This window comes from Manacus candei, unplaced genomic scaffold, assembly GCF_025592945.1.
Source record: "Manacus candei isolate 608988 ecotype Guabito, Panama unplaced genomic scaffold, ASM2559294v1 h1tg000014l, whole genome shotgun sequence".
Taxonomy (NCBI): Eukaryota; Metazoa; Chordata; class Aves; order Passeriformes; family Pipridae; genus Manacus; species Manacus candei.
The window spans coordinates 45,712,622-45,856,800 of NW_026138062.1; the positions used below are offsets into that span (position 1 = coordinate 45,712,622).

The following is a 144,179-nucleotide window of genomic DNA, read 5'->3' on the forward strand; positions in this document are numbered from 1 at the left end:
TTCATTTTTCATAGCTTTCATGCACATTTTTCTGCATTAAGCAAACAACTGCCAAATAAAGGCTAAACTGTGCTTTTGGAGTCAAGCCATCCCTCAAGCAGTTCTGTATGAATCACACTGTGTTTATTAGTAGTCTCAGACAAACAAGCAGTAGCCTTGACTAATGACAACAAACGTAATAAAATAGCTATGCCTCATTGCTTCTGGAAAAGAGGACAGAGGCAGCATAACCACATTCCTGCTTGTTCTGATGTTACAAGTGATGTTTCCATCACTGCCAGACAGGACAGACATCCTTTCCCAAATTATTTCTTAAGGAAGGAGGACCTGACCAAGAGCAAGTAAATTAGGTATGACAGGTTACATGGATTTAATTCCTTGCCTTGATAAAGACTTTCCACATGACTCAGACAAGTCATTCTTAATGTCTCTCTGTTCCCTAGCATTACGTATGAAAATAATTAGTTACTTCAGCGTATATTAAGAGCACGTTCATTGCATACTACTAGAGACTATGGCAAGAAGAGTCAGATAGTCCATGATCTTTCTCATGTGGGATCAGTTTTGAGAGATGTTATATACAAGCACAATAATATTGTTATAATAAAAGATCCTGATTCATTATTGCAACTATCTTCCCAGGATTACATGGGAAAGATTATACCCCAGTAAAATGTCATAGTATTTTTCTCTAGAGGCCGAGAAATCACTGGAATTTTGAAATACAAGTGCCAGCATTCCGTTCTCAAATCAAGACTGAACACAGAGGATTTAGAGCGGCAGCACCACCTGTCGGTGAATTCATCAACAGATTACCTAAAAAGCAAACAGAAAATTATCAAAGCAGACCATGAAATGAAATGCAAGACATAACCTGCAAACTATATCCTCCACTATATCATCCTACTGCCAAGACCCAAGTGAAACTAGGGCATCCATATTATTAGCACCACAGAACTATTCCACACAAACCGTTCTTTTACTATAGATAATGTTTTCTTAAAGCAAGATTTCACATTTTTTACCCTTGGTAATTTTGCAGCAGCAAAGGCTGCCTAATTTGTGCAGAAGACTCATATTAAAATCAGGGTGGTTCTTCAAAATGAGTTTACACAGCAAAGAATGTTCCTGGAAGAGGCAAAGCCATTGCTAGTGGCAAACAGTTTATCAAGCTGTCAGCAATGTCAGTTCTGGCTGTGAAATCTGAAAGAGCAGCAAATGTAAGGTTAACAAGTGATTATTACTTCAGGAAGGATGGCATTCACATAACTGTGAAAACAGGGAAATCTCACAGTTCTTACTGATGAGATTGTTTTTCCAAGGTGAAATAGTAACACAAATTACTAGAAGATTGTAAGGAAAATACACATCTCATCACCTTAGGCTCAGAAACAGGCTGTAGCATGCAGATAAATATTTTGCTTGCTGCTATAGTTTTCTATGGGCATGTTAAGCAGGGATTATGGCACACTGTAATAAAGGTAAATGACATGAAAAGGAAACTGCCATCAACTGTAGATATCTGAGCAACAGTCTGGGGGAAAAGAAAACCAAAACAGACAATTTCAACAAACAAAATTAGGAAAATCTTTTGTCAATCTAGTATCATGTAATGTCACACTTTTTACATTAAGTGTGTCAGCCTTTCTAGACCAACAACCTATCCTCTGGCAGGTGCTGTTGTGCTCCAACCACACCATGTAGTTTACATGCGCCCATTGCTCACATGCATTTCTGCCACTACCTATTACCAGAGGACACTGTTCCTATTGAGGGCTTGCTCGATGGTGCTGAGACAATTTAAGGTAGACCTGGCAACCATATCACTTGTCGTCCAGCTGAGCATCCAATCATAAGACCTGTTCCAAAGCTTCTGTGGTCTTTTACAGACAGTATAAATTCAGTATGCCATGCACTTGCACCCACCAGGATCTGTTCTGCAATCACAAAAGTCTGAAGACAAGGATCTCCAGCTTTGCTTGCACAAAAATAATTGATTTTTTTTTTAGGCCTCTAATAACTAATTGCCTCCTCACATACCTTGTGAAATAATTCATTATTTTTATTATGGATTTAGGCTTAAACAGCTGGTCACAAGAATATTTGTATCCTGTTTTGGAGAATTCTGAGACCAGCCTGGCAGCTGAAATTACAAGTACCCTGGTTTTGCTGGTCCTACTTCTAATTACTCATACCTGACAACAAGACCAGTGTCAGCAGTTTCAGTGCTTAAGTTTCTCATACTGGTTACCTATGATCAATTGCTGAGTTTTCCTCCATTTAAAAATTTCTCACTGACTGACACATGCATTTATTCACAGTTTAATAGACACAGGCTGTGGATTTCAATTCCATCAGTGCAACAGGATAAAGGGAAATACAAGCAGCGTGGAGGACAAGTGCCAGTTGGATCTCCTCATTCTTTACCTGGCCTCTCATTGCCAGCTACGGAACATTTCAAAGCGGTCAACACATGGCACTTTACAGAATGTGCTCTTTTCTGCTTTTTACTACAATAAGGTTTTCACTTCAGTTCTAGGAGAGTGACTCTCCAGAAGGTTTGTGCAATCCAGCCTCTTTGCAAATATCGCAGTGGTCATTGTTCTCCCCATGGAAGCATTACCTGCAAATAACTGCACTGACATTTTCTTCTTTGCCCTCTTCCTCTCCTGCCACAACCATATTAATAAGTCAGTAAGTGCAGGAAATAGAGACCAAGCTGTTTCAGATGACTAATAGAGTTCAGATAACCCAATTAATTTGGTGTCCAGCATAAGGCACCTTAAAAGAACCTAAATTTTTCAGCAAATAGTCATTTGACATTACATGAAGATAAAATAACATTCAATAATCTCAAAGGAGTTGTCAAGTACCAATTTAAAGTAAATTGGAAGATCTTTGGGTTTCATTAGGACTTCTCACAGGCTTGGAGATAAAGAAATCATATATTATTTCTAAAAGATTTGCTTATGCTTATCTAGAATTACACTTTTGTACCCTGCACATTTGAAATTGCAGTCACTGTTCACGTCAGAACTGTGCTGAACTGAACTCCGTATCTGAAAAGCATTTTTTAATAATGTGGTCCTTTCCCCCCCATTTTGCAACAAAACAGAAGGATAATGTATTTCTTTAACAGTACTGAAAAAATATCAGAGCACTCCACTAAGAGCACCTTTTCCTTCATCAGGTCTCTGATTTCATACAATTGTTTTGATTCCCCAAAATAAACATTTGTCTCCTTCTTTTCAGAAAAAAACAGTTAAATACAGATAGAGAACCGATAAGCATTATGGCAATGATCTCTAAATACAATTTCAGAACATTTATTATTTATTACATAAATATTTTTATTTTCACTGAATAAGCCCACTTTGGGTTAACCCTCTCCTAGCTTCTGTCTCAACAGAAAACAGGGTTGTTGGCAAAACTACTATGGGGTTTTTCAAATGCCCAGGTGTTGTAATATAATTTACAATGTTACCTCTGGCGTCTTTGCAACACCTACATAAAAGAAACCTTTCCTGTGAATATGCTTTCCCTGTGTACGTGCAAAATGGATGTCTGAATTTTGTGATTATCTCAATATTTTGGCATGTTTTTCACATAGTACATATACATTGGATCTTTATCATATTTTGTATATCTGTATTTCTACATCTATATTATATATATGTATCAATATTGATATTTATATCTACTCCTAATTTATATTTCCTGCCATCTTTTGGTGTGTTCTAAATGAGCTTATTCGGTATCTTCATCACTGTGATTGCTGTGGCTCCACTAGAAATTCCATACATACTGCTCTATACACCCAAACAATTTTATATTTATACTGTGAAGAACCAAAAATGGTGAGAGGATCACATATGAAATAATAGTATGTTGCCGTAATCTTGGGTAAATGCTTTTCTTTGTCAGAACTTCAACAAGAGCAGACTGAAAACTGCAGTCACTGTAAAAAGGTAATTTAAAAAAGACCGTCAGGTGCAAAATTGTAAGAGTGGCAGAGCTTGCTCTGTGCCTTTTCTCTTCTTTTTTTGCTTTCCTACGTAGCTCCAGCAGCTCCAGTCTGCTTGCTTCTAAGTCAGGCAAGACTGATGCTCTCTTGAACTGCTGTTTCAGTTTACTGGTAGATAGATTAAGCACAGAATGCTTTATTTTTCAAGCTTATTTTATTGCAGTGACTCTTCCTAATATCATTCCAAAACCCTGCTCTCTCTGTTTCCAAACTATTTGCTAAGTTAAAAAAAAAAAAAAAAACAAAAAAAAAAAAAAAAAAAAAACCCAACCCAAAACCTCAAAACAAAAATCACAATCATAGTTACCATAGAAACTATCTCTAAGATACAGAACAATTTCTTAAAGAAGTCTGCAGAGGAGTACTAAATATCATGAGAGCTGTGACATAATGGTTAAAAAAAAATGAAGGACAGACTGTGCTCTGGGGACTGAATTTCTCACAAGTTTCTTGCAGTGATGAAGAGTGTCTCTGCTGAAATAGGAATGGCTATGTGCACAGAGGGTCACACAAGTATCACAATTCCATCACAAAATAATAAAACAGAGTAATAAAACTTATCCCTTTTCATCTTCAAGTTGTTACACTTGTTAAAAGTATGACTGGGGTGCTGCATCAGTCCCAGCTGATGGATATCACTATATGCATTTGTGTTCATATCCGTGAAAGAATGACAGAGTTCCTCTGGATGGAAATAATGTGTTATCTGGGCTTCTCGTGGTACTGACATCTTCCAGTCTTGCAATACTATGAGAAAAATAAATCTCTTGTCATTTCAGCCCATAAATGACTTCCTTTGGCATTAAAAAGTCTGTAAAAAACATAATTACAATTGCAAAAAAAACAGAGACAAAACGCAAGTAACAGATCCCACATGCATTCCCAATGCATGACATCTCAGGCATAAGTGCAGACACTTTTCTACTCAAAGATGCTGCCAAATGAAAAAATGTCAATGCTATTTGTTCCTGCTACTAAAAAAAATATGTTTTCTGAACTGCATTTCCAAATCACTTTGTATTGAGAATGCCTTCTGGAACATAATTCAGAGCTGTTACAGGAGAATTCTGCTACCACCTTCTGGCTGACATAAATTCTTAGCACTTATTCAACCAGCACACACAGAGTTCATAATGTGTTTGCTGTTTTTCAGTCTGCACTCTTCACATGTTACTGCTCCATTTTCTTTGGATTCTGTAATTCTTCTGAATTACACACAAAAAATTACACCTTCATTTTGTAAACCTTTCTGATAAAAAGAAAAAAAATTGCAAAGGCTAAATCTTTAATTTTATTTTTTTAAGGATTTGAAATTCATTGTTTTGCAATTAAGAAGATTTAAATTTATCATAATCAAAATTAAACTTTTTGACATAAAACTAAGTGGGCTTTTTCTACTTCATATTGCTCCCCAAAAAAGTGTTGTGATTCAATCCAATTTATTTCATTATCAACAAACAGAAAAATCCATTGTTTACATCACTATAACAATACTTCACAAAAGCTGCAGTCTTGTATATCCTTTTGCACATATCTCCCGTTGCACATGTAATTTAGTCCCAGTAACTTCACAGCATCAGAAACAAATATGACATTATGCTGGATGGCTGCTTTTACTTGAAAACAGTTGCTTGAAGAAAATTGAATGAAGAAAAGGGCATAACTGCATCATACTCTTGTTAGCCGTGTTATGACCTTTTCTACCATTGCCACAATTTATTCTTAAAACTTCTATAGTTACCTAACAAAATCAGCACTTTCTTTTTTCGCTCTTAAGTAAGTAGCCAGACGACAGCTCCAGAAAAGCCTGAAGCTGTTAGATTCAAGTTTCAGAACCATTATGAAAACAAATGTGTATTTGTACATTTCAAATGCCCTTATTTTAAAAACATCTGAGAGATACAAAAGCCCCTTGAATAAATTTGGCAATACCGACCAAGTGAGAGTAATCACATGGGCAAAGTGTAGAGGAAGAAAGTAAAGGTCATCATTATGTCCCAGAAATAATAACTAGGCCACTTCTAATGTAAGCCCTTTCTGTTGCTGAAACAGGTGCTCAGAACTTCCCCTCACCATGTACAAAACCAGATTTAGTTGTGTTAGTCACCTCCAAGAGAAAAGAGGGAAAATAGACAAAAAGTTGGAGATAGAAGCTCAAACACTCCATGAAAATATCCACTAAGTTAAAGTGAACACGCTACTATACTGTAACTTTTAAGTATCTGAGCTATATTTACAGACTCATAGAACCATTTAGGTTGGAAGGGACCTTAAAGATCACCTCATTCCAACTCCCCTGCCACAGGCAAGGATGCTATCCACTAGAGGTTGCTTAAACCCCCATCCAACCTGGACTTGAACACTTCCAGGAATGGGGTATCCACCCCTTCTCTGAGCAATCTGTTACAATGCCTCAGCACCCTCATAGTAAAGAATTTCTTCCTAATTTCTAATCTCAACCTGCCCTCTTTCAGTTTAAAGCCATTATTTCTTATCCTATCGCTACATGCCCTTGAGAAAAGTCCTTTTCCAGCTCTCTTGTAGCCTTTACATACTGGAAGGCTGCTCTAAGGTCTCCCTGGAACCTTCTCTTCTCCTGGCTGAACAACCCCAGCTCCCTCAAGTCTGTCTTCATAGAACAGGTGTTCCAGCCCTCCGATTGTCTCCATGGCCTCCTCTGGACTTGCTCTAACAGCTCCATGTCTTTTCTGTGTTGTGGACCCCAGACCAGGGGGACACTGGACACAGTGCTCCAGGTGGGGTCTCATGAGAGCAGAGGGGCAGAATCACCTCCCTTGACCTGCTGGCCATGCTGCTTTGGATGCAGTCCGGGACATGGTTGGCCTTCTGGGCTGCAAGCGCACATTGACAGGTCATGTTGAGCTTCTCATCCATCAACACCCCCAAGTTCTTCTCCTCAGGACTGCTCTCAATCAATTCTTCATCCAGCCTGTACTTGTCTCTGGGATTGCCCTGATTCATGTGCAGGACCTTGCACTTGGTCTTGCTGAATTTCATGAGGTCCACACAGGTCCACCTCTCAAGGCTGTCAAGGTCCCTCTGGATGGCATATTTAGTTTTTGTTCTTCTCCAACTATTATTCCTGTAATCCCTCGACTTTGCTTGCAAATTGCTCTGGGTCGCAGCATTACTGTACTATATGTAGCCACATGAATTATCTAAGTGGCTTTTGTCATCTAAGGAGCTGTTTAAATTTTTTGAAGTGTCTTAGATTTCATCATAGCATTTATGTTTAATTCTTCAGAGATTGTGTTGTATTTCAATCCTGTCTCAGCTGAAGGAAGGATGAAAAAGGTCATAATAACACACGCATCACTGCAAGTTATGACAAAGCAGCACTCTACAGAATGGCTTACAGATTGCATGAAAGAGGTCTTACTCTCTACAGCTAGGTCAAAGAATAGAAGAATTTAAATGGGGAAGCATCAATGTATTATTTGGATTTCACCTGTATCTTATTGAGCTCAGTAACAAAATTTCCAGTCTCCTTAGCAGGACTTGAAAGCAGACTTTTGACAACTGCTTAAAAAATTTGTAACATTTTCTAGATATTGCAGGCACCTAGGTTACTTATAAAACTACACTTAAAAATTCTGCCTTAAATGAATTCCAACAATCATACAGTAAGCCTATACTAAAGCCTGATATCAAAGGAGGTGGTGAGCCTTAATGAAGCACCTACTCAAATTCAGGCTGTGCTTTAGCAGCAAGCACTCAGGTGGATTATTAGAAGCGGGTGCTGTTTATTCTGTCTTACCTCCTGGGAAAACCCAGGAGGGTTAAAAAATGTTAGCAACAGCAGTCACAGATGGGGAGAAAAGTGTTCTCTCTCTAAAAGCCAGTTGTTCTGCTGCTCCCTGAGATAGGACATTTTAAGATGTTCTGCTCATCAAATCTGAGCATATTCAGTTGAACAGGACAGTTTCTCGCAAACTCTGCAGGCTTTCAACTCTTAGCTTTACAGGGATTTACATTTGTATTTTAAACCTCTGCTAAGCCTCCTAAAGAAAGGATTTGCTTAATTATTTCACATTTTGATATTTCCAGATCTGAAACAGAGCGACCTGCCTTAACTCTCAATAAGTCCTCAGAATTCATTTAAATTTCAAGGACTCCCTGTCTATTCCAATGAAGTTGAGTGAGCCCAAAATACCCTTTACCTCTGACAAGAAGTCAAAGCATTCTGGTGCAACAGGTGCCACCCACACAACAGCCTTAGCCTGGAGCTTGAGTTTTGAAAATCTTCTCCCCAGGCTCCATCAGATTTATTAAGAACTGGTTTAGTTTGGGGCTTTTTTGCAACCCTGCATTTAGCAATTCTGCATGAACAGTGTCCTGATTTGCAGACAGGCGAATGAAAAGCTCCTCACCAAACAAATTGGCAAACAAATCAGCAGATTCTGCATTTTGAGAAGTGAATTGAAACGTGCTTTTTTTTGCAGTTTCCAGTTTTAGAGGGAAACTCTTCCATTTCAAATGTTTGGAGATATGCATAAGTCCAGTTAACTCTGAGAGAGATGAGGCGACTTTTACTGGTTGAAATTCAGAGTGGCTTTGGGTAGAGGAAATCTTTGCACAGAATCTAGCTCCATGCAAAAAAAAAAGAAAGAAAAAAAAACAAACAAGAAAAGAAAAAGAGAATATAAATCCCTCTGCTATCAACCAGCAAATACATCCATCATGTCAGAACACATGCACATATAAAGTCCAGAGCAGCAATACACTCTCCTGTATGTCCATTCACTGTAGAACACTGTTTCCAAAATTGTTTGTGTAGAATCTCTGATGTGAGAAAAATAGAGCCCATGTAAACAAAATAAAAGGTGTATGCTCACAAATCATTCACTATTTCTCAGATAAGATGTCTTAGAACACCTAATACAAGATCCAGTTGCTAAAGACACCATAAGAGCTTCTCTAACACTCCGGAAGACTAACAACTGAAAATAAAGGACAAAACAAATGAAAAATTATCTAAGTATTTTTGATGTTTTAAGTTCTAGGGAACCAAAATTCAGTGATCAACTATTAGACAATTATTCCTTATCACTCTGAATCTCAAATGAGAGGTTTCTGCAACACAATATACAGGAAAAAATGAGACAAGTCTATTATGCCCACAAGACGATTATCTAAATCTTATTTTAACAAGTTACTTTCCACATTTCCGAGACTGAGTTGAAAATCTCTTATGCCTTCCTATCAAGCATGGAAACTGCTGTTTTGAAGCTATGCAGACCTCTGCGAGGTGACTATTATGTACTGTCAATTTGTAGTGTTTTGTGCATATATGGGATTTCAAAAGAGTTTTCAACTCAAAAGAGTTGATTACAAACCACTATCTTCTTGTATACTGTTCTGAGAAACAAAAAACCGATTTTATTTAACATTACACACAAAGACAACAGATACAGTCAGTAGCTTTCAGAGGTCTGATTATGTGTGTCTTAAATTAATAACAAACTGAGTTGTCAGATTAGTTTTAAATTTTCTTTAATCCAATATGCTGTAGAATTTTGAACTATGAAGCAAATACATTCTTGATGGATTTGAGTCTGAATGATCTAAAAGCATGTCTCCATATCAGTGATACAGTAATTAGGTGTGGAAAGCACCACATCATACTTTTGGAAACTACCCGGATTTTATTTTTCTTCCCACAAGTCTTCTCCGAGTGTTTGAATCAAACTAAGGTCATAGGAATGCTACTGTTTAATCCAGTAAATACCATGCTGCTAAAATAATACTTTCTGAATTTTTCACAAATACTCTCAGAACAGAAATTAATGCTGCCTCTGCAGAAGCGTAACGTTTTTGCATTGCACAAAGACAAAAAATGTTGGCTCCTTCTGAAACAGATGTAGGCTTGCTCAGCAGGGATGAAATGCAACCACAGTCAGAGAAACAGCACAAAACTTATTTTATGGATATAGATCACACTTTTATTCTCATGTGGTACTTTCACTTTTGGGGAATCAAAGAAAGTTCATGTTTTAAGAACAATTCCTGACCTTGCGGTAATGATGCACACACACCTACTTCAATTATGGAACATTTCATCAATCTTCTACTTATAATGTAAGGTATCTAACAAACAGAAATAACTTAAATGCTTTTTACATAGAAAGGGAAGCATTCTTACGTCTCCTCGTTCTTTCCAAACTCATATCACCACTTGTATTTATACACTAAAATGCTTCTGCTAACTAGCAAGAGAGGTGTGTGGGGTTTTTTTCTGCTTGAAACTAAGCAGTTTATCCTCCCAGTCTTACAACAGGCCTCAGTGGGAGCTGCAGATCAGAAGTGAACACTTGGTATTGGATGGCTCAAATGAATGTATATCTTTCTGTGAGACGTAGATAAAGAAGCACATGGAGGGTATCACACAAAAACTTACAAGTTTCCAGAAGTCCATGGCTACATTTGAAGCAGTCTCCTGATTACCCTTTTTGCATCCTTAAACGCCGAATAAAAAAGCACTTTCTTGAAATCAATTCGCTCACTTTTTGAGCATGTGCTTCAGGATTTGTTTTATGTTGTATGAACAGCTACACAATTCTATTTTAAAAGCTGTGCAGTTGACATCTAATTAGAAGAAATCAATTTGCATGTAGAAATGTAGCTAGCTACAATTATTCTATGCACAAGAGCATGTAGTGACAGGACAAGGGGGAAGGGCTTCAAACTGAAAGGTTTAGATTCCATATTAGGAAAAAAAAAAATTACTGTAAGGGTGGTGAGGCAATGGAACAGGTTGTCCAGAGAAGCTGTGGATGTTCCATCCCTGGAAGTGTTTAAGGCCAGGCTGGATGGTGCTCTGAGCAACCCGGTCGAGTGGCAGGTGTCCCTCCCCATAGCAGGGCATTGGAACTGGATGATCTTTAAGCTCCCTTCCAGCCCAAAGCATTCACTGTTTTTATAAACAACCTATTTTAATACTCCAGGTAAGCTGGCACATACATAAATTGGTCAGCAACACCCAGGAAGACCTAGGCTAACTTTCAGGGAACGAAGAGAACATAAAACAGTATTTTTCATAGTAGTTTCTGACTATTCTGTGCTTCTGTGCAAATGAGGCAATCATTCAATACACACACACAAGTATGTATTTTTAATCAATCTCACACGCATCATAGGCATTTAAGAAGTAAGCATTCGCCATTTCCTAAAGAAAAAGAAAAAGCCCGAGGCCGAGCACCCCCGCACCAGCCCAGCCCAGCCCGGCCCAGCCCCGGTCGCAGGCTCAGGTGCCCGGCCGGCGGGCCCGGGGGTTCGGGCAGCAGCGCCTGCGCAGCCGTGCCCTCCCGCCCCCTGCTTCCCCCGAAGCTTCGTGAAGATTCCGGAAGGCTCCGGCCGGCTCTTTCCTCCGCGGGAGCCGCCCCGCCCCCGGCGCTGCTCCTTCCTTCCGCCCGGCGCCGCGCCGCGCTCTGCGCTCCCGAGCCGCGGGGCAGCGCTGCCGCCATGTCGCTGCTCTGCTACAACCGGGGCTGCGGGCAGCGCTTTGACCCCGAGAGCAACACGGAGGGTGAGAGCGGGGGGCGCGGGGCGCCTCCCTCGCTGACACTCGCTCAGCGCGGGGGTGCGAGGGGCGGCCTCTCGGAGGGGTCTGCGGGCGGGTCCGAGCGGTGCCCGCCGCGCTCGCTGTCCTGGCCGGCGGCGGGAGCGCCGTGGCGGTGCGGGGCTGTCACCGCGCCCGCGGGGCAGGGCAGGGAGAGTCGCGGCCGGCGGGGTGCGCGTCCCTCCTCCCCGCCCGCCTGGGCACACTCGTGTTGTCGTATGGGGCTTGCTGCCGCTTCAGGGGTCGGGGCTGGCCCGGCTCTGTACATCGCTGACTTATGGTCTAAAGGGAAAAGCTGGAGGCCCTGAGCAACAGAGGCTTTTCTGCTGAGGACCTCTGTGGGTGTTGTATGCATAGCAGCTACCAGCGGCTTTTTTATTTTTTTTTATTATTATTATTTTTAGTTCTAATGTGCGGACTTGCAGCAGGTAATTAAATGTATCTTAATATGTATCTTAATGACACATGTGTTTGCTCCGCCAAGTGCCCTGAGGGCCTTGTGTATCTTGGGAATGCGGTACCTGGTGAAACATCTTTAAAGCTCAGTCATTTGACCTTTCCTAATTCCACAGAGGCTGCAAAAGGGTGATCTGAGTTTTCAGTAGGCTTGCCCTAACCTGATTTGTAGAGTAACTCTGTTGACTGAATTTCTAGAATGCCCTCTTTGCAGTAGTTTAATTTTTAGTGATCAACAGGATTAGAAGTAGGCTAACATGTTCTAGACTGTGCATTTTCCATGATTTAGTACCCTCAATAAAGTGTGTTTATTTTTCTGAGCTAAGTATTTCCAAAGAGTAGGGCAGCATACTGAGCAGGACTTGCTAATGTCAACAAAAGCAGGCACAGTTATGGAATGCTTCTATTTAGTGATCTCTTCCACCACCATCCCTACACCCTTTACCCTAAAAGACAAAGCAGATAGGGGTATTTATAATAAAAAATCTTTTTGGGGTTTCATCACATGTACCGTTGTAAAAAGAACAGTTTTTTATGACGTATTCTTGTGTTTGTGATCAAGTGCTAACTGTGGTGCTTGGATTGGGGAAAACAATTTCTTGAGATGAAGTTTGTTTTGATAAGTGACTAGAACAGTTACTGTGTCCTAGACTAAGCAATTCTAAAGGTAAACATAGTTATTCACAAATCACTTCAGAAAACCAAGCTTTATGTTTTCTGTAGCAGTAGAGTGATTATAACTTCTGTCATCCCTAAACTGCACCAAGGTCAGTGGGATGATAGCTACTTAGACATCTAAATCCACATTTAACTGTGTAATGCAGTCAGGTTCAAATGTTTGTTTTTATTTCAGAACTGTGTTTGGCCTTACCTTTAAAGTTTTGTGGGGTTCAAAGTTAGTACATGTGTTAAACTAAAATACAGATCCCTTTAATGAATTTTGCATTGACATGTTTAGGAAAAAAAAAATATTATTTGGAAGTTTTCTTAAGTGAATAGGTAGAAACTGTGGGTCCAGAAGGCCCCAAAGGTGTTTTGGATCTTTCAGGGGGTTATGTCAATATTTGGCCTGTAGTACAGACATTCCCTTAGTGATGATTGATGTAAGAGGCCATTAATCTTCTCTTCAGAATCTGATGGCTGAAATAATACATTGATGTATTCTCTGTAGAAACTCTCATTGTTACCAAAAAGTGAACAAGTGACAACGGGCTGACATGAAGGACTGTATGCCTCTTAAAGAGAGGTAGAAAAAACAGCCTGAGGGAAAGGATTGAAGGTATGTCTGTGCAGTTGTGACTGAGCACATAATTATGAATTTGTCTGTGGCGTGCCTAGCAAGGTACAAATTTCATGTGTTTTAGATACATTAACAGTATGGATTAACTAGTAGTAAAAGACCTGCACAGTATGTGACATAGAAGTTATATTCTAACTTCAAAAGAGATAGTAGGTTTTTGATTTTTTTTAACCTATGAATGACCATATGAACATTTTTAATCTGTTTCAAGGGCAGATCATATTTTGTCATTAAAACAGTGGTATGAGGTAATACATGCACACTTTAGCATAGGCTTGAAAGCAATGCTGCTTTATGACAGTTGAAGATGGTATGCAAAACCAGACTGAAATAGTGTATGTCACATGTGCTTGACTTGATTTCTTCACTGCAGTGTAACTTTTTTTGGTATAGGCTGTAATTTTGATTTTTCTTAATGCAGTTTAATTTGGTCCATTGCCAGACCAGAAGCACATGCTCTTTGCAGACTGTGTGTAGATAGATAGATCATTTCATCCTCAAGAATTCAACAGGCTTTTATTGTAAATACCTCTTAAGTTTGGATGACCCATACAAATTTCTACTTTGACATTTAATAAAAGGACTAATAAAGTGCTTAAAGAAATAAGCAAGGATGTAGTGGTAAGATGATTGCAATGCTTGCACAGTGGGATCAGTTTGGGTATGAAATAAGCATTAAAAAAGCCTCAAACAGGCAACAACAAAAACCTGAAAAACTGTGGTACTTGGGTGTCCAAAAATTATCTGAAGGTGAGAGAAAATGGCTTGCTTTGAAATAGTTTTGTTTTTCCTAGTTAAGGAAAGTTATTAATAACAGTGGAGAGGCAACTTGATTTATTTTTTACTTTTTTTTCAGTGAAAAGTGTAAAATAGAACATGCTTTTAACTGTGTGGGTGACCATTGATGTATATCCTAATTTTCCAGTTTTCGCCACAGTCTGAGATGGGATCCTTCTATGAATGTAAACTTCACTCAGATAAGAGTTGTTGGACTCACTGTGAGCGAAAATGAGTTGATGTTTTACTGTTATTCAATTACTGTATTGCTCCCTCTAGGACAGAGAATGGTCAGAATGCTTAGTGGAAAAATCCCAGTGCCTTTGTGTGAGGCATTGCAGAGCTCCTCGTCTTGGCATCTTCTGTTGTGGAGCATGCCTAGCCCTCATGAAATAGCAGCCAAGGGGGCTTTCGTTTACTCCATGATGTACCTCCTGCAGAACAGGCTCCAGGGAGCAAGGAAGAAGGATTGGCATTGGTCATATGGACAAACAGACACTTGTCTGCATCTGACTTGTGAGCTGGAGAAGAGCTGTCTCTGAGTTAATCGACCATAAAATGGTTTTAGTCTCTAAAACGGTTACAAGTGATTAACAGCAGCTCTGTCACTGAAACCCATGTGCTTGTGAGGAGTTGGAAATAGTCATTTAAGTCTTCTAAATCAGAAATACAGAAATGAGCTACAAACAGAGCTCATTTTTACTCTCATCATGTTTCTGATGACATACTGTCATACTTTTGGAAAAGAATAGTGCTCTTCATACAAAATAACCAGATTTTTTTTAAATTTTCATGTGAGGTTTACCAGCATTAGCTTTTCACCCTGAAGCTGAAGGAATTGATAAAAGTTCATGGATCTATTTGTAAGTCTGACTGAAGGACCGATGTCCAAAGTATGTGCCTTCTGAGTTAAGGTGGAAACTGCTGTCTGTCAGACAGTATTACTGCCTTAGACTTAGGCACTGAATATAAAATCAAAGAAAATTATGCTAAACAAGATTTCTTTAAAATCTACATATTTATAAAAAAGATGAAAACAGTGAAGTTTGGGGTTTGGGGTTTTTTTCCCTTTTTAATATCTGCAGGCTGGTAATTAATAAAGTTATTCATCACTTTTCTCTTTTGCTTCCTACTATGTGCAATTGCGATATTTTTCACTCTGGTACTTTATGGAGGCTTATCATAAAATTGTTTGTTTCACTTTTAATTTTAGCTGTTTCTAACAAATACAAAAAATTTTGGTTTAAGGGCTAGAAAACAGCTAGTGTTTCCCGTTGCTTTTAGAGTCAGGTCAATAAAATACTATGCATGCAATAAATGTCAAAGAGAAGTTACATAATCAGAGCAATTATATTACACCTAAAAGAAATACATAAGTAAAAAGGAACAGCTGTGTAATGTTGATAAACATCTATGAAGATCAACACTTTCATTAATGAAGGTTGTGTTTCAGTGTAGTGTTTGTACAGAGTCCATTAATAATTAATAGTGTTGATGTGTCAGAATTGTGTACGTGGAAGGCTAGCCTTTGGGTTTAAGTCCTTAGGTGACCTAGGATACTAAAAACATTGAAAAAAGAACAAGCTAATCATCATGGATAAAATCATGAACTTAAGATTTGCGTTAAAAGAGAATTTTTGACAGAGTGCTTCTGCACAGAAAGCTCCGGTCGGGTGCAAGTAGATGTATTTGATGCTGTAAATCAGTATTTTCTGTCTGTTGGGTGGCCATAAGGTCACCTTTTTGCTTCTGCTGAATTACCCGTAAAGACTGATTATTGGTGAAGGCCAGGGGTGGTCCATAGAAAGTTTTCTTGTTCCATAGGGAACTAAAAGTTTGTCTTAGATGCCTACTTTCTAGTTGGTGATGTATAATACAGAAGCAACAAAGTCCTGATTATTTAGGTTTGCTTCATGCACTCAGAAAACTTGTTCTCTGGAGTCTGCATTTTCCTTAGTAATTACGTGCACTTGGGGAAGTTGGGCAGCTGATAGCATACACGAATTACAAGTGTGAAATTTTTGCTGGGTTTTGTAATCAGATGAATAGAGATTCTTAGTATGCCTGAGTATTAATAATAGTCTTTTTCTTGTAGATTCATGCACCTACCATCCAGGTGTGCCAGTCTTTCATGATGCTCTCAAAGTAAGTATGTAACTGTCCTTTTAAGTGTTACATTTATTTCTGTAGGTCTAAAACAGTGTGCTGCTTTTCCTTTTTAACTCCAGATCTTTCTGTGTTGAGAAACTGATGTTCAGCCTATCAGGTTTGAGCAACCCCATGAAATTGAGAAAGCACACTTAAACCTGAAGAAGAAATTAAAAACTCTACTCGTGGTCTAAATGTCATGCAAGTCTGTATGACATGTTTCCTGTTGATTAAGTTTAGGTCTCTCAACAGTTTAATTAGGTCCTCTGAATAGGTCTGTGGAGCCATTGAGAGGTGTCATACTCTCAGTTAATTAACCTGCTTGGAATTCAGACCAGCTGCTTGTGGTCTAATGTGGCTAAAGATCTAATGTGTGCATGACATTTGTCTACCTTAAAAAAACGTCATGTTCATTTAATCAGCCAGATGAGAATGTTGGTTGAGACTGGTTACCCATGCCTCTGATGCAGCTGTCTAGGATTCTTGGGCTACCTCTTCAATGGTGAATGTACCTGCGATTGGTCCCCCGCGCTTAGGCCAGCTGGACAGCCCATATTTGGTTTTGTGCTAAACTGTTTTCCTACTTCAGGATCTACTGATTGCATCCAAAGTGAGACACAACTTCCAAAACAGTACCAGAAATCATTCTAAGAATTGTGTATAGTCAGAAATCTGGTGTCCAGAAATGGATCCTGGCACTTTTTAGGTAGCCTAAGTGACCTTTCTTAGAACACTGAACTGCTGTTTAACTGAGCTTTGGAACAAGGTTTTTTTTTCTTGGTATTTAGGAACTGCTTCTTCTGACACTGCATCTCAGTCCACAATGTGTTGTCTTTTGGCCTCGTGAAAGCTTCTGCATATATGCTGGGCAACGTGTTTTCTGCGAGCTATTGCTTATATTGCAGTACATGACTGAGGAATTGGCCACTGTGTGTCACTGGCAAATTGGGACAAATGCTTTGAGATTAAATATGATCCAATTACTTAGACTATGGCAATTTCTTTTTGTAAAATTATAGTTGTGCTCATAACATAGTACATAAATGTTCTACATAATTATAAAGACAGAGATTATACAGTTGCCTCAAAAGCTTATGTTTACTCCCTCTTTCTCTTACAGATGCACTGTTTATAAAACACTTTCCCCCTTCTCCTTATCCTATTTCTCGTCATAATTAAAAATTTATCATAATTTCACTTGAGCATTTTTCCTCCTGCTATGACTTCTAGATAATCTAAGAGGGGAGGGTGAACCTTTTGTCTCCTCGACTGTGGAAATGGTTAATATTTTGAGGATATCTTAGAACCACCTACCTGAAACCCATCATGCCATACCACTTAAGCTTTCAAGGTGATGGTGCATTAGTCAAACTGCTGCCTTTAATAAGGTTCTTTGAGTTCTAAGATACATTATTCACAGTGGCAAGACAATTTTCTCTAAAATTGGATTTCTGGTTTACATAATAAAAAGTGCTCTTGATTGATGTAGTGCAATGCACATATCCAGCTTTGTTAGAAAATAAGCAATTGAAAAATTTGACTAGGGCTCAAGGAAAGAAAAAATCCCTGTCATTTTAGGAAGAGGGCCTTTACTTGTGCCACAGGTGAGCTTAGTCTCAGGTATAGTATTTGTTTGCTTACATGTTACTTTATGAGATAAGTAATGTTTCTGTTTTCTATTGTACAGAGTTGACACCTAACTTGTCATGGAAGTGTTGCCTCATGTTTACTGAACTTGATTAAGGCAACACAAGTGAACTAGAAGCTCCAACTGTAGCAGACTTTTCTGGCTTTTAAAAATGCAGATAATATTGTCCATTGAAGGGAAAAAAATAATCTCTAGTCGTGATGTGCCATATCTTGTAAAGTAATATAATTAATATTTTTCTTTTTATAAGCTGTTATCAAGTGTGGTAGTCATGCTTGTTTTGTTTTTATTCTAAAATGTTTGTAGGGTTGGTCATGTTGTAAGAGAAGAACAACAGACTTTTCTGACTTCTTAAGCATTGTGGTATGTACTCATGATTATTTACAATTTGTATATGTCAAATGACAGTGATTAATATTAAATGGTACATGTGCTTACATGTTTTAAATTTGCTTACTTTTGTTAAAACTGTCTTAGCTCTTACATGCACCTTTTTTTTTTTCATGTAATGCTGAAGTCGTCTCATTTTCAAGCTTTAGTGGTTATAATTATCTAAATAGGTTTTAATAGAACTACTTGCCAATAATGAAGGAGGGTCAGTATTGTTTGCTGTTTTGCTTGATTACAGAAAGTATGCATTTTTGTTTTAACTTATGTCCAAATGAGGATATTTTCCACTTTGGCTCCAAGGGAAATCCCACAGCTAATGTTTGGAGTGGGCTAGAAGAGAAGATGGAGCTGAAGAAATAAGTCAAGAAAACTTGTTGCAGTTTTCATTAATTTTTAATTGTGCACACAAACTACACTACATCTATATAATCATATACTTTCCACAATAGGGCTGTACAAAGGGTCTCCATAACAGTGAGAAACCTCCTGAACCTGTTAAACCAGAAGTCAAAACTACCTCTGAACGGAAGGAGCTATCTGAACTGAAACCCAGATTTCAAGAACACATAATTCAGGCACCAAAACCATTGGAAACAATTAAAAGGCCAAGGTACAGTGTATGAAACTAAGTTTTTCAAATTTGTGGTTAGTTGGACAAGTTAAAGCTCGCTTGGTTATAGAGTGTTGCACGTTTCGTGTAGTGTAAAAATCCCCAAATTAACCTTAAAAGAACTTGTGTGGTAGCAGTGATGATGTTATCTCAGACTTCAAAATGAGATAAAAGAATTCTGGTTATGACAAGGATCTCTCAGTGCTTATCTCTACAGGAATCAAAAATTGAAGTCTATAACCTCATAGCTTAGAAAGTCATTGGTAGTTGTGTTCAGTGTTTTAAACAGTCATAAAAATAATTTTAGGGTGCTTGTATTTAGATTCCTTAATATCTCGGATTTATTTCTATTATTGTAGAGTATTTAGGATTTCCTGATGAAAACCAAGACTGCCTTCTAAATTTCTAGTCTGTTTTTCCATAAACAGTAAGGATTAGTATTTACAAATTATATTTGTTGTTGTAAGGGAGGTATGAAAGGAAGAGCCTTGTAGTGAGATTAAAAGTTACTACTTTGTCTCTTGTAAATTCTTTTTTCATGAAGCTGACATAAATACATGGCCTTTTTTTTTTTAGCCCAGATGAACCAATGACAAATTTACAGCTGAAAGTGTCAGCTTCCTTGAAGCAAGCTCTTGATAAACTGAAACTGTCATCAGAAAATGAAGGGAAAAAAGGTAAGGATAGAGGGAGGTTAAGGAGGTATATGATGCTAATTGTCACACAAATAAAGGAAATGCTGTTTTATGTTGTTTCTGAAGTGATAGTTTCATGTAATTATATTCTAGTTCTTAATAATGTGGAAAATAGCTTCCAGTCCAGGAAATGATGATCAAAATTTAAATATGAATGATGTGAGAGTGAGATGTCAGGAGCAGTATGTTGTCCTTAACGTTATTTAAACTGTGTGTTTTCTGAGATTTCCTGGTTAAAATAGACATACTGGGAACATCCATTTCTGAATAGATGACTGCCAGAGTTTCCAAAAAGTGAACTTTACTCCTACTATTGCAAACACGGTGTCATATAAAGTCTTTCATAAACTGGTGAAATTCATCTGAAGACTAGTTGGTTCTCCCTTGTCTCTTTTTCCTCCTTTCTCTGCCCACAGTTTGTTTGGAATTTGGTTCCAGAACTACACTGCTGCTTAAGAAAAGCTTTCTAATTTCAACCTACGTTAATGGTTATTTTATGCTCTTTTGTTCTTGTGCCAAGCTAATATAGCTCTTTTTTCTCCATGGTATCCCAATTATTTCCTGGTGTGTATTTATAGACAGTAGTGGAAGACTTTTAGGTTCTTCATTTTACAAAACTGAACGAGATGAATGATTGTTTTCTTCCCCTGTGATTGTAATAATCCTCTTCATCATTTTTTTTTTTTGCCCCACTTAAAATGTGTAAAGGTATAGAACCTAGAATTATATGCATAGGTAATAGTGCTTTTGGAATGTTTGCATAACTTCTGTTTCTTTGTACCTCTCTGGCAGACTTCAGGGCCAGGCAGAAAATAGCTTGAGAGGGAGTTTTTTTCTAATATGTTCCTTGGCTCATTTTAGTTCTTAATAAAAGCAAAGTGTTTAGTAGATTATACAATTCAGTGGCTATTTTCTGTATTATTCTGTTTACAGAGGAAGATAGTGATGAAATCAAGATTGGGACGGCATGTAAAAATGCAGGCTGTTCAAAAGTAAGTGGTTCAGTTCTACTCTTAAACCAAGCTGCTAAACTATTAAACAACCAGTTTTATTTTTTTGTGTTCTACAAGTTGATTTGGAAAAGGCACAAGGTCCATTGGGTTTAAAAAGTGAACATTGATAACACGCTTCAGTATGGACAAATGTGTGTTGTTTGGATTAAGTCAAAGGTAATATTTTTTAAACCTGTCCCGAACTTTTAATTAGTAAACTTGCCAAATCCGTGGTACTAATGTGTTTCAACTTAAATATGATGTTAGTGAGAGGTAGCATACTGATAATGCTTGAGAGTCTGTGAGGATCTGTAGAAACATCTACAGATCTTATCAGTTAATGCTTCCTGCCAGAAGAATCAAAAAGTCAGTGTTTTAACACTTTAGCACCACTATTAGTTGTTAAATTACATAGTCATTTGAAGTGAAAGTTTTTTACACTTGACACCCTTTTGCTGTACAAAACAGGACGGTAGGGTTTAAATAGGTATTTCCTTGATCACCTGACAGATCTTGGATTATCCACTGAAGATCTGGTGGGAGGAGAACTTACAGCAGTCTTTGGGTTAGGAAGAACTGATCTGATACTCAGTGGCAAAGTTGTATGTTGTTTATTTTACTTCATTTTGAGAATCTGTGTGTTTTATGAATGATAAATTTATTTACCAGTTAAGTTCTTGTTTACTCTGAATATTCAGAGTATTTTTAACATGGGTATGTCCGAAGATCTAAAGTGACCTTTATGAGCATAAATGGTGTCACCATTGATGTCAATACAATTGCACTAATACAAAGTACAGCTTCCTAGCAGTGCCAGGGAACCTTCTGTGAATGAAAGTCAAATGGCTACTTTGAAAATCTAGGACAGGCAATTAGATTTAGATTATTTACCGAAAAGCTTTGTAGTGCTTTGTTCAGTGTTTCTTTTGTATGTTGGTTTGTTTTTTTTCCTTTGGTCCAAATCCTGTAACAGTAACACACTTTAACTTACTTGTTTTACTAGACATACGAAGGACCACACAGCACAGAAGAAGTATGTATATACCATTCTGGTGTACCTATATTCCATGAAGGGTTAGTATTCAGTTAACTTCAGTTTTTTTAACTAGTGCTTTATGTCTTCATGCTTTCTTTGTAGATGTTGCCTTGATTTATTTTGTATTGCCTGTTCAGTCAAAAATGGCCGTGCCTGAAGAGAGTATACTAAATTAACAGTAATATCGTGCAAAGGAAAGGTCTTAAGTATTCGTGGTAAATAACGTCCTAAATATTGTTTATTAATTACTTTGCAAACTCTCAAGGATGAAGTATTGGAGCTGTTGTAAAAGAAAAACTTCTGACTTCAATACATTTTTAGCTCAAGAAGGCTGTGCAAGAGGAGCACACGTATGGACTAAAAAGGATGCGGTAAGAAGCACTGAGATTGCTCTCTGTAGCTGACTGTTCTGAATTTTGAATACTGAAAAGTAGTGTGTAGCTTGCTTGAGTTATTACTGTAGTTGAGCTATTACAAATTACTACCTCTGAAATATTGTGGACAGCAGTATAACTGAGAAATGGAGTAGAAAGTAATCTGTGGGACAGGTATATTTGTAATAGCTACCTTTCTTTTTAGTGATGTGTAGTATTACTATTTCATAGTAAAAGTTTTTGGCAACCTCAGAAAAAAAGAGCAGTCTTTTCCATTCTGTTAGTTAAGTAACTCTGTAGTATTCTATATAGAATACATTCCATATGTATTATTTTTAAGATTGTTAAGATGTCTTTCCTCTCCCAGAGAGCATGAAGAGAGCAGCCGTACATGTTGTGAGTAAAATAATTATACTTCCAGTTCCATTCAGGGGTCGAGTTGTTGTTTAGGTAGGGATGGCAGGGCAGATAAGGTCAGTGAGGTTCCATGGGTAAGGGGCATGGATGGAAGCGTCTCTTTCCATCTAATTTGGATTCTGTGTACACATCTGAAGATTTTTCTGGTCTTCATCTAATTAAGTGTCTTGATTTGGCTACTAGTATAACAAATACAGAGAGAGCATCTGTTTAGTTTGTAGGTATTTCATTGCAATGTTGGGAGCAAACTGAAGAATTACAAGATGAAAAATATTTCCATTCAAAGGTTAAAAAGATATATTTATTGGCTACTAGAAAAGTACTGACTGGGTTTTTTTCCTGATTAATATTTTAAAAAATATTCCTGAATATAATGGTAAGTCTTTTTTTCTCTACCTTTTTCCTTATATAGGGTAAGAAGGTAGTTCCATGCAGGCATGATTGGCACCAGACTGGAGGAGAAGTGACTATTTCTGTGTATGCTAAAAACTCTGTTCCTGATCTGAGCTACGTAGAAGCAAATAGCACAATGGTGAGGATCTACCTTAAGATCAGCAACTTTAGGATAGGAAAATCTACTCAGACTTTATTTTCAAGGCAGAGGTAGCACAAGAGTCTTTTTTGAGTAACGACTTTTTCTTGGCGTTTTTGTTTGTTCAAGTATGTATAGCTTGCTTTTTTTTTTCCCCTTCTGTTTGGACATTTGCATTTTAATATGTGGCGTTTTAAAAGCTGCAATACAGTATACCAAAAATGAAAAAACTCTTTAATTTTACTTCTGCAGTTAAAACCCATACATGATGGATTTGCATCACTGTATGTGTAAATAATTATGGATTAGTAGTTTAATTGTATTTGACTTAACGTAATTTAATATCATTCTTCATTGTATCCTGTTTCACAGCTAGTCATATTAAACAAGTGTTAAAATGCTTCTCTGATTTGTAAATCATGCACTGGGAGAAAATTATACAGCTACCAGTGGCCACTATTGACTATGTTAATGTATCAGAATCTTTTAAAATACTTACTTCAGTTTCTGAGGGACAGTTTGATCACTTTGGTCATTGTGGGATCCAAGTCTTGGCATGGTATATTTTGATTCAACATGCTTGAGTTGTCAAATGTTTTATTAACCTGATAAAATTTTCTAATTTTCTGTTGTTTTTCCTGTTAAGGTAAATATGCATATTGTATTCGAAGGAGAAAAGGAATTTCATCGCAGTGTGAAGTTATGGGGAGTAAGTATAGGAATAATTTATCTATTAAAAAAACAAACAATAAAGCACACACACACAAACAAACAAAACAGAAAAAACAAAAGACAAGCCTTTAGCTTCTTCTCTATCAAAATGATTTGGCTTTCCTTATTACTCTGTTTATTGAAAGAAATTCAGTTGCATGTCATTCAGTAATTACATTTAAATGTGAACGTAATGCCCCAGGTGTGGCATCATAATTGATGCTGGCACAGAAGGTGACCTTCCGAGGTCCTTTCTGATTGCAACACCATTGCAAAAAACCTTTGACACTGTATAGTTGTGTGCTTACATGTATGTTAGCCAGTGTTAGATATGCAGGGGCAAATGATTGTGCCATTAACATTCCATAGCTTGGGATTGGGGAAGACCTGACTTTTCAAGATACCAGAGGGATCTCCATCTACCTAAGTGCTACTGAAATTTAGTGATGAGGTACTCTCTAACTTAATTCCCAGATATCTAGCAGTCTGTTTCTTAAATTGAAGAGTGAAATATATTTTCTGTTCTAGGTAATTGATGTGAAGAGGAGTTATGTGAACATGACAGCTACAAAGATTGAGCTCACTATGAGAAAAGCAGAGCCCCTGTTATGGGCAAGTCTTGAATTACCAGTATCTGACACACAACCAAAACAAGAGAGTTCGGATCAATAACGATTCCAAGAGACAAGTTATTTCCCATTATGAAGTGGTGACTTGCTACTGTAATCAAATATTTAACTTTTATATAGATTTTTTTTTTAAATGCTAGATCATATGTTCCCTTCTACAAAGAACTTTGACGCACAGTAAATGGGGGTGTAAACTTGAAGCGTAATAGCTATTTCTCCTCTTGCTCCCGTGAGTATATTTATGCTAGATGAAGTGTCTCCATGGGAATTTAGAGTAAAAGAGCTATTGCCCTTTGCTTGCAACCTTACCTACCATGCACTGACTCTCCCAGTAGATATCCCACTGACTATCCCAGTTCTCAGTTCACAGTGTGTGTGTTAGTTTTTCAGCTGATCGGTTTAGACTTGATGTACTCGGTAGCCCATGTTAACTTCAACACTGTTCATTCTGAAGCATACAGTAAGGCAGATACAGAAATCTGAGTTTGGATAGCATGCAGTTCTACATCTAGAATAAAAGGTTACAGAAACATAATATGAAATAACACTTACAGACTTGCGCTTTTGTCTTCTGAAACGAACATTTGTTTCAATCCCTGTTGGCTGTGGAGGGATGGAATAAATGATATTTGCTAAGGATTTCAGTACTTACTGACTCTTGCTGTCTTTGATGTATAAAAGCAGGAGATCAGGTTAAAATGAAAAAAAAAAGTTGGTCAGAAGGGATTTTTTTTTTTTTTTACTCCTTTGTTATTTGAAGGGTTAAATATAAAAGCGAATGGACAGTGAAATGGCTGGATAAATTAGCATTTCAGCTGTGAAGAGTACACAAACAACAGACTATTGTAAAATTACCAAAGTGCTGTATATGTTTGACGATCTTTAGAATGTCTATTCTGTCCTATTCTACAATTTTCAAAATCTCAAGACTTTCTTCAGAGTAGGTGGGTATGTGTAGTATGAAAAGCCAGGACACACTGTAGGTTTCTTGAGAAAATTATTTCCATATAGATAGATTTTAACTTTGAGTATGGTAATCTAAGAATTTCATTTATCTATAGGATATATCTTAGGAGAAACAACAAGCTTTAAAATGTCTGTCTCAAATTTTAATTGTACCTATGAATTAAAATATTTTTTAAAAATATTATTTCCTTGAACAGACTGTAACTACAAATCAAGACCTTATTTTTGTTTTCAGTTCTTCATCAATAAAGATATGTCGCTGAAAACAGGATAGTTGTAAAGATGAGATTTTTATCCAAACAGCAACACACACAGTAATATTGCTTTCTCTTTCTGCTTGGAATATTTTCTTAATTTCGGCTTGCAGCTGAAATAAAAATAACGTTTTCCTATGTAAGTCATACCAAATACAGATCATTATTTACTGTGCCAAATCTTATATATATATGTAAACAAGCAGTCCTGTGGACTGTTAAAATGCATGGATGCTCATCTACCAGCCTTGGCAGGCTTGGCATAATGCCAAGAGAAACACAGAACATAGTAAAGGCGTTCTGAAGTGAAATATGGATTTCTAAGAATCTTGTTGTTTTGCAACGGGTACAATTTGACTTGAGCTCAGAGTTCTGTCTCTAACAATACTTGAAGTCCTACTTCATGATTAAAGTAGTAGGAAATACATTACCAAAGAAACCATCCCCAAACACCAAGAAACTAACACCAGTGATGTATATATGAAATTTGTTTTGGTGCTTCTTTACCTTCATTTCAAGATACTTTTTCCTCATTTACTTGAAGGGAGTGTGGTTACATACTCTCTTGGACCCCTATTAAAAATTCCAACTCTAAGTTCTGCTGAATAGATTCTGTTAACCTCTGGTAATAGTTTTTTTTCCCCCTGTCTTTTTGTTTTCTTTTAATAACTTTTAAAATGTCAGGTACCATGAAGTGATAGGGTACAAGCTTACAAAAATGTGTGCCTGCCAAGTGATCCTCTGAAGATTAAGCAGATATTCCCTGAGGTGTTCTGAACCAACAATTGAAGCACTTATTAGTATAATACTGAGAACAATCACTTGAGCGGATGAAAAATTCTAGTTAGCTGCAGCTACTAGCATGCCATATGTGTTTGTATGTGCAGAACTCTGAACTTGGAAAACAAAATAAGTAGTGTTTAAATGCCAGGATAAAGTTCTTATTTAAGAAGCAAGTTCAAATGTGTCTATCCATATGAGTATATAAATACCCAAAATATGTTGAAAAAATGTGGAAGACTTATTTTCACTTTATTTTCATCCTTACATGCAGTAGGTTTACATGTAGTTTTTAAAAAACTACAAGGGAAATGGAATTCCTTGGGAAAACAGAATTTCTGGTTTTAAATAAGTCATATTCTGCCCTAGTATACTAAAACCTAAATGGAGAGAAATGTGGATGAATGGACTATCAGCTGTTAATACTGCAGGCTTTGGGACCCAGTAACTGTTACACCCTTTCAAACTACATTGTGCTGATAGATGAGTCACCTTTTCCATAAGTAGGAGAAAGCTCCTGTTGTAAACATGGTTCCTCAATTTTGCTTTTGCTTTTTATTCATTTCTTCTACTCTTCTCCTTTTGTTCGTACGTTCAGTGCAAAACTCAAGATACTTCAAAAGTTTTATAACGACTTTTCCCATCAGTGGCAGTAAAACCACTTTTAAAATTTACCTGTTTAAAAAAGTAAGAAAACAAATAACCTGTAAAACCCACAGCAGCTTTGATCGGGCAAGAAGGTATAGGTTTTACAATAATTACTTAGCTTTCTGTGGCCTGTGATGCTTTTCAGAATAAGAAGATAAACTTTCAGATGGTCTAGACTGCCATAAGTCTGTTTAACTGCAGTAATTCTTAGCAGTTTTTTAGAACCATATGTCTGCATCCATCATCAAGCTGCAAGAGCTGTTTTCACTGAATTTGGATGTTTTGAACAGTTGCTCACAATAGGCTTGAACATACCAGTGGCTGATCTTGGTATTTCGTGCAATGACATCTTGACATGAATAGTGGTAGCTGACACTTAGATGGAATATTGTCTTGCCTGTAAATTTTATTAAAAAATGCGGAAAGAAGGTGAGGCCAAATGTGGTGTACTAAACTAGTCATGATACTTTCTCAGAAGCAAGATTTGCAAAGTAAGCAAAGTGATTTTTGATTGTAGGCTTTCACCTAATAATAATGAAACTAAATGGCAAACAAGTATCAACAGGAATACTTGGTGTTAAATTTGTCCTTTTTTTACGTTTTCGGTTGTGCTGTATTTATCAAGTTGATTAACTTGATACAGTCTTGCTGTATTTTTATAATTAACAAGTCTTTGAAAGCTGTGTTTCAGTATGGGTTTACATGTTACACATTTACACAGCACGTTACATGTGTCAGAACTGACTGTCCAGGTGCATATAAAACTTTACCTTCACAATCCCTTTTTAATATGAAAAATTGCATAGATGTACAAGTTTGTGACAGGAATCTTAATTATATCCCTCATGTATAAGCCCATTTTCCTACCTAACATTACACATTTCCTACCTAACGTTACATCCCAGGTAACAACTGATGGGATGAGAGGAAACGGCCTCAAGTTGCATCAGGGGAGGTTTAGATTAGATATTAGGAAAAACACTTTTCATGGAAAGGGTTGTCAAGCATTGCAACAGGCTGCCCAGGGAAGCAATGTTGTCACCATCCCTACAGCTGTTCAAAAAACGTGGATATGGCATTTAAGGACGTGATTTTAGTGGTGAACATGCTGGTGGTGCTACCTTGACAGTTGGTGATCTAGAGGTTTTTCCAACCTTAACAATTCTATGATTCTGTGATCTTGTATCTGTAACAATATTTCTTGGGAATTTATGTTTAATGTTAATATACTGTTAAGCACTGGGCTGTTCAGCTACTCTGACTCTTAGGTCATACGTGGCACTGATGTAACTTGACCAAAAAAATCTTCAATTGGATGGTATTCTGGATCATGTACGTTATCAAGTCACCATTTCAGTAGTTTAGGAATTAGTTTTACTAGGAATTTTGCCTTGGAAAAAAAAAAAATCTATGTATTCTACATAATGATGCATTTTTGGCTTGCATTCTTTAAACATGGCATGAGTACTGATTAAATACTGTACCCCTTAATCATTGATCTTTCCCAATTTGCTACTAAATTTTTTTATCTCTGTTCAGGAAGGAGATCCTTTTTAAAGTAATGAGTTATATGTCTGGAACACTCTTTTAATGTGGTAATAATTTTACCATTATAAGAATCTTGAATTACGGTTGAAGGGAGGGAGATGGCTTTTTGCATGGCTGATTCTGCACATTAATAGAAATTATATGCAGAAATTAATCTCATGTCTTCATGCTCTATTTTTTTCTGAATGTATTCAATAAAATTCTTATTACATGCTGGTTGCATTTGGGGTGTTTTTCTGACTTCTTTTATTATGGGAGAGAACTTCCCTTTGAATTTGCAACGTGGTTGTTGAAATAAAATGCAGACAGGCTGAATTAGGTGAGCAGGGGTGGTTTGAAAATGTAGAAAGAAAAGCTGGATCCATTTCATCCATTTCTCAGATTTGCCAGGACTAGACACCAAGTGTAAATATGACTATGGATAAGTAGCTTTCCTTAATGATTGTTCTTTCAAAAACTTGGGATTCCCTTCTAAGTAGTCCCTGAATACTAATCTCTGCTGACAGTTCAGTGAATACAGGATTCCCATGGCTGGTGTCAGAGCACGAGTTTTGTTCCAGCTCTGCAGGGTCTGTCTCAGGAATGCCAGGCTTGCTCTGTCTGAACTTCTCTTCACCTGCCCAGAGCTTTGTTGTGGCTTGTTTGGCTGTTAAAAGTTTTCTCATGACCAGGTGGCTATTGCCTGACTTGGTTTACTTTGTTTCTCAATCTATAGCTGCATGGTGTACATAGATACTATAGATCCTATAACAAGCAGGTTTTCTGTGTAGAGCAACATATTTATGATTTTAGCACCATATAGCAGATGAATACCAGTCTGATACAAGCAGGGCCTTGAAAACAGGAATGGGATGTGGTGTAGAGGACCAGAGACATGAGATGTCTAGAGAAGGGGCACATGATACTGGAGATCCTGAGAAGAAAAACAACCCATAAATATTCTAACTGCTTTGTTACTGAACTACTTTGTTACTTTGTTCTTTTATTAATAATAGAGACTAATCATTCTTTGATCACTGTTAAGATTTCAAGCATACTAACAATGAACCTGGCTTTACTTATGAAGTGTGTTTCATTCTGCCCATAAGATGACCTGCAGAATGCTTGTGTTTGATTCCTCTGCCGTGGCAGTGGGTGATGCTATCACTGCTATCAGTGCTCACACTCCTGCAACTAGAGGTGCCAGGATAATTTGGTATGTGTTGCAGGCTGACGGTAGCTTTAGTGCAGGTGTCTGGGCATGCAGGCTCAGGTGGAAAGAGTATGGAAACATGGCTTTGGAGACAGAGCTGAGGAAACAAAAGCAGTGCTTTAGTAGGTGAGGGGGGAGGGTGTTAGTTCCGTGAATATCTGAAGGGATGAGTGATCTCAGAAAGAGCTAAATCCTCCAGTGCTCAGTGTTCGCAGCTGGCAGTGTTTTCTCAGCCTGAAGTCCTGCTTCTTATGGGTCACATAAGAGTGTGGTGTCACAACAGTCACTGTGTCCAGCAGCTGTGACTTGGGTATCCTTCTAAAAATACAGCCAAGTTTGGAAGTAATGTGGATGGCAGCATCAGGAATACGTCAGCTGCACTCTCAGCAAGCTAGCAAAGCACATCTGGGGAGGGTGCCATGTAAACATAGCAAGTCTGTTCTTATCCAATACTCTCCTGTGAAATGTTTTTCTATTATTGCCTCTCCTGTTCTTTCCCTTAATAGCAGGTTGTAACGTGTTTGCAGTTTATTTGAACTAGGTTCAGCCCCTCCTCCATGAGGTGCCTAACAAAGCACTCTTCCTCCTCCTCCTCTTCCTCCTCCTTGATTCTTTGAGCTTCCCAAGCTGAAGAAGATGTTTAAAGGTGTAGGATCCATTCGGAGAAGTGTTGACAATGACAGGAGCTTCCTTGACTTCACAGATTCTAACTGGCACAAGCTACTTTTAGTCTCAGTGGTGTAATGGGAACAATCTTTTACCTTAAAAAAGACTGCTTCCTGAATTCAGCTCCTACTGATTTCTCTAGGGGCACTTTCTGTGTAGCAGGTGTTGCTCAGTGAGGAATACAGCACTCTGGCTCAGAATAGTGTAGCAGAAACAAGAATTATGTATTTCATTTAATTAGTGTTGTCTTCTCTGCTCTGCCGTAGGGAAGTCCATGACATTCACCATCATTCAGCTTTTTTAATAGCACTCTTAACTGTACACTAAAATCTCATGAATGAAAATAGAGGAATTTAGAAGAAAAAAAAAACAGGTCATGCTGAGTATATCCTATTCCTACCAGCTGCAGAGAGATCTCCAGCTCCGTTTGACACAGTGTCACCTGGAGATTCCAGCACCAAGTGTTATGGATTTCTTTCCAAAGGTAAACCAAAGGCATTTCAACCATAAGAGAATCTGAATCACTGGATCAAAGAAAGGTTTGGATTGGAAGGGACCTTTAAAGGCCATCTAGTCCAACCCCACTGCCATGGGTAGGGACATCTTCAGCTAGATCAGATTCCTCAGAACCCTGTCCAACCTCACCCTGAATCTTTCTAGAGATGAGGCATCTACCATCAGTCTGGGCAACTTGTTCCAGTGTTTCTCTACCTGCGTGGTAAAAATATTCTTATTTACATCTAATCTAAATTGACCCTCCTCCAGTTTAAAACCATTACCTCCTTTACTATCACAACATGTCCTGCCGAAAAGTTTGTCTCCAAGATGAAATAAGCTTCCTGGCACTGTCCTTTTGAAACTGATTTTCTAAAGAGACGACTGACAGCCCAAATACCCAAGTGATATTTGGTTCATCCAAGTTTAATTTTGCCAAATTGTTTTACAGCCTCAGTCCCTGTGCAGGCTGAAGGATCTGTTTCTCCCAACTGTAGGATCGACTGATTGCTTCACTCAGCAAGGCTGAGTGAAGGAACTGTGTAAATGGAATTAGGAAAGGACAGAGTAGGTGATCCAGTGTTATCCATTTTTAAGGAGAATCTAAAAAATCCCCTTCCCACACTTTGAAATTATGTGCAGGCAAAGCTACATGAATACAGCAGCCTTTGGGCTGAGGAACATCAGCAGTTGCTTTTTTGCTCATCTGTAGAACAGAAGATTCTGCTCACTGAGGAAGGAAAGGCAGTCGCAGTTCTGAGAAACTGATCCTTTTGATACTGAGAATATGGGATTAAGAATATGGGTATAAACCATTTATAAGGGCTTTGGTTTCCTTATTTATGAGGGTTTGGATATCACTCTCCTTCAGTAGAACTTTATAGACACTAATGGAAATAGATTTAAACTGATTTGTATACTTAGGATGTAGCAGGTTGGGATGAATTGTACGTTCGTACAGAGTTATCAGTTAAGTTGACAAGAGGAACAAAGCGATCGATGCCAGCTGTGCATTCAGCCTGTCATGAGCTGTAATTTATTCTTACAGCTTCCAACTGCACAGGGAAACAAGAGGAGATTATATATTCTTTTGCAGCAGCAAGGTAACGGTACAGAACTTCGAAGGCTAGCTGCCACTGAAAGAGTACATTTACTGGTGAAACATTTGTTCACTAGTTTATACTGTTAAAGGTATTTCCATAAATGAAGGAGGAGACACACTTTGTCAGATATTTCCTTTTTGTGTGGAAATTCCTTGTTTGCCTTATCGTCTGATGATCCTAAAGCAGCAAGCACTGACAGTTCCAAAGTTGCCTGCTGCTCACAAGGAAGGGGCACTAAAGGCTTTTTTCAACTATCTAGATATTCTAACCCTCTCTTGGGAACACATTCTATTACTGCCCATTGCAGTTAAGGTAAAGTTATGATGGAGCAGGAAGAGTGCATGATTTGAAAAAAGGGGAAAAAACCCCAGTGCAATTATTACCAGTCACCATTTGCAAGATACCACATCCTTAAGCAATAACTTCAGCTACAGATGTGGAGATGAACTTAGTAACTATGAGTATCCCCAGTTAGGTAGAAATAAAGAGAACAACAAAACTGTAGTCACTGTTCATAGAATCATAGAATAGTTTGGGTTGAAAGGGACTTTAAAAATCATCTAGTTCCAACCCCACTGTCATAGGCAAGGACACCTAGACCAGGTTGCTGAAAGCCCCATCCAATCTGGCCTTGAACATTTCCAACTTCTCTGGGTAACCTGTTCCAATGACTCACTACACTCACAATAATTTCTTCTACTCTAAACCTACCCTGTTCCAGTTTGAAGCCATTCCTCCTTGTCCTATCACTACACGCCCCTGTAAACAGTCCCTCTCCAGCTTTCTTGTAGACCCTTTATATACCGTATATATATACTGTATATACTGTAAGGCCGTAATAAGGTCTCTCGAGAGCCTTTCCTTCCCCAAGCTGAGCAACCCCAGCTCTCTCAGCCTTTCCTCATAGGAGAGGTGCTCCAGCCCTCTGATCATCTTTGTGGCCTCCCCTGGACTTGCTCCAACAGGCTGACATCCCTATTATGTTGGAGACCCCAGAGCTGAATGCAGTTCTCCAGGTGAGGCCTCACCAGAGTAGAGAAGAGGGGGAGAATCGTCTCCTTGTTCTGGTGTCCCCAGCATCGACTACTCATTCTCTTAGGTGTGTGCTGACAAGGTCAGTTAAGCACTCTGTTTTTGAACAGAAGAGATAAAGCATGGACTGTGGAAGTGTAATTTCCTCCTCATGTGCCTGAGGCTTGATTTGTGAAAAGCAGTTGAACAGTATATTATGAGAACAACATCCAAAGTACACAATCCCATGTCTTTTAGAGAGGCTTACTGGAAGTGATGCCAGTGAAAGCCTCTCTTCTTGATGGCATATATCCTGCAAAACAACTTCCCAAAGGACTGAAGTATAGTAATTTCTGGTTCCCTTGTTTGAATTCAAGGCATCTGACGTGAGAACAACTTCTCTGTCCTGTTTCTCTAATTCTGTCCCTTTTAGTACCACATCTGTTCTATTCTCCATAAAACAAAAAGGATTTTATTCCCACAACCCGGTGCAATTTATGGCCGTGAGAAAAACTGTAGTATATTTTACATTAAAGAAGAAATTGGTTAGTGTCAGCTCCCACAAACTGGAATGTGATCAAATAAAATTGTAGCATTTTTATTAGTTGTAAAGCATGTAGATGAGAATTATATCAAAGGGCAAATGAAGCAAGAATCCTTTTTTTTTTTACAAATTTAACAGTTTTGTACAATTACCGTCTTTATGCATTTCAGTTTATCTTTGAATGTAAATCTTCTAGTCTTATTTGAACACAGAATAATCTCAAACCCCGTGCCAATAGTGACAATTTCTTTCAGCTGGACAGAGATATCTGCATGAAAAAAATCTCCTGGGAAAAAGTAGGAACAAAAGCTGCCATGGGTTTGGGACTAGTGAAAGTGCCAAAAAGAGCAGGGATGACAGCTTTTGGTTATCCCCCAAAGTCTTTATTTTCCAGAGTGCAAATAAAGGAGGAAGATACATAGTGGCTTTCAGAGGGATGGGCATTTATGCCCCTGAGAACATGCTTTGGATTTCATCAGAGGGAAGGCCACTATTTTATTTTTTTCAGGAAAAGAGAGAGCAAAACAGTGCAAGGAGCATCCACCAGTCCTGCACAATATATTCTAAAACACAGGAATGCCTTCAATGTCTTATATTATAAAAATAATTATCAGAACAGGAAAGATACACAGGCTGAAAAGTGTTATATTTTTTCTCTCAAAATGTGTGCTGTTGATCAGTGCTACGGACAAAAGTTACAGGTAGCTTAGCAAATAACTGGTTGTGTAATTATACTTCCAAAACAACAGGTTCTCAAAATTGGCAGATCTTTCATAAAACTCTAATTGGGAACTGTTTGTTCCTGCTCCCCACCCTCCCCACTCTCCCCACATCCAAATTCGCTTCCATCTGGGGCTGTTCATAAAGCTGCAGTTCTGTCAGTGTCAGAGATGCAGTAATTTCTAGCTCAGGAGTTTTTTGACACACAAAGCTCCTGCTTACCCTGCCAGCACATTTGCATGCATTTGGAAGGTTGAAAACTCAGATATGGCAGGCATTCAGAGGAGACTGGGTCACTGAGGTAGCCTGACTACTCTGCATGTCAGACTTTTATGTGTGAGTTTTCAAAGCCATCATCCTATGCTACTTCCTTCAGTGTTTCTGCTGCTGCCTGTACAGTGAAGGCTGCAATGGAAATTTGCCTCTTCACTTCTTCCCAGGCTTCATGTTGATCAGCTTTGCTTTGAATATCAAACATGGCATCATAGATCCCTGGGAAGGATTCTCCTGCATACTTGTTGTGACTGCTTGGAGCAAAAATGACATGTCTGTGGGGAAAGAAGAAAAATATAAGTATACTTAATAAGACTGACTATTAATGGGGAGGGGGTTCATTGTAGGGAACATCTGTGAATCCCAGGAAGATCCGAGCTTACTAAATACACAAGAAAGCTAGCTGGACATATCTTTAAAAGGACAGGAGCCAGCCCCAAGGGCAACATCTATGTGAAAGGGCACAGATTTAGGTCAGGTAGCCTTCTTGGGAAGAAATGACGCATTTGTCTAATTAGAAACAAAACCATATTACACTTTTTGAAAATGGGAGCTCAGCAAACCTGTTGAACTAATTTGGCAGTCTGAAAAAGGGAATAAAACTAGTTATAGGCGTATCATAAGAAATGGAACAGAAACCTCAAAAATAACTAAGTAGCTGCATGATGGTCAGCAGATCTGGGAAAGGAATGTAAAACAAGGGTAAAAAACCCTATGGGTGAATTAGGAATCTTCAGAGATCAGAAGTGACCATATTGGATCAGAACTGCACAAAAAGTATTAATTTTATTTGTTCATGCAGGATTTTTTTCCTAAATAATGGATAACTGCGTATCTTCTCTTAGATTGGTTTGATTTTAAATACGAAATATCAAAGCACATTTGCAGCATGTGAAGGAGTCCTCCCAAATCAAAATAAACATTAAAACTATATTAATAAAGGCAAGAAATTAAAAAAGTAAAAAAAAAAAATCCAGACAGCTCTAAATGATACCTAACACTCAACAAGAACTGTAGAAAGCAGCAATTTGATTCTTCCCAAAGTGTGAATGACAGTTTATCCTAGGAGGATGGAAGTGTGATTCTCAATTCTACCTGCCTGAGGGACTTCTGGCTTGACATGAAAGACATCAATCAGTGAGTCAGATATATCCTGTCATTAGGAAAAGGGGGATACTGAGAGCAAAGTGAGGTAGTCACACACCTGACATTGGAAGCTGGCTTCTTGTCAGGTATTACTAATAAAAGCACTGAGTTTCTAGAAAGAATATAGTAGTTAATGATTTAAGCTATTCCACCTACAGAAGCAGCTAAACCTGGGACAGAAGGGACTCTGCAGCACAGCTCATGGGCCTTTATCCATCCTGTGCTGAAAGGTCCCTCCCTCTTCAAGCTCTCTCTTCTCTGCTTCTCTCTTCAACTGACCCTCACTACTCATCTGTTCTCACCCTTATCTCCCTTTTACTCTACCCTCATTTCTCCTTTTTTTTTGATTCTCCACTCAATCCTCATTTTGTGCAGGTTCAAAAGAGCAAGTGGTAACAGCAGTAGTACTTCACACCTGCTAGTAGAAGTCACAGAGTATGATGGTGGTGTGGTTTCACCACAGCTAATAAAAGCAGAGGGCCAGACCCAAGGAGAAGAATTTGGCACCACAAGACTGGTGTAGCCAAGGAATTCTCCTTGGGGATTATAAGCAAAATCTACTGCTCACTGGATTGTACCTAAAGCAATGTGTTGAGCTGTAATTCCTATATGAGACCTATACAGAAATTTAACTGGTGGGGGGTTCACCTGCAAAAATACAGTGCCTTAGACAGTGGGTTGAGAAATTACTTGCCTCACCTGTAAAACCTCCTTCCTGGCAAGCCCAGAGGATCAATGAAAGCTCTTTCTATCAACATCAGCTGATCATTCATGATTCTCACTGCGACTGGACTGTGGAAGATGGAGACAGAGACATTTCACACAGTGGGGAAACATGACTTCCCAGTTTTGTTTAAACACTTTTCTTCTTTTTTTGGACAGAAATAAAAAAGACAAATATGGTCTACAGTTTTAAAAAAAAGATGAGGTTTTGCAAATGGAGATATTCAATACATGTTTTATTAATGCATTGAAATTTCTATGTTAGAAAACAACAAGATTTCACACTACACAAAATAAAATGGGAAAGATACTTGCTTAGTGTTAAATGGCATGAGAAAGATCTCAACAGAGAGCAGAGGAAGGCTGAGATTTAGGTCAAGGTGAAGATAGCTAGATTTTGATGCCCACCCATAAGTCAAGTGTCCATACTCCTAGTAACATAGTAAGGGTGGGATTCAGTTGCCTAAACACAACTAACTGGTATCATACTAGGTGCCTAGGAGCACCTGGCCTTCACTCTCAGAAAGCACAGGAGTCCCGTAGGGCCCTTAGGTTTGCAAGCATCCTACAGATATCTCTGAAGCATCATCCTCTCTCCTTGAGGTGTGCTGAATGTACAAATTCTGGCATCACCTACAACACTCAAGTGTAGGTGTCTAAATGCAGAGCTCAGCAGTGAAAGTTAAAGTTGGACTATCTGCCTTTCCATGTATTACAACAATTTTGATGTCAATCTGACACCTGTAATAAGCTCTACAGCTGATACTATTCATCACTGCTAATTTATCTCAGCCTGTCTCAGAGTTCAAGGGCTCTGTAGAGAGACTCCTTGTGTTGTCACTTGAAAGAAAGAACAGCCACCCTTGGTACCTAAGACAGATGTACATATATGCATACACACACAAACACACACACATATATATATAAAACTTTTTTTCATACTTACTCTTTCTTGTCCACTTGTTCAAGTCTCCTGTGAAATTCATCAGCAGCCTTTGAGAAGTTCACCACAGAAGAAAAAAGAGGATCTAGAAAAGGAAGGACTTTGTGAACAACTTTAGAATATTTACTGAGCCCAATCTACCTTTGAGTTGCCCAGTGGGATAAACTGGGTAATTTGTCTTGCTGATATAATAGCATTAATTTTTTGTCTTTCCATAAATGATTAGTTTCCCTAGTGCAGACTTTAAAGAGCTGCACTACTAGCAGTAATAGACAAATACCTTGTGCAATGAGACCAACAGTAAAGCAGAATGCATGGTAAAGTTTTCACAAGTTTTCACATATTCCCTCTACCTGGCAAGGAAAAACTGGCTGGCATTGCAAACTGGGAGATCTGCAGTCTCCTTTTTAACAAAAGGATGCACTGTAGTGTTTAGGTATAAAATGCCTGACTTTCATGAAAAATATCAGCTGTTCCAGAAGGCTGTGAAGAACAGCAGGATTTCACTCTAGGAGCATGATGTCCTATTCATAGCATAACAGAAGAGTGTGGTATGTGTATTGAACAGCATTAGGTGAGGCACAAAAGACACAGCTGTCTTGGAAGACAGTGATACACACAGTAGATTAAAGTAGCCGAGTCCTGTGGTTGCTCCATGCTGGAATTACAGCGTAGGAGGTGTCTCTGCCACAACCCCACATGCTGTCCTGCAGTGCTGCCGCGGGATTTTACTTGCTGTGCCTGGCTATGTGCAGTCATAGCTGCAGCTATGGCAGTTGTTTTTTCCTGCCCTGTCCCTGGCAGTACGTCCAAGCCATGTGGAGTAACTTAGCCAAAGAAGCAGAGGTCTTCCTGTTAATGGCAGTAGCAGCTGTGATGATTTTCTTGTGGTAGGCTCTGCTTAATACAGACCTGTGAAAATTATCAATTTATACAAGTAATTTTTGTAGAATAAGTAACAGGGGAATGTTATGAGGAGAACTTCTGGCCCCACCAAAACTCAATCACAAAGAAGGAAATTTTATACCTTGTACATTTTGCCCACAAGTTTTAGAAAATTAGATAAACCAGAGCATCCTCTCTTTGATTGTACAGGAAAATAGGACATAAGATTAGATCATCTCCTAAATTCAGTCCTCTGTTGGCAACTATTATCCCTTCACCGTTTATAAATTCATCACCCAATTTCATGTGACATGCTTTCTGTTCCCAGGACTCCTATTGAAAGCTTTTCTTCAGTCTCATTTGCTCTTCTGTTTCTAGCAAACTTATTTATTCATCATGAGCCTACACTTTCTTCTTCTTGTATTAATATTGTTGTTTAGTTTATGCAATTAGAGACACAGATTTTATGTATGCAATTTGTTTGTGGACTGCAGTATGGAGCGACCCATGTCACCTTGAGAGGGTGAGAATTCACACTTGTCCACAACTGTGGCAATAGCTGTAAGTCTGCCAGAGGACAGAGTTCTGCCCTGCTGACATCATGGTTGTATCACAGCAACAGATTGTATTTCAGAAGCAGTAGGAGGGGATTTAAGAGGGGAAAAAAAAAAAGGTCATCTGAAAATATGTAAGAAACTTTGTGTTCATGTTCGCTAGCTATTCAGTGTTGTCAGTATTGGTTATTTTAGAAAATATCACATTTCTTTTTTCCCCAAACTTTATGTCCTGATAGCATATTACTACAAGCACATATTTTATGAGAAAAGTTTCTAGCCTTCATTGTTGCAGAGGAACCACTGAAATGTGAATCCAAAGGCAAATAAAGCCCTTAATCTATTATTTTAAAGGACAATTATGTGATTTATCTGGTTTAATTAACAATTTTCTGACATTCAGTGTTGTCAATAAGCAATTCTATGAAAATGTTGAGTGAAATGAATTTTAATTTTCACAGTACTGTAAAAGCTACCTATGCATTTTAATGCACTCTGATGCAATAGAACAAACAAAAAATTAGAAATTATAGTTTCATTCAAGAAATAAATTAAAACTCAACAAGCATGAGAGAAGAGACATGAAAATAATGAAAAGACTGAAAAACATGCCTTGCAAAGAAATGGTCAAAATTACACATTGATAAAGATGTTAAGGAGATGTTTAGTGGTATTTGTGTAAAAAAAAAGAAAAAGGAAAAAAGCTAAAAAAATATTGCCTCTACATTCTAGGAACAAGAATAGATGCATTGGTTAGAAGGTAGTTTGGTCAACTTCTAATATGAAATAGAGAAAAAAACAATGAAAATAAATTATTTCACATAAATTTTAGTAGATGTTCTATTACTACAAAAAAAAATTTCAGATATGTTGAAATATGCTGCAGTGAACACTAGACAATATTGAAATAAATCCCTGTGTTATGCAAAATCTCAGACTAGATGATCCATCACACAAGGCTTTCTCTGTATCCAGAGGCCTTTTTACAAAAAGGGGTGTCTTTTAAAAACAGTCAAGAATTTTTCACCTAAACCATTACATCAAGTTTTAAATGTCATTTTTAATTATCCCCAGAGGTGGATTCAATTTGAGTTACTTCTAATGCATAGTCCAAAAGAGGACTGCATCTCCAAAAAGCTAATTTATATCTCTAAATTATTGGTCCATCAGATGGCAAGTAAATTAGGACTGACTGAAAAATCTCCTTAGTACAGAAACACAAGAAGTTAACAAGGCAAGAAGGAGAAAAGAAGAAAGAGAGAGAGAGACAGAAAATTACTGTGGAAGCCATCATAGCCTGGGACCCAGAGCACTCTGCTGCTTCAGACCTGTTTTATATGCTGCAGAGAAATGTGTTCAAGTGCTTAGCAAATGGATGTATTAATGCAGGAGAGCTAGCAAAATACTTCTGTGGCCTAAAACTGGTAGCCATGCACTGAGGCAGGTGGTAAACAAGTTCCCTGGAGGTCAGATGAAGTCTTTGACGCAGGAGGAGCAGGAGCCTGTGTCTCTCAACTTCCAAGAAATCGCCATAAGCATTTAATTTGTCTTCTTTTTTAAGGAAGAAAGTGAAAAGCAGGCTGAGATATCTCTCTATTCTGCATCTGAGGTCCCTGACTGCCCATGAGTACCTTAATAATACCTCTATTTAATAACATGCATGAAATTAGAGGCTCTTTCTTATGATAGCAAAATTCAAACAGGAAAATAAGGAATTCAGTTGCAGAGCTGTAACAGATATGACATGCCCCTGCATGATCCTAATTAACATACATAAGAGACAGTCTTGTGGCTATTACTCACCAAATGACACTTTGTAAAGTTTCAGCTTTTCTTCATGCTTCTTGGCCAATTTATAAATTCTATTGCTATATCCTTTTAAGGCTTCTCCATAATCTCTACAGTCGAATGGAATGACCTGGGAATCTGCCAGTTCATAAACCAGTTTTCCTCGTAGCTGGGCAATTGTTAGCTGCTTCTTGAAAGTGGGGTCGTAAAATTTTTCCACTAGTTCAAATGTCTCATACCCAGTGTGATAAACAGGATAATTGCTGAATTTGTCTGCTTTCTGGAAAAGATCAAGGAAATTTGTCAGTGCTCTGTATTCTGACTGCAGTTAAGAGATGTATTGATCACTTAATGATGTTTCATACAGTTTCCAAAACAAAAACCCTATTTGCTACACAATACAATTTTCTATTCTTCATTTTTATTTGGTCATCTTAAGAAACTAAACCAGTCTGAATCCATGGACTGTTGCACAGGATTAAGTGAAATGGCTTCCTTCTCTCTACCTGTCTTCAGTTCCGTTGCACAAAGATTGCCTTCACCAAGAGTGAAAACAGTTTTGGGTTTTGGATAGCAAAAGTCCTCAATCACAGCCCCTTTTTATCTTGCATAACTATTTCTGAACACAATCATGGAAGACTTGTATATTAAAAAGCTTACTAATAGCATGGTGAAATGAACTGTATACCTTCAATCAAATTCTATAAATACCTTTCTGTGAACTTGACATCCTATAGAATATACAACATCACTGTAACATGTTTTCTTCTACAGACATTTAGGTTTCTTGCTAAATTAAGAAATGGCACTGATATACAATCCAGTCAAAGATGCTTTGAAGCTTGTTTATTAATTCTGAATAAATGCTTGTTACAGGATGACTGCTCAGCACTATCAAAATTTTTCAAGCAATCTGGCAGACTTACCCTATTCTTGGTGTAACGAGCTCTGCCTGATGCAATTCCCAGTCGCTGAAAGTAAGCTTCAAAATCACTGCCTGACCCCAGCTTATTTATTCTACATGTAAAAAAGACAACATCTTAGTGAAAGCATTTACTGAACAGTAGTAGTAATTTATGCAAAATGCAGATTTTTCAGAGAAATTGAGGTCTGTTCTTCTGGAGGGCACATCAGGGACACTGGTAAGATCAGAGACTAGATGAGTGGCAAGCTTAATTACTTAACTGATTTTATTCCAACATGCTGATTCAGTATTCAATACTGCTAGGAAGATCTTTTGAAGGTAGCAATCCTGATTATGACACTGACCACATTTCAAAAAACAAACAAACAAACAAACAAACAAACAAACAAAAAAAACCCCCACACATTATGCACGGGAGACAGAAAATTGTATCAGACATGTCTCTGCCATCTTAATCAACTCAACTATTTCCAAACTAATATGAATTGGGCAGAAATATATGTAAAGACAGATGTGTTTATGTACTTGGCACATTCCGCAGCAGAATCCAAGACTGATAAATAATTTCCACTGCAGAAAGTGATCGGCATTGGTACCTACGGGTCACTACTGCCATCTGGTGGGGAGATGTGGCATGACAGGGACAGAAAATGGCAGTAAAGACGCCTAATATTCCAAGTATCTTCACATATTTACGTTTGATAATAAGTTTTAGGTTTATATGTCTAGCCTGGTGAATAATTTGTGTTTCTCAGCCAAAAAAAAGAAGTTTCTTCTGCTCCAGATGGAGTTCTTCTGTTAGTATAAATTTCTACAAGGAACTAACTGTATCAACTGAGAAAGATCAGATCTGGTAGCTTTTTCAAAAGGAAGAAATATCAATGAGTCTCATGAATCCAGAAACTCATCTTAGCAGGGCCAGAAACATGCAGAACATTTTGGTCAAATCACACAGAGGGCAATTCTGTTTACCTCATGCGAGTAATGCTGCACTGTGAAAAAGATTTAGCCCTCTGAGTCACAGGCTGAAAGACTGATGAGGACTTTTAGTACTTTCAAATATGAAGTCTTAATACCCTCATATATAGATTTGTAATTTAATACATTTATATCCCTTGTGTAAACAAAGAATAATTATCACAAGTTTTTTAATGGCCGCTTTTTAATTACTGCTCTAGGCAGCTTCTTTCAACTGAGCATTTGCTTATCCTAACAATTTTATCTCATCTAGTTGGTGACTAAACTATTTTTGAACTCTTTCCCCACCCTGCTTTTTTTGATTGCTTTCCAAATTGCTTTTCTACTAATTAAAAGTATGAGATTTAATAATATTATCATAATTTTTTTAAAAAAATTATTTTACTATAAAAGATATTGCTAAAAAGTCACCTTACGCTAAAAGGTTTTGTACTGCTGTCATAAATAGCACATCTCAAAAAATTCTGAAGAGTAGACATGCTATGATATGATAAAATATTGGGAGAAAAAAAACCCAACAAATTAAAATCTTACCTTGGATAGCTATTATTTTCAGTTCCAGGGTCTTTCTCAAGCCAACTCTCATAAAGAGACTTATTTGCATAACCCTCATCAGGGCTTAAAATCTGGAGAGGAAAATATTGTAGTCTCACTGGAAGTACCTCTAACTCAATTCATTGTCAAAGGAGCCCTTTACAGCCACCTGCATCATTCTTTACCAACTGTATTACTGCATGCAAGGAAGTACACGTACACTGTTTACATTTGTGACACATATTTATGGATCCCAACAACAAAAAGCATCTCAGAGGCACTTGGAACCAACCACAGACAGTAGGGAAAAGCAGGTTAAAGGATACTAGCTAGAGCTTATCTGCTACTGGAAGTAGTGGATTCTAGGACTTCTTACCACCTTACAGCACTGTGTATGTACACACACAACAGCATATGTAACACTATGAGACTCTTCCAGCAGCCAGGATGCCCCAGCTGCTCTCCTTTCTGCAGGCAAGGGGAGATGACAGATGTAACCCCGTGGAAGTTTGCCCTGCACAGCAGCAATATTCTCTCAACAAGGCTAAACCTAAAATTTGATTGATTTTTCTATAGGAAAGTTACAAAAGAATTGTACTAGAAGGAAGGGTCCAAACCAGTCATATTACAGCAGTGCCAAGGGGACTCAACCAAGACTGGAGAATCATTGTGTAAAACATTGTATGTACAAATGCAGGTCTCACCCTTACCTTCAAAAAACCAAAAAGCTCTGTAACCAGGATGGAAAAGGTAAATATTAGTGCAGTCATCATGCTGCCAGGAAAACTATGAAAGTGTGTAAAATTAGTTGACCAAAGCTCTTACAAAATCTGAGGCAGAGATAAAAATAAATCAAGACTCCAACCTTGGTCTCCATCTACACTTAAACAACCTTTAATAGACATGGTCCTTTAAATATAAGGTTGCTTATGATGTATAGAGGATTGGGATTTTTTTTCCAAAATCCAAAGCATAAATATTCATGGCTAGATACATGGCCCCATCATATTATTGAGACTGAAATTCTGCATTGAAAAACATACAGACTCCAACTTGAAAATCCAGACAGTTCTGACCTCTGAGATGTTGTCAGCAGCTAGCAGAAAAATAACAACTTTGTGTAAATAACTGCTTGGCTGCCATCATTTTCAGGGCACTTTGGTTAAGTCCTAGGGCTAAAATGAAAACAGCACATTAATAAGTGCAAGCTGAACTCTGACATATGGGAGCAAAAGCACTCCATGCTCTGTCAAAGATATTATTCTGACACATCTGGTCATGCAAAAACCTTTGCCCAGCTTCTTCATACAACACTGAGAGCATAGTAAAACATACTATTTGCCCTAACAGATCCAAATCTAGAATCAGCATAAGCTTCCTGCTACCACAAGGAAGATGCAGAGTTCTTTAAGTATAACTGAAACAGTGATGATCAGAACAGGGGAATTGAAATTGAGCTATTGCAGACACTGTCTGGTGATGACCAAATGTCTAAACCCTAGCAGTGGAGCAAGGCCAAAAAAGACAGTCAACAGCTAAATGTACTATCTGTATGCAGAGGACCACAGTTAAATGCAGAACTCCTTGAGAGAGAACACTTCATGTGTACACTACATTTCTTTTTGGTGAGAATTGGCTCACTAAAAAATAAGAAGATCAAAGAGATCTTTGGATTTTGGACTGTTTAATATGAACAGAAATAACCTTCCTTTGGACATGCATAATCAGATGTCAGGTTGTCAGGTTTTGTATTGTTTACATCATGTTTCTACAGTTAAAAGTTAACATAATACGGAATAGGAATTTTTTTTTAAGTCAGTCTTAAGTACTTTGCATGGTACTTTATTGGAAATTTTCTACTCAAACCAGCAATAGTTGAATAGCTGACTTAAGATCAAGAATGAGGTACTATTTTTAGTCCAGAGTACCTTTTTTAACTTTGTTTATCCTTTGCAGGAAAATGTCTTCCTGGGTAAGTGGCTTGCTGCAGACAGAAAGTAAATTATTTTATCCAGGGCCTGCAGCACTAAGGACATGAAAATTTTTATATACAAAAGAGAATGCCCTTCAGTGTGCAAAGTGTTAGAGCTAACATCTGAATAAACATAGCTTCTTCCCCTGCAAGGATGAAAGAAAAGGTTAAGATAGAAAGAATTTATAAGAAAATAAAATGTAGAAAAGAAAAGAAAATCATAGAATGGCATAGATAAACCTCCCCTGATCCAAACCATGCCATTTCAGGTTTTGAAAGAGTAACGCTTTTGCAAATAACTCAGGATGAATGCATCTAGTGGGATGGGAGACTGGTAGCTGGAATCATCCTACCAAGTGCAATCACAGTGCAGATTTTTATACTGGACCAAGCCACCTGAGTTCCCTTCATATCAGGGGAAAAAACAGTTTGAGTTCTGTACATCCAAAAGTGGAAAACCACATTTGGTCAAATGAATCTCATCCTAAAGGCACTTATTTCTACCCCGTGCCTTTAAAGGGAGCCTATGTTGCTTAAGTCAGTCAGAGATGTGTTCTGTTAACTGAGATGAATGTAGATCTGAGGATAGTGGCAATGACTCATGCTAGGTGCCTAATCTGGTTAACTCCTCATACGGACAAGGAAGTTCCATACTTTAAAGGATCACAACCTTTCAGCCTGATGAGAATTTATTCTGAGAGCTGAAAGTAAAGAAGACATGGTTAGACCACTTGTAATCATGCAAATATACACGTCTGGCCTGTTACAAAACCTTCTCAATCCTTCAATTTTTATTACATATTTCAAAGGCTCAGTGAGATATGAAGGAGATTTGGGGGAACAGACACAGAGAGAAAATGGTAGCTAGCCAATATGAAAATTATTTCCTTCAATGCTTATCACTTCAGAGAACTGATCTTGCCCAATGTTTTATCATCTTGTTTTTATTATGATTGTTTTTACTATATATTGAAATTAAGATTCCACTTATGTCAGTGTCACATTTCAGCCTTTAAGAATACTGAGGAACTGTGAGCATTGACTGTGTACTGCTGATGGGATGTTTTGCTATTGATTTTGGTGGGATCAAGATTCTTCCGACACAGCAATAAAATAAATCCAATATTATTCGATAATTCTATTTTATCCAATAAACTTACAGTTTTACATTCTTAGAAAGTCAGAAATAGTAGACACTGATTCTGTACCTCTTTTGTCAGATTATACACCAGTTTGTAGAGAAGAGGGGTGCAGTCAACTCTTAATGTGTAGTTCCCTGAAAATAAAACAAAGACATGGAAGTTTTCCCTTCAGGTACCAGTGGCATTATCTTCTTAATTGATTAAACCCTGCAGTCCTTTCTTAGATAAACTTCTGGATTCCAAGGCAAGAATTTAGATCTTGCCTCAGAATATATACAGAAATAGATTACTTGGTCACACCATATGAGCTCCTGCCACTGCACAACAATGATGGATTGGTTATAGTACATACACAGGAACATAATTAAGCCTTCCCATAGTTCTAAAATACGCCTAACTCTCCCTCATTAGCTACAAGCCCTTGTCACTCATATGCTTCCTGAAGCTTGTGTTAAACAGAAGGCAAAAAATAAGATGTTAGAAATAAAGCTAGTGCTTTCAGGAAGTGTGCAAGAGGAAAGACATTTGCTACAAGATGTTTTAAGAAATCTTTTAATTCAGCTACTTTTCTTACCACAGACAGTACTTTTTCAATGCTTTTGCAAACTCTATCTACAAGACAGGTCATCTTCTAAGAGAGTTGCAAGATATCTGGCATTTTATATTTCAGAACTAAGTCTAGCCCAAATAGTAGGCAAAAAAGATGCAGAGCAATGTTTTCTTCTGTCTCCTAAACCTCCCCTTTTACCATCACGTGGTGGCATCTACCCTTTACCCCCATCAGGTTTCCATGCTGCTGGTAGATTGTACTGAGCTTGGTAAGTATCGCATAGCAAAGTTCTCAGCTACAGCAGCAACAGTCCCATCAAAAGGAACTATGGTCATTTTTGGGATAGGCAGAAGTCTAAAGCAGTCTTCTCTATAGACTGCAGCCACCCAAGAGTAGTGAACAAATACCTCTGGCCTCAAATACAGACAACAAAGAAGGGAACAGGGATGAAAAGGCTGCAACATTAAAAAAACCACAAGCTCTCAGACAACAGTTATTAAGTTATTGTTATTGTTAGTAATTAGTTGTCAGTAATTAGGTTTTGATATGGCTTTAGATCTTGGGTCACACTTTGCATAGTGTGTACTTACATATCATATTCTAGGACCAGACTGACAATTACAAAATAGTCCATGATAATAGAAAAAATACAAGATAGTGTTAATGATGTTTCCAAAAGGAGTCTGTATTTGAGAGCTGTAAATTCAAGTCATGAAACTGTTCAAAATGATGAACCCCTCTCCTTCTTTTCATTGCTATAAGACAATAAAGAGAAATAATTTGCTGTCCAAAATGTGGTATAAGTGCTGTGGAAAACATTTGATGATAAACAAAATAATCATCAGAGTACATGAATGCTATGACTTTGCAGTAGATTTTACTGCTCGGTCAGGTGAAAGATATCCAAGATACTTAAACCAGTGTACTTAACATGGTGTTCTTTTCCTTATTACATATTTCTTTTCCAGTTGTTTTACTTTCATATTTTCTTTAATGCATAAAGCAAGAGACATATTTGAATAATCAAGATTTAGAAGAAAATTGTTAAGGCAGCAGTATGTTGGCTGCAAACCAACTAAAAAAATATGTGTTACAATCCATGCTGAGAATCTGAAGCAGTTGTAAAGCTATTATTTCATTTGTGAGATCTTCTAGGTGTGAAATTCTGCTCTACTTTTTACACAGCCTGTAGGCTGTATAAATGAAGGAACAGCTCTAAGCCTCCTTATTCCTCAGCTCCAACTGAGCCTTTAGAAACTGGGTTTGGTTTTTCTTTCTTTCCAATCCTTTTGTGATGGACAAAATTTTCAGCTGACAGAAATAAAAAGAGTTCTTAAATATGCCTGTTGATAACCATTTTAGTCACACACAGGAAGCCCGAATAAGTTGGGTTTGACATGAGAACATTAATGTCTTGAATAACTTGATGTTATGATGCAGAGCAGCTTCACAGGACTCTTCTAACTATTCTTTCAGCACAGACAACAGTAAAAGAGGTCCTTCGGTAATAAAGCCCAGTATATTTTAAGAAGGATTTTGTCATTTAGGTTGTAGTGTAGAGCTCCCCGAAAAGGCCAGTTTGTAAGTAGCATTCCTGAATGACAGATTCTTGCAGTCTGAAGATCATAGTAAATGGGATAATGGTGGATAAGGTTTTTTGTGAAACACTCTTCAGTGCCTATTTTTGAAGAAGAGCTCCGCTGTAACATATATATAACTCCCTGATCACAGCAATGAACAAAGATAACCACACTGGCCCGAAGCACTAAATCATCTCCCACCTCCATCAAGCGTAAACCTAAGGTCTCGATACAAATTGTCTTATAAACATAATAAATTAGTGTCTGAAAATATTATGATTCCACAGGGAAAGGAGTTGGAGCTGTGACCAGAACAAGGAGCAGACTGTCATATATCAAAACCATGATTGTAAATTAAAGCTAATGCAGTTCAGAGAGAGTTTAATATACAGAACACTCAGTTAGCACAGAACACAACACTCCGCCAGAGGAGACATTCTGGACTCCAGACACATGGGCTGCAGCTCAAGGATGGTACTATTTGCAAAAGAAAGCAACACGACAATTTAAATTGTTCTCTCTTCTCTCCACTAAATTCTCTATTTACTACACTTATTCTGAACATCGCTATACCTATCTTATGTTTTCCAGCTCTGAATGCAATAAATAATACAGAGAAGACTAATAAAAATTATGCTTTGGAAGTAAGGTAAATTTAAAAATAAAAGACCCACCTTCTATAGAAGAATCTGTGTTGATGTAAGCAACTGCCCGTTCCTGAAGGACTTTGGCATTTTCCTGGGGTTGTAAATGTGTAATCGTTACTTTCGATTAGTGGTATTTAGTGAAGAGCATGTTAAGTGCACTATTTCTTAAAGCATTGCCTTTAGAACTCAGTCAGGATAAATACTTCTATGTACCTTACTAATTATATTGTTTGAAGATGGGTAAATAATCTTGGCATATGAAATTCACTCGTGCTTTCTGTGACTTAATTTGTTGTGGAAAATATCCACAAAATGAAGGTTCTGCCTGCTGCATCACACAGGAGCAAGATGGAACAAGAAAACTATTGAACAGAATTGTAACATGATAAAATAAGGCTGTACATGCTTTTTAACTCTGCACTTCGGGACTTTTTGAACATGTAACATGTCACTGCGAGATCAGCCAGAATTCTTCCATGCTTTTAATTCCTAGTTATTCATGTGTGCTCCCAGTACTAAATGCAATTTTAACACTGATGAACTGAGCACTGCTGTCATTTCTACACTATTCCATTTCAAAAAGGGATGAGTCAAAGCACTAAAATACCCTATTAAAATGAAGTTGACTATTTTGAGTCCACGAAGAATTGCTTTCATACTAAATATATACACACATCTTGTTTAATTTTTTGCAAACTGGTAATTATGTTTGAATTGATATTCTAATCAGTAAGCAGTATTTTATTAAGTCTTGGCTTTGTGACAGATATTTTAATTAGGTTAGTAATTGTTACTCGATTCATTCAATTTGTAACCCAAATAATCATTTGTAAGTTATGTGAACTAAAAATTGAATTGGTAATTTATAAATAGATAATGACATTAATATCTTTAAAAAAATATAGAGGAGATCCCACAAAAGAATATGAAGGGAGTGAGTAAGCCTGTACATGCATACATGAGGTCTTGCAAAGTCATATTAGCAGCATAAAGAAATTCCTTCATTTATGAGCAGTGGAGATTGTCTGTATAACAAAAGGATGTTGCCACAGTTGCAATTTTTCTCTTACGCAGAAGGCAGTGAATACCATGGGTTAATTTTCCTCAAGATTTAATACATGACAGATCTGGCAGCTGCAGAAAATTGGAATGTAAGCTGTGAGGAATGTCTCTAGAGAAACTGAATCTAATTTAGTTGTAAAAAACTAGTAATGCACATCACCAAGATAAAGCAAGGAAACAATAATATCAAAACACTGAGGTTCAAATATGAACTGTGCTTATGGTTTTCTAACCTTGTACAGCTGTTGTTTCATGAAATAATGAGTGATACATTACTAGACACCAAATTGTTAAGCAAAAAAATTACAGAACAGTAGTAGCAATATTTAACAAATTGAACATAACTCCTAATTTATTCATTACTTACTCAAGAGAAATTGATCTTTTAAGTACCATTTTTTCATATTTCTCAGAGTTAAAACAATTGTGTGGGTTTTTTTCTTGACAACATCTAAATATCCACATAGATATGTAGACAAAGAAATAATAAATACAGTTTCATATACAGGTGGGATAATACTTCAATGCCAACTCTTTAAAATCTCTCAGTAAATGATTTAAAATAGCTGAAATTATTCTTTCTTCATCTAATATCCCATAAACCCACAGTAAGATGCAGAGACTGTTACAGCTGGAAATCAAACAGTTTATGGGAGAAAGAATTAGTTCAAATTCATAGGAATAGAAAACTTAGCTTTGCTCACAGTATGATGGAATCCCTTTGGTGTTTGAGAGCATATTTCTGGGTTTGTTCCCTCCTCTGATGCATGCCATTTGGCTGTATAATTTTGTGGTTTACTGAAATACATGACAATAAACTAAACTAAAAAGATTAAAATGTTTTATTTTATAGATTTTGAAAGCTCTATCCATATATACAATTATTACCTTGTAAATAAATTTCTAATCGAAGAAAAAAACACATTTCTCTTAAACTGTTCAGTACTAATAAATGGAAATAGTTCAGCAGAAATATGTTTTATTAAGAAATTTTCTGCCTGCTCTATTTCCAACTTGGATTTTACAGACAAAGCAATGAAAACTCTTGTAAGACCTGTATTTCTTATTGGGTTTTAACAAATCCACTTACAAGGTTAAGAATTTAACATGTCCAACAGGAAAAAGAAGAGAAAAATAGTCAGAACCTCACTTCTGAATTTCCCAACATCCTTCTATGAGGCAGGAATATAGCCAGGGATCTACCCACGGAATTAATAAACTGTTCTGCCCCTGAGACTCTACAATGCTGGAATTAACAGGAATTTTGAAATATTCCCTTATAGATTACCTATCCTTTCATTTGCCCAGGAAGACTGATTTCCATACAAAGGGCTTGGGGTGCTTATGGATCACAAGTTCATGATCTGGACTTAATTTTATAATAACTAAGGAATTTCTCAAATAGAGAGTTAGAGAGCAGACCAATTTGGGTTATATAAAATGCTGTAATTCTGTTAAATGAAGGGGTAGATTTCCACATAGAGACCACTGAGGGACATTAACTTTGAATCAAAGTAGATTTTTAAGTCTTAGAAGAGTTAGTACACATACGTTGTAAGAAGGTAAGAAGGTAATTGATATAAGTACATGAGTGCCTTACAGCACCCAAAGAAGCCTGCTGTGCTCCAATTTTACCATGAAGCACTTGACTGCAGTCTAGGAATAGATGCTGGGTACTGCAGCTGCCTGTAATACCCTTTCAAGTTTTACTTTACACTATTTTTTATTTACCTCAGCCCACTCTGTGGAACCCAATAATCCAAATTCTTCTGCATCCCAGCTTGCAAAAATAATAGTTCGCTTAGGTCTCCAACCTGCAATCACATAGTTAAACTTGAAAATTCAAGTTAAAATTTGAAAGTCTAGTAAAAGATCACCACAGTTAACTGAAATTCCTTTTAAAAATATCACTTAACTGATGTAAAAAAAATCCTCTCTTAGTTCCTTAGAGGAACATATTATCACAGAGGCATTTCTTCTTAATGCAATATTTTTATTCTACACAACTAAGAGGGGACTATTGCATTGATGAGGAAATAAATTCAGCCAACTAAGATGCAATGCTACATATGCACCTCTTCAACAAATTTCCATATTTCATAATTAGAAATAAAACTTTCTGTAGAAGTGAAAAGTTAAATAACTACAACAATTTACAGGAACAGTGTTCCTCAAAGCTTCTGTTTTCTATATCCATCATTTTATGTCTGTAATAATTGTTACCTTCCATCTTCATTTTACCAAAACTTCGTACAATTTCTTGCAGAACAGCTGCACCCGTGGTTGGATCAATACCACCAAATACCCAAGAGTCTCTGTGACCACCTAAAATAATATATCTGTCTGGAAACAAGCATATAATATCAATTCATAATTAAAAATGCACTTGGGTTATCTCTGGTGTTTCCTTTGATTGCATCCCTACTTGCATCAAACAAAATATGAAGTTCAATAACAGTGTTACAATTTTATTTCTTAGGTAATCTGCAGTCACTTACTCTACTGAAATATACAACTGAAGACAAGAAATATTTAATAGATATTTTCCACCTAAAGGTCTTTCATGTATATGACATATGATATATAGTAGAATCTTAAGGTCCCAAATCATCACTAGTTTTCTGTACTTTGCATTGTGTTTATTTTTGCAAAGGCAAAATGTATGAATGATGTAAGGAGGAGCCTACTGTAAAATGACAGGCAATATAAAAAAATTCTCTGACATCTATCTTTCTGGTACTCCCATTCAAATATATTCTTGGAAATGCCAATGATAAACAGTGTAATGGGAGGGAGAGAGCAACTATGAAGGATTACTTAGATTCCATATTATCTAGCTATCTAAAAAACTTTCTTACAACAAAAAGTTTCTTACAACATGAGAACAATTTCATCAAACACAAAATAAAGAAAGAATTAAAATCATGAAGCACCCAATGCTCACCTGGTTCCATGGCTCCTCTGAGGATGCCAATGACATTGTAAATTCGTGTTATTTTATTGCTTGTATGAACATGCATTCTGACTTTTCTGAAATGAAAGGCAGTATGGAGTAACCATTTCTGACTGAGAAGCCAATAAAAATTCAATGCTAATAACATATAAGCCAAAGAGTTTGTGCTTCTGTTCTGCTTTGTGTATTCAGCACTAGTCTGATGTGTGTTCATTTGTCTCAGTGTGCCATTTTTTATTTCAGCTTAACCTGCTGTGCTGACAGCAGAAACAACCCTATGAAGTGGGTCAATCTATAAATTTGCAAATATTTACAGAATTTATTGAATTTTTATTTGTGGGAATCAATTAGACAATTCGGTACTAGAGGAGTAAACTGAAAAACAGGCACAGTAATTAAAAATACATTTATTTTATATTTTGATCAAAATTATAGTTGTGGATACACATATTTTTATAAAGAATACACTTTGGTTTTCTAGCACAATTCCATTAATAAGATAGAATGTGGAGAAAAGGTCATTAGGAATATTCATCCAGGAATAAATTGAAATCTCTGTTTAGGACAGTAGATCTAAGTGATCAAGATTTGTCAATTGTAGAATTGTAGAATCGTTTGGGTTTGCAGGGACCTTAAAGATCATCTAGTTCCAGCCTCCTAGCTGTGGACAGAGAACCTTCCAATTAGAGACAGGGAACCTACTAGAAGTACAGTTTACTTTTTCCCTGCCCCCCCACTAAAAACTCTTCATCTCTGCCCCCTCCTCCCCAGTAAATTCCACTTGTGAAATTTTATAAAAGCAAAGAAAATCTATGTTTTAGAAGAGATAAAAATAACGTAGTATTCAGCCCTCTTAATCCATAGAAGAAACAAAGCACCAAACAATGCTTTTTTGGGGTCTGGCAAAACCTTCAGTTTCACATTTGAAGTTATCTTTTCAGCAGCAAATCTGCATAGCTGTCAAAATCAAAACGTACTTCAGGACAGCCACTGGATCTTTGCCCAGGAAATAAATGACACTAGTGCTTTGAACATGCATATACTTGCACACTTTCCATGTGCAAGTGACTTTTCCCAGACTCAAAAGGTTCATTTTGATATGGAGCTACTCTGAGAAAGGACTATGTAGGATTAGACCATATTTACTAAAAATGTGACCCTCACAAGTAGGACGATGTTAAGAAGTGCATTCAAAAATATTTCGCGTGTATGAGTTTTGCGGATGAATCAGATTGTTTTCTCATTGTTGCTCTTCAAGATATTCCAAACAGCACATAATTATGCCAAATATGCTTTCTTATTTATTTATTCCTATTTTATTCATTTTCAACTAGTATTAAAGCAGAGCAGGAAAGAATAATGGTAAATGGAGTCTACAAAATTGGATATTCAGACATACTCTTGTTTTTCAGGAGATTTGGTAGTGATAATGACTGTTCAGTGTGATCCACTACCAATTCTAATAGAATGATACCTCATGTAAACTGAAATTATTTTTTTGTGTGGAAAAGTATAGAAAAGTGATCTTTTACTTTATTACAAATTATTGCCAAATGCCACTGTCATGTGTCTTGGTCTGCTAACTTATCATCATTTATTATCTAATTTTTTCCAAATTCTAAAAATTATCATCAAGTGCAGCCCACTCTGAAGGAAGTAAATTTCTCCAGAATATCTCTAGATGTATTGTTTCACAGTTTTTCTCTTGTAGGGATTTTTTTTCAATATTGTATAAACAGGTAAGTGTTCAAATAGACCTTGTAGAAGAGTTGCCCGTGAATCCTGGCCCTATGTTATAAGACACATTGAGACTTCCCTTCCAGCTGCTGTCTGGAGCTGCAGGTCCTCCCATTGCACTGTAAAGTGAAAACCAAGACAAATGCAGTTGAACAGTAGGGTAAAATCTTAAATTCCCTTAATAATTATTGCAGTAAACCCAAGGTGGGTTTACAAAATTCTGAAAAGCATTATTGCAGAAACAGGTTGCTTTGAATTTTCCACATTTCCTGAAAAACACATTTACTAAAAAAAGTGGTATGAATGCAAATAACAGCAGAGATTTTACCAGAGTGAGGAGAACTGATGTACACTCACCTCAATAATAGTTCTGCATCATGATATCCAATGGGGTGAACCGGGATTCTGGGAATCCCTACACCTTCATTAACTTTATACCTGAAAGTGTACTCTGAGAAATGAGAACAAAATGTCAAGTTTATAGTGTTCTTAGCAACTTTAACCAAACTGTAAACACTTTTGAACAGTGCAGCCACACAGCAGCCATGAGCATTCATCATTCTTTTCAATTCTTACATAATTTCTCAGACATTACTTCTAGGAAACCAAACTGCAAGGACAGAACCACAAACCCAGTGATGCATCTGCACAATTGTGCAAAAAAATCTCCACATTTAGATTTGTTGTCCATCCATATTATTACATCTCCTCAAAGGTGGCTAAGGGAAAACCAAGCTGGTGTGTGAGGTGAAGATGGCACTTGTGCAACTGTTTGGCAAGCAGCAGAAGACATCCCCAGATACACTTGCCTATGGTGAAGACAGGCAATGTCTCTCTGAGTCTGGTGGGAGAGGTACACACAGTCTATCCTGTTTTTTCAGCAGGTTGTCTTATGCACCCAACAGTGTTCATACAAGCTTTCCAGAAGCCCCCCTGTATACCCATCCCATCAGCAGACCGCACTGGTAGGCATCTCAGTTCAGAAGAAGTTTTGGGATGACAACAAGGACAAGACAAGCATATGGTGCCAATATTTGAAAGACTCCAGGCGACTGTTACTTTTACTATTAGAATTTTACTCCCTGTAAGGAGGATTTTAAACTGCTTTTCTGCTTGGAATTTATGATCAGCAAGAAAACATACCTCCAAGCAAAGCTATTAGTCCTCTTTGATGGTAGAGTATAATCCAGTTTAAACTGGTCATCCTGAGAAACATAGATATTTAAAAATGCCTAGAAATTCTCAGTCGTTTCCTGCTGCAGTCTGTAAACCTGCACATCCTGCCTTTCTAAGATAATTATAACCCTGGGATAAACAAAGAGATTTTCCTGAAGTATTTTCCTAAAAACTTTCCTTCTCCACCTAGGTCAAAAGCAACGAATTAGAATGGCACACAGGCAGAATTTAGTCTGCAATAGGAAAATTAACTACTGTTAAAAATAATTTCTAGCAGCTTTTTTCTCTTCATCTCTACTAAAAATAAATGAATTTCTAGTGCCATACTTTCGACACCAGTTTATAAAGTACTTGATGGCCCAGGTTACAGAAGTTTCACTCACCTTTGGCAGGATAACCTGGCGTTAGAGGGTCCCCAGCTCCATTCAGGTTTAATACATTCCCACGCTGGACTCCCCCACCTGGAAGGTTCCAGCCACCTGGATAAGCATCTATTCCTGGGGCACAGTAGTCAGCAGGGTCTGAATAAAGTATGATCCCTTGGGCTCCTGCTAATATGGCATTTTTAACCTGTGAAATTATTTACTTTTAAGAAATGTCTCCTTTATTTTTTTTTCTTTTTGGTCAATGCAGTGATAAATCTGAATGTTGCAATTTGCTTCCATGCAGATGTAGTTTTAGAAGTTGTGTGTGTAGTAGAGTGAAAATGATCCTAGATTCAGCAGAAGGACAAACCACAGTGAAACACACTGTTCATTATTTGTGTTATACATTTAGTCATAGCTCAAGGCTATGAAATAAAGTACAGGATGTAAAACTGAGGCACAAAAACTGACCACTATCCTTACTGCCCCACTGTCACCCGTTTTGTCAGAGTTGTTGTCTAAAGTCAGAAGATATAATTATTCAGTCTCTGTGCATCAGACTCCTTGTCAAATAATTGCTATTTCAAAATACTACAATTCTACGGGTGAAAAGTATCAAAAGTCTTGGCTCTACAAACTACTCAGTTCCTTAAACTAATCTTTTGCAAGAACTGCCTAGGCAGTTTGCAGTCATCTCAGTCTCAGGAGTTTAATACATTCACATGGCTTTATTGTTTTGGAAGTTAGACTGCAGTCACAATGGGTGCATTGCAGGTTTCCTTCTGCTCATATATTCCAACTAAGAGCCCTCACTAACTCCCTCCAGCTCTGTCATGAACAGCGTCTGACCCACAGAGGAAAAATTAAAACACAACACTTACTTTGTTTCCTCTGAAGATCTTCCCATATCTGGCAATGACAATCTTTCCTGTACAGTTAATTCCCATTTCACGCTCCAGCTTAAAAAAATCTTCCGTACGGCCATAATTCACATAGACCAGATCTGCCTGCACAGAAAAGAAAAGCAGTGTCATGGCAACTGGTCAATCAACAGACAAACTACCCACTACCAGAAATACACTGTTTCATTCACTATGTATGATATAGTGTTGGGGATTTTTTTGCATTTCTGCAAATTAGATCCAGTGCCCATAAAAACAATAGCAAAAGATATCTATAATATTCTATAGGAAACTTTGGCTTAAATGGCTGACTTTTGTATATTATCCTGCCCTTAACAACAGTCTTAAAATCTGGGGCTGGAAAATAAACCAACATACTTTGTTAAATTGACAAACTTCTCTGGCCATGACAAATACTGGTATATCTTGCATACATAAACACACACAATTACATAATTTCATTCATTTATGCAATGCAATGTTGTCCCTGACTGTTCCATAATGTATTAGCAGATTAAGTGAGGGGCTTTTGTGGCCTTTAAAGGTGTTCATTTAATCCAAAGTGTCTTCCAACTTGATTTATATATTGCCAATTCTACTTGTGCCTTAAGCAGGTTCTCTCCATATGATTGAATAATGTGGAGCAATCTGAGATATATCCAAAATTTTTCATCAAGATAAAAACTTTCATTATCTGATTTAAAGTTGAGCAATTTAAGAAAGCTTTGTTTTTTTGGTTATAAAAGACTTCTAACCTTTGCACAATAAGTGGCCTAGCCATGCTTAAGTGCTCCCTAATTAACACAAATGATTAATTAAAACTACTACAACAAATATTTTGAGAAATTGGAGCAATTTGTCCCAGTAAGGCAGGGATAAGGATATTCACAAAATATGACTTCAGCTAATAGCACCCTTACATAATTTTTTCTTACCTCTGGCATTCCTTGTGCTGAAAAAGCATTATATGGTGGTAGTATACCAGTAACATTTTCATACCCCTGAGCAGGTGGTTCAAACAATGACGTATTGAAAACCTACCAATAAATAACAGAAGTCTTTGGTCAAATACTCCAGGCAAAAATTTGCCCACTAAGCAAATGCTAAGTGTGTAAACTATACACTGGTTTCCATAAATCACTAGCAAAAAATACAATTCTAACTAGCATGCGTACATTCAAACAAAAACACAGCTAGAGATCCAGAGCTGAACTTTTATAACAGAATGCAGATATGAATAGCAAAGAGACAGATCACTTGTCAGAAGATGCCCATCAGTCACTGCCTGAACCTAAGCAAAGAAGTAGCTGGAAACTGCCAAGAGGTTGTGACAGCAAAAAGGCACCCAGTTCATCCATGCCATCCCAGGTATTTTTTGTGATTACTTCCACCTTTATTATTATTATTCTCTTCAGCTCTTTGCTAGTTATGCTCCAGTTAAATGTGCTGCTTTTTATCACTATCTATTGTAACACTCGTGTTAAGGTTCACGTCCACTTTTTGTCATCTTATGAGATTATAAATGAGATACTGTTACAGAGTTTCTTGAAAAATTTCTTCATTCTTTCACCTCTAAGCTCATGTCATCCTGAGCAAGTATTCCTTAGTTTCCACCATGTCTCTTCATCCCCACCTTTGTGCTATGATGCTTCTCTAGCAGTCCCATCTCCTCTCCTTACTCAGGCTCCTTGTCAGATTTTACATCTGCTTCTTTATTTCTCTGGCTGTTCAAAAGGGAGATGTCTACAGACTGACTAGTTCATTAGTACTTCTTCTAACACTAACTTAGAAGACACTGTAGGGAGACAGTGGGATCAGGTTCAGAGCAAGGAAAACTAGGTAGCACTTCATACAATCAATAGTATCTCTAATTCCTTACCTCAGCATGTTGTGGAAGCAAAAACTGTGCAGGGTTTGGACAGGTACTTGGAAAAGAGATCTAACAAGGGTCACTGACTGGATAAATACTTGGAAAAGAGGCCTAAAGAGGATTCTTTAGGAGACTAATTACAGCACATTCAGAGAACGCCTGAGCTGAAAGCATCTAGACACTGGAAGAACTGCATGCCTGAAATACATTTCTTTGTTTTAAGCAGCTTCATGCATCCACTTAAGCCTGTTTATGGAAACAGGATATTGGCCTAGATGTATCCTCAAGCTGAACCCTTCTAACACCTTATGGTCTACTGGTGTTAATTGCAGCCTCTCCACAGGTCCTCTCTCCTCTGTACGAGGCACTGAGATTACAGCCACTCTGCCGTGTTACTGCACAGCCTGGAAAACCATTTCTAAATATGAGTAGCCTTTGCACTGGACTTTTTATTGTAATATAAAGCACAAGCTGAGCTGAATGGGTGGGCAAAGAGAGAAAGAACTGTTTTTTAAAGGAGTCTTACATAAATACAGTTTTGTCATTAAAAAGATCACCTCATTCCCTTGATCATCAATTACTGAGATGTAGTTTGGCTGCTTTTCATTTGGGTATGAAAGAAGCACATCATAATGAACAAGTTCAGCTGAATCCAATCCAAATTCCTTCCACTGGCCTTGAATTTGTTCGGCAAGAATAAGATTCTGTTCAGTTCCTGCGAGATGAGGCAACCTAGTAAATGAGCTAGAACAAAACAGAAAACTGCTAGTAAGCAGGAAATTCAGAGAGACACAATAGTGAACTAGGATCAGTGCATATAAAGTTAATCCTCAAGCCACATTGGACTGTAAGGTCTTAAGGTTAGAGCTAAAAACATGATTGTTTTTCAGAGTTTGCATCAGGACAAGTACAAAATGTAGTCAGAGCAGAGGATCTCTCCTGAGGCCTTAAGTTAAGTCAGTTGAACTTCTCTTTGCATAACAGAATTAGCCACATGTACACACAAGCAACGAAAATCAGTATCGAAGACATTCAGTAAAAGAATACGAGCAGTATACGAGGAGCAGAAATAAACATAGCAAAACTATACATTCAGAAAGGAGCCTTCCAGATAATTTTGGTATCTGATGATCTATTTGTACACTATTAGCATAATGTGTCCTGATGTCCTAACAAGTTTAACTTGAAAATCATTATATCAAATTATCTGCACAGTTTTGCTTTTTTTTTTAGTCAAAAGCCTGAATAATAAAATCCTTCTTAATAACACTTACTTTCATATCAGATATAATTCATAACAGTGATAAATAGTCAGAAATAGTATCCAGCCCCTCTGGGCTACCCTACAGAAATCTGCCTGTAATTTGTTTGGTCCACAGTACAAGTAAGTTGTGATGAAAGCTCATCAGTCAGCCAGGTACTCAGCATGAGCTTCCAATTCCCAACACACTACTTGTCAATGGCTGCCCCACAGATGTCAGATACCATCAATTACCATTAACTCATGGTAGCAAATACCATGATTAGTATCACTTCAACTTGTCATTTCAGGCTGTTTTCAACCCATGTAGGAGTGTGTTCTTCGGCGTGTACTTCCTCAGCTTCCAAAGGAGAATGCTGTGGGAGATGATGTTCAAAACCTTCCTTACAGAAGGCAATCATGCTGATGATACATACAAAAGGTAAATAAATGCTGACTGTTCCTAACCATCTTTCTGTCCCCCATGTGTTTGGAAATTCCAGAAGGATGTTCAGTCACCCTTCCAGGGATTGAAGCTAACCAGCCCACAGTCTCTCCATGTTGTCCTCACTTAAAGATGGGCACAACATCAGCCATTTTCAGCCACCTGGGACCTCTTTCAATCATCAGAACTTCTCACCTACAGCAATATAACATCAAGGTCTTTCAAATGAATTCCACCTGGCCCCTAGATTTGAATACATCTAGATTCTCTAAGTAGACCACAGCTCTCTGATGTTGTCTTTCCCTCTCTTTAAATTGGATGTGTATGCACCAAGGTTTGGAAGCAACCTTTGACAAAACTTGTTGCCTATTTTCTTCTTGCACTTTAATTCTCTCAAGTATTTTAAGCACCATTTAATCCCATAAGTAGTCTAAATACTATATATGGTGTCATGGAAAATATACTGAACAACACATGATGCTTTTGTTTCAATTTTTCTAAACAGTTTAATCCTTTTCAGAGCTATGATACAATGCTAAGACTAAAGTGTACGTTTTATGAGATTCATAGTTTATTTTCCCCACTTTATAAAAGCAGATTCAGTAGTCTGAAAAACTAAGAATATGGATTGAAATTCCTAAGTTTACTTTTTTTAATATTTTTGGCAAAATTTTTGGATAGTGCATTAATACAGTTTTTCTGCAGTTCCTTATTTTTATTTGAATTTAGGTAAAAAACCCCAACCCAACCAGTATGAAGCACTTGGCCCATCATCAAAGCAAGCAGACACATGAGATACCATTAATATCCTGTGGCCAAGAGACTTCAGCATAATTGCAGAGCTATTTCATACTGTCATCAATCTCTATGTTGCCTAGACTCTCACTCAAACATAATTTTCAGGAACTCTCCAGTCTACTGAAAGCAATGAATACAAAATAAGATAAGGCCTATAGACTTAAAAAGCTAATTGATGTTAAAATTAAACCTTTTGGGTTTAGGATCAAACTTGTCAGCAATCCTTTCATGTTCATGATGCAGCTGCTGACCTACATGCTGAATACCAACATTTTACTCACCAGTTATTTACTTTTCATGTGAATATATTTGTTCCTCTGTAGAAGATATAAATATACACAATAATAATTGTTTTAAAATTTTCAATGGAATGCACAGCAAAACAAAAGGATACTTTTATATCCTTAGCATTTTAGATGCTTTGAAAGAACTGCATGGATGCACTAGGATGCAAAAAAAGTATATTTACTAACAATTACATCATACAAGACTTAACCAACCATACACACACACTGACCATGGATAGAAGATAGGGGATAATCGGGTGTCCAGGAACCCAGCTAAGAACATGTTATCTAATATGGCCACACTAAAGGAATTATCAGTTGTAAGTATACATGCAACTCAGTGCCATGCAAATTTGCACCATTAACTTTTAATACATTAATTTTCTACTTAGACTAGCTGCTCAAAGTGAAAGTTTTAGGAGACACTGAACAGATGATCAATCAAATGTAATTCATAGTAATCAACATATCCCAAATAGAGTAAAATCGTCTCGCTCTGAGAGAAAGCAAAGTTATCTGATGTAAAAGCTTCAGTCACTTGCAAGGAAAAAACAGACACACTCCATTAAATCAAGAAGACAAAAAATCATAATAAAAAAGACTGGTAAGCACTGGCAGTAACACAGTTTGGGTGAAAGTAGACTTGACAGTACAAGCACTCCAAAAAACTTAACTTCAAAAATGGGGAGAAGAGGAACAGCAGAGTTGTGAGCCTCTCCCTTCTCCTTCCCTCAGACATTCGGTATAAACTAAATATTTCCAAAGGATTTTAACAGCTCTGCTTTCATTGGCCCTTCCTTGGAGCTTACGTTATCACTTTTTTGTGACTGATAAAATTGTTCAAAAAACAAGATACACACAGCTTACCGAAGGAAGTGCTTGATATTCTCTGCTTTCATTTCAGCTGCAAGTTTCTGTCTCACATTTTGGTAGACAATCGAAGAGTTGAGGGTTTTTCCACACAGTTTTGTCAACCATCCTGAAACACATTTGAAAAGTTTCCTACTTAGGAAGAACACCAGTCCTCACATGTATGAGCCTTTGAGCAACACGAAGTATTGAACTGTTAAAACCACATGGATGAACAGGGCTTAGAGCACCCTCTGTCAGTGTCTGCCAGCTCAGAGAAGTAAAGCAGAAAAGTAAAATATATTTCATTTTTTGAATTGCCTAAAACATTACAAAAGACTACAGTCTAAATCACTGGTAAATCCCCTTTACTTGCCTTTTTAAGACAGACTCATCTCTCATTAATTTTAACCATAGTTTAAATTCTCAATTAACTGTTTGCAGTGTGAGGTTTGAACTCCTGATACTCATGATGAAATTCTCTTATTTAATTTATTCACATATCTTAAAATACATGTGTAGGCACATTTAAAGTGAAGATCTAGGACTGAACAGACACACTGCTAGCATTATAATAGTTACAGTCTTGGGGTCAGACTATTTATTAACTAAAGGAATAAAGTTAACTGTGATCCAGTCAGTTTAAGAATGTTAAATATTTATTCAGTAGCCATAAATGGTTGTAGGAGAAGGTATATAAACTGTATTAATTTGTCTTAAGAAGAAAACAACAAAACAAACAACGAAACAAAACAAAATCCTTTTATTATTATAGGTAGACAATCCAAAAATGGGAAAATTTTCATAAGAAAGATAAATACATGTGATGTCACATGCACAATATATGTGACCCCTTAGACTTAAATGCAATTGAAGTAACACTCTGAACATAACAGTGATACTGGATTAAACCAAAGGTCCATCTTGCCCAGTATCCTGTTTTGGAGCATGGTCAAAATATTATGTTCAGGGAAATGTAGAAGAGTAGCACAAGCACCAGAAATTTGCAGCTCAGGGATCTCCTAAATCAAACTAATGTTTTGTATATTTAATAGCCCTCATGGATTTTTCTTTCATGCTTCAGCCTTAAGTGTGTGCTACAATACAAGTTTAAAAAGGACATGCAATTTTATATTTAAAATCAAATGCTGAAAGTGACTTCAGAAAAAAATCTCATGTTCTAGTAAAGTTCATTGTGCACAATGAAAAACTTCAGTAACTCCATTCTTGGCTGTCAGTCAAACTCCTCCTCCTCTACATTCTACCCTTAGTTTCTAAAGTAGCAACTGAATCAGAGCATTTAAATAGATCTTCAGTAAAAAATCAGGAAATACAATTAAAAAGAAATGGAGATCTGACAATCACTGAAGTCTCGAACTCTTCTATTAATCTTTCCTCTTTCAACGCCTGGCTGCCCATTTCGTAAGCTGTTAGTTCACCAAGGCTCACCGTGAGCTGAAGCACGCAGCCATTCTATTCCTCACTCCCTAAAGACCAAAACTGCTAGAGCGAGCAACTTCTTAGAAAAGCAGTGGGATGAGTACTTTATAATGTACCTAAAAAGCAGTATAATCTCCCTGATGATAAGTTAATCACAACAGGGGTTGCACTTAAGTATGTGCAAGGGGCAAAATCTGGTTCAAAAGCTGGGGCAAAAGCCCCTAGTTCTCCTTACTCACCCGTAAGAAAGCCCAGCAAGAAACAGCCAAGCAGCCCGGGGCAGAGGAGCCATGTGCAGAGGGGGGTCTTGCTCCTGCTCCTGGCCATAGGGGTATCACTGGCTGGCAGCTTGGCAGGCTGTGAGGAGGGCAGGCAAGCAGCTGCCTTCCTCCTCCTCTGTCCCCTCCTCCTCTTTCCATCTGCAGCCCCAGGGCTGTCCCTGGCTTCTGTGTTTTTCAGCTCTCATGCTGCCTAATCAGCCTTAACCCAGGATGATGATGATATGATTTTCTGAGAGCAATAAAACACTTCCATTTCTGAGTCTCACCCCACTAAACAGCTCCAGTCTATTTCTGTGACAGATATGTATCTAGGTTGTGCACCAAGCAGTTTACAAGTACTATTTAAAAGGCTAATTAATTATCAGGAGTTCCTGGTTTTGAAAGTTCTTGGTTTAGGCTTGATCACAATCTGTTCCAGTGGAAGTGGCCAAGAGATGAAAATAAGGGAAAACTTGTTTCTTCTTTACCAATGAAGCACTGAATTGCTTCCTTTAGTAATCCATAGTAACATTAATCCTTGGCAAGTGATGAACACTTAGAGCAGCTAAGAAAACAATTTAGATTAGCCAGTGAGGACACTTCCAGGCATCATCCAATTTGGAACTGTGAAAAGTTGCAAAATTATTCTCTATATTCTCTAGCTTTTTACACTGAAGACTTCAGGGTCCTTAAGATCAAGTTTTCTTAGTCTAACTCAGTCAAATCCACCAGTATCTCATGGGAAAGGTCACAACTTCAGCCCAGGGAATAGTCAAAAAAATATGTTCATAGACTCATCATATTTTTGCACAAACTTACTCTGATCCTGCACATCACTACCTGCTGGTGAGTTCCTGCATGGCTATATGGAAGCCAAGACTGATCTTTCTGGAACTGAGGACTTGCCCATTTGAGTCCAGTTATATGGCTGAAGGTAGGAAAGCTTTTCTGGGAGCCTGGAATGCTTCAAGTTCCTACTACTCACTCCCAAAGTAGGTACATTTTGTGAAAGAAATATCGGTACTCTGAGTATCAAAACTCTCTTAAACACATAAGGTTGAGCTGAAAATATTCAGAAAAAGCTGAAAAGGGTAGTTAATATCCTAATTGCTTCACTACAGCTTTCCAGAAAATAAGGACTTGGGTATTCTGCACCAGTGATAGCCACCATTTCAAGCACAGGCTGGATGTCTTTGTTCAAATTATAGGCACGTCCAGTTTTGTGATTTTTTTCCCTGTCATTTCCCAACTGCTCATAAGCCATCAAAAATTCTGAACAGCAATGACATTTCACACCAGCATCTCAGTTGGCATATACAAACCAGATGGAATTCCACCTACAGAACTCATAAAGAATGAGCATATTGTTGTATTATTAGCATTTATATAGCACCACAGGTGTAGGACTGGCACATAATAGACAGTAAAATGACAAGGGTTTTTGGAAATTGATAAAAAACTTAGACCTCACATGATAACATCAGTAGAGGAAGAAGGTAAGAATAGCAACAGTGAGAATGTTTGAAATGTATTTATTTCTATGCCTACATCTTTTTAAAGTGACAAGGGCCTTAGCAATGCTGAGGTTGAATAACAGCAGCAACAAGGTGGCTTCTACCACTTAAAATACAGTCCTAATATTAGTTATTAGTTGTGATATGTTCTTACATGCCATGGATTGGGCGCAGGTGGAGTATATTATGTTACAATTAAATGCAATATAACATACAGTGTAAATCTGTCTTCAACCACATACCCTCCACAAAGGTCAGGGACATGAAATAAGATGACAAAGGTCAAGGGTTGAAATAAAGACAAGGACATTGCTTGTCAATTACCATTATAAGCAAACCAGATTCCATTTAGGGATAAATAATTTCATTTACTACAAATTAAAATAGACTTGGATAGTGAGAAACAAAGACAAAAATTAAAACAACATCTTCTCCCCCACTGCATCCATTTTTTTAGCTTAACCTTCACTCCCAACTCCTCTATGCCAGAGTTGCCATATATGACTGTCATGTGAAAAGGGGAGATTTCCTTGTCCCTTGCTGTGGGGAGTTTTCCTTGACTCTCAGTGTTTTATTCATCTGTCAGTTCCCCAGGAAAGCTGAGACGCTTGTGCTCAACTAGTCTGTCAGAGTCCCATCATGGGGACCCTTCACTGAACAATCCTGCTGGATTGGAGGGCAGTTTGACTGACTTATTCAGGGAAATACACCAACAGCATAAGGGAGACCCCTCAGCAGGTCTTCCCACCTTATTCAAGTGTGTTACCCACTGCTGGCAGCTGCCAGAGCCCGTGAAGGACTCACGCTGATGGGTTACAGAATTACGCTCTTTATTAATACAGAATTGTGACAGGTTATGGTTCGAAGACTGATGGTGATATTACCTGAGTGCAAGAATGTATTCAAAGCAATACACAGACAAGGCTTAATCCCAAATAAAAGTATTCAGTGCACATAGAGTGTGGTTCTTACCCAATAGGTGTCCCTATGGCAGAGAAAATAGGTTCGCACATCGACTGATCCCAGCAGTTACAATGGAGTCTTCCCTAACTTTTTGCTCACACTGAGAGTGAAAACAAGCCTCATGTTCAGCTGAAGCTATCAGAACTTGCAGGTAGCTACACGTGTGCTACTTAGTCAAAATATATAAATCCCTAGTAAAATAGAAAAGCTCAAAGAATGGCAAGGATACACATGCCAGATGCAAAACTACCATGCATGTGTGTGTTGAATACATAATTATGCTATGCAGCCAATTAGTAAAGCCAGTAATTGTGCATAAAAACACATAACACACAGGAAAAATGCCAGGGCTTGTAAATTGTAGGTTGTAGCTGCTCAGCAACTGCACCCTAAAGCTTAACATTTGCAGCAAGAAAGATGTCCTACTTGATTGCGTTGCCTGACCTATTGTTTGACTAAAGGTTGAACTTGTGGCTTGAGAATTCAAAGGGCCCTGGTTTGTGGGAAAGGCAGCCCTGGCAGGAAAAATGGCAACAGGGGAATGCTCAACTGCTATTTCAAATCAGTAGTTTCCTTCTGACTCTGCCAGTTGCACAGACCCCTGAACTCTCTCACGGCCTCTGCAGTCTTCCTATCAGTTTAAAATGGTAGTAGATGTTGATGCTTTGAGTCAGAGTCTTTGTTATCTTGAACTTCATGAGTCCATTATCAGATTCCAGCTAAAATAAAATTTACATTGCTGGCAGTTGACATGTCCAGATTGCAAACTTTGACTCTTTCTTCTACAAGAGGAATTCAGAAATCATTCAGTGAGGTCAACAGACTTTCCAGCCAAAGTAACATTGACATTGCTGGTTTCATGAAAGCAAGGATTCATTTTAATACAGGTATAATTTCTCCCTTTTCCACACATGAGTATGTTTTAATTTCTTTTGATTTACATACTTAGTGCACAGGATGATCATTGTATGGAGTTATTTGGAAAACCTGAACAGTATCCAATTTGTGATCATATGATAGTAATACTTTCTTAAAAAAAAACACTGCTCCTTTTTCACTTCACTTCTTCCAGATTCTTTAATTTAATTGATCTCACACTCAGGGATCGAGTTAGGTAACAGCTATGCCCCTGAGATATCTTGGCAGATCTAACAAAAAATACATTGGCTTAAAAAGGAGCTATTCCTGTATCTGGCCTGTCCTTACTAAACTCCTTCAAAGCATACACTTCCATGCTCATGTGGCATGGATGGTTCAGATGGTTTTTTTGAGCTCCAAGAATCAAAGTGCAGCTAAAAAGTTTGCAAGAACTTATTAACACTGCTTTTAATGCATATTACTTATTATTTAACCATTATTCACCACTTGTCTGCTTTGGATGCATATTATTTATTTAACCATTGTCCTCCACTTGTCTGGCAGGAACTAGATGTCTCTATTTGTCGACAAATGTCAGTTGGTCTGATTTTGTTCATAAATGTGAAATATGACCCTTACTTCTTTGTATTATCCTAGTAACTGAGTCACGTGAAATTACATTTCTCAGTGCATATGCAACTACTCTTTCATTTTATGCTTTCTGCTTAGAAGTCATAATCCTAGTGACATACATAGGAAAAGGACAGCTGTATATGCATCCATGCATATATTTTGACATATGGCTTGCATAGCTGACTAAAAATCAGGTAGCTTCAGTAATTAGCTACATAGGTTTTGGCATTTGCTGTCCAGTTATGACACCAGCTATTTTTGCCTTGAATAGCCTTTGACGAATGGAGCTCCAGGGGCTATATCTAGACTCCATAGAAGACTGACAGCAAGAAATTATTTAGGGAGTAGAATGTTTTTATCACACAAAATATTAGCTGTGCAAGAGGTTAATAATCCTCCAGGGCAGAATGTCGGATGAAGGGATTTGATTTTCTGAGTCTTCTCTGTCTGATCTCAGTTGCTTCACTGTGATCTTTCAAGTAGTCCATCATAAGAGCAGCAAAATCAGAAATAGCACACCAAAATCAGAAATAGAGACTTTACAAAATGGTAATAATTTTGTATCCTTTCAAACTAAGGACATGATGAATTTTTTTTTGCTTCTAATTGTCTTCATATTAAAAACAACTTTACATGGACAAGGCATAGCAAAGGTAGATTTTGGATAAAAGAAGGTCGTCATCTCAAAAGACATTTTGTAAGATGACTATATGTCTGCCTTGTTTTTACTCCAGTGACTAGAAAGCTTCTTGCTTAAATTTATTTGCAAACAGCTTCAAGGTTCAGCATGTGAGAAGAAGAATGTCGTGGATGAGTATTCTGGGCTGGCTGCCCAAAACTTGTTATGATCGTTATACATCCCGCAAATGGTATGTCACAGTTTTCCCATTTTCATACATGAGTCTTTGTGTAAAAGGAGGGCTGAAATGTCTGTCTTGGAGTAGAATGATACAATCCCAAGGTAAATAATAAAAAGTCAACAACAAAATTATAAACTGATAGAAACATGAAATTAATTCTGTTTTCCTGATGCACTATGAAGACTGCTATAATAATCAAGCTAGCAAAATTCAAAGCTCTGAAAATAAATCCAGCGGTTAGCAATTCTTAAAATACAAAGCTCAGAGAAAACCTGAAACTTTTTCACTCTCACTCCAGAAGATATCTAAATCCTGAGCTCTCGGGATGGAGTACGTTACCTTGTTAACATTGCTAAATGCATTCCACTTGGGTATATTATTTGCAAAGAACAAGATTTTTTTTATTTTGTGTTCTTTGTAATAATCCTCCTAGTGTTTTTCAATGATCCATTTCTAAAACTTCTTGCAAAATTCTGTATTTTGTCTTCACTGATGATTATGTTGTTGATATTTAAGCTACTTCTTTCAGTGTTTCTGCTGCTGCCTGTACAGTGAAGGCTGCAATGGAAATTTGCCTCTTCACTTCTTCCCAGGCTTCATGTTGATCAGCTTTGTTTTCGATATCAAACATGGCATCATAGATTCCTGGGAAAGATTCTCCTGCATACTTGTTATGGCTGCTTGGAGCAAAGATAACATGTCTGCAGGGAAGATGACGGGAAAAATAGCAATATTCTGCATTAGAAAAATAAAACATACAATTTTCTGGATAAAACTAGTCTGTTTCTATACCATCTGTTAAACTCTTGACACTTAGGATGTAAATAAATAAGATTATTGCAGCAATAGTAGCTATAGTCTATGAAGCAAGAAACTAACATAAGCTACATTATGCCATGTGAATTTCAGAAATTTATAGCTACTTGAGATAAAATTGAGTCAAATATTTTCCTTTCCCTCCTTTTAGATGAAATTAAAAGATTAAAAAAGCCAGCTGATTTTCTCAAAGATATACACAGTCTCCAACAGATACAGGTATGCTTTGAGACAGGAAAGCCAATGCTTTGACTGTTCTCAACATATTTTTTAATCATAAGCTATAAGAGGTACAAGTATTGTAGATCTTAATTTCTCCTTCTGCAATTAGTTTTTAGTGCAATTTTTTAGTGGAAAGATTACTGTTCTGAATTATGCAGACTGGTAAAAGGATCAAAAACCTAGACTTGATTTGACTGCCTCTCAGATAAGATTTACTTCTTTAACTGGATGAGAGGACCACTGAATTCCCTTCACTGCTGTTGTAGTGCTGCCCTCCACACTGCATTTGCTAGCATGACTGTTCTTTTATAATTGATCAAATTGCAGTACTTGAATTATACAGTATTTCACTTTCAAATAATAACAACTTCCTATAGACTCTTTACCACTAAAATTACTTGAAATGAGTCCAGGGCTTAACTTTAGATCTGTTTAGAAGCCAGTGAAATCAATAGAAATGATCTGAATAGGTTTCCAACAACACTCTTCCTCATTCTGTATAATGTATCTCACTGAAGTTTTCCCCAGTATTGTTTTCCCTTTTTAACCTTATTTGTTCTGTTTAATCTACTTTTACTGTGTTGAATAAAATCATTATAACTCTATTTAGAGACCTGTGAATCTTAACAGAATTCTTATAGGGTATTCCAGGAGGAAAGTGAAAAATAACCATTTCTCACCTATAAAATGGCCTTCCAGGTAATCCAAGGGGATCGATAAAAGCCCTTTCCAGAAACATGAGCTGATCATTTAGTGATCTGACAGCAAGTAGGCTAAAAAGAAAAAAGGAATATGTTAGCTACAGACTGTTTGACTTGCTCTTAGTCCTGTGCCCCAGCATTCACATCTCTGGATTTATGAAGGGCAGTGTTCTATACTAACAGTGTTTCTACACTAACACTGTCCAGAGAATTATGTCTTAGATTTTAGGCAGCAGATCCACGATGTTGAACTTAAAGAGTAGCCCAAAAAAGCCCACGTCAGCTAACCTGCAAAGAAGAATTATGCTGATCTATTGTGAGACAGTTTGGTTCACAACCTGAAAGTCTCTTAAAGTTGTTTTTAAAGGTCAAGTAATAATGTCAAAGAAGACAATTTCAGGTATTTTCTCTCATGTTGCATCTTACTCCTTTATCTCCTTTCCATGAGGATACTTAAGTGGACTGTTCTCTTCTTTTGTACAAAAGTTTTCCAAAGACCCTATTTCCCACAAAGCCAGCCAGCCACAAATTACTTCAATAAAATCTCATTTGTTGTAAAATCAAAACATCTGAAAAAAAGTAACCTTGTGATGCTAGAACCAACTCTTGAGTCATCCAAGAATTGTGGTTTTTTGATGGTAGATTTTAAATTCCCTAGAGCAGAGACCATCTGTGTGTGTGTACTTTGAATAGCTCTGAGCATACTACTGATGCTTAACAAATAAAAGAATCATGAAGAAGATTATACCAAAAATATGTGGGCTCGGTAGTTTACATCGAACTTATTGTAGAGCTTTGAAGGCATTCATCAATAAAAAACGGTAAAATTTATACCACCATAAGCCTGGAGTAACTCTACTACCATCAATAAATTTTTTTCAAGTTTACAGTGGTGCAAACAGAAACTAAAACTGGTTAGTTGAATTAAAACTTAGATTTAGGTCATCCACCAATAAAACCATTTTGAAAATGTCACATACATGTCACATGTCAGAAATGTCATCTTTTACATAAGAAATTATTGTTAACTCATCTTGAAAGGTGCTGCCATTAAAAAGATGGCTTTTATTCTCAGTTAGTGTTCCATAAGGGTAAGCATATGGCTAGATTAGATTCTTCCCAAGAATTGTAACATACACATATGTATATACAAAACGAAGCTTGGTTTGTCATTCTGGGCATGGTCTACAAGGAATAAATTACAAATTAAGTCAAATGCAAATTAAGCCTTTTGGCACAGGTGGTACATAAAACTTCTTGATAGCTCATCAAAAAGCTTGCCCCAAATACAGCTTCTTTTTTATCTTTTTTCCATTAAGTGGTACCAAGTGACTGTGCCTCTGAGCTCAGAGGACTACATGCAGCATTTGACTGGAAAAAAAAAGGAGTTAAACTTACTTATTGATATCTATTTGTTGCAGTCTCTCATGAAAGCTAGCAGCAACTTCTGTAAAATTCTTCACAGCTGAAAAGAGAGCATCTGGAGGGAGCAGGAAGGAAGCAATTACCTTCATATTCTGAAGACATAATTTAACAAATAACATTCTACAAATTAAAGCTTTATCTTTCACTGTAATCATGATCTATTAAGTGCTGGTGAAGGAAAATCAGATGACCCCATATTCCTACATTAAAAAATGTGTAATTCTGTGTCAAAACCTGCCCTAGAGACAGTAGAAATTACCACTGTTGTGACTACTGTTTATTATTTGCTACTTGAAGAATATAAAGAAATATCAAAAACTGGATTGTGGACTGCCAGAACCAGACTGTTCATAAGACTGAGATTTTATAAACCCCAACAACCTGTGTTTTACTGTTATGTCCCTCCATACAGACAGAGTATATGTGTGCGGGTGTGTGCATGTGCATGCACGTAGTTGATATTGGTCATTAGCAGCTAAATCCTAAACTGAATACAATATAATGTTGTCAATAAAACAGAGGCTTCTGAGGCAGAGAATTATCCAGCACTAGAAGCTGCAAAGCAGTATGATTATTAAGGAATCAAGACGATACATTGTTGTCAACTTTGGTGGATCATACACAGGTCAAAGCACATGCAACTGCAAGTGTCAGCTCTATTGGGCAGTGGCATATTCTCTACACAGGCATACTAGTGACAAAATATTCACATTTCAAATTCTTGGGGGGTGTGGTTCTTGTTTTATTTACTGTTCATACAGCACAAAGTAAATACCAGGCCATGACTAAGACATACATTACTATACTAGCATTAATGGAGGAGGAGCGTGATGAAAGACTGTACGTACCAAAGGATACGTTGTATGTTGCCAGTTCATCTTCATGATTCCTTGACAAATTATAGATGATGTGAGCATAGTTGCTCACAGCTGACGCATAATCTCTGCAGTCAAAAGGAAGCACAACAGAGTTGGCCAATTCAAACACCAGCCCTCCCCGTACCTGAGCTACTGCCAGATGATTTTTGAAAGTGGGATCATAGAACTGCTCCACAATTTCATAGGTTTCATAGACACTGTGGTAAACTGGATAGCTGCTATATTTTTCTATGTTCTGAAACAAAAATACCAAAACAAAACAAAACTATTATTCAGCTATGGATACTTCAGTGTGGCTTGTAAACATTTGCTGTGGGATTCAAGGCACAGTAAAGTTAAATTCTTAAAGTCAAGTTTGTCTGACTGATACCAAGTTGAACATTCTTATTTATTACACATTTGTATTGAGGTAGCACATAGAGTTCTAGTAATTAGATACCATTCTGACACACTAAACTGAACTAGCCCAAAAGGTTGCAGTTTAAATGGTTCCACTACAGGTGATGTTATTGAGGCAGCTACTGGGGAGACTAAATTACAAAGACACAGACTTACCCAATTTTTACTGTAACGTGCTCTGCCTGAAGCGATGCCAAGACGTTGAAAAAAGACTTCAAAGTCATTGCCAGAACCCAGTTTATTTATTCTTTTAACAAGAAAGAGGAAAATATCTTGAGTGACAATACTTAAAGTATAATTTTCGTTTGCTTCCAAGTACCGTGTCAATTATTTATTCAGCAGTCGGTCACTATACATTACACAGTCTTTTCCTAGTATGCTCCTTTTGTCACTACACATGAATTGCCTCTGACCCCCACATTACATGCATCACATCAGTTGCATTCTTGGAATAGCAAAGTAATCATTCTCAGGGTCAGAAATATCCAGCTCTCAGGAGGAGAATTTCACTCACTGTCTTTTATCACTGACAAGAATCAATGACCTTCCTCCTGCTGAACTTCCACTATCCCAAGCTCTCAACTGAGAGAAATCACAGAAGTATCAGAATGGCTTCACAGAATAAAATCAATCATTGAGATTCTATAGACACCCCCTGGTAAATTTGAAGGACGGTGTTGTAAAATCCTGCCTGACGTGCCCCCCAGCCTCCCAGATTCAGAGGCCTTCCAGGAGACTGGAAGCAAATGCAAGGGAAAGCTGCTGAGTTAGCATCTTGTGTGCCTGCCACTGGCTTGTGCATACTGCTCTTATTTGTCTAAATCTCTATAAACTACAAGAACACTTTTCATATATAAAACCTTCTGTTCATCAACAAAGGCAGGTTCGCAACACTATTGTACAATAGCATACCTAGTAATAGCAATCAATAGAACTCTGAAATTCATACCAGCTCAGAAACACACCATTTCTTTTAAGCACTCAGCTTTTCAAATGGGTATTTCTTTAAAACCCACATTATACAAGTTATAATAATGTTTGGTATATAATTTATGTTCTTTTGTCACTGACCTGGGGACCTCTTTATATTCTCTTGATGGATTTTTTTTATACCAGCTCTCATAAAGAGATTTTCCTTCAAAACCCTCATCAGGACTTGGTATCTAGAAGAAGACAAAGGGTACAATTTTAAATGTTACCAAGCAACAAATCAACAACCTGTCCTCACACAAAAGACTTTGGGCAATGACTAAGTCACAGTCTTAAGTCCCTCAACCTTTTTTCATTTCCATTTTAACACTTCAGACGCATAGCATTTTCCAGAGGAATAATTTATTTTCTAAAACATAAGTAATTTTACATGAAAGAAAACACAAGGAAAGGAAAACATTTCAGGTCAATATTTACATTTTGATGTTTCTTTATGAGATTTTCAGCTATTTAATTTAAATATTCAACAAAACAATCCCTCACAGAACAAAACTTCTGGTTTTACTTGGGAAAGAAATTTCAATTTTGTCTTACTTTAATTCAAAACTGTTTCTACCTCGTTTTAGTTCACAAAAGTTATGTTTATGAATGCAGAAGCAACCTTAGAAGGGCAAAGTGCACAGTACCTGGTGTTTATGTCATCATAGCTGCTAGAGAGGTATATAAATCACAATTATCCTAAAGCTCATTCCTATCACTCTGATTACTTTGAAGGTAACTGAGCATCATCTTTCCTTTATATCAGTGGAATGCTGAGGTTTTATTATCTTGAATCTATTAAAGATTATTAATATCTCTTCTACTATTAATTGATATATAACTACCTAGGAATAGGAACCAAATTAAAACTAATATATTTGGAGTTGTGTCCATTAAGCTAATTGTTTGTACAACAGTTATAAGACTTTTTACCAGATTAACTTTGGATGGGATCACATGGGACATGCTTCCTGATCAGCATTCTCTTCAGACATCAGCTACCAACAAGCTGTGGTTATATGCATTCATCAGCCTCTCTTGTTGCTTCCCAGCTTGAGGAAGGGTTATGCAATGCAACCATTTTCACTGGTATTTAGGTCAACATTCTAATGATGGCTCTTGCTGTCCAAACTGAGACCCTACTGACCAGATTTTCTGACAGTTCTGAAGACTTGCATTTAGCACAGGTTACCATGGGAACTGCAGGTGATCAGCTCTTCTGCAGTTTATGACAGAAATACCTTTATCTGGGCACTTGATTTTTACAGTTACATTTTAGTTGTTGTACTTTAATTGCCAGAAAATTATTATAATGATTTACTACCTTTTATTTACTTTTGTACCAGTCTAATGCTAGTTTCAAGAGACAATAAATTATCAACGCTAGAAAAGCCAGATGACTAAATATATACAGCAGACGAAGACAGATAAAGTAGATTTATAGAATATATATAGTAGATGAATGTATATTATATATGCATTTAAACACACAAACAGACCAATTAAATGTTCATTGTTTAATAGAGTTGAACAGGAAATACACCCCAGAAACAAAATGACAGCCTCTAAGACCCACTCCCAAAGCAAGGAACATCTTACATGTAAGATGGTGAGGCTATTTCCGAGAGAAAGGTCCCTACCTATTAAGAGAAAGGTCCCTACCTCTTAATTTTATATGCCACACAAATATGTGTGAGAACATCATGGTCAGTGCCAATGAATAACTAACAGGGTACACTGAAGCTGAGCACACTGACCAAACCTGGCATGTCATATCAAAAACAATACAGTAGTAGGACTAATTTCTTCCCCTGCCTAAAGGGAGTCAGTCTCCCATTACCATGAGCACTCTAGCAGTTGATCTGGGCAGCCAGGTTTGTGCTTATTTCTGTCCCCTGGTTCACAGTATTCTTTCATTCTTTTGTTCATAGAAGGAATGCTTTCACAGAAGTGGTAAAATCCTTTAATCCCAAACAGCTAATAATTTAAAGATATAAGCTTGAAATCCCCTTGGTCCTTCTGGGAAAAAGCTCCAATTACTTAGCTATTGACCTAAAAGGGATACTGCAACCAGAAAAGAAATATCTGACACCACATTTTATAGACAGTGCTCCATCAACTGAGTGAGCACTGAACATACTGGCTAAAAATTCCAAGTGATATTACCTCTTTAGTCAGACTGTACACCAGACTGTACATCAGTGGTGTGCAATCCACTCGCAGTGTGTAGTTTCCTGAAAAACAGGAAAAACTATTTATTTGAAGAAGGAACTTCCACTCAGTTGAAACCTCATGCCATTATTTGTTAATAAGTAATGGACTGGAGATCTACACTATTAATGAGGAGCAAGCTGAGAATCATAGAATCATAGAATCAGCTAGGTTGGAAAAGACCTCCGAGATCATCAAGTCCAACCCTTGATCCAACACCACCATGGTTATTAGACCATGGCATTAAGTGCCACATGCAGTCACATCTTAAAAACCTCCAGGGATGGTGAATCCACCACTTCCCTGGGCAGCCCATTCCAATGTCTGATTACTCTCTCTGTAAAAATTTTTTTCCTAATATTCAATCTAAACCTCCCCTGGCCCAGCTTAAGACCATGCCCTCTTGTCCTACTGCTGGTTGCCTGGGAGAAGAGTCTTCCTGTGATCTTGTCAGTGCATTTGTATTGGTTATGATGAATTTCAGCCCAGCTTTTGAAGAAATTCTTCAGAGCTTTTTTTATGTCCCTGTGATTATTATGCATGTTATAAGAGGAGAAGCTGACTCTGAAGAGTTGCCATAGAACTCAGGGCCACAACACTTTTTGTCCCTCCCTATGACTTCCCAAATAGTGTAGCTACTATAAGCGAAAAAACAGGAATATTTGAAGGATACTTTATGATCCCAGGTGACAGTTTCTCCCCATATCCACTTCTGAATTAATGCAACAAAATGATCACATTGAAGGTCTAATGAATCTCCAGGCAAAATCCCTCCCAGTCATACCATCACTATTTCTGTAAAACACAAGTCTAAACCATGTACCTTCAACTGAAGAATCTGCATTGATATAAGCGACTCCTCGTGCTTGCAATACTTTGGCATTTTCCTATGAGAAAGAAAAAAGGAAGAAAATGCTAAAAAACTTTTTTCCCCCAGAACTCTTTTCCCACTCACAAAACAAACAGCTGTTTCATAGAAAGACATCATATACTACATGGAGCAGTACATATACATTCAAAAGGAAACTAAAGAAAGAAAGAAAGAGAGAATGTGTGTGCAAGGAAAAGAGGGGGAAGGAGGAAAGAAGAGCTGCTTTCTAGTACAGATTTCTCAAAGAGCAGACATCATGCTCTTTTTAGACATTTCTTTTTGAACACTACTGGTTTACCTCAGCCCACTCTGTTGATCCTAACAAGCCAAATTCCTCTGCATCCCAGCTTGCAAATATCACTGTTCTCCTTGGTCTCCATCCTGCACAATGAAAGACCATGAAAACTATATTAACAAAACAAAGGCTGTTTTTTGCATGATAACTAATGTGAAAACAAATGCCAGTTTGGGGGGGTCTCATATTGTATCATGATCTGTGGGGAAAGAGACATGTTTAAGGAATTTTAACACCAACTTCAGTAACCTAACATAATAATGATTCATTATTGTAGCAATCTCACCTCTACTTCAATATTGTGTCAAATGATGTATTCTTTCTTGTCTCTCAGTTTAATTTCAAGAAAATTTTCTAAAATTTAAAACTCTGACCAAGAAAAAATGTGCTGTGCACAAATTCTTGAAAGAAACATTTTCTACTCTTTTTGCTCTGTTCAGTTTAGTATACGTTGTATACCAGTGTCTACTTTGACAGAAAAGTGGCATGTTTTCATATCTATTACTGAATTTCTTTGACTTGTCTTCCAAATGCCAGATTTTAAAACCTAAGGAATTCCCTGTAACTTTGAAAGATCACCTTCAAAAGAAAGATCTTTCACTTGAAGTTCTGCATCTGATTTAAACTCAGAACAAATAGAACAGCCTCTATTGCCCCGTCTCTGTATCTCAGCCCGAAGTTTTCTTTGAAGCTACTGGAAACTTTTCATATTTTATTTCCTTTCTTTTTTAATTTTTAATTTTTTTTCCAGTTTGAATTCCAAAGACAGCTTCCCCTGATATCCAATAACCAGGAGAAATGGAACGAAAACTAAATGTCAATAAGCTTTGAGAGTAATGTGTAGGCAATGAACACTTCTCTAGCATGGTATTTGCATTGTCAGAGTTTCTTTCCATGGAATGTCAGATAAGGAGACAGTATTTGCTCTGACAGGAGCAGAAACTTGGTGCAGTTGACATTTGTTCCTATTCTAACGCAACTGAGCATGAGGTATTTTTAACCATTACCTCCTACTACATTTGCACAGCTCATTCTCTGTATTAGACAGACATCCTTTATTCTTAAGTCTGTCTGCAAGCCACAGTTAAGTGCTGAGAAAGCTCTCAGTGTTGCCTTCATGAAGCCTTTATCAGTCCATGATTGTATCAGTTTTATAAGACCATTGAAACATCCAGTCTGACCATCCCCAAATACACAGTAATCAATTGTACCTGAACATCATGTTTATTTCAGCATTTCCCATTTTGTGTTTTGTTTTCCTCTGGGTGTACTTTCTCTTGAGCAGAAGTACCTCTCATATAACAAAGTTGTAACTGGAATTAGATAACATCTACAGAGTAGCATAGTTTATTCTAGACATTGGTGAGATAGACGTGTTTAATTTTAAGCATATGTTTAAATCTCCGTGAAATCAATAGGCACTGCTGAGAGCAGTTACTTTGATGAGCTTTATTACCTTCCTTTTTCAGTTTTCCAAAGCTCCTCACAATCTCATGAACCACAGCTGCTCCACTCTGAGGATCAATGCCACCAAATACCCATGAGTCACGGTGGCCTCCCAGGATGACATATCTGTCTGGAGAAATTATTTTGGAGGTTTACTTAAGAAAACTTTTTTCTTGCCATAGAGCTGTTAATTTGAAGTAATTCTTTTCCATATATGTATCAGGCAACAGAGATTAATAATTTGTAATATACATAACAGAAAGGCAAAACACATTTTAAATCTCCAAAGACATTTTTCTGTATTTTTCAGTCAATGCTAGAGAATTTGTCAAGCAGAATAACTGAATCCCACAAGACTAAAACCTCTTAAATTTCATAGCATTTCTTCTATTATTAGAAATACTGCAGCTTTTCTCTAAAGATAGAAGCATCTTTCCGCATTTTACAGTAGCATGTTTCATGGTGAAGCTGATCCACTAATTATATCTGTACAGCACACAAATTCACAACATTAGGGTGTGCTGAATGCAGTATTTCTCTGAAATTATATAATCAATCATAAAAAGTGTTGTTCAAATCATGACAGAGATGTGATTATTAAGATCAAACTCAGAATAGATCTCTGTGCGACTATAATATGGTTAACAGTTGCGTTTCAGGCACAAAGTGAGTGCTGCAGTTACAAGATAAATGCTGCTATCATCATCCTAGGGATATCATCTATCTGGGGGTTTTCTTGAGTATAAAATCACACTGGTTACAAGAGACTATAGGACAGACAAAAAGTCAATAGTGGTGGATATAGTCTCTTTAGATGGAATGCAAAATCCATCCCTGTGTTTAGTAGGGAAGAATATCCACTTAAGAATATTCTTCCAATTGCAAAGTTATTTGCCTGAAGACAAATATTTTCCATATTGGACTCTCCCTTGAAAATCAGCATTCACAGTGAAAGTGCTGACATACCTTGAACCATATGAAAGCTGATGCAATAAACATTTCAACACCAATGACCATATAGTGCAATATTTCAGAGAAAACTATATTCTTCACACCCCCCTTGTAACTGTGAAGTGTATCTAGAGGTCACTTCTCATTCACATTACGTTGAAGACAAGTGATTTTACCTGGTTCCACTGTGCCTCTGATAGTACCAATCACATTGTAAATCCTTCTTACTTCGTTGTTGTTATGAATGTGCATTTTCACCTTTCTAGTGTATTGGGAAGAAAATACAAAGAGAAAAATCCACCAGATTAGACAATAAAACATCTTGACACCTTTCAAAAGTATAAATATGAATGATAAGGAAAGCATTTTGACCAACTTTAACCTCTATTAAACTAAGGTAGGTCTGAAAATATTTCAGTGGAGTTTTTTTTCTGGATTTATACCTGTGTAAATGAGAAGAGCATTCAGCCCTTGATAGCTACGTAATATTTCTAATGTCAATAAGATTTATACAGACAAGCAGGATCAGAACTCCAAATTCAAAGATTTTTTGCTAGCAGTTAATTTTTAAATTTAGAAGAGTGAAAGAAAAATGAAAACCATCTAATGTTGAAAAGGTAAATAGTTCCAGTATTCTAGAGACTGGTGCAAATCAGAACTGACTGACTCCATGGCTGGGTTTAACCCCAGTCAGCAACCAAGCCCCGCATAGCTGCTTGTTGCTACCAGCAGGATCAGGGAGAGAATTGGAAGGGTAAAAGCCAGAAAACTCGGGGGTTGAGATAGACAGTTTAATAGGGAAAGCAAAAGCCATACACAAGCAAAGCAAAACAAGAAATCAATTCACTGCTTCCCAGAGGCAGGCAGGTGTTCAGCCATCTCCATGACAGCAGGGCCCCATCGTGCGTGGCAGTTACTTGGGAAGACAAATGCCATCACTCCAAATGTCCCTCCCCCTTCCTCCTTCTTCCCCCCACTTTATATACTGAGCATGATGTCATACGGTGTTGTCATGGTTTGAGATGGCCCCCCCAGGAGTCAGGGGCTCAGAGGTGACTGGGTGCCAGGGCACTGTTCCCTGGAGAGCCAATCACCACTCGTTTGCTTCTGCAAAAGAATCACATATACACAGCACTAGAAGCTGTTGGCAGTATCTCTCTGTTGGTGACTGCTGCGTGTAGGTGTAGAAGGCCAGGGGGTGGCTGGGCTCCTTCTTCCCCCTCCAGGGGAGGCAGGGGTGCCCTGCAGCCCCCCAACTCTGCCTAGGTCAGAGTTAGAGACAGTATTGGAGTGAGTGAGTGTTTGTGAGGGACTCACAAAACAACTGGTAAGTGAGGAGAGAGAAGCAGGCCTTGCGACCAGGCCCTCTTCTTCCCCCCCTTTGCAGCCAGGCTGCAGGAGGGGGCTGTTTTTCTCTCTCACTGTTTAAGTGGGAGTGGATGCAAGGCTTAGTATTGAAGCTGAGCCAAGAGACGGCTGGAGGAGGCTTGATTGCCAGAAGAAAGAGTTGTGATTTGTTGTAACATGTTGGAAGAACTTCAGGCAAGAATTGGAGATGGGCCAAAGAGCTTGGGAGTTGCCCTGCTGAGGTTTTGACTGGGGGCAGCCGAAAACTGACTCGGAGGATGCTTGATAAGCTGAACTACACTGCAGCAGCCTACGAACCGAGGTATGAGACTGAGAAAGAGAGATCACACAACAGAAATGACACAGGACAGAGGAGAAAGGACTCAGAGCTACCTTCTTGAACTTTGTAAGAAGAAGGGACTTCAGCAAACAGCTGAAGGTTCGTTGGGGGGGAGTGTTCAGGGGCCCCGAACACTCCCACGAGAGAGAGACTGCGTTACATATCAGCCTTGGAAGGCTTTTCCTGAACTAGAGTAAAAGGGAGAAGCTTCGAAGGGACTGATAAAAGTGTAATATATATATATATAGTTGCCTTTAGTTTGTATAGTAGTGTGTAAAATAAATGTATATACTTCCCCTTCCCCTATAAAAGCCTCTAGCCTGAAAGTTTTCTCTTCGGTGTTGGGATAAATTGTGGGAAGAGGTGGGGGGAAGCCTGGAAATTGGATTCTGGATTTCTAATGTGGCTCAAACTGCCACAGGTGTGGAATATCCCTTTGGTCAGTTGGGGTCACTTGTTCTGGCTGTGTCTCCTCTCAATTTCCCCTGCACCCCCAATCTCAACGGTGTGGCAGTACAGAAAGCAGAAGAGGTCTTAGTTCTGTGCAAGCACTACTCAGCAATGACAAAAACATCTCTATTATCAACCTTGTGTTCATAACAAATCCAAAACACAGCCTCATACCAACCACTGTGAAGAAAATTAACTCTACCCCAGTCAAAACCACCACACTTCAGCACAGTCAATACTGCTGTGGCACCTCAGGCAGCAGAAAATCAGACAACCAGAGTTGCATCAAGAGACTTAATCTACAACATGTGGTGGTTTGGGCTAGGCCTTCCTTGGTGACTAGTTTGTAACCAAGGAAGGGTCCAGATTTACCCAGTATTCCCTATGATTTTTACGTAAGCTGGGCTATAAGAAGAAAGGAGGAGAGGCCTTCGCTCTCTTTCCTTCCGGCGGCTTGGAGGTGCAGGTTCCCTGCTGTTGAGTCTGCCGTGTTGGGGAGCGAGGCCTGGTTGGGCCTTGTCGACCTTGGGAGACAGAGGTTGCCGGTGATCGTTCCGGAGCGACCCTCGGTTGTCCCAGGAGAGTAGTGAGCTATTTCTTTGCTAACTCTTTTAGTGGATAGATATTGGGCTGCTAATTGGGATATTTATATATATATAATATTTTGGTTTTGTTCCTTTTCCCTTCCCCCTTCCCTTTCCCTTATTTTTAATTGTATATAAGTGTAAATATATTTATATATCTCACTTTGGTTGTCTCTCTCTCGTTTCGGGTTTTCTTTCGTTTTTTCTCCCTCTTCTTCCTGAGGTTTGAGGGGGGGGGGGGGGAACTCTGGTGGTAAGGTTTGGAGACTTGGCAGGGAGCCAGCTTCAAACCATATCAAACATCAAGAGCTGTTTACCTGTAACACAGCTGGAGGTGCAACAACTCAGCCTAAAGAGTTCATATGAAGTTCAGTATGAACAATAGTCATATGAAGTTCGTATGGAGTCAAACACTTTATAACAAGTCAGTACATTGTACTCAGACAATATGGAAACACCCGGACTTTAGTCCTAAACTGTAATTACTAATTCAGTTTAAAAACAATCTGAAGCAATAAAAATGATGTTGCAATTTAAGCTCTTCTTCTGGAAAACCTAACTTGTAGGTTAATACTGTTTTATATAAGTCAATAGGTAAGAGCAGAAGCTAGACTTGTGAATTTAAAAAAGACAACAAAAGTTCTCAAAAAAAAAATCAGTCTTAACAAATAGTTTGTCAAAGGCTAGATGCTTTTCATAGGAAACTGGTTCAAGACTAGCTGGAAACCAAAGCAAGTAGGTCATATCCATCCAATCAAGATGTAAACGTACTGAAGTTTTGCACTGACAGTATTTCAGCCAAAGAAATGGTCAAAATCAAGGGAATGATGCAAATAAACCCAATACTCCATCTTTGGTCAAATGCTATTGCTCTACCTGTCTTTTCTCTGATCCCAAGCATACTTTGCTTAGGAAACAAAACTGACCTTGTAGAATAACTTGTTGTGAAACCAGGACCAACATTGTAAGATACATTCAAATTTCCTTTCCAGCTACTATCAGGTGGTGCATGTCCTCCCATATTACTATTATGGAAAAAAAAAAATCATTATTAGTTACAGAAATCTTACAACAGCACCAAACACAAATGAAGAAACAGAAATCACACTTTGTTAGGTCCCATCCACACAAAAACCACAGTGCATACAAACTGCGTCTTTGGTCCCTGGAACATTCTAGTATCTTGAACTGCATTTGCATTTGAATTAGCAGAGAGCAACTTGGGCCATTCTAACAATTTAATGGCATAGACAGTTGTCTTCCAGTGCCTACCCCTGGACACTGCTTAATCCGGTAGCATAGACAGAGTTGATGTGTGTCAAAGATGGCTAACATCGAAGAAATGTGATCTTGTTCCATTGTCAAAGGCAATGTTTTCCCTGTTAACACAACTGGGAATGCAGTAATTCAGTGGATTGCAATCACCCAGACTTATTCACCTAAAGGACTTATATTTTTGACATGAACTTGTGAGAAACAAAGAAAATATTAAAAAGTATGATGGATGTTCTGTTCTTAGAAAGTAAAATATATTTATTGTAAATGAAAGCATATCTTTTACTGTAAATGCATGCTTCAGTTGAGCTTTATTCCATAGAACACTACAGTATGTCTTCAAGTCCTCAGTAAATTTTTTATATAAAAATATGATAGCAGAAATAACAAGAAGTTATGATGTCTCAAGACAAATGTGAAAAAAGTATTTTTAAAAGATTTAGATTTCATTCATAATTATTAAAAACAAGTTCCAGAATTATTTACAATTTATTGAAGAGAAATATCTAGCTACATCATATTTATACATATTAATCTGCTCTACCACTACTAGTTGGCAGTGGATAAAAGAAGTTTTTTAACCTATGCCTTTCTCATTATGAGCAGTTATCTTAATAACAGTGATAACAGGAATGTTTTAAAGAAAAGAGTATTTGGAGATATATTAGTCCCTAGAAGTTTGGAAGGAAACAGGAAAAACATTAGGACAGTGTTAATGAACATCAGGTATCCAAAACCACCAAAGACAGTAAAATTCTGCCTCCTATAAAAATAAATACCTTCAATACGTCAGGAGAAATCTGCATAGAGAACCAAGACAGATATTTTTTTTCTGACTCGGTACTCAAACAGAGGCATCAAACTGAGCAGAATGACTGCTCATGTGATGTAAAACACCTATGCAAACACATACCCAAGATTATATTCACTTATTGCCCTAAACACTTACCCGTCATACTGTTGCCAACCCTGACATTTCCTGCTTTGCAACTCTACAGTTGACATAGATGATTACTGCAACATTTTCTAGGGGAATGATACACTTTCCAACTCATTCACATCTTAGGGGTTTTTTACTGAACTTACTTGGTTTGTTGAAATAATTATGGATTTCAATGCTGCCCACCAGCAAGCTGGTAGCCTGTCTCCATGCCACTTGCCCACTTAGTAAGAAAACTTACATGCAGATGTCTATTAAATCCCCTATGAAACTCCTGAGTTTCCTCAGTGTGCTTATATTAGTTCACCACCATCATATTTAAACAACATAACACACCTGATGAGAGAAAGCATACACTTTCATTTAATAGAGGACAGTACAGATACTGTCCCATCAAATATTCATGGCAAGTACTTCCCTGGACAAATGAATTACTTAATTTCTGATCTTTTTCACATGACAGGTCAGCCTCGAAAATTTTTACCTTTATTCAAACTGAGAGGCACTTTATAACTCCAGTATACTTGACTGACCATAATATATTACAAATGGTCCTTTCCAGATCACTCTGCATATATCCAATACGTAGCAATAAATAACACATTTACCTCCTACAGAGAACATAATAAGAAACAAAACATATTTCAACAGCTACAGGAGGAGCACAGTACAAAAGTCTTTCCTCTCTTTTCAAATACTCCCATAACTTTCAAAATACAGTCTTCTTAAAATTGTTCACGTCACCCATGCACTTACCGCAGTAATGACTCTGCATCGTAATAGCCAATAGGATGAACTGGAATTTTTGGGAGACCTACACCACTGATTTTGTCTAATCGGTAGGTGTATTCTGAAAGCAAAAGACAAATATTTTCATATTTACAACTCTCAGAAGGAATCTGTACGGTTCATAGCACCATCCTAACACTGGAGTCGGGGATAATCTTTTCACTTTCCTGGATATAGGACTGCCAGTAATTGCATGTTTTCAGAGAGATACTAATGAAGGTTTTCCCATAGTGTTAATTTTTTGTGTTGAAACCCTTTTGCACAGAAGTTCAGACTAAGCTAAAGAATAAGAGCAAAGAGGGAGTCCTTAGTCTGATGCTTGGAACATTCTGCTGGAAACTAAAACAAATTTGCCAGTTGATAACAAGATGCAGATAAAATCATATACACTGGACTACTGAATATTCTGGTTTGCTGGTTTTGTGAACAAAATGAAATCTAGGTTTTATTCTGACAAAGCTCAAATAGAAATCATGGTATTTTACAAATGAGAAACTTAATTTTTACAATGTGGACAAAAGCATATACGGAAAAGAATAGTTTCCTCTTTAATACAGCATTCACAGGGACCCTTTTTGAGGGAAGAAAACAGGGATTCATCTATGAGATCACTGAGTCTAGCATGAGGAACGAGGAATCTTCCCCATGGTCTGCTCTGCTGTGCTGCTCTTGTGAACATGTATCCCCTTCCAGCTCAAGTTCTGTTGGCTAGAGGCAACATTGCCCATCATTTAAGGACCCCTTTTCCTGAGGTGACTGCCTCTCTTAGATATGCTGTCTCAAGTGCTGGCATGAATGGCTCTTAATGAATTTTAGTCAAAATGGTCTGGTTTAGGTGATAAATGAAAAAACTGAGGCACAGCTCAAGCAGCTAAGGAGGCATAAGATGAAGGTAATGAATATAGGTGAGCACTCTATGGTTTCGCTTAACGTTCCCTCACTTCCTCTCATGCACCACTTACAGAGATGGCCTACTGACATGTAACCCAAACAAAGCAACAAAGACTAAGAAAAAGAGTGTTTTGTTACAAGGGAAAGAACATCCCCACCCCCTGCCCTTTCCTGATATCAGACCCCCAGAGCATGCCTTCTCTACAGTCACTCACCTTTTGCAGGATAACCTGGTGTCAGAGGATCCCCTGCCCCATTCAGGTTTAATACATTGCCACGCTGGGCTCCTCCACCTGGAAGATTCCAGCCATTTGGATAGGGGTCTACTCCTGGGGCACAGTAGTCAGCCGGGTCAGAGTACAGAATAATTCCCATGGCACCTGCCAATTCAGCATTCTTCACCTGCAAAGCACATCTCTGGTCCCTATCTAGTCCTTTATAGCTTGACCACAGAGTTCAAGGGGTCAAAGAGAGTATTATAAATTACAGTGATTTTTCCTCAGGGTCTTATACAGTGCTTGGCTTAAGTAAAGTCTCATGCCATAAAATTTCCTGAAAAATATATATGCAGATATCAGGTTCCATATGAAAGTAAGAGGTTTGCTGTTGCTTTGACTTTTAGTTAGGAGATAACATCAGTGACATAGAAAACATCCTTTACAGTATTGCTACATAACCTGAGTTTGCATTCTGTCATCCAGGCCAATACAATCAACTGACTATTGAAATGTACACAACATGGATGGGAAAAACTGTATCAGATCTATACAACCATATCTTTCAGTTAGGCTTCTATTTATCTTATTTACCTAAATGATCTTCTGAATGTATCTCAGGCTTCAGACTATAGAGGAAGATTATTACTGGAGAGCTTAAAACTGTCTTTGGCTGTGAACAAGACTAACTCCAGAGTGCATAGTTTATTATGGAAAAAGGACTGACCTGTATGCTGTTTTAAAAGAGTTCTCGTGTGACTTTAGTATTGTATAATATATGTCATTCTGACATCCCAATCTGGTTTGCTACCAGATATGACAGGGATGGATAGTGACTGAGTGACAACTAATCTTCAACAGTTTTAAATTTGGGTATTTAATTCAGAAACACCACAGCTCTCTTTTTTCCCCTTTTTTTTATTTTAAGGAAATACAGTACTTGCCTTCATCATCTATCTTATTCTTGCACACCATTAGGAAGTTGAGAAATGACAGTATAGTCCTCCAGATTTTATACAGGCTATCAAATTCTCCAGTAGATAAGCAATCATAAGAAATACTACTGTAAGAATGAACATATCTGTTTGTGTCAACAAGGGCATATAATTTCCAAAACACAGGAAAACTGCCCCTCTAGATATTAGTAACTCTGAGGTATTTGTGTTTCATTTTAAGAAAAGATTCATAGATAGCAATATCTTCAATTTTTAGGCGTTTTTCATTCAGATATTACTTTTAGGCATGGCAAACAATTTAGTGAAAATATTATCTGACCCAGAATATGAGTTATATGTCACTTTTCACTGGTGAAAATGGTAAACCAGTGAGTTATCTACTTAGAAGCTTCACACAAGATTAGTCAACAGCATATAATAAGAAGTGGTATTCTAGTGAGGAGATTCAGTGTTTGATATCCTTAGGTAACTGACAAATACAAACTATAGTCCTGCTCAAATTAGGGTCAAACTAATTGTTGTACAAGAAACAAATACACATAAAATAGACTCTCTTCTTACATCCCTGTTGAGGAAAAAACTTGAGTGTATGCCTGAAGTATACAAAGGATTATGTCCTTTACTATCAGGTCATGGAAATCTGCAGAAAACTGTAGTTTAAAAATATTTCTATGACAGGGATATTGAATAACCAAATACACAATTTCAAATAGCCTCCATATAGTCACAGTCTCTGCCCAGTGTACAGAAACCATTATAAAGAAATACAATATAGACATTTTAGAGGACAGTTGAACCAATAGGGAAGAACAGCCTGGTTCAGAATTCAAGTGTATTACAATGTATACAACGTATAACAATGTTAGTGATATTTTGGAACAATTTATAGAATGCAAAGCCATATAAAAATATGAAACACTTTCCAACTTATTTACTTTTATCCTGGAAATGTCTTACACACATATGAAATACATATTTGCTACCTTTTACTAAAACATCATCTTTGAACACAGCTCTATGAAAACTCAGTTACACTAAAATCTACAGAACTCTTTAGGTAAGCGTTTCAGTCTCTTGAAAACAAGGGAAGGGCAGCACAAGTAACACTTTTGTATACAGGAATTACCTTATTTCCTCTGAAGATCTTCCCATATCTGGCAATAACAATCTTTCCTGTACAGTTAATTCCCATTACACGTTCTAACTTAAAGAAGTCCTCGGTGCGGCCATAATTCACGTACACTAACTCACCCTGAAAGAAAAAGGCAGAATTTGAAATAATACTGTCAAAGAGCATGTCAAAAGGAGGATGTGATCTTGTAAGATTATATATTTGGAACAATGATCTCCAGGACTGGCTCTAGCATGAATTCTTTGATCGTGAGGCAACTAGGTAGGCAAGTGACTTTTAATAGACTCCTACCATCCAAAGCTGCCAGACTTTGTGCACAACTGAGAATGTTCACATATGACTTCTGCTTAAATGCTCAAAGTGAGGCATTTACTTCTCTTCACAGTCTGTTTAAAACTGGAGTCAGTCTTGGATAGTTGGAGGTATTTTAGACACAGACACCACAGTAAAGAACAATTTTATTTTATGCAATAGAGTTCACAGATTAGTTTTAGTTTTTAGTAGAATGAGTTTTAACATAAAATAGAGAAACTGGCCTGGAAAAACTCAGAAGAGTCATGGATCCGCCGAGTGTTCCCACTGCTGAGCTATATACCTGCTCACTCCTATGCTGTTTGTAGTACAGATGCAGACAACAGCTCACTGGAGAATGCTATTCCTAACAGTGCTAGCTAAGTACCTGAACCTTTGTCAAACTATTATGTAATAAAGTGAACATAAGCATCATATTTTGAAAAGACAATCTGCCTTTAGGTACTGTTTTCATCAGAAACAAAGTTCATATATTTAATTCAAATAAAATCATTTTCTAAAGAAGGAAGCTGAAGCTTTCCAAATTTTTTTTTATCATTTCCCATATCTAATCACTTACTGTAGCTCTCCACAAACTAAATAAAGCAGTGAGGTTATTCTATCTTTCTTCAGGGATATGTTATGATAAAAGGTCAAAACCTATGAATTTTATCTTACATTATGTTCCAAAATTCCCACTGCAATTCTTGAAACACTCATTGCTCCTATATCCTAGGGTACAGATTATCTGCCTGGTTCTCCAGCATCTTTTGAGTATCTGAGGCAAATGAATACAGGATACTTTTTGTTTTCTGAACTTGGACAGTTTATTAACAAACTTCAGAAAGTACACGACTGATATATACTGGGTTGTGTGAGTAGAAGTATTAGCAGGTTTCCAAGTCAGATGGAACTTTAAAGTAGAAACTGGAGCGGATGACCTCAGAGAGCTCTGCCAACCTAAATTATTCTATTTTCAGACAGGAAAAATATTAAGAACAACAAAAAATTCTAATCTTACAAAATATTAATTGAAATACCCTAATGATCATAGGTCAGAAAATTCCTATTACACAGGCCAGTTTTATGAAAGAAAGTCCATCAGCTGGTACCACCGGTACAAGAAAATAGGGTTAGCATTAAATTCAGATCACAGCAACACTTTTATAGCCAGAAAAGCTAGCAAAAGCCTTTCTCAAGCATTCTCAACACTGTGCAGCTATACCTGTCAGTGTAAGTCTTGGGCAAGCGGCATTTTGAAAGTGAGGTTTGGCTCATTGCCTGTGTAAATATAACAGCCTATTTGTTTACCGAGATGGAAAATAATGCATAGTTACAGAAATGCTTGGGGAAGCTTATAGCAGCTGATATTAAATATTTATTATCATATTTTTAAGGAAAAGGAAAAATAAAATCCAGTTCTGATACAAACTAGAGAAAAAAAATAAACATATGTATGACTGCCTAATTTGAACATTGCTCCATTGCAATAATCCCAAAAATATCAGAGCTAGGTCATATTTCCTACTGGTGATATGTCAGATTTTTAACTAAAGCCTAAGGAATTTCACACTATTCTGTGTTGCTATCTGCAATTCTGTGCTATGCTACTCTTTTCTATTTCTATTATTTCTAATTCTGTCTCTGATTCTTTTTCTACTTCTCTTCCTACTTCTATTTCTCTTTCTGCTTCTACTTTTGTTTCTTTCACTCTTCTGCTGTTACCTCAGGCATTCCTTGGGCTGAAAACGCACTGTAGGGTGGCACCACATCTCTAACAGCTTCATATCCTGGAGGAGGAGGTTCAGATAATGATGTGTTGAAAATCTAATGGGAAAGAAGAAAAGGAATAACATAAACCAGGTGATATGGAAAAAAAGAAAAATTCAGACACATTTCACGAGTACTTGCAGTTTAAAGGACTCTGATTTTAGAGCTCTACATGAGGAGTGGCCAAAACTTTAGCAAGCACTGGGCAGCCTTTTCAGTAGGCAAGTTCAAGGTGTGATCTTACAAATCCCATCTGCGTTCTTCACACAGAGTCCTGTGTAAATGAACACAGGGTCCCTTAAAGCGGTTTCAGTACAGCAGATAAAAACAAGCTAGATCATAGTGGTAAAAATGCTTGCATTCTGCTCATCCCTGGAGCTTCTACATGCACTAGAGCTATTCTGTAATGAACTCATGTCTCTTGTGATAGTACATTTTGAGGCCTAAACGCTAATCTTCCAGAAACTGAATTTAGCACAATCATCAATACTGTATAATGAATCAACGCAAAGAACGGTGCTGACCATGGTTTCTCTCCTCTTTCCTACATAACAGAGAAATTTTAAAACGATTGACTCACATGAAGTAATTCTCTTACATAATTCACGTTTAATCAATATATGTCAGTATGCTATATGAATCAGAGTAAATATTAGTATTCCTAGCGCATACATTATGAAACAAAGATGTTAACTATAAAAGCAAACTGGAACCCCCAGTTTCCGTGTGCTTTGTATCAGGCCCAATATTAACTGAACAGAGGACAGTTTTCCCTCACAGTCTTCCCAGGTGTATGACGGTGATTTTGTTCCCTGGTTGGAAAAACTGGTGTTTTCTGTACCTCATTTCCATGTTCATCAATTATTGAGATGTAGTTGGGCTTAGTGTCATCAGGGTAAGAGAGTAAGACATCATAATGAACTAACTGAACAGAATCCAAACCAAACGTCTTCCACTCAGCTTGGACTTGCTGTGCCAGATGCATATTCTCCTTTGTTCCTGCTAGGTGAGGGAGCTGTGTAAAATTGCTAGAGAAAAAGAAAGAAACAATCAGGTCAGGCATTGCAGCTTATAATCAGAACTCCTCTTAGCCTAGCTGGAAATAAACCCTCTAGATATGATCAGATATACCCAGGTTAAATAAGGACCAAGGCTTCTCTGTATCTACACTTTTGCCTTTATAATACATAAATTGAGGTAAAGGGTTTCAGGTTGTCCAAAGCTAGCACAGGTATTTGTATCTTCCTTGCAGCATGGTTTAGCAAGAATGGTGTGATGGCACCAGATACAGGGTCTTGTCCTTTCTTTACTCCGTGTCTTCTGAGTAACATTAGACCTGTGCACTCCTATACACAATGAGACTTTCATTGTGAAGTGATAAAAGAAATAAGTATAATTATCTTTGTGTATTCAACCTAGAAATGTGCATAATTACTCTGATCCTTACCTGCAATTAACTGGATATTCTCCTTGGATACCACTATTTTAATTAATTTTGGCACAAATACTGATTTGTCTTAAAGTTCACTCTGAGTTTGCCATGTTGGCAAGTAAGAGAGACTGACTTCTGATTGCTGTAAACAACTATAAACAAGGAACAGAAAAACTCAACAGTTTGTAACTTAAAAGTCAGGCAGCATGAATAACAAACAGTGAAAGAGACGTAAATAGTGAACAGCCCATTGTCTGAAAAAAAAAAATAATTGTTCAGACCACTGAGAAAGCCCAGTGGTGAAGTGAGCTGAAAAAACCATCAGCTGAATGAGGTTGACATCATGATTTCCTCCTTCTGTCATATGACCATGTCATTAACACGCCATAGATGCTTGTGTGGCACCAGCTGGTGCTGGGGTATGAGATTAGGAAAACCTTAAATTCTTGAGTTCCACTGAGAACAAAGCCATCAAAGAAAGCACTTTGAAAGAACAATACACAGAGCAATAGAATAGCATAGCATAGCATAGCATATCACAGCATAGCATAGAATAGAATAGAATAGAATAGGTTTGGTCGTAAGGAATCTACAACAATTATTTAAGTCCAATTGCCTGATCAATTCGGAGTTGATCAAGTTAATGCATGTGTCAAGGTCCAACAGGCTTGGAGCATCTCTAGGAAGCTTCTTTCAAGGTTTGACCACCCTCTCAGTAAAGAAATCTTCCTCATGTCAAGTCTCAACCTCCTCTCGTGCAGTTTTGAATGATTCCTTTATGTCCTATCACTGGATACCAGGGAAAAGAGACCAGCACCTCTCTCTCCACTTGCCCTCCTCAGGAAGCTGTAAGGAGCAATGAGGTTGCCACTCAGCCTGTTTTTCCCCAAACTAGACAAACCCAAAGTCCTCAGCAGCCAAACGCTGCTAGATAAAACCATGTTCGTCTGATAATGTCAACATCTAGTACTAACACTGTCCTAAAAGTTACTGTTAGAGTGACAGCACCATTTTCTGGATGACATACTGAACCAAGAGCATGGTTAAGTGTTATTTTTAGTGCCAACGGCGGTTTTCTGTAAGAGTTACAAATGCTTAAGTCTCACATTTTCATGAAAATTTGAAAATATCCTCCTGTATTACACTCCCATTTAACTGAATATTGTGTTTTCCTTCATTTCCTCTTCTAAGTTGTTAAATGCCTGTACTGGTAGTTCTGAGCAGTGACTAAACATCTGCCATATATTACTGCAGAACTGGCCACATGACAGTAAATGAGGCACAATGTTTTCTGTTTGCATAGAGGCAGGGAGTTTAGAGGGGAGAAAAAGGTCCTTTCACAGAACTGTTTAACAACACCTATTTTGCAGGAGCCAAAACACAGATTAAGACTCTTAAAACTACTAAGTCTTCAATTTTAAATGTTTATGTTATAGTCATGGCATGACTGTTATGTAGTAAAGAGAACATACTTTACAGCTAATTTATTTGCAATAGTTCATGACAAATGCACTTCAAATTAAATCAGTGGGATTGCCACAATCGTACCAATCAAAAATGGGATTTTATTAATTTAGTTTTGTACAACTTTAAGCTATGTAATCAGGATGGGAATTTGAGGCAAATCCAAATGTATTGATTACTCATACAATAATTGATGCTTTTTCTTTACACAGAAAGTAAATTTCTATCAAGAAACTATGACTTCTGATCTATTACTGACTGGAATAAATACAAGCTTTTAACAAATACTACACTCTCCTAAGAGAAAAATAACCCATTTACAAGATTTCTAAAAGTACATCAGCTTACTTGCAGTTAAAGCTTCCAAGTCACTGAAATTGAGAAATTAATTACAGTAACTAAATTTTAATAGATTTTAAAGTATCTAAATTGTCATGTTCCATTGTTTTGAATTGTTTGAAGCATGACCAGTAGGTCGAGAGAGGAGATTCTGTCCCTCCATTCCGCTCTCACGAGACCCCCCACCTGAAGTGTTGTGCTCAGCTCTGAGGTCCCAACATAAGGACATGGATCTGTTGGAGCAAGTCCAGAGGAGGCCACAAAGATGATCAGAGGGGTGTAGCACCTCTCGTAAGGAGACGGGCTTAAAGACTTGGGGTTGTTCAGCCTGGAGAAGAGGAGGCTCTGGGAAGACCTTAAAGCACCTTCCAGTACCTAAAGGGGGCTTACAGGAAGGCTGGAGAGGGATATTTTAAAAGGGCATGCAGTGATAAGACAAGGGAGAATGGTTTTAGACTGAAAGAGAGGAGATTTAGATTAGATGTTAGGAAGAAATTCACTACTGTGAAGGGGGTGAGGCACTGGCAGAGGTTGTCCAGAGAAATTGTGGACTCAATCCTTGGAAGTGTTCAAGGCCAGGTTGGACGGGGCTTTGAGCAATCTGCTCTAGTGGGAGGTGTCCCTGCCTATGGTAGGGAGGTTGGAACTAGATGGTCTTTAAGGTCCCTTCCAGCACAACCCAATCTGTGATTCTATGACCCTTGGGCTGTTTCCAGCTTGAATTTTTTTCCTTGTCTGAACTGACTAGTCTAAAACTGCTTACTGAAGAAATTGCTTGATGTTTTCAGCTTTCATTTCAGCCATAAATGCTGTCTTCATGTCCTCATGAGTACTCAGAGATGTCTTCTTTTCTATAGGTTTTGCAAACCAGCCTGTACAACACAGCAAAATACAAGAGTAAAAACATGAGAGCAATATTCCCATGACACACACCATTTCTCTTTGGTCTCCCCATAAGCTTTTCACTGTGCATTTTCCAACTGTTTTTACTTCAGCACATACAAGCAACCACAACCTAATGCAGGCTGCACAGTGATGGCCGTGTCAGTCCCACAAATGGTAAGAGAACTTATTTCCATGGGTAGATATTGAGAGATATAAAATACTATACTATATTTACTCATCAAACCTATTTTCCTGTAGGTGCTAAGGACACTTACCTATCTTCCTTGAGTACCAGAACATCATGCTGTCAGTCATACCAGTTACCTCAGTAATAAGGTAGCAGCTTTACAAAAATGCATAGAAACACAGACACTCTTTGTAAGGAACAGATGTCTCGTAACTCCTTTCTCACTCTCTGGTCTGTCTGGCTCTTATTTTGGAATCTTTCCCTTACTGTGCAGGCATTAGCAGAGTAAGTGATGAGAAGAACACCTGGCTAGGAAGATAAGTGTTTCTGACATCTGTTTTTAAGTCAGACTGGACATGTTCAGTGTAAATGCAGCAGCAACTATATGGGTAGTGTGAATGAGAGAGCTGATGTGTTCAAGCAGGTAACAAGCTGGTACCAGTGAGGCACTGGTCACTGGCACAGTGAAAGGTTCTTTCTACGTGAAAGAGCAATTCAGTCAATTCAAGCTTCCCAATGGCACCAACCCCAAGTACATACCAAATGGCAGTGCAAAATACAAGTGGCTCTTTTGTTTTCCTTCCTCCCTCAAGCTGATCCTGATTCATCTGTGAAACTAAAAGGAAGGTAGGGAGGGGAAATTTCTTGCGGCAGTAACCCACTGGCATGCCCGTTTAGGACGAGGAGGAGGTGGGACATCAAATTAAAGACTCTTTCTCCCCTCCTGCCAGCGCACCTCCAGCCCCGCGTTTATCTTCCTGCCGTTCTAGCTGGGGCTGCTGCGGTTTCAGGGCAGCGGGGTCGAGGGGTCTGTCTTTTGTGCTCTCCTCACAAACCCAGCGCCTCCTCTCTTGGCACAGCACGACTACTTTAATAAAAAGTAAATAGAAAACCAAAGTGAAAGAGACAAAGACCCTCCTGGGGCAGAGCTGGAAATCCCAGAGGGGTTCGGTGACTGCACCTGGCCAGTCTCCCAGAGGATCGGAGAGAGGCAGGGAAGTAGGCAGAGGGCGGATGGTGTCGGCCGGCTGAGCACGGGCTCACCTCAGGCACCCTTGGCACAAATTCCCGGGCGCTGGCAACCCGCCCGCTCCTCCCCGCCCCCGGCCCTTCCTCGGCCCGTCTCCGAGTCACCTCCCCCGGCTGGACGGGCCGGGGCCGGCCGGAAGAGCCCTCAACGCTATGGAGGGTTAGTCTGCACTGTACCGATGAGGAACCCGAGGAGGAAGAGCCCCGCTGCTGCTCCCAGGATGGCAGCCCAGAAGCGGCCGCTGGCTGCCCTGGGGCCGGCCGGCTCCGAGACGGCGCCGAGCGATGTCCCCATCGCTGCCGGCCCGGCCCGTCCACGCCGCTCCGGCAGCGCCTCCGCCGCCGCCCGCAGTGCCCTCCGCGGCTCCCGCCTCCGCCCGGCCCCCGCACACACCCCCGGAGGGCTCCACTCTCCCCGCCCCGCCCGGGGACAAGGTCCTCCCGCCATCCTGCCCGGGCTCCGGCGGCCGGAGTTGCGGATCGGGCGCTGGGCTGCGCGCTTGCTGAGGTCTGCCGGTCGGTCCAGGCGTGCCCATCTCTGCCAGTCTCCTCACATATCCTGCCACCCCGTATTTCACAGAATCCGTTAGGTTGGAAAAGACCTCTGAGATCATCAAGTCCAACCTATGACCGAACACCACCTTGCCAACTAGACCATGGCACTAAGTGCCATGTCCAGTCCAGTCTTTCCTTAAACTTCTCCTCCTACCTGGGCAGCCCATTCCAATATCTAGTCACCGTTTTCGTGAAAGACGTTTTTCTTAATGTCCACCTGAATCTCCCCTGTCCTCTTGTCCTGTCGCTAGTTCCCTGGGAGAAGAGGCCAGCCCTCACCTGGGTACAACCTCCCTTCAGGTAGTTTTAGAGTGATAAAAGTCACTCATGAGTCTTCTCTTCTCCAGGCAAAACACCCCCAGCTCCTTCAGCTGCTTTTAATGGTACTTGCGTTCCAGACCCTTCACCAGTTTTGTTGTCCTTCTCTGGACCCACTCCAGCACCTCAATGTCCTTCCTGAGTTGAGGGGCCCAGAACTGGACACAGGACTTGAGACGTGACCTCACCAGTGCCGAGTACAAGGGAAGAATCATTTCCCTAGTCCTGCTGGCGGCCCTGTTTCTGACACAGGTCAGGATGCCATTGGCCTTCTTGGCCACCTGGGCACACAGTTCTTTTGACTTGCTACAAAGTGCAGCAAGGACATAGAGTGATGACTTCCACACCTGGTTTGCCATGGATTTCTCACTGTGCTGTACCATGCCATCCTCCACAGGCCACACACTGGACAACACACCAGGCAACACCAACAGGGCAAACCTGAGGGCAAAAAAAGTAAAAACCATTATTTTAACAGATATATTTTAAGAAATATTGTGCTCCAGTACTCAACACACTTTCAGGCTATAAAGACTCTTCAGAGAGATGTATGCCCCTGTGGAGATAGGTTGATTATCGTGCATCTTCATGCTCTGTGTTTCCTTCCATTTTATGGAAACACAGCCCCAAGGAGAGTGTGTGCACTCAGTTGCCAGTTTGAGGACAAGCCTGAAACTTTGTACATACTTGACTGTTTTTCCACCTCTTAAAATCTCTTCTGTATGATTTTGGAAAAAATCCCCATTCAATTCAGTTATCGCATTTGGGATAAGACTGTACCTTTAGGGCCATGAACAAAGAGGAACTTTGCTGGCAGAGGTGACCTCACAGGTTCTGCATGAATTTTCATCCTCAGAACCTTTACTCAGGTGCCAACTGTAGTTATATTGTGCTCATGTCCGCATATAGTACAGGTAACCTGTTCTCAACAGCTGATGCAGGGATTGTGCACTCTATAGGACTGCTCCTATTGAGCCACACTATGTGCTGACGCAGATAAAAACTGAATCTAGAATGGATTACAGACCTTGAACTTTATCTGGTCTCATTTGCAGAGCCTATTACACTAGGAAATCTTGGTACAAGAACACTAGATAGACCCTGTGGATAGAAGAAGTGTTGGTTTCCAAGAGCAATACACTAATGACACAGCAGTAGTGTGCTTTGAAAATTTATGAGAAAAAAAATGACCAAAGAGAAAGTAAAGAAAAAAAGCCTGTGTTTGTGTTATTAGTCCTGTCTCCTACTTTATACTATTCTACACGGTCTGGTTTTATTGTGCTACAGCCCTGCTTATAATGATCCTTACCCCACCGTCTGCTTTCCTTTCCTATCCTATACCTAAAGGTGCATAATGTGCCTGTGTTTGCTTCTCCTCCACTACTCACTGATGGATGCTGAAAACAAGGTAGTGTTAAGTAGGATGAAGAATGGACATGTCTTCTGGTATTCTTAAAAAGATTAATATGGCCAGGGCACCTTTGGGCATGAGGAACTTGGAAGAGCTTGTGGAATAGTTAATTTCTGTTTGGTGCACTTGGAAATTAGGTTAATGAAGCACCATGGGACTAGGCACTGAGCAAAAATATATCCCTCAAATAATATTCCAGAGGGATTTAATAGATCCCAGTGGTTTGTGACCACAGTTACTCAAGTAGAAGAAGAAGGGAGCAGTGAGTAAATTGAGGTGGGAATATCGTCAAAAGTTTGGTGTTGTTTAGTACTTTAAAACTAATTGACCTGCCCACACCACTTAGAAGCTCTGAGTTACTGCTTTTACATCTTCTAGTGTGCCTGCAGCTTGGGCAGCACATTATGAACCTTAAGTGTACAATAGCAGCAGCCAAAGGGCATAGAAAAGATAAGAACAAATTGCAGTTATGATAAATGCATAAAATATTATGCTTGTTCCTGTACAGAATCATGTAAATAACTTTGCAAGTAAAACTGTTTCACTAAACCAAAAGTAGAAAAAATTAATACTTCTCCTGTTTCTGTGTCTCAGTGAAAAATCTTCTACTAATCAAAGTACTAAAAATTATTTTTTCTTATCTCTGAGATGCAAGAAATGTATGATAAAGAATTCAATTAATTCACCTGAAGAAACAAACTTGCTGGGTTTTGTGATGCAAATTCTAGGAAATGTTTTGGTTAAAATTATCATGTATATATATCATTTATCATTACACTGTTTTCCTTTGGTCCAACTGCAATCAGTGGTAGGATCTGTGTTTGCAAAGTGTTGAGGAACCTATTTGTATATTAAGGTACTGTTCAAACACAGATACAATAAGTTCAACTTTTCTGCTACTTTCTTTCTATATACCTGCAGGATAACTGTTTTATTCTTTGCTAACCCTTCAGCATGTCAAAATATTGTCACATTAATTTACTGAAAATAAGACCTGAAAATATTTGTGGGGAAGCTTCTTGTTATAACTACTAAATGCATGCTGTGAGTTTACTTAGGTTTGGGACTTGGAAAAAGATGAGGCAAAATTGTCTCAGTGACGGTTTTTGCAGTAACCTTTCATTCCCCTGAGTCACAAAGCTAGTTTGACAGATAATTGGGACAGAAGCTCCCAGATTCTTTTGTTTAGGGCATAAAGTGAAGAAGGTGGAACTGGTTATGTCACTTAAAACCTACTGGAGGAACAGCCAATTTAGCATGGAGATAACTCTACTGTAGTGTCTGAGGATAGATTTTATCATGTGTAAAATAAAGGTGTGTTTTCATACAGCTGCCAATCTTTGTTACGGTTCTAACTGTGAGAGAGTGGATGAAAGGGAGATGCAGAAATGTGTGGAGTTCTGCTGTGGAATTATGTGTCAGTGTTCAAGGGGAGGTAGGCAAGGGGACAGCATGGAGGTCATCTGCTACTGACTGCTTCATCAAGATAAGAAAATGGATCAAACCTTCTTTGAACCACTGGAAGTTGTTTCATAATTACAGGTCCTTCAGCATGGGAGTGCTAGAACAGGCTGCCGAAAGATGTGGCATAAAAATTCTCCAAACACCCGAACGAAGCCATCTGCAATCTAATCTAACTTGGGTGTTAGATCTGTTGGGAGCAGGATTTGGTCTGAATTGACCTCAGGGTCCATTCCAATGTTTTCCTATGATCTTGTGATTTTAATAGAGAGCTGCTTGTGGATTAGTATGTACTCTGTTTTGTAAATGTTAAAGTCTGTGGTTCTCTGTTAAAAATTTGAGATACAGATAGTAAAATAAAAAGACTTGCCTAGCTCCCAAGTGTTCTTCTGTAGGATTAAATAATTTATTAAAAAAAGTAAAGAAATTAATGAGTGCCAAGTATCTATTATGCTATAGAAATGTTCGCTAATGAATTTCTAGGTGTTTTGGATAGAAGTTATTTTTATATACTTCATGAGCAAATTAAATCAGGTATATTGTTGAAAAATGTCAATAGAAGAGCATGAAATGAAACCTAGTAGACTTTTCACCTAGAAAACTTTTCATACACTTTACTCTAGCTTCATATTTTCAAACAATTCAAAATACCAACTTCACAGTTTTTATTCATATAAGGCATGCAAATAACAACTAGGTTTATAACTCATGTCTTCCTCTCCCCTTTACATTGTATCTGCATTAAAAATTAAATAGATAAAACTTTTACAGTGCCTAGAAACCATGATGCTTTTGATTTCCACAAGTCACTACAGTGCTTCTGAAACATCCTATTCTGCAAGGTGCCACATAGGGCTATGTACCAGAAACAAAACGTGAGTTTTCTTAATATTTTTCTCATCATAAATGTCTGTATGAAGAAGTCAGAATGCTGTCGCTGTGCCTACTTGAAGCACTAACCAACAATAGAATCATGGGTTCATAGAATCACAGAATATTCTGAGTTGAAAGGGGCGCAGAAGAATCATTGAGTCCAGCTCCTGGCACTGCACAGGACCATCCCCAAGAGTCCCACCATATGCCTGAGAGTATCATCCAAATGCCTCTTGAACTCTGGCAGGCTTGGTGCTGTGACCACTTCCCTGGGAAGCCTGTTCCAGTGCCCAACCACTCTCTGGGTGAGAAACCTCTTTCTAATATCCAACCGAAACCTCTCCTAACACAACTTCAGCCCATTTCTTCAGATTCTGTCACTGTTCACCACAGAGAAGAGATCAGTGCCTCTTCCCCTCATGAAGACATTGTAGACTGCAATGAGGTCTCCCTTCAGTCTCCCCCAGGCTGAACAGACCAAGTGACCTCAGCCACTCTTCATATGGCTTCCCCTCAAGGTCCTTCACCATCTTTGTTACCCTTCTTTGGACACTCTTCAATAGCTTGATATCTTTCTTACATTATGGTACTGCATATGTTTGTGTACCAAAACTGCACACAATATTCAAGGTGATGCTGCACCAGTGCAGAGCAGAGTGGGACAATCACTTCCCTTAACCAGTTGGCAGTGCTATGCCTGATGCCCCCCAGGACATGGTTGGCCCTCCTGGCTGCCAGGGCACCGTTGACTCATATTCAACTTGCCATCGAGCAGGACCCCCAAGTTCCTTTCTGTGGCACTGCTTTCCAGCACCTCATTCCCCAGTTTGTATGTACATCCAGGGTTGCCTCATCCCAGGTGCAGAATCCTGCACTTTGCCTTGTTGAATTTTATATGGTTGGTGATTTCCCAGTCCTCTAATTTGTCAAAGTCTCTCTTTAGGGCCTCCCTGCCTTTGAAGGAGTCAACAGGTCCAGTTTTGTGTTGTCTGCAAACTTGCTTAGTATCCCTTCCAGTCCTGTGTCCAAGTCACTTATGAAGCTGTTGAAGAGCACAGAGCCTAAGATGGAGCCCTGTGGAACCCCACTAGTGACAGGTAACCAGTCTGATATCACACCATTCACTATCACCCTCTGTGCTTGACCTGTGAGCCAACTGCTCACCCCCCACACAATGTGTTTATCCAGCTGTGTGCTGGACATTTTGTCCAGGAGGATCCTGTGAGAGACAGTATCGAAAGCTTTACTGAAATCCAAAAATATTACATCAGCTGGCTTCCCTTGCTTAACTAGTTAGGTTACTCTGTCATAAAAGGAAACCAGGTTTGATAAGCAGGATTTTCCTCTCATGAAACTGTGCTGGCTGTGACTGATGACTGCATTGTCTTTCAGGTGTTTTTCCATACTTCCCAGAATAATCTCCATAATTTTACCAGGCACTGAAGTGAGACTGACAGGCCTCTAGTTTCTGGGGTTCTCCTTCTTGCTCTTCCTGAAAACTGGGACAACGTTCACCAGCTCCAGTCAACTGCGGCCTCTCCAGATTCCCAAGACTGCTCAAAAATCATTGAAAGAGATTGTGCGATGACATCAGCCAGCTTCTTGAGGATTCTAGGATGAATCCCATCAGGTCCCATAGACTTGCAGGGATCCAGTTGGAGCAGCAGATCCTGCACAATTTCAGGGTTAACTGGGAGTTGATAATTCTTGCAGTTATTGTCCTCCAGTCATCTGTGTTGAAGACAGAGGCAAAGACAGTGTTAAACACCTCTGCCTTGTCTCTGTCCCTGTTTGTGAGGTGACCACCATCATCCAATGACATTTCTATACTGCCTATTGCCATTAATGTATTTGAAAAAAACTGTTTTTATTTGCCCTGACATTATAGAATATTTTGGGTGGGAAGGGATCTTTAAAGGCCAGTTAGTCCTATCCCCCTGCCATGGGCAGGGACATCTTCAACTAGATCAGGTTGCTCAGAGCCCTATCCAACCTGGCCTCGAATGTTTCCAGGGATGGGGCATCCACAACATCTCTGGGTAACCTGTGCCTGTATTTACCGCCCTCATTGTAAAAAAATTCTTCCTGATGTCTAGTCTGAATCAACTCTAGTTTCAAATCCTTACCTCTTGTCCTATCAGAATAGACCCTACTAAAAAGTCTGTCCTTATCTTTCCTATAAGGCTCCTTTAAGTACTGAAGTACATATGGAAATTACCTCAAATGTTAGAGCATAATTGATATCAAAATATGTGCCTCCCTGAGTAAGCAATAAACTGCAGTTTAGCCATGTTGCAGCTACCTTAAGATGAACATCCTGACCATTTTTGCTTTCCTCAAACCTGCATTGGAGTGCTCTGAAGGCTACTAATATTTTAGCTTTTGCATGTTAGAGAAAAAAAGGATAAGAGGGTTTTTTTTGTGCTTACTTGCGCAGACTTAAATTGTATTGGCTGTTAAATACCCCTCTTTATTTACAGTGAATCACAGTTAGCCAATATATATTATTGGAATTTTATAGAATAGTGGTATTGCTGTAATTATCACTGTTGTATGAGTTTTGGCAATTTGTCTGCTCCTAGTTGCTTATTCTTTAAGATCTTCTGTTGCAGCTGGAAGAGATTTAGTATATGTAGTCAGAAGCAGGGAACCATTTCAATTCTGTTGGTGAACATAGTGGATTTAACTTGTACAAACAAGTTAAAAATAGGCACCACTGTAATAGACATTTGTGTTTGTTGTGTGATTGCGTGGTAATGTAAAATATGAAGCTTATTTTTTTAATAGTTTCCTGTTGTGAATTTCATTTTCTCAGAAATGAGAGGCTAATAGTTCCCAGTGGGATTTTTGTGGTCAGACATAAGATATAAGTATTTGCTCAAGAAATTTACAATGTCTATTTCAATTTTTGTCCTATTCAGGATAATTCTGTGGTTGAAGATTTCATGTTCTTTTATTTCTTTTTATTTCTTTTACTATACAGATAATTTGGAATATTTGGCCTTGGACAGCTGCATTTCTCCTGGATAGTTTGAAACACTTTATGCATGGTACTTCTTTTAATCCTCAGAGAGTCTGAAGTGCAGAGTCTTTCTGACTTATCTGAGGTCATTCTAGTAGACAGGAAGTTCTCTGACTTCTCAGCCCTGTGTCCTGGCCACAGGACAACAGTATTCCAGAGGCAGCCTGTAGTATTCCTTAAGTCTACACTCATGTTTCAGATGATGAGTTAACTAGTTCTTAGTATTTACAACTGCTGCTACTGCAAAGGCAAGTTGTTTTGACAAAGATAGTTACGCGCTGTGTGCATGTAGAAAAATTAAAGACTGCCAGGGAAAGTTCCACTTACTGTACCATCATTTCCACTGCCAGTAAAAATTGAGGAGGATTTCCCCGCCCCCCTCTGTACATTTCAAGCATTTTCTTTCCTTGAAGAATATCCCAGTGGCCTGGGAACTGTCCCCCAAACAGACACCTAAATACTTAGCTTATTTTCAGTACTGCATACAAATCATTAGTGTTGGCCTGAAGCACAACAGTCTTACTCTCTAGTCTCTTTAAAAAGAGACCGCACTGGCGTGAAATCGGAATGACACACCAATAAATCAGACTCCTGAACTTTGTGTGAGCACCATGCAGAGGACAAATTGAAGTGCACTCAACCTCCTGATAAAAAAAGCAATTGGAAGAGCAATAAAAGGATATACAGCTGTAGTAAAAAATTGTGAGCAAAGGACAGAGTTCAGATTAAAGACAGAAGCTGAAGAAAGGCGAGACAAGAAATAAACAACTCTTTAAAATAACTCTTGTGAAACTCCTGCAGTGTAAGGGGAAAAATGCTTTCTATTGCCCTGACCTTGAAGAGAAATCATCAGTTCTCTGAAACTCTGTGTGAAAAGGAAGTGCTAACATCTGTTTTTCCATGTTCAGTCAGTGAATTTGATATTGTTCGAAGAAAGAAATTCACTTCAAGAATTCAGTCACGTTGGTTGTCCTATACAGCAATGTAAGGAAACTCTTCTTCCACTGAGCCTTTTTGTGTTGAAAATGCATCATTCTAGTGGAGCTTGAAGCAAACACTAAATTAAATTGACTGAAACGAGAGTCTGGCAGCTTGCAGGATGAAGGAAATTGGTTCTGTGAGGTATACTTCTTCCCTCAGTTACTACAAGATTACTTACTTCGGCTATAAATGCCTTTTCTTCTTCTCTTGTTAGGAGATAACTTAATAATTCCAATGTTTTGGTGGTTCAGCTAAAACTACATCTACCTCTCAATCTTCAAATATGAGGTAAATGAAAATAGTGACTCTGAGGAGACCTGCCGTGTCTACCTTTTCGTTTCTTTGTGTGTGAATGACAGACTCAAGAGGGCAGGTCCCATTCATGTCTTGATCCATTTTCATTGCTGAATATCATGTGAAAAGTACAAACCAAGCACATTCCCTGCAACTCCATAGTGGAAGACTGAAAGGATACATGGCAGTAGGTACGTGGGGGAATCAGTTCAGTATGTCCTGTTTGAAGCATACTGGTGACATAGGATAACTGTCAAAGTTTTTAGTGTTACAGAATTAAACATATACCTTCTTACCCTTCAGCAGCTGCTGATGGTCAGTGAACTTGATGCAGACTTTAGAGTTTTTTTACTAAAAGACTACTAAAACACACAAGCTGATAAGAACTTACTAGATCTCTCTTGGATGCTCTGAAGATACTGCTAAGGTTGGGTGCATTGAACATCCAAATCTATAAATGTGATCATCTGAATAAAATTACATTAGTTTTCTGTAGAACATATGTGAGATTTCATGTGCTATATTATTAATTTGTGTTAGAGGGGCACCTACAGACTCAGATGGGACTGTTGCTCCACATATGTAGGGATGCCTGTGAAATACGGCACTTCAACCATGCATGTTTGACTGAAGGTTTTACATGAGTATTTTACCAAAATGTGTAATCATTTCTCCCTCACCTGAAGAGTTTAAATAAAGGCAGTCTGACTTAATATAGTATTTCATTGAGTCCTTGGAGAAATTGTGTTCTACATTCTGAACACCAGGGTGAATTGTTTAGACAGTCCTATAGAAGGAGGGGTTAAAAATGAAATATTGCCAATAGCAACTTGTTCTCCTTTTGGAGCAACCCAAAGTAATTTGAAAAGACAGCACGGAAATAGGGAAGTTGGAGAGAATAAATGGTATTTTGAAAAAGTAAAGGGAACAGCCTTAAATTGCAAGGGTTTTGATGGGAAAATAAAAGTGAACAATCTATCCTACATAAACTTTGTAGAATTGCATCCCGACTAGCATCAAACCTCAGTCATTAGCCTTCCTCACAATGTGCATACCATCAGTCCCTCTTCTGGTGCTCTTGACCTTCTCAGTATCAGGCTCCTGGACATAAGCAATCAACACCATCTGTTATTTACTGACAATATTGTCTAGATTCCTTAGGATCTGGTGATGTGCTGGTAGAGGGGTGGTGGGGGAAGCAATGCCTGAAGGGTTCGTGTTCTGCTATACAAATTATAAGGACCACATGGGAATCTCTTGCTCTTCTACATGAAACTGCTTTTCAGAGCTTTTTAGAGCAAGTCTGCAGAGCATAAATTGAGGGAGAGTGAGAGAAAACACAATAATTGATGACTTCTGGAAGAAAAAGGTAAAAGAGAGGAATCAAATTTCTGAGAATTTACACATATAAGTAATGAATCTTGGAATATCTTCTACGTGTTATCAACTCTGAAATAAAAGGAACTGCGATAATACATGCACATTCTTTTAAAATGCTGTTAAAAAAGCAGGATTGAGAGATGGAAATATTCCTTTAATTTCCTGTACTTTTTACATTTACCCACCAGATGGCAACCCCAGACTGCCCACTGATTGGAGCATGCTCACCTCCTATTTATATAACTTCTATGACCCGAGACCATAGTCTGACAGAACTGCTTTGCTTTCAAGGAAATCAGCAAAAAGAAATGTAACTGTAAATTGAACATCGCAGGGTTGGTTCTTCTGGTTTCCACTTATAATTGATTTGTATAAGTGCAACCACAGCATTTGCAATTTGGGAAAGTGAGGAATCTGGTCTACTGAATTCATGTGTGCAAAGATGTGCCTATGTAACGCACTTAAATTCTCAGAATAAATTCATTCTTTGAGGGTTACATTATCCTCTCAGCTCTTCTTCTGATCTGATTAGGTATGGTAAGGTCTTCAACTTGTGGAAAGGGGTAATGATACGCATTCAATCAAGTTATACTAGCCTAAGCTAGTGAAAATAATAGCCCTGGTTTGACAGCATCTGGTGTCATGCAGCCTACTGACTGCACTGACAGTTGATGAATCTCATACATTCAGTGAGAGACTGTTCAACTTTTTTCACCCCCATTCATTCTTTCCTTCCTTCTTATGCCTTCTTTCATGCCCTGTCATGCCTACTGTGCTGGAGACATGGAAGTACTGTAGCTTACTTGGAGTATTCCTCCTGTGAGGAACCTGCTATGATGCCATTTCCTTCTTTCAGCACAGTCTTACACTCCTGTATACCAGTACTAAGGAATATCTTAGTTCTTCCACTCTGACATCACCAGTAACATGGAAGTTGAAGTCTGACTTAGGTACTTTGAAAACAGATGCTTAAATTTTTCAGTCAGAGATGATTGTCAGCATGTTGCAGAGATGGAGTTCTGCTAGACTGGACCATGTGCAAATTTGTCGTGAGATGGGACCTTGTTAGAAGTTTTACAGTCTAAATAGTGTGGGAGAGTTATCACCACAATGTGCAGGGAAATGACCAAGATCACAGAGTTTATCAAGACAGAAGCAAGAGAGATCCTAGGTATTCTGGGTTACTAGCACCATAGCATTCACTGAACAAGCAATATCACTTAAGCCTATTTTTTTCCTGATCTCTTAGAACTGCTTTCAATTTTGGTGTAGTGGCTACTTAATTTAGAAATTACCACCCAAAGAGGACAAAAGAATAGCAACAGAGGAAACTGATTTTTCCTGTGAGCTGACAGATGTGTTCTTTGTATTTGGCTTTTATTTGCCTATGTGCTGAGAGTTTTTCTGAGCTGGTAAGGTTTGGGGAACATAGAAAACCCAAGCATTTTACTACTCTTGCTGATAACTGGAGTGGGTGGCCTGGGAGGGACCATGCGTAACAGAGATGAGCACTACACAAAATGAGGCCCAGTAAAAAAATGACATTTGCTTATTTTCAGAGAAAATCTTGTTGTATTAGTGTAGTTTCTCTGGATTTCCTGGATGCAAGGAAGGGCAGTAAATGGCTCTCTCTACCTAATTATACTTTGACCAACCTTAACGATATCGATCTAAAATGATTCTGGGATTTTTATTTGTTTTTTTGAACACCTTTTTTCCTTAAAAACAAAAGAAGAGGCCAGGCCTCAAATGATAGTTAAATCCAAAAGAAAGTGTTGCATGGCTGAGTGGATGACAAGAAATTATGCTAGAACTTTCCCCAAACTACTTTTTAGTCTAGAATGGTGCAGGGTAGGAGGTGTGTGTTTTTCATCTGTAGAAAATAAAAAATGAAACTCTTTGCATGGTTGGGATGTGATAATGACTGGGGAATCTTGCACTTGTGTAGGCTGCGAAAGTAAGAAGCCAAGTAACATAATTTTCCTTTCTTCAGTCACCACGTGATGTGAATGAACAAAGGGAGGGTTTCCTCCCTGCTGCGGAACTATTTTTCTATAGATAAACCTAATCACTCTCCAGCATGACATCCTGGTCACCAGCAAGCTCCTGGCTCAGCAGGCTCTAGTACAACTCTGAGGTTACTCCAGGCTGATGGAAATCAAGGCATGTACAAGCTCAAATGGAAAATTTTATTAGAGTACTGAGATCAAAATGTTTCATAGCAGGACAGTGTGCTGTTTAACAGGATCCTGTTGGATTGTAAATCTGTAGCTGAAGTACAGTGCTACAGGCTCTTTTCTTGTTCTATTGATCTGAAAGAAAGTTGTAGCATGGTGGTGGGATGCAATTCAAGTCAGCTAGTTGCAGCCAACATATTAAATCAGTTAGCAGGAAGGAAGCTATGATGATCTAAATTGATGCACTTCGATGTACCTAGGAAGGAGCACAAAGTGAGAGTCACTTCTGTGGGTCCCTTGTGCTTATGCCCTCTCTCTTTCACACTGGTTGAAGGAGGAGGCAAGAGGCTGAAGCAGGTTACACTCTTGGTTCTGTGAGCAGCTATTCCAGTTTTCTTATCCTTGGTTTTGATCTCAGGACTAGTCTTCAAAAGGAAGATGGCTATGAAGTTGATTTCCAAGTAGCTGTTTGTCTCAGTTCTATCTTAATATCCTACACATTTGGAAGGCTGAACAGATGAGAAATCACAGGCCCACTTCTTTACTTCCCACATATATCATTTACTGGTACCTTTTCTGAAAGGCTTTACCATTGACTGCTTCCTGACCTACTTTCACATGTGTAGACTTGGAAGGATTTCAGCAGTTACTGTTCATTCTCTTCTGGAAAGTAAAGCTGGCAATACTATTTTTATTTTCATTTTAGGAGAAAAAGAATCTTACTTATGTCCTAAGTCAATGTCATAATTTGTCTTCAGTTTAGGTAATGTGAAAGAACATGACTGTTAGAGCTTTTGTTTTGACTATTAACTGCCAGTTGTTCACTAAAACGAAAAGTGCTGCAACCTTATATCTTCAGGATGTTTTGTGTCTAACATGGATACCCCAAACTGTTGGTGCTTTTCTGTTTCCAGTCTTGAAGATCAGGTGATGGGTCTTGAATAGGTAAGCTTCTGTTCATTTCTGTTAGAGCTTTGGAGACTTCCCAATGTCTTAATCAACCAACCAAACAAAAAACCCCAACAAACCAACAAACAAAAAGGCAATTTCACACAGCTGAAAGTATAAAACTGATCCTTGCTGCTGTGAAACAATATCATGATTCATAATAAAAAAATTGGTTTTATTCAACTTAGTATTGCACTACAATAGTGATAAAATCTACCCTCCTAGAATATAACTTATATATTATATAGATCTCTAATAGCTGCTATATTATAGACTTCTTCACTTTCAGTACACAGATACACAGGAAAAAACAAACATATTATATTGCTATTACTTAAGAACAACACAGACTACAGGACAGTGCAGGAACTGTAAATTACTTGCCAGAGTCCTCTTTGCTAAAAATTCAGAGTTGTATTATTTTTAAAAAATGCATTTGAAATTGTGTTGTCTATGGAATATTTGCATTATGAAAGATCCTTGAAATTTCCAAGTGCTTTGGCTGGGTTGGAGGGGGAGATATTTTTTTTCTGTTAGACAAAGTGCCCTTGCAAACTTCTTTATCTGGTATTGTACTGGGCTGTTGGGATGCTTCATCATTTTGTGAATTGAGTCATCAGTAAGGATGATGTTATGGTGCTTCACCAACCAGTCGCTTTAAACAGGAAAAATGTTTTTGAAGCTCAATGTGACTATTAGTTCTTGTGTTGATCCTACAGTTTCAGGAACTGATTGTGCAAGAGACTCTACTCTTGGACCTTTTTGACATGTTCATGCTGCATGGCAACAAAAGAGCTTGGTTGTTATTTTTACCAGATGTCATACATGAGGAAATTCCATCTTGCATATTTGGGGTTTTTTTAGAATAGAAACATCTTGAACTTTTGTTATTATTACAGAAGTTATCTGCTTATATTCCAGTGAGCAATGCTGGTACTGCTCCTGAGATCACATGAAAATACCTCTGCCTTTACAGCCCCGTCAACTGTACCCGTTACAATATAGATGTTATGTCTTTGCCTGCTTCTCATATGCCACATTGGAATGCATGTTGGAGGAGAGTGTTATCTAAAAACTGCAATAGAAACCAGTGTTAAGACTTTGAAAAAATCCAGTTACTGCAGTATTTCAACTTGAGGGAAAGCAAAAGACCTTATCTTGCTGTTGTTCCTTTGATTTTGCAGACAGGCTTTTGGAAAATCATTCTCTCTGAGATGTGTGAAGGTTTGCATCTGAAAACATGACATCTGTGGTTCTGACTTGTTATGTCAACTGAAAAATAGTTATTTTCAGGACTGTTATTTTCAGGACTCATTCTTCTTTAAAATAAAACACACTCAATTTTATTCACGTTTCATTTTCATTCACATAAACATATAAAACAGTCTTCAAATAAAAAATATTATAATGAAAAAGGTCTTGTTTTCTCCCTCATTTGTACTCTTACTACTATGTAGAAGACAGTAGAGCAAAGAGAAAAAGTGATCAAACTAGAAAAGAAAGACTGCTTGGAATAAAGGGAGGAGGAAGAAAATGGGATGAACATAGCTGAAAGAGTTGAAAGCTTTTGGACAGACTAGATCAACAAGAGATTGGCTATTCCACTGTCTTAAATTTCACCCCAAAACAATTTGAAGGGTAGTTTTGTTAAAGGACTGTAGCATTTTCTTCATGTAATATCTCAAAGAAAGCACTGAAATGTTTGTGACCAATAGTCTGTGCCCTATTCTGTATGTCCCTGTTGAGTACCTGACATAGATCTAACTCATGATGCTCTGAAACCCTAAACAGACCAAAGGTCTGGAGGATGTGAATGGTGCTATGAAGGTAAGAGATCAGCACTGTCATGACATTAAATCAAGGAATGCTGGGCTGTTGTGAGCATCTGTTTTCTAACTAATGCATGTGCTTGCTTTCTAACATACCGCAGAGTACTGTAACCCATAGACTCCTCTGTGTATGAAATAAAAGACAATTAAACAAAAGGCGAAGGAGTCTCAAACAAGAATATAACCCACTATGCTGTGATGTTTCATCTTTTCCTTCTACTACACAGGCCACTCTATCCCATCTCCATCACTACCTCACTCAGACAAAAAAACTTTCCCTAGCTGCATCGTATTTACTCACTTTCTACCCATCATTCAGCAATATACATCAATATGACTTGTCTCTGCAGGTTGTTGACATTTATTTTATAAATGAGGTCCCATTCTCTTTTAGGTCAGCAAATCTACTTAGGTTGTTGCAATTGCTTTCCATTGCTCTGTGATCCTGTAAACATCACTATCATAAAACTTTATATCAGGAGGATGAGAAATCAATCCCTTTCTAGCCAAAAATTTGTGCCATAATATTTATAAACTTTTAATAGTCTTACTCATTTTTCAAATTATTCAGGGAAAAAAACAGCAGTATTTGACTTTTAATTCTCTATATATTCATGTGCTTTCCTTGTCCTCATAGTGTGACCTCTTTTTAGTTAAAAATAAGACTAAAACCATGAGACTCTTTGCTTTTTCTCCTTAGAGGAATTTTCAATTCTGTATCCTATTCACTGGACCATTAGGGCAGCAATACTACTCCTGAATGTAATCTTTGTTCACACAATGTCTAGCAGTAATGTAGCATTGTTTCATTAAAACATTTTTCTTTTTTTTTTTTCTTGCATTCTAGTCTGTATCTGGTCCTTTATGTTTAATAGAAAACTATTAAATGATAAACCTCTCCTCAAAACTGCTGCTCAGTATATCTTCCATAGAAAATTTCTGCTGATCTTTGGACGTATATTCTGATGTCATGCTTTCAGAAGACCTTTTGTGATTATTTCCAGAGTAGTGATATTTGGACAAAACCCTTTTGAATTGAAATATTTTCAAGAAATGATGTGAAGACAGATGATGATTACTTTCAAAATCATATACCATTTATTTGAGATGAGTTAGTTGCATGGTTCTTGTTTCATTTTGTTTAAATAATGTTTACAGACTTGAGTCCTGCTTTTATTAAAGTCAGTGACAAATCTCCAACTGTGTTGAAAATAAAGCTACATCTCTTTGTTTAGCACTTATTTTAAGGTAGCCGCAAAAACCCTCAGAAAATATGAAGAAATCTTAAGATGGTGTGGTTTCATGTCACAGTATTAATTCAAGTTTTAAATTTGGTAATATACATCACATGCATATGTTTTCCTGGATGATTTTTAAATAATAATGGTGTAGCTGTTTGTTTCATTTAGAATGCAACTTCCTGAACAGTTCTTGTACCCTGCAAATTGCAGTTCTGTGTTAGGATGAGAGCCAAAAAGTGAAACTACTAAAGAACAAATGAGCAATTCATTTGTAACAGCAGTACTGCTTCAAATGTAGAAATGCATAATATGAGTGAAATCACTGCTCTCAACAGAGAAACTAGATTTTTTTTTGTGGGATTAGAGTTCTATATTAGGAAATTCATGTTTTCCTGAAAATCATGGTCTGGGTTATCCTTCCCATTATTAAGGTTCACTAGGATTTTTTTTTCAAGTTAGATAAAAGTTTGGTCAGATTTGAAAGCCTTTTTGAAAAGCAGGACTAATGGCCTTTATTCTCCAAGATTAATGTGTGTGCCTCATGAGTAGTTTAAATTTGAAGACTCTGTCACAAAGCCTCCATTATGATTAAAGCTGCCACTAACTGAAAGCCAGGTCAGTCTGAAAAAGATTTTCAAATATAATATTTCAGGCTGCCAACAGCCTTTACTCTCAGGACATTTATACTTGTCATTACAGTAGCTGTCTGAAATGAATAGCAGTAGCGATATCAGTCCCTTGTGAACTTTGAAAAGATGTGGTATATCCCTCTCTTTAGAGAGGGTAGCAGAAGTGGAAAGAAATTATTATTGGACTGAGTTAGTTTTTTAATTGACATTTTTTCCTCTCTGGGCAGTCAGGCACACTGACTGGTAAGAAATTAGGGACAGTAAAATGCCAATGTTGCCCTGCATAATGAAAAACCCGTTTTCTTGCCAAAAGAGGGGTGAAAAACACCCATGAGCTTCTCTAAGAGGGCTAGCCTCTGGATTTACCTGTTGTTTATATTTCTGCTTTCTTCTGTTATTTTCCTTTTTTCTTTTGTCTTGGGTAACACACTAAGCAGCTGCCTTTTTATGCCTCTCTCAAAGTAATTTCTCTTCACTATTCTGCCCAATTTCCTTAAAAATTAAATAGAAATGAAGGGTTGACTCAGTGCTTGAATCTTAGGCTGTTTCAACCAGCATCTTCATTCTGTAGGTTTTCACTTTGAGTGGTCTAATTAAATGTATTATTTTTTGTTTGCAACTTTTTAAAGCCTACCTTGGTATCAGATGGTTGGGTTACATTTCTGTGACCTTAATCAACTACTATCATCTGTCCTAATGCATCTCGAGGGTTCAGCTATGCACATTGACTCAACAGTACCAAGAGACAATAAATGATGATGATTTTGTTCATGAGAGACCAAGCATCTGAAATCTGTTTTCACTCACAGTTTGAAATGGGTGCAGTCCTTTCTGCAGCAATGTCTGTCGCTGAAGGGCATGTCCAGAACTTTACTGCCAGCTTATTTGAAGTAAACTGCATAATTTGAAGCAGGAATCCTGAGGCCCGACCATCTCTTCCTGAGCTTAAAATGAGTGTAAGGGAAAGACTTCAAAATAAGAAGAGTCTCTGTTGCACATTTGATGGATGGCATCAGGCAGAGTGGATACAAAAACAGTACCAGTATGAAGCAATAAGCTTATAGAAGTGCAGAGAGCAGAACTGATGATGAACTTCAATAAACCCAGGACAAAGACGCTTATTGGACTTGAGTGTCAGAGTGTGATACGCTGTGTGCTCTTTCTGTTTCCAGAATGCCAAGGATGCTATCTCGGTCTGTCTGCTTGTGGGAAAGATAATTCATCATTGACACAGCCCTTTCCTTCCTCTCAACATGGCAAAAAAAGCAGGGTTCATATACTTAATGCATATATATCCAGGTGAATCTGTTGCTGCAACGACAAACTGGTGGTGGGGCCAACACTGTCAGAGAGGATTATGGGGCTTTAGGAGCCTCATGCAGAAATCTTGCATCCACAGAAAGTCACCAGACTTGTTGCACATTCACTGTCCCCTTAGATCTTTCATAGCTGCTCTTAGGGCTATTTTGCACTGGATCCCTTTCATATGACGGGTCTAAGACTGACACGATCTGCAACTGAAAACAGCACTGACAAACTCCTAACTCTTATAATCCAAAGCATCCAGGCTGACTGAAAAAGCTCACTCAAGCTCCACCTAAACATCAAGAAACAGTATCAAAGTAAGTTGAGAATAGGAGGAAAATCTGGGAAGTCTCCATCAAAACTACTGGGATCAGTCAAATGGGCTGAACCTGTCTTCTCGCCCTATAGGGACACCTACTGAGTAAGAACCATAATCTACATACACTAAATTTTACTATTAGGATTAGAGCTTGCTGGTTGCTTTGAATAAGGTTTTACAGTCAGATACAATCACCAGCAACTCTTCAACCTCATTAACCTGTCACAATTTGTATTAATAAAGAGTGTTATTCCATAAACTGTTAGAGTGAGTCCTTTACTGATACTAGTAGCTGCCAGCAGAGGATAGCACATTCAAATAAAGTGAGAAGACCCACTGACGGGTCTCTCTTATGCTGTTGGCTTCCCCCTCCCCCAAAAAGGGCAGTCAAATCACTCCCTGATCCAGTGGGACTGTTTGGTGAAGGGTCTCCATAATGGGATGCTGAAAGACTGGTCGGACACAAGGGTTTCAGATTTCCCAGGGCACTGACAGACAAATAAATCACTGAGGGTCTAGGAAATCTCCCCCTTTTCACGTGACAGCTGTCTTTATCTGAACCCACGAGTTTTCTCACTTTGACTCATTTTCTCCTCCATGTCACTGAAGGCAAGTGAGTGAGCAGCTGTGTGGGGCTGAGTTTCTGGTTGGGGTTTAACCACAACAGTGGTTGATTGTACTTTACAGTCATAATTCAAGGTAGAGCGAATTGTCATGTTAATGAAATAAATCACCAAGTGAACTAGAAAAATATAATATTATTGCAGCCTTGCTCTTTTCCCAGAACTGATTCTGATGAATCTTGGCAGCTTGAGATTTCCATATCAGAATAGTCCATAAACAGTTATTTAGTTTTCTATCAGTATTCTCTCTCTTAAGACTTTCAGTAGAGATATATTTGAATCTCGTGCAGCAAAAAATCTGGCAAGCAAGATAAGAAATAAAACAGGCATAATCAAAATTCTGTGTCCTGGCACTAACAGAGTGCTAAAATCCACTTATCACACAATCCCTCCTAGACTTTTTATCTGTGTAGCAGAATAGAGTCATTAGCTGCAACTCTATAGCTATCTTCTGTCCAGTCAATGGAAATGTCTGGAAAGAATAAATGACATATATTGAAGAGGTTGCAATTGCATTTCAGAGCCATAGAAAAATCCATGACTTAAACATCAAACAATGAATCTTCAACTGAAATACTTCTTTGCGTTATCTGAAAATTTTAAAGTTGGAAGTACATCAAAAGTCATAGAGAGACATCTAAGTGCCTTCTGAAGTGGACTGGGCTGCCAGAAAAAGCTCTCTGAACCTGACTTAAAGGGAGGACTTGATCATAGAAAACAGAGTGGAAAGAAGCACAGATAAAGGACAGTATACATGAATCAGATGTACATGAGATAATAAAGTAGGTGTACATGGAATTGATTTTATTTCTGAAAGGTGCCTATCTAATAAATTCCTGAAATCTTATACAGTTGGGGTTCCACCAACTTTGATTGACAGCTTATTCCTGTTCTTTGTGGTCCCTATTATGAGAAAGTTTTTATTTTCCAATGCTGGTCAGTGTTGTTAGTAGAGCTAACAATAGCTCTACTTCTATAAACACTAATATTGGTCTTATGGTAGGCACAGAGAGGTGTTTATCCCTTTATCATTCAGTGTCTACCTCTTAAATATTTGCAAAGATAATACGTCTCAATAGTCCTCCTTCTCTTAAAAAAAAAAATCTATTTTTTTCTTTCTTCTAGTAAATGTTAGTTTTTTACTAGCTAGTCTTTTACTAGCCCTTTTCTCTGAACCTTTTCCAGCTATCCACATCCTTTCTAGATTTCCATGAGGAAAATTCAGTGACTTTGCATACCAGGCATGTAAAGAAGTGTCCTGGAAGAGATACAGGTGATAGATGATAGTCTTTACTTCAAGAATGGAATGTTCCCAGATTCATGTATAAGAAAAACTGAAATGCAGGCATAGGTGAAGCTGTTCTTACTCAGTCAAACCAACTGTCACTGAACTTCATCAAAAAGTGGTGCTCCAGATAAGGCTGACAGGCAAAATGCAAAATGGCTGGGTAGGTTGAAATGCACTGTTTCAATATTCTTTTCTGTAATGGTATGAAATCTTAGAGATGGTCATTTGGCCAGAGGTCAGAATGTCCCAGTTTACATAAAAATACCTAAAGACAGATTATTTTCTTAGTTCAGCATTGTAGCACAAGTAAATGACAAGGTCTGAAGGCATATCTAAATGGACAAACTAAGTCACCTGAGGCTAATAAAGTTGAAGAAATTACTCTCAGATTGGTCTAGAAATGGTCTAGAAATGATGTAGGTCCTGGCCATGCAGTAGGAAGTCAAGTAACTAAAACGTGCCAAAGCATAAATATTGAGGAAAGAATCAGCTGTCTCTGAGCTGATGGAGGACCTGTTGAGATCTGTGCCACAAGTATACCAAGGACTGTAAAGCTAAACTGACAATGAAAGAATTTATGAATGTTCAGGTGGACTTGAAATCTAAAGAATGCCAAGAATGTGAACCAGCGATGTGGATGTGCCCTTGTGGCAAAGAACACTAATGGTATTAGATGAAGTATTGCCAGCAGTCTGGGGTAGGTGATTCTTCCCCTTTATTCACAACACTAGTGAGGCTGCACCTGGAGTACTATGTTCAGTGCTGGACTCCTCAGTGCAAGAGAGACACAGACAGACTGGATAGAGTCCAGTAAAAGGCTATGAAAATTATGAAGGGACTGAAGTATCTCTTCTATGAGTCAGTAGGAAGAAGAAAAATACTTTTACTAACAAAGAGATTTAAGGTTGCATGATGCACAGCTTTCCATAAGATTACAGTATCAGAATTTCACAGTTCTCTCATCAAAAGGAAGTTTAGACGTTTGCAGGCTTTTTTTCTTTCTGGTAGTTTTGTTGTTATACCTACACTGGTGCATGGACTAGGCAAATCACTGCAGCAGTGGACATGATGCTACATAGCATTTTCAGATTTGGGGTCTGTGCCCACTGTTTTTATTCTAGTCTATCTGTGTTTTAAAACATTTTCATGGTAGGTGGTGCAAGTGCTATTAATCTGGGAGGTAAGTCTTAATGCAGGAATATAAGTTATTAAACAAACTACTTCCAACACTGAAAGTCTAAATTCCTGTGAGAGGGATAATTGAACCAGACTGATGAACTCCTAGAGAGGACTAACAATTAGAAATAAACTCTTCAGTCACCAATTGTGTGGGAACAGCCTTGCGAGTGAGGTCCTGTAGCAAAGCCTTAGAATTTTGCAGGGTGATTTGCCAAATGAAGAAACTATAATGCTCCTCTTACAGTGAAAAGCAAGTGTAGGCACAAATGTGGTAATTCTCATGCCTTCTTTAAAGCTTAAGTAGAAAAGAAAGGAATTCATTGCTCCAGCACATGAGCATACTCAGTATGAGATTTGTCTCTTGTTTTTTATCCATACTTTGTCAAGGTGGAGACAGTGCTGGACTTTTTGCTAAGACACTGATTGCAAGGCTTCCAGAATAGACTGCAGTAATAAAAGTTTTGCACAGGTAAAAATACATGCATATCCCAAGTCTGTTATAATGTAGTTGCTTCTATGCCACTGTTTGTGGAACTTTATTTGCCAAAAAAGCTTATATAACGATTTTTGCATTTTTTCATAACAGTTTAGGGTTTCTAACCTTAAAATACATTTATTTATGTTTTTACCTGCCTCTTACCTGCCTCCAACAACTTTTTTTCTGTTCACCTGTTTGTTTATGTTCTTTTTATGTTGCTCACATCCCTGCCTTATTTATCCTCCTTCTTTATATTCTGCTTACATCTTGTGATATCCCTGGAATCCAGGGAAAACTGATCAGCATTCACAGTCACCCCTAAACCAGTCTGTTAGAAAGCATATTGATGAAGAATAGCTGATGAATTCCCAGAACCAGATGTCCTGTCCGACTGCTAACAGTTAAATGAGAACTGTGCTAACATATATTGCTCAGTCATCTTCATGATCTAACAACATCTGGTGCCCTCTGTCTCAGTAGCATTACATTCAATTCTATGCATTGCATTGTAAAGGGGCTTTATTTATTTTGTATCAGGCTGTTGTGAAAAATAGCTGCTTTTGTCAGTAAATCAGTCTACTACTAGCTGTTGAAAGAAAATGACTAGAAATAAATGAATTGTTTTTCTGCTTGTTAAATTCCCAACTTTCAGATAATCCAGGAATTTCAATGGCTGTTTTCTGTCTAACCACAGTATTTCCTCTGTGTAACCCCAACCCAAACAAACAAAAAAAACCCCCAAACCCCATTCCTCACAAACAAACAAAAAAAAACTAAAAAAAAAAACAAAAAAAAAAAACAACAAAAAAAAAAAACAACAAACCAAACCAAACCAAAACAAAAAAACAGAAATGAGACACACGAATTTGCTTTCTTTAATTTTATTACTTCTGGAAATACAGTCAAAGTTGTTAATCTCTTGATTGTGAAATTTCATAGTACAGGAATTGAGAAAGTTGTGTTTTTGGAAGATCAGATAGCCGAATGACAAACTAGGACAAAATTTATCTGCAGTGCAGTATTTTGATAGAGTGATATGATACTGGCTTGTCCTACACAATATTATGAAAGGCAAAACAACATTGCTGTTAAATCCATGCTTGACTGGAATATGCACAGGTGATTTTGATTGCTGGCAATCTGAGACACCTCAGAATTCCAAACAATGATGCAGAATGGAGGATGAAGATCCCCAGATCAGTCCTCAGCATGGTGTTTACTCAAATATGAACTTTGTTAAGCAGGTAATTTCTTCGTAGCTCCCTAGATCCCATAGCTGATGTTCTCTCTTGTACCATTAAAGAAAGGAGCTATCTTGCTATCACTGGTGTGGCTGGTGCATGAGATCCAGGCAGTGCAATGTCTTCTTGGTCTGCACATCAGTGGGGAGAGCAGAGGGAGCTTCAGGGCTGTAGAATTGTTACTGTGGAGCTGTCTGGGTCCTAATGGAATGTGCATTCCTACAGGTGTGAGAAAAAAAGCTGCTGTGAGGTCTCATATAAGACATTATGGCCTCAACAATAAGCTATTTCTACTGAGAATGACCACAACTAAAACATCTCTATTGCAGGCAATCCAAAACAAAAAACAAAACAAACAAACCCATACAACCCTACATTGTCCTTTCTTTGATGACATCTGAAAAAAAATCTAAAATTAATTCTACTTCTGCATACAAGGGACCAGATTGATTTTTTAATTAAATATATGTGGCTTATCCAGAACCAATTTTTTTCTCTTTCATGCCTTCTCTTTTGTTTACCATGATGTAAAGGGTTTATCCGGAGATCCAGAGATACAGACCCAGGGATTTGATGGGAACAAATGAAATTCAATTCTTACTCATTCATCTGAGGACTGACTCTGGTTTAATTTGATTTGCCCACTAATATTCTAGATTAATATAACACAAAGTACTTCAGTAGCTTCTTGCTACTGAAATAGCATTTTAGTAGTCTAATATTACCTTACTGTGATATCCTTTTATTTCTTTTAATAAGTCTGTTCAAATACACAGAACTACTAGGGGTACCATAGTCTGTCAACTAAGCACAGCCAAAATAATCCACTGGAACCGTGGGCTGGAAGTCAAATTCTGTAACTGGTTACACTGGTACATTTACAGAGATAAAGTTTCCATTAAGTGCACTGAGAGTTGGATCCATGAGAGTGGATCTGAAACAGTTCCAGCTTGGGGGCTGTGACTATTGCTTGGCAATATGAGCCATATTATCCTCTTTTGCTGGCAAAAATCTGATGTAAATATAAGCTTCACTTGGCCAGCAAGCTGGTCACTGTTGACACAAACTTCTCCTTGTTGGTCATCAGGGTTAACAGCAAAAGACATCCTCAGCCCATTCCTGTTCCTCATTGTGCATCTGTTTAAGAACTTTGTGTTGATACTGTCCTTCTATTAGCCCAGTCTGTAATGGTGTGGTTAAAACAACTCTGATCGATGGTTGTTGTTCTTCAGTTCAAACACAAAATACTTCTACGTAATTAAGCCTTTCAGCTCTGCGGTGAATATTGACTGTAGAGCAGTACTTGACATTGATGGTTCATATACAGAACCTTATATGAGATGTGTCAGTTTTGCCTCATTTAAGGTACTCTCAGGGCAATATTGCAGGCTTTTTGCTGTCAAAGCTCTTACAGACATCTGCACAGTAACTTGATGCACTTACTGCAAATGAATTCACAAACAACACAACAAAAACATATGCTTTTCTTCTCTGCTTCCTAGAATTGGTATCAATTAGATCACAAGCTCTTTTCACAGGATGAGAGAGAGAGGAATTTGGATGTCTACAGTGTTGAATGCCTGTTGTTAATAGTGTTAGAAAGAGTTGAGGTGTCTAGACACATATCTTATTTGCCAGCATTGACCTGAACAAAAGAGCAGGCTTTAATTCTTAAAAAAAATAGACAAATGGCACACTGAAACAATGTGATAGAAAAATTTCTGAGCTGTTGCTTGGTAGTTTTTAGACAAAGAACTTGGTTTAAGTTGAGACCTACTCTGCAACAATGTTCTCCAATGAATAAAATATTTGTCCTCACTTAGGTACTTTTTCTAACATCTCGAGTTGTCTTGGTGTGGTTAGGGTAATAGATGGGATGTTCTCTGTCAGTGGCAGTGTGACTGAGTCCTGCACTCTGTTTCCAGGCTGAGTTTTACATTCTGTGATAAAGTAGTCTGTCGATCAGACTGTCCCTCAGGCAGGACCAGAGATGACATTTATTCCAGATAAGCTGCCAAGTTCTTAAGCTAGATGTTATGTAGAAAATCTATGTTATATCCTGTTCTCCCCAGAAAGCAGCTTCACAGGAAGCATAAAGATGTGTAAGTGTTGAGCACTGTTAAATCCTCACATAGAGATGGACCTTGGGAGAAATTTGACAGTGTTTCCTTTTTTCTGCATTCTACCCTATGCACTTCACTTTGTAGCAGAGAGGGGCTGGGCAGCTTATATGTGGGAATATGAATATGAACACTATTGATCTTTGGAACAGGTGAATTGCAATGCTGTAGGTAACATTTTTTCTGTCTCGAGTGAGATCAGCTGTGGATAAACATTCCTTTGTTTTGAAGCTGGTTTTAGCACTGGTTCCTGTGTACTTCAATTGCCTTGAAGAAAGTTGCTCTACTGAGTTGGGATACTCGTGTTTATCTGGTCACAATGGAATATTAGGAGGAGAGTTGTCCTGAGAATTTTGCTGAGAGAAATGGATGTGCATATCTAAAGGCATCCATCGTGAGATGGTTTTGATCCCTTTCCTCTAGGTTCACTTTTATGTTCTTAGTTCATTCCCAAGAGTGCGTTTGTTCAATTTGTGCTTGATTTCTGTCTTATCTTTTGATATTACCATGTTCTTTGATAAGGATAGGCCACTCATCTGTCATTCGCATGATAGTATTCCTTCTAATTTTTTTGTATTCCAACAAGATAGTATTTATCCCCAAGAAACTGCTAGTGACTGTAACTAGATTTTTTTTTTTCAATTTTCTTATAACATTGCCCTACTTTTTTCTAATATTAGACTTTACTTTTCATTGGATTAGATTACTATTATTGATTTTTCTTCTTTGTTTTCCAGAGGTTTTAATGATTCTAAGAACGCATGCTTACTCACTGGCTCTTCTGACCAGGTGCTATATTTCTTTCTCTTTAAAAACTCAGCTGTTGTGTTCTTCTTTAATTTCTTTATTGTCTCCACAGTGAAGAATAGTCTAGATACATTTCCTCATTATTGGCCTATCTGTTTTATAAAGCAAGGGATTTATTCTAATTAATCCTTGTTCCTAACTAATTATTCATAATTTCCTTGTATTTCTTCAGGACGACCAAATCTCCTGTCCTAAAATATTTTTCCTATAGGTTTGTTATTTCAGTGGCAAGGAAAGTTGCAGAACAGAAAACAATACTTTATAGTTCTCTGATGTTCTGATGAGATTTGGATTTCTTGTGCATAAAATATTGCTGCAGTCATTAGTTCATTTTTACTTTGCTTTTCTTCTTGATTTGGTGATGTGCTTGGTGATTTAGAGTAAGATAATGGATACTCGAGGTTGAAAAAAAATCAGTGCACAAACCTAAAAATCTTAATGCTGTTTTTAGCACATTGTTTCTTCTGCCTTAACTCTCTTCTTCAGGGAGCAATGCTAAGAGCTGATTTGAGATGCTACGGTCTCTCTGAGCTGAAGCAAACGTATGTTAATAGTGCAGTCATGAACTAGATTGTGTAACAGCAGGGGCTGATGTGAATCAATAGTTCCTTAACTTTCTGCATTGTGTAGATGCTTCCAAGGGGAAAGCACACAGACAATCATGGAATACTGTTGTTCATCAGAAGTTGAGGATGCATTCCCTGCATGTCTGTTCTGGACACATGTATGCTTTGAAATTCAGGCAGCAGTTTGGGGCTATCTCTGCTTTGGTTCCTGTGTATGTTTGAGTTACTGAAGTAGAAGTGAAAGACTTTCAAGGTCTGTAGCTGTGATTTGGAAGTTCTCTTACTGATAAATTTGATACCTTGCTCTTGAAAGCAGCTGCTTACAGTGAAACTTTATTTTTTTTGACTTTTGCTTTTGAAGTACATCTCTAAAGTTTCATCCTCAAACATTGTCAGAAAACTAGTTGTTAAGAAACTGCATGAGGATGGAATCAAACCCTTCCAGGTGTCCGAGAGTGAAGTTAGTGTTATTGTTAGTATTACTAACTTAAACTTTGGTGTCTGCCCAAGTGGCCTTCTGAAAAGAGGTATTTCCCCTTGTCATCATTAGAAATTAGTCACTTGCTGTTGCTATACAATGGGGTAAGGTTTGTTGGCATCTCTTTGCTCTTTTTGACAGTAAAGGTAATAAAAGAGTAAAAAGAGAAAGAGCCAGAAATATTTATTGTCTGAAACCAGTACTTTTCTGAAATACTAGCTTCAATAAAACTGTCTTTTCTCATTTCCAGAATTCAATTTAAATAATAATGCTATGGATAAAGTTGTTCATCTGGAGATTAGAAAAGTTGCCTGAGATGTGGGGAAATTCAGGACAATACAAGTGCACTGACTGATTTAAAATATGTATTTCCCATCTCCAAATTCAGTACATTTCTTTCTTGGAAGTGCTTCCTAATTGAAAACACTGGTCTTCTTTGTATGACACTTTTTAATTTCAGCTTCCAAAGAACTTCATAATGCCAGACAACTTTTGCAATTCCTGTTGTTTTGGGAGAGACAATTGAAACACCAAGAAGTCAGCATGCTTTGCTACACTAGTACAGGACATAGGACTACAGCCAATGTCTCTTAGATATCTGCTCATCTCCCTAAATACCTTCCATTTTCTCAGTTATTTCTATAGATAGTAATATCAACAGGCTCTTCAGCTGGAAATCATCTCATTTATTTAGTGATATTATTTACAAACAGGTATTTTAGTAAGGCATATCTTGCTTTGGGAGATTTCTATTACCTCTTATGGCAAGAAGGATGCTAGATTTGAAGATAAAATGCACGTATGGAAGGCAAGGTCCTTGGGATCTAGTTCTGACTGTTTTGTCTGAATGGTTATTCCTGTGTCTTGGTTTCAACAGTTCTGATGAATAAACTGTAAACAAGGTCTGGCTCTATCAGTGCTTTGGGACTGAAAACAAAATAACTGTATAATGTGAAAAACTGTTCTCGCAAAGAAATTACTACGACAGAGCAAACAGTGCCAGATTTCTGTTCCTAGACTTGTTGTGAGACATTGGGAAACTCAGATGTAATCACTGCCCTGCCACAAAGGGCTAACTGAGAGGATAAATATATTAAGACTTAAATGACCTGTGATGGTAGAAATGGTTGGCCATGGAAAGTCTACATGGAATTTGATACTAACCATTTGTCAGCTGTTGAATTTTATTAAACAAATATAATTTTGCTCAGTGTAAAATTCCCAATTCTAATGTAGCTTTCCCTTAAAAAGAAAAAAAATGACTGTACTCCATGTTTCTAGATTAAATCTCAAAAGTGTGTTCAAAATAACTTAGATGTTTCAATATAAAAATATTCCTTTTTTAATTACTTTTTTCTCCCATTACATTCTTTGGAGCTGACTTATAGAAGTATTTTTAATGTTTGAGTTTGGCAATCGCCTACTAGCTGAATTGTCGTCCAAAGGTAAAATAAAAATATTATTATAACCCTTAAACTAGGAAAAGAACATTTTATACAACAAAACAAGGTTAAAACTGGTTTCTTGCTAAATAGGATAGAAAGAGTTGGATGTCAGTAATTTCTGAAATTTCTTGGCAGAGTTTGAAACCGCTTTTTGCCATGGTCATAAGTTAACTACTGTGGAATTAGTCTCTGGTGCAAACCTAGACTATTTCAAGATGTGGTAAAAGAGTGAGAATCAGTTTTCTTTACTTCATTTATCTCAGCAGTTCCCTGGTCTGAAACATATTCTGAGGATGGTTTTTTGATTTAAATATTTACTTATTAATATGTTTAGCTTAACAAGAAAAACTGAACAACTACTGAATTTCTGGATGCTAGTTTTAGCTCTGAAGTTCAGGTTATAACATATCTTCCTGAAGGTCAGAGTTCCTCTTGTGGGGGTTTATTTTAGTATTTAGGATATATTAACTCTTCTTCTCTTTGACTGGGTGATAGTCTTGGAGAAATGATGCATGGGAAAGGGAAGGGCAGGCACTGATCTCTTCTCTCTGATCACCAGTGACAGGACCCAAGGGACTGGCCTGAAGTTGTGTCAGGGGAGTTTTAGAAAAAGGTTCTTCCTCCAGAGGGTGGCTGGGCACTGGAACAGGCTCCCCAGGGAAGTGGTCACAGCATTAAACCTCTCAGGTGCATGATGTGACTCTTAGGAATGATCCTGTGCAGAGTTAAGGGTTGGACTCAATGATCCCTGCGGGTCCATTCCAACTCAGAATATTCTGGGGTTCTATGAAACTACCTGGATGTGAAAATAGACAAGACATGGCAGAGTTCCCAGATTCCTTCTCTAGCAGCCACACTTCCAGGTGCTAGATGTTCTTCTGATGTTGAGGTTTTGTATGAAGTACCTCATCACTTTCAGAGCTGTGACCTTTCTCCAGAGGAGTATCAGATCCCAGGGGTGACTGTGCTTAGGACAGAACTTAAGTGAAAGTAAAGTTAGTATAAAGGGGAACTAAAGGAAACGGTGAACTTTCTTTTTGCTCTAAGACAGCTAGACTGGAGTCTCTGAAGGATTACTGATTTGCAATGAATGCTAATTAAAAGAAATGGAGCCTATAGTTTTCCTCCAACTTTCTGGTTTGTGAAGACACCTATGGATTACACACCTCATAAAATACTTGAGCGATGATACTTTTGTACAAGTACACGAACAGAATATGATTCCAAGTTGCAGCTCCCTAGTGTTGCTGTAGTCCAAAGCAATTCAGAAAAATCTGGACTTGCATTCTTAACTCCCATGTGTTTTCAAATGAAATGGCAAAGGGCTGGAATCTGTTAAATGCAATTCACCACTTGGCTCGTGTGCTTGGGACAAAAAAATACCCTTGGCTGAGCACGGCATATCACTCCAAAGGATACCTCCCAACCCCAGAACAATGAGGGAGGTGATGGTTCAAAATAGTGAGATGAGATGAGATGAGATGAGATGAGATGAGATGAGATGAGATGAGATGAGATGAGATGAGATGAGATGAGATGAGATGAGATGAGATGAAGGGGCTCTTTACCAGAAGAACTGCCCACTTTCCAAGTCATACTTGGTTACTGGAAAAAGGTTGTCTGGGAAATTATTTTTTAAATTTCTGCTAAGGGAATCTGGGTTTGTCTCCAGCTGTGTGTTGTTCTCACTTTCCAAAGTTGAAAGTCTTTTCCTTTGATGACAGAACTTATTTTCATATAACTGATGTATCTTGTAACTGATGGGTTACTCCCATCAGTTTGAGAGAAGAAAGCTACTGCTTGAACTAATATAATCCTGTGTTCATGGATTCACAGAGCTGGGATCATTACTAGCTTTCTGAAACCCGTGAAGTACAAAGGTGATCTGTGGATCTGCTGCATTATTTTTGTTTCTTTAGAACAATTAAATGGAAGTAAATCTCTGAGTCATGGTTCAGACTGATATGTTTAGAAATCTATTTCTCAGATGAAAGAAATAATGAAGCCTTTGCACACCATTTAGCTAAAAAAAAAAGGGAGGTAACTTCTCTTTATAGTGCATACAGAATCATGTTTTAGGGTAACAGACTCGAGGAAGAACCAACTAACAACTGTGTACTGAAAGTAGCTGAGACTGTGGAGCTTGGACACCTGGAAGGCATTCACTGAATCTCCCTTGCAGCGAGGGAGACCAGCAAGAAGAATAAAAGACAGAACAGCATCTCTTGGTGTTTGCCTTTATTGTTGTTATTTCAGCTCCGTGTTATGGACACACAAGTAGTTCCAGCTTGAATTATTATTTTAAGAATTAATATTATCTACCAAATTATAATTTTTAGAAATCTAAGCACAATAGAGACAGCTGGTTGACTATTCAATTTAAAGATAATACATGAAACTACATGAACTTGGCAGTGCTGAGTGTAGGTGATGTCCTCTGATCTCACAGCTGGGTCTTGTAATAGGAAACATCTGTTTTCTATTATGTTGAGTGTATTTTAGCTACCTAGCTTTTCTACTGTTTCCAGTTTAAAAGTGTTACTTTTACAAATAAACCAGTTTCAATAGCCTTGTCTCTACTGAGCAATGAATCTTTATCTCTAGGGAACTGGAAACGAGCCTTACCAACACTGTAACAGTGCTTTGTCTGTCTGCTGAGTGCTGAAAATAATTGCTTCCTTTCTCTGGACAAGGACAGCTTTCTTTAGTCCTAGACCTCTTGCTCTGCTGTCTTCTGCACCTGCTGTGTTTTCCTCCCACTTACCACTTCAGCTGTGCCCTTGATTTATAGCAGTGTAACCCAGTGATCCTTCTGCAAAGGCCAGGGAAGCATCTAATATTCCAGTCATTATTATATATCATAACTAGAGAATGTTGTAAGAAAGTGAAATTGAGAAGTCATATTATTTATAGGTAAATGTATATATAGGTTTTTTGCACATTCAGTACAAGTATTGCACACTGATGGTATCTTTTCAGGTACTGTGTCTCGTGTCATCAGGTGACTTCTTGATCCATAGCAGGCAGTGACAGTTTTCTTAATTTTATCATTTTAGAAAGAATGTTAGTGGTTTTATGAAAAGAGCTTATGGAGCCCTTTGAAGATGCCTAACACATCCGATGTTGATTATAATTTTTGTACCATATGCATAGAGTAAGAAAGCAAGTCTCCCAGTAATTCTAGTGATTTCTAACCTGGCTGTGTGTGGACAAATATTGTAGAAATTATCTGTCTGTATAAATGTATTTGTATATAGGAAGAGCAGAATAAGGCTCTCAAGAAAACTTAGATAGTGCAATAGAAATTCATTTAAATAGGAACATACCCTCTGTTGCCATTAGTCTGCTGAACAGTTTGGTATCTTTCCTGAGTCATTAAGCCATCTTTAAACAAGGTGCTGAAGGACTTTGATGTTACTGTTTTTTCTTGGCAGCTTAACTAACCAAGAAAATCGAATAAGTTAACCGCAATCTCATCCACAGCAGAGATGCAACAGAAGTAAATGTCACTTCATAAACCTTATAAATATTTCCTGTATCACTTACGCCTCCACACTGTAATTGCTGAGCTAAGGCTCCATGTCCCATATTAGGAAAAGGGCTGTATGAGGTCAATCAAACACACTCCTACTGAGTTTCATAATGCATAATTTTAAGTATGTTTGTTTGGAATCTGCATTTGTACTCTGTGAAGAGGGATTCACTCTGCACATCCCACACAGTAGTCAACTTAAACTCCATCCATTTAAAGCACATAAAAGATAAAGATTTACAACTGCTGTCCGAAATGCTTATGGTTGCCTTGAAAATCCCTGCTTTTTCCCCACTCTGCTCTCTTGGGGTTACAGAGGAGGGAAAGTAGATGTGAACAGGATGTCTGCCACATATTGCTTTAATACTGTAGACTCTTTCCAGCAGAGATATATGCTTGCCATGCAAATGGCACCTACCACAATGGGAAGCCTGATCTGTTTGAGGGCTCTTAACACCTCCACAACCCACTTAAATTCTCAAGTCCCCTCCAGGACCTTCTAGACTGAGGGACTCACTTCCTGTGTTTGATGCAAGCTGGACATCACCATTTTTCCCATGGTATGGTTAGATAGTTTCTCATTTGCAATTGCACAAGGAATTGTTTTTTGGGGAAAAGGCATCAAGGATGAAAGAGACGCCACTTATGCTGGGTTTGATCCTTGTCTACTCTGGATACTGAGCATCTTCCATATTTTAATGTAGAAAAAACAGTGTTAGAGTAGAAACAAGAGTAGCAGGTCAAAAGGAGGAGGGGAGATGAGGTAACTAAGTCTGTATGTCTTAATATGTATTTTATCTTGCTATAGAATTCACATCTGTGGCGCAACATAGTGGAATACAACTATTGGATAGGCTTCTTTTCTTTATATCTCACAACATAGTGCCTAGGGCAGTATTGCTCTTACTCGGTATGCAAGAATCACAGCCATAAATCACCCTCAAAACAAAAATGGATAAGTTGACGTGTTTTGGGCAGTTAGCTACTTAACACTCGGGCCCTTTTTTCACTTGTCCTCTCTGAATTAATCAAACAGGTATTACAGAGGTATTCTATTTGGCCCTAACTTCATTTTCCATTACACTGAATGCATGACTACCATGATATGCACTGACATCTCAGAGACCGAACCAAAAACATCTTATGCAAAAACATTAAATAATTACACGGAACTAAGGAACCAGCGTTTCCAAGTTTCTGCTAGAAATAATATCTGTGTTTGGTGATTCTGGCCCCAGAAGGACTCATCTGCAGTATGCTCAAGAGGTGAAATCAGAATTCTCTCAAGATTTGAGGGAGATCATGGATCTTTGCAGGCTAAATATTCCATGAATTAAGCTGTACTGCTTAGCTCCTATTTGATTTTAGAGCTCAGATATTTGGTTTGGTTCTGTCTTATTTAAACTGGAACTGTATCCACAGCTATCTTTTTATTTGCACATTAGACTAGTGGTACCACAGTTGAAAAGGATTGTTTCACTTAGTCGTGTCGAGCAGAGTTTATGAAAACCTCACAGATCAAACTTTCTGTTGTGAACCTGTCAAAATCCATGCTGTTCTGAGTTGCAAAAAGGACTGACTTTGATCAATGAGGAAAAAAATAAAAAGAAAAGACAAATAGACCATTAATCATTATTGGGTTTATATGGTCTTTTTCATGAATTCAAGGTTCAGTGCCAATCTCACATCGCCAAGGAAGCACAAATTACCTATAGGATTTTATGTTGGATTTATTCTTTCTAATATGCTTAGGAAACTGTCCATTAAAAGCTGCCTTCAGAATAAGAACTTTTAAAGTGTAAGCAACTGCCTGGACACTGAATATCATCACCCCCTGTTAATATAATTACAAATATTTTTAGTCCGTTTACAAACTTGTATTATATTTTATATGCCAAGTAAAATGTCATTTATATACTCAACAGATAAACCTTCTAAACTTTAAATTTTCCTCACCTAACAAAGGCAGCAAGGTAGTCTATGTGTCTTAAACTCTACTTCTTTGTAATCATTGAATCTTTTTAATGAAACAGTTCAAGAAAAGACTGGAAAAATCTGAAGAGCTCATGTTATTAGTCACACAGATGGGCTAAGAATATTATGCAGACAAATTGCATGCTGCTTGCTTAGGTCAACAGATTGCCCATTAAGGATAGATAATCTCACGATGATTTAGGATGCATTTGTGGGCAGAGAGGAGAAGAAGTTCTGGGCAAAGTTGTTCACACTGAGTTGGAATAATACCAGTGGATGATAATTTATCACCTAGAGCCCATAGAAGTGAATTGCAGCTAGCTAGTTTGACATACTACTCAACCTACCATGCCAGAAATAAGCAACTGTATAAAACCCTCTGCTGAATTATACTCTGAGAATGCTTTGTGTTGGCTCTTCTCCATAGTGAGGATTGTGAAGGGCACGAAGTAAATGTACCACATCACCCTAAAGTCAGATTTGTACTTCTTATCACTTTTACCTCTATTCCTTTTTTTGCAAAGTAAATGCTAGCACAGATGCTGATGCTTGTATTCCAAGCCCGAGGACTAATTTTTGGTTATTTGATGTTGTAACCAAAGAAAATACTACCCCTTAAACACAGAGGGCCCAAAACAAGGGATCATACCACTATCAAGCCTTAAAATACAGCTCTCATTCTTACTCCAAATCTAGACTTTAACTTGTGTTCTAGATATATAGCACTTGAGATGAGTATTAGTAGGTTGCAATGAAATAAATAATGAAGTTGATAAAGAACTGTTGTTTGGCTCACTTACTTTATATTAGTAAATATCCTTATTTCTGTTTTCTCTGTGCATTTCATTGTGTGTTATACCAACTGAGAAACAGATATGGTGTTTTATTTGTGTATTTCTAATGCTTATAAGACTCTTGTCCTATATGTCCTGATTTATGCATCACTATTTGATATGAATAGTTATTAAAGTCCTTTTTTTGTGTTGAAACTGAAGTATTTAATTAAGTCATTATCTCAGAATGCTTCACACCGACAGTTTTGCTTCCATCATGGTATTAACTGGGAGCTATGTATTTAAAAAGACTGCTCAAAGTGAATTCTGAAGGTGTTTCCCAAGCATGTGCTCTGTACTGGGGACAAAAGATGTTTTAGGAACTGCATTTCCTTTTTGCAAGCTCCCTTCAAAAGGTTACATGAAAGTGCTAGAAATATTTTGATTTATAAACTATGACAGAAATGGAATATATATTTGAGGTCTTTGAACAGTTGTGAACTTCAGTAGGAATGCTGCAGCAGTGAACTACAACAGGACTGGTAATGGATCCATGGTTGCATTCTTTCATTTACCAATGACACTAAAATAAGTGAATTTGGTCAGTTTGGTCAATTTGGTCTTTTAAGACTTTTATTATACAAAATAACTAATAGCAATTACAAAATTCCAAAGACATTCAGATATTATTTGTACATCAATAATGCTTACTAACCTCTGATTAGCTCAGGATCCCTATGGGTTTGGTACTATGCTTCCTTCTTCCCTGTTTAACTGACAACATAGGTAAGAATGAAAATAGAATTTTTTTTCCCTCTTGTGCTGTCCCACTGGCATAATCTGAAGTATTTTAAAATACTTTATATGAAAAGACATTTTAAAAACCCTATAAATCAAACAGAAACTAACATCATAGTTGGACTGGGAGAATTAAAACAATGAAATAAAGAATGAAAGTAAAAAAGTACTTGCTGGCATCCAAAGGGTTGTGACTATCCTTTGTACAGATTCACTTTTCTAGACCTACCCTGTGTGTCTGGATCCTCAAAACATCCAGTGTTATTTAGACAAGAGATCTGAACTTACACTGCTTCTTTTGTTTCTAAGGTTATATTCAGATTCTCCACAGGAAGAATAACCCTTGTGTCAAGCTCTGATTTACTGTGACAAGACTGCTTCTTGCAGGCAAGATGACTTGTTTTCTCTACACTCAGTGGAGAAGAGCAATGCAGGTGTGATGCTGAGATCACAGAAATCCTTGCCTCAGAATTTGTGCCAAGATTCTTGAAAGTCTGGTTGTACGGTTAAAAATTATTGGTTGTTATTGTTTCTACCTGCCTGCTGAAGGGTGGTGATAACCAGTGCTAGATGTCTTCAGCTGAGAAGTAAATTGCTTTAGTTTTATGACTAACAGGTAATAAACTGTTATGCTGCCACAAGAAAATCACTTTTGTATATATCGCCTTAGCCAAGCTGTTCTTTTTGCACATTGTGTTTTTTCATTAGACACAATACATTTAAGCAGAGTACAATATAAGTGCTTCTTTTTCAAAGTAGCACACCCTTCACTTTTTTAAAAAAAGAAGTATTAATGGGGTTTTTTTAGACATTGAAGGTAACAATTGCTGAGCTCCTTCTAAAGAATAAGACAAACCAGAAAAGCTGTAAGAGAGCCAGGTAAAATATTCAGCCAGGAGACACTCTTGGTAGCTTTGGGACTGGGAATTTATGACACTAAACAGTTTCATATGAATTGTTTCTCTAAATAAATTCTGTCCTTAAGGATAAGGTAGACAGAAGGTGACATTTAGGCTGACCTTCCAAGAAAACCAATTTTGTTTTATTATTTTAACAAGACCTACAGATGTCTGTGAGAGCGTCTGCTAAATTTACCCTGATTTTGAAGTTTAATACAACAAATTAATGCCCAGTACATTAATATTAATTATTAATAGTTTTTTTAAATAAAATCTTGACCTGTTCTGGTTGGGCAAAGGCGGTAAATCCCTGACCTATGCTTCATCATACTGTGAATCCAAAAAAATTACTATTGTAAGGTTAATTGCATTAACTCAGCTTAGTATTAATGTCTGTAGTTAGGAGTGATTTGGTTACTTTATTTCACATTAGTGCAAAATTTGCAAATTATGACGGCTTTCAAAGCTGCATAAAAATCAGTGCTCTGGAGAACAACATAACTACTTGTCAATATGAGTCATTACGGGTCATGGTTTTTGATACTATGAAAAAATGAATGTTAACCATTTCTTTTTCAAAATGTGCCTGTTTATAAAGGAAGAAACCCTTCTGATGGCACTCATGACGTCACAGTCACCTTTGATAGTCACAGTCACAGTCACAGTCACAGTCACAGAGTCACAATCTATAACATTGTAAAGCTTCCCATATTTTGTATAAAACCATTTGTGAGCTAAATGCATCTAGATCTGCAATCCTGTGAATTGTTTTATGCGCAGCAAACATATTAATGAGATTCAGGTGTCTGAAACATTTTTCTATGTGTGTTCTCTTGACTGTCCTTGCACCTACTGAAAGGTCCTAAAGGAAGGGAAGGAGTATCAGAATAGTTTGGGCTGGAAGGAAACTCAAGGATCATCTTGTTCCAATACCCTTACCATGGGCAGGGATACCTTCCACCAGATCAGGTTGCTCAAAGCCCCGTCCAACCTGGCCTTGAACATTTCCAGGGATGGGGAGTCCACAGCTTCTCTGGGCAAGCTGTGCCAGTGCCTCACCCCCCTCATAGTAAAGAATTTCTTCCTAATACTCTCTCTCAGATTAAAGCCATTATCTCTTTTCCAGTCACAACATTCTGCTGTAAAATGTTCCTCTCCCTCCTTGTAGGACCCTTTCGGTACTGGAAGGCTCCTAGAATGTCTCCCTGGAGCCTTCTCTTCTCCCAGCTGAACAGCCCTAACTCTCTCATCCTTATTCATAGGAGAGGTGCTCCAGTCCTCTCATCATCTTTGTGGCCTCCTCTGGACTTGCTCCAGCAGGTCCACGTCTTTTTTATGTTGGACACCCCAGAGCTGAATGCAGCGTGGCTTATGACAGCTAAATAAGTTACTGCCTCCAATTATCCTGTCCCCGCTGCACTGGGGATGGAGCTGTTCATGAATTATTTGACACTCTAAGCACATTAAAGGTAAATGGGCTTAATACATGAGGCTAATAAGTCAACGGGCCACCTCACTGATAGAAGGGACAATGAAGCTGGAAGCACTGAACTGGTCAATGCTGTTCTATTGTTGCTGCTTTCACTTAATCAGCTGGAGTACAAGGAGTAATTTACCAGAGCAGCATGGGGCTCATCATTGTACAAGCACACAGTCTTTGTCCTGTTTCATCCTTGAGACTGCAACCTTGCTAATCTCACAACCATTGTAGCCCAGCAAGGTTGATACTGTTACTAAAATGTAGAAAAAACTCCCATAACTTTTAGAAGTTTTCCTCATCCTGTATTACAAACTGCATACTAATAGGCTCACTGTTGATTTTGTCTTTCTTTTCTGTGTTTGTTTGTTGTTTTCTTTTTCTTTTTTTTTTTTTACTCAGTTTTACCACTGGAAGTTTAGACACTGTATAAGTTAAAAAAGGGAAAAAGGCGAGGGGGGAGATGGGGGAAGGAAAAAATACACATATTCCTAAAAATTCTGTAGTTAAGACAGAAATTAAATTGAGTTCAAGGTCCCAGTCATTATTGCTGTTTGGTTTGTTCATTAAGGGTAACAGCCCCCTCTTCCATTCTGTCCTGAATGAATTCTATCTCAAAAAAGTCTCAGATTCCAGAAGCATGTGTGATTAACAGAAAAGAACATGGTAAGAGTAGGAAAAAGCATAAGGACTGGTGAGTAGTTGATATATTTCTGCTGACAATCTGCTGCAGAAACAGATCAACAGCCTACTCCCTTTTTCTGTGATAAATGCCTCTGCTAATTCCTACATGAACAGTAGTCTTATGGTACTTTTCCTGAGAAAGGACTACACTGCTTAGCTTTACTTCTGGTTTTCTTCAGGGCAAGACTTTACGGCAGTTGAAGTGGTAGAGAACCATCTGGGTTGGGGTAGATGCACAGATGGAAAGAAAACATACCTGCTGCACCAGAAACACAACAGATGCATCCTTATGCTCACTGGAGGGCAAATGGTCAGCTTCCAATGGACCTGAGCCATTGCACACATAATTGGACAACACACTATATTTGTTGCTGAAGCAATACTATTATTAATATGGGTCAGAAAGTGTCTGCTCTGTCCTTCCCTGCTAAAATTTCCAAGTACTTAATTCTGTTTGATATGTTTGCTAATTTCTCCTTTCCAAGGCATTCGTGATGGATTTAGTGGGATACTAAATATTTTGATTTATCCTCTGGGGTTAATTAAAATTTATTTCAAACACAGGTTTGAAGATAACAGGCCAGATCTCTGAAGGACACATGCCTTATTTTTCATCAATTAATATGAATTCATGTTAATTGATGTTTTGGTAATACCTCCGAGATCTGCTATTTTAAGGTGATGCATAGAGTTGTCTTTGCAATGTTTCCTGACAGGCCCTTTCAACTGAACAACTCAGTGTGTCTATTATGGAGTGAACACTTTGATTTTCTTTTTTCTTTATGGCCCTTAGTAGCTGAACCTTAAAAGTAACGACTAAGAGTGGTAAAAATAGAAGATTATGCAATTATTATATAACAAATATGACAAGTTCCAACTTCAGAGGATTCCAAAAGAGGGTGGGAACAAGCAGAACAAAAATAAAAAAAATCAAGGAAATATAGTTTGGTTCTCATCAGGCTTCTTCTAAAAGCAAGGGAGATCATGAGAAAGAACAATTCCTAATGTTTAAATATCACAGGATAACCAATCATAATGCTTAATTTAGAGCCAGAGAAAGGAATTCACGTGTTAGTATGCCTGTGCACTGTAGGTTTATTAATCTGATTCATCAGAGGTTGTAGGAGCTGGTTTGAATTTCATGGAACAAGTAAACCTGAGGAAGAATTTTTTCTCTTTCCCCAGTGAAATTTTTACTTTACAAGTAAAAAGAGAGAAAGTAATTTTTTTATTCACTTTATTTTTTCCTTAACAATTGTCACTGGGAAGAAACATAGAGAATTGAAAATTGAGCAAAATGTGAACTTTTTTCCCTCTGAAACATTCCACTGAATTCCTCCCTTCTCTTTTGCCCCTCATCTACTTTAGCTAACATGCAAGCTTTCTTGATGTTGTAGTCTAATTTTGAAGGAATGGTCTAAATATTTATAAGACACTTTAAATTTATTATTATACTTGCCTGTACAACTCATCCAGTTTCACTTATTGGCCGCTTATCTCTCTGGAGAGAGCTTTGAAAGAAATAAACAAAGGAAAGCATAAGAAATGTCTTCCAGGACCTGGAGTGCCAAGCAGGCGTATGTGGGCTTGTTTTTGAAACTGTTCTTGACTTTTAAGGTCTCTTAACTTTCGACAGTTCCACCTCGCTTCTTAAAAAGAGTCACATTCAGTGGTCTTGGGCTCCTTATGCAAAAAATGAATTATTTGTGGAGATGTCTGCTTGGATAGAGGAGAAGTTTCGTGGATAAAGCTTAGATGGGTAAGGGGAGCTCATTGATACTACGCTGGAGATGCCATTCTCTGTTCCACCCTACACAAGTTCCCTGGAACTGTGCTCCTGCTGTTCCCTATCTACTGTTCAAGAGCTAATTTGACTGAGATAGGTCTGTTCTCTGAATCCACATTTTCGTGTGGATAGATGCCTTTTTTCCTGCCTCTAGTGAGCACTGCCAGCTCATGAAACACTCAGGAAAGCATGAACATGAGACAGCACTTGACCAGAGAAGAGATGGGAGTCCTGACTACTGACTGCTTCTTTCAGCAATCTCCTAGATTTGACTCAATTAACAGCAGAATAACTCTTACTTTATAAATTAGCATATTCAAACAGCTGCTGCATTTTTTTAAAACTGAGAGATTTTTGGAAAGCAATCAATAGGAGCAAGAGATGCACCAGCCAGTCCAACTGTGAAAGTAATAATGACAAAATTGCACTTTTTCTACAGTCCCCTTCATGTTTCTCCCATGTTAATTAAGACTTCAACACTCTTGCCAGCTAATTGTGGCATGAGAATATGAAGAATCTTGCCCAAGGTCACACAGGAAGGAACTAGAGGCTCCCAAGAGTCTCTGTCTTGCAACAGTAAACTTCCCTGCTGGAGTTAGAGGAAATAACAGTGCTTCTTAATTGAATTGGCATTCTGTGTCCCATTCTGTTCCCTGGAAGCTGCAGAAATCTAATATCAGCAAAGGCAAAATATTCAGGTTCTCTGATCCAGTATTTGATTTGAACCAGATGCCCTTTTTGTTCCCTAATAAAGGCTCATTCCCTTTGGGAATAACTCCTTGGCATATAAAAAATTCTTCTGGAGGAAATGCTACTGGGCTTGGTAGGTCTCAGGAGAAAGCTAAATAAAGATAGACAGAGTGGGTGAGAGGTGACATTTCAAAGAAGTGCAAAACTGTCTTGGGAACCTTTTCTACCCTGCAGCTGAAGCCTCCATCATCTGTAATCTGGTATTCTTGGGTGCTGCTGCTGGTGTTTATTTATTTTTGAATGATATTTTATGCTTTAAGTTTCAGAAATGGGGATCACTTTGCAGATCACCTATGAGAAATTGTCTCTTTTCCCAGGCACTGCCCAAAAAGCAGGTTTGTTGTTTTGTTTTCTTTTTTATTGTGACTGTTGGCTGTCACTGTTTATCTTTCTCTGGCAACCTTTCAGTCCCAGTACTCTCTCCAATCTGCAGTTAGTTAACTGTGAATATATTTAATTAAAGCTGCATCTTACAGCAGGAAATGTATTAGCAGTCTGTATATGATTGGGGGGGGTATTAACCTTAGAGTGTTTTAGGACTCTCACTATAAATTTTCATGACATCCCCATATGCCTTCTCTTGAAAGAAGCTGTAGCCAGCTACAAAATGTAGACTGAAGTCTGTGAGCTGAGAGAAAACTGCTCCCTAATCAACTTTGTCTTAATTGTAAAGCACTGTGACTGTAGTCATCCTTTAGGTTTGTGTCACCAGATTTTGTATTTCCTCATGTAAAATACTTCAGTGATGAAAGTTAATAGTAACACCTGTTATTGACTTGCATCAGTACAATCAGCAGAAAATGGGAAAGAGGGAATACAAAATAGAAAAAACCCATATATAGATTTGGAGGTACCATCCAAAAAAAAAAATCAGCGTTACCATATAAACTAATAAGAAGAAAAAGGATTATATTTGGACATGTAATTATGTCCTGGTTCTGGCTAGGTTATTCTATATCACCTCACAACATTGCTGGGGGCAGGGGGAAGAGAGTGTCTTCTGAGGAGGAGGGGTTCCTTCTGCTCAAGTAAGCGTGGCAGAGGGAGCAGTTGGGTGGCACCAGTTCCAAGCCAGAGGGGCAGTGGGGGTAGCACAGCTGTGGTGGGGTTGGGTCAAGTTGTGCAGTGAGCATTTTTGCATCACTCTTTTTTTGCTACACGTTTGTTACTAATATCATTGCTGTTACTGTTTGCTTTCTTATCTCATTGCTGTTCTTACCTCAATCTGCGATCTTTGTTTTTTGTGCCTCCAGTTCTCCTCCTCGGTCCATCACAGGGAAGCGAGGAGCAGCGTGGTTTGGAGAGTCTCAGTGGGAGAACTACACTGGGGAGCATCATTCCTAACCCATGACAAATTTCCTGAGAGGAGTTCATTTGTTTCCTATTTCTCTGTCGAATGCACTCAAACACTTGCCATCGCTGTTCTCTGGCTAAGCATTGAACTTGCTGGTTCAGGCCAGGCTCTTCCACCTGTAAATATTAGAATCCTTCACAACCCAAATATGCATCCCCTGTTATTACAGCCTCTGTCTATCTTCTGCTGCTTATCAATGAGCCAGAAAACATTGTCACAATATTTTCACCTTTTACTACCTTTGGTGAGATTCTCTTGACAGTAAAACATAAACCAGTGCCTACAACTACTGTGAATTTAGAAATGGCATCAAATGTGCCTGTAATTTTAAAAAGAAACAGTGGCAGAACACTGAGGTGAATTTTAGAAATTGTTATTGATTTTGATGTTTTCAAACTTTCATTTCAACTAGATAAATTGTTATGCAGAAGGTCTGTAGTAGGAGATCACTGTTAATATAGTAAGACTAGTAGACTTCTTTACAGGTTGTATCAAGACATAATGGAAATTCAAATTGGTGCAAAAACAAAGGAAATCTTTGGTAAATCACAGCTTTGTTTATTTGGGGACAGGGTAGTCATAGCCTAATGAAAATAATAAATTCCTGTCAATGACTATAGGTTTGACATCATAATTTTACAAATTATGGTTACAATATTTTCACAGTGAGAGTCTTAAAATACGATAAGACTAATAAGACTAACAAAAATAGTAAAGGCGTTCTTTTGTCTGTTGGATGCCTGCAGAAGTGGGGGCTATTAAGGGGTCATCACAATGAATTATTCATTTGGATACATTATTTCCAGGCTCTTTCTCGAGTTTATATTGTTCATCCTTTCCCTTTCTAGGGTGGCTTTTTGTCAAATCTATACAGTAATTAGGAGCAGGGGAGATACTGCTTTTCCGGACCATTCCAGTGTTTGAGTGCACAGCAGGCCTTAATGTTCTGACCATCCACTGGGGTCTCTACTCCATGCACCTTCTGTCCATTTCTCTAGGAGCTCTGTTTAAACTCAGGCTGTGTCTTTATGCCTTACCTGAGCTATGCTGTAGGCATACATTCTAGCTCTGTCTGGATTTTGGACCTATCTTGTTGATTTGTCTCCGATCTTGCCTCCAGCAAGACCTCTTGCTGCTCTGGGCATCTTAGATACATGTTGGACTGGATTCATCACCTTCCTTTGTTTGGGACTGCTGATGAGTCAACTCTTATCAGCATACTGGTCTGATCAGATAGCTGGGACCTGCAGCAAGCCTCTGCTGTGACCACCTGAAACTTCCAGCTCATCTTCCCCTGTGCAACAGCCTTGATCTTGCTGCTCCCTAATAGGGGAAACATTTGGTTTCATTTTTGCAGAAATGCTAAGTAGGAGCTTAGGTGTTATTTTATGAACAGCCAGATCTCAAACTCCATTCAATCAATATCTTGATTAAAAATTGTAAGAACTGAAGTGGAAGCTAATTTCAAGATGCTTAGCATCCAAGAAAGAGAGGGAAATGAGATGGGGAAAACGAGATATATTTCATTCCAGAATCCTGATATTCTGATTGCATTAAACATGAGTCTATTAGTGAGAAGTATTGCCAAATGGTGGGGAAGGAAGGGGAGAGAGGACAGAAGTTAAATGCAACTTTTAGAGAGGATAAAACAGATTTTGGATAGGTTAGACTTGGTTGGTTATATCAAAGACTTTACAATGCAATTTGAAGAAGAAAGTCCTTTACCAATGAGATGTGTTTGGGAAATGGAGAAAAGGCAACATGCATTTCCCATCAGCAAACAATTTCAGTAATGTAACTATTTTCTCCAATAAGATTTCTGGATTTTGCTTAAAAAAGGAGATGCAATAAATTTCCCTTATCTTGACTTCAGTAAAGAATTTTAAAACAACAAACAAAATGCTGTGATGTATTGAACAACATATTTCTACCAGAAAGAAGGGAGTATCAATGCCATTGACCAAGGCTCTGGAAAGCTGTTTGTGATTGTGGTCTACTCCCAGGAAGGAGCCATGACCCAGACTTGGTACACATCTGGGACGCAAGACTTTAGACCACCCCAGAAAATATCCTTGTTCCATGTTTGGCATATCAAAGCATAGTTTAAATGGACGGGTCATGGTGTTGGGAAGGAAGTACTGAAAAAAAGAAATTAAACTGAAAGAGAATATTGGAACAAATTCAGGATAGATTTCAGAGAATCAAAATATACTTAAGCTGGATAGCAGGAGAAAGTATATAGATTCTGAAGAATGAAGCTGTGTGATGATCATTCAGCAGTAACAGGAGGAACAGAACTGAAATTAGAATGAATTTTAAGAAATAACTTAAACATTTTATGAAATAAACCTCCCTAAGAGGTTCCTCAAAGGTCTGAGTACACTGACTGAAGAGATTTCTTCCAGTCACATTGGGTTTTTTTCCGTGGACTGAGAACAGATTGATTTTGACAGAGCACAAGACTATCTGGCAACTCTGACAATTGTTGTTTCCACTTTATACTTGTATATGGTCTATCCTTTATTCTTGTGTCCTTCACTTTCTCACACAGCATTTCAGACTGTTTAATCTTCACATGAATAATGAGAAATATTTATGTTCTGCCAAATTAGCTGGTCCTGTGTTATTGGTTAATGGATGACTTATGGAGATGGAGATAATTTTCCATTACTGAGCAGTGGTAAGACTGCATTCACTGTAGTATATAGAAAGTCACCACAATGCAAAATTATGGTCTTGTCTCCAAATAGATGTTTGTACCTATTTTCACAGATACTTATCTTAAAAATTGTGTTTGCCAGCCTCCTAAAAAATTACAACTTTTCTCCCAGAGCTGAGAAAATATAGCTTGAATTCCCCTTCTAAGAATGACTTAGTGATATCTTTCAGGAAGAAGAGTTATATTCAGGTCAGTGTAAAAGGCTCCCTTGGTATGTGTGAGGGATGTAGAACAAGAGCATTACTGGTCACAGGATCTGCCTGGCAGAGGAGGAGCAGTGCAATCGAAAGCTGGAGCAGTGGAAGGCAGGCAAATTAACATTCTGCCCTAAGCACTGAAATGCCTCAATGTGGCTCTGCAGCCTCTACGCTGAGATATGACACCTCCTCCTGTGAGATGAAGAGAGGCAGAAATGATGCCATGCCCACTCTTAACATCTTTGCAAGATTAGGGCAAGAGTATAGCAACTGAGCTGCGTATAATACAGCAAGGATCTATCAAGGTGCCTGGTACCCTGCTGCTCAGGAGTGTATAAGAAGCAACAATCTCCCTCCCATTATATAATTAACTAATTATACTTCTCAGTAAAATTAAATATATATAAAATTATCTCATTCATATTCATAATTCTTGTGTCTCTATATGGTAGCCATGATTTTCTCGTACTGCAGTTTGAATTCTACCAGCCTAAATCTGCTCATTTTTCCACTTCTGAACACTTCCCATCCATCCCTTCATTTCTTTGGCACACTTGCTATTTCTGAAGCAACGGCAAAAGGGGAATGCAATATTTTCCTCCCTTCCATGACTTCTCAGAACTGCGTTATTGTCCCACTGGGAAAAAAATAGTTTAACAAGGCTGCACATTGTGCCTAATCTGTTCTCTGTTTTCTCCAAAGGAAACCATCATACTTTCTGCTTCACAGTCTAGAAGGTGATTCACTGACATCATGAAGATCATGTGACCTAGAAACTTTATGTGTAATGGGAACCTATTCCTTTACATGCAGCATCTCATGGCTGAAGACCAGTTTTCACTACTGGAGATCAGAATGTGCTGAAATAGGCACTTAAACCTCTCAGGAAAAAAGAAAAAAAAAGAAACTCAAAATTCATCAGCAAGTTATACAAACTAGAATTTGCTGAGAAATTTTGAATCAGGATATGCAGCCTTTTTATCTCAGCTACTATCTTGCTGTGAGCATGAACCCTTATTGTAAGAGGAAAGATTTGTTGGTTTGTTGAGCCTAGAGAAGAGGAGACTAAGGGGAGACCTCATCACAGTCTACAGCCTTCTCACAAGGGTAAGTGGAGGAGCAGGCACTGATCTCTTCCTCTGGTCACCAGTGACAGGATCCAAGGGAACAGCATGAAGTTGTGTCAGGGAAGGTTTGGCTTGGATAATAGAAAACTCTCTTTCTCCAGAGGGTGGTTGGGCACTGGAACAGGCTCCCCAGGGAAGTGGTCACAGCACCAAGCTTGACAGAGTTCAAGAAGCATTTGGACAATATTCTTAGGCACATGATATGATTCTTGGTCCTTTGCAAGGCCAGGAATTGGACTCTATGATCCTTGTGGATCCCTTCCAACTCAGGATATCCTATGATTTTAAGTGCCCATGTACACTGCAAATATTATGTAGATATTTGAAACCAAACTGAAATTCATTTGCACTGTGGTAATCTAGAGAAGTGTGACTTCAAATTTGACTTTAATGAAATTGTTTTGGATTAAGTTTAAAAATTGGCAACAGAATTTAGTTCTGAGATTACAGAGATTACAAATATTTTCCCTATATTTTTAAATTTTTTTTTCTTCTTTCATTAAGGGATGTCAGGAAAAAAAAATTTATAGGTCACACAATTTTG

General features: G+C 38.1%; 3 protein-coding genes across 6 annotated transcripts; 1 reads left to right on the plus strand and 2 right to left on the minus strand.

Annotated features, from left to right (window-relative positions):
• Nucleotides 1-11,416: 11,416 nt before the first annotated feature.
• Nucleotides 11,417-28,727, plus strand: CHORDC1 (cysteine and histidine rich domain containing 1). Its single transcript, XM_051779265.1, has 11 exons — nucleotides 11,417-11,570; nucleotides 16,232-16,281; nucleotides 18,239-18,295; nucleotides 18,772-18,932; nucleotides 19,509-19,609; nucleotides 20,561-20,619; nucleotides 21,623-21,693; nucleotides 21,921-22,026; nucleotides 22,859-22,978; nucleotides 23,625-23,687; nucleotides 24,218-28,727. The coding sequence occupies exons 1-11, from the start codon at nucleotides 11,507-11,509 to the stop codon at nucleotides 24,359-24,361; spliced, it is 996 nt and encodes a 331-aa protein (XP_051635225.1). The 5' UTR covers nucleotides 11,417-11,506; the 3' UTR covers nucleotides 24,362-28,727.
• A 78-nt stretch (nucleotides 28,728-28,805) lies between these two features.
• LOC127467349 (N-acetylated-alpha-linked acidic dipeptidase 2-like) lies at nucleotides 28,806-69,569 on the minus strand. 4 transcript variants are annotated; one of them, XM_051779236.1, is made up of 19 exons: nucleotides 69,437-69,569; nucleotides 62,588-62,699; nucleotides 59,508-59,694; nucleotides 58,016-58,117; nucleotides 57,060-57,185; nucleotides 56,197-56,383; nucleotides 54,995-55,088; nucleotides 54,658-54,756; nucleotides 52,892-52,977; nucleotides 52,171-52,290; nucleotides 51,679-51,761; nucleotides 48,913-48,976; nucleotides 46,175-46,242; nucleotides 42,995-43,086; nucleotides 41,484-41,574; nucleotides 40,573-40,837; nucleotides 37,334-37,415; nucleotides 36,364-36,456; nucleotides 28,806-34,793 (listed from the first exon to the last, which is right to left on the minus strand). In XM_051779236.1, the coding sequence occupies exons 2-19, from the start codon at nucleotides 62,617-62,619 to the stop codon at nucleotides 34,604-34,606; spliced, it is 2,061 nt and encodes a 686-aa protein (XP_051635196.1). In that variant the 5' UTR covers nucleotides 62,620-62,699; nucleotides 69,437-69,569; the 3' UTR covers nucleotides 28,806-34,603. The 4 variants fall into 4 exon arrangements, with proteins under 4 accessions (XP_051635196.1, XP_051635195.1, XP_051635194.1 ...); XM_051779235.1 differs by lacking the exon at nucleotides 69,437-69,569 and adding an exon at nucleotides 62,946-63,110; XM_051779233.1 differs by lacking the exon at nucleotides 69,437-69,569 and adding an exon at nucleotides 64,249-66,459 and having other exon boundaries at nucleotides 28,807-34,793.
• On the minus strand, nucleotides 66,599-96,973 carry LOC127467348 (putative N-acetylated-alpha-linked acidic dipeptidase). The gene is made up of 19 exons (XM_051779232.1): nucleotides 96,775-96,973; nucleotides 95,260-95,368; nucleotides 92,103-92,289; nucleotides 91,217-91,318; nucleotides 89,195-89,320; nucleotides 87,113-87,299; nucleotides 85,974-86,067; nucleotides 83,929-84,027; nucleotides 80,458-80,543; nucleotides 79,341-79,460; nucleotides 77,888-77,970; nucleotides 77,542-77,605; nucleotides 76,674-76,741; nucleotides 74,610-74,701; nucleotides 73,695-73,785; nucleotides 73,110-73,374; nucleotides 72,235-72,316; nucleotides 70,816-70,908; nucleotides 66,599-69,798 (listed from the first exon to the last, which is right to left on the minus strand). The coding sequence occupies exons 1-19, from the start codon at nucleotides 96,890-96,892 to the stop codon at nucleotides 69,609-69,611; spliced, it is 2,256 nt and encodes a 751-aa protein (XP_051635192.1). The 5' UTR covers nucleotides 96,893-96,973; the 3' UTR covers nucleotides 66,599-69,608.
• Between the last annotated feature and the right edge of the window lie 47,206 nt (nucleotides 96,974-144,179).

Coding starts and splice junctions, on each gene's coding strand:
- CHORDC1 (XM_051779265.1), top strand. CDS start 11,507: ATGTCGCTGCTCTGCTACAACCGGGGCTGCGGGCAGCGCTTTGACCCC. Junction 19,610..20,560: donor AGAAAATGAAGGGAAAAAAG/GTAAGGATAGAG, acceptor TTCTGTTTACAG/AGGAAGATAGTGATGAAATC. Junction 20,620..21,622: donor AAAATGCAGGCTGTTCAAAA/GTAAGTGGTTCA, acceptor TTGTTTTACTAG/ACATACGAAGGACCACACAG.
- LOC127467349 (XM_051779233.1), bottom strand. CDS start 64,336: ATGGCCAGGAGCAGGAGCAAGACCCCCCTCTGCACATGGCTCCTCTGC. Junction 46,243..48,912: donor CACAGATTCTTCTATAGAAG/GTGGGTCTTTTA, acceptor TTTTATTTTCAG/GGAACTACACATTAAGAGTT. Junction 36,457..37,333: donor GAACAAGTGGACAAGAAAGA/GTAAGTATGAAA, acceptor CATCTTCCACAG/TCCAGTCGCAGTGAGAATCA.
- LOC127467348 (XM_051779232.1), bottom strand. CDS start 96,892: ATGGGGACATCGCTCGGCGCCGTCTCGGAGCCGGCCGGCCCCAGGGCA. Junction 92,290..95,259: donor AACATCAAGCAATTTCTTCA/GTAAGCAGTTTT, acceptor CTTTTTCTCTAG/CAATTTTACACAGCTCCCTC. Junction 77,971..79,340: donor TGGAAAACTGAAAAAGGAAG/GTAATAAAGCTC, acceptor TTCATTGTGCAG/GATGGAGACCAAGGAGAACA.